Source organism: Thalassophryne amazonica, chromosome 19 (genome assembly GCF_902500255.1).
Source record: "Thalassophryne amazonica chromosome 19, fThaAma1.1, whole genome shotgun sequence".
NCBI classification, from domain to species: domain Eukaryota; kingdom Metazoa; phylum Chordata; class Actinopteri; order Batrachoidiformes; family Batrachoididae; genus Thalassophryne; species Thalassophryne amazonica.
The window spans coordinates 66,351,452-66,490,286 of NC_047121.1; the positions used below are offsets into that span (position 1 = coordinate 66,351,452).

The window sequence follows — 138,835 nt, forward strand, 5'->3', positions numbered from 1 at the left end:
ATGCTTGCACCACCATGCTTCACTGTCTTCACTGTGAACTGTGGCTTGAATTCAGAGTTTGGGGGTCGTCTCACAAACTGTCTGCGGCCCTTGGACCCAAAAAGAACAATTTTACTCTCATCAGTCCACAAAATATTCCTCCATTTCTCTTTAGGCCAGTTGATGTGTTCTTTGGCAAATTGTAACCTCTTCTGCACGTCTTTTATTTAACAGAGGGACTTTGCGGGGGATTCTTGCAAATAAATTAGCTTCACACAGGCATCTTCTAACTGTCACAGCACTTACAGGTAACTCCAGACTGTCTTTGATCATCCTGGAGCTGATCAGTGGGTGAGCCTTTGCCATTCTGGTTATTCTTCTATCCATTTTGATGGTCGTTTTCCATTTTCTTCCAAGCATCTGTTTTTTTTTTTTTGTCCATTTTACAGCATTGGAGATCATTGTAGATGAACAGCCTATAATTTTTTTGCACCTGCGTGTAAGTTTTCCCCTCTCCAATCAACTTTTTAATCAAACTACGCTGTTCTTCTGAACAATGTCTTGAACGTCCCATTTTCCTCAGGCTTTCAAAGAGAAAAGCATGTTCAACAGGTGCTGGCTTCATCCTTAAGTAGGGGACACCTGATTCACACCTGTTTGTTCCACAAAACTGACGAACTCACTGACTGAATGCCACACTACTATTATTGTGAACACCCCCTTTTATACTTTTTTTTTACTAATAGCCCAATTTCGTAGCCTTAAGAGTGTGCATATCATGAATTCTTGGTCTTGTTAGATATGTGAGAATCTACTGGTACATTGTTTCCCATGTAACAATAAGAAATATACTCAAATATACTGGATTAATCTTTTTAGACATATAGCACTAGTATTCTGAACATTACTGTATGTGCCTTTTGGACGACAGTATCAACATGGTGGTGCAACACAGTGGTCTCCATGAGAGCTCCCACTCCCACATAGACATAAAGGACTGATTCTAAGCTCACGACAACACAGTGATTGCTTACTGGAGGAAATTACCATATTCGTGCATCTGAGGGCCCAGGGCCAGGCATCAGCCCACCCCCTCTTTCGAAGAAAATTGGTTAAACACCCGCCTGAAATTATTTTTTTAAAGTTTATTAAAAGCCCACCTAAAATAAATTAATTCCGTGACCCGAGCATATTGTAAAAAGCAAAAATACTGAGTTTTCATGATGTTTTTCTCATCATCAGCTTGTCCTGATCTTATTGTGTAAGACTCAAGAAACAGGAAGTGTTCTGTGACCATATAGCTACGTTTTTACAGACAGCAACAAACAAATAATTTAACCATAGAGTTATCTGGATTTAAACACACAGGAGCTTTAAACTTCCATAAGAGCCAGAGTTTTCTGTTTTTATACAGATGCTGTGAAAAATGTTTTCATTGAAGTAAATTATTGTCCATGTGGTTAACATTGAAAACTGACCGTGCAAGTATGCAAGTATTTTTTTTTTTTTTTTTTTGCTGCACCAGACATCAGATGACAAGGAACACATTTAATAAATGATAAAATGACAGGAAAAAAGACAGGTGATTGAGTCTTTATTTGTGAGGAAATCAGACATTTTATTTAAATGGGCGGTCCAACAAACATAATATTTGGCTGAGTTTGTGCAAGTACCCACCCCCACTTCAACAACAATTTTGTGTGGTACACCCAGGGCTCAGATGCGCAAATACAGTATACACTAATTAACATTATTATTGCCCCAGGTGGAGGGGTTTAAGTATCTTGGGGTGTTGTTTACAAATTGGAAATCGATAGACTGATTGGGTTGGTGAGGACAGGGAAGTGTGGGAGGAGGTGCTTGTCTGATGCCACCATGACCCGGATAAGCAACAGAAAGTAAATGAATGAATGAATACACCAATTAACAGGTGGTTCTAAAGGCTACATTCCATTTCAGCTAATGAAGGCCTCTAAACTCTACATGCTGCAGCTTTAATGTTGAGTAACAGCAACTACATTTTTGAGTCACATTTCATAAAAATGTTGAGGAGTTTAACCTTTCTTAGCTTGATTTCACTTCCTGGCAGAAGAAAGGCTTTGCTGTAAGCCTGATACGTCCTTGGGCTCGGTGTTTTCCAGCCGACTGCTCAGCGGACGAGGCGAGCTTTGATCCAGATCCCAGAGGTCATCTTCTCCAACTCCGAATTAAAGAACAAAGCAAAGCAAGACTCCACTCATGTGGTCTTCATAGCATCTTTCATCCTTCTGTTCTCCTTTTCTGTAATCCATTCCTTATTTCCTTCCTGCCTTCAACCTTCTTCCTTTCCTTCATTCCTTCCATCTTGCCTTCTGCCTTTTTTCTGGACTCATCTTCCCAACCTTTGCCTTCTTTGCTTCTCTCATTTGTTTCCATGCTCTTTATTCCTAGAATATTCTGCTTCTTTTTCATAATTTCTGTCCTTCCTTCTTGTCATCTTTCTTCTTTTTGTCTCCTCCCTACATCTTTTCCTTGCCTAAATTTTCCTTTTGTATTCTTTCATTTTAGATACTTCTTTCCTTCCTTTAATTTCTTCTTTCTCATTTTTGTCATCTCATCTTTCTCACCTTGTTTTTGCCTCCACTCTTTCCTCATATTTCATGCCTTATTTACTCTTTTCTTCTTTTCTATCCTCCTTTCTTTCCATTCCTTCCTTTGTTCTCTCCAAATATATTTTCATATTTTGTTAGTGTTCCTTTCTTCCTTCACTTTATCCTCTTTTTTTACTTTTTCCTTCAATTTGCAAACTTTTCCTTTGTTACTTTCTTGTTCTGTCACTTCATTTTTTTTCTTCCATCCACATTAAAAAAATGACTCATTGGATGAACTCAATTCAATTATGTGCAGGATTTCCATATAATATATATCAAATAAAACATCCATCCAAGATAATGTAATTTAATTGAGTTGGGACTATATATTTATAAGATTGAATCGAATCCAGTGAGTCAGTTTTTTTTTTTTTTTTGAGTGTAACAAACAAATGACTCATTGAATGAACTCGATTCAATTATGTCCAGGATTTCCACATAATATATATCAAATAAAACATCCATCCAAGATAATGTAATTTAATTGAGTTGGGAACACATATTTATTAGATGGAATCTAATCCAGTGAGTCAGTTTTTTGAGTGTAACAAACAAACGACTCATTGGATGAACTCGATTCAATTATGGGCAGGATTTTCATATAATAAATATATGTAGTCCCAACTAAATTAAACTAAATTATCTTGGATGGCTGTGCTTTATTTGAGTTGTGGCTACATATATTTATTAGATGGAAATCCTGCACATAATTGAATTGAGCTCATCCAATGCATTAGTTTTTTGACTGCATCCAATAAAGGATGGAAAAAAGTGTATATTGTCCTCCTTCCCTGCATCCTGTCTTCAATACTTCCTCTTTTCTTTATTTGCTTTTTTCCTTTCATCCTCACTTTTTCTTTCTTTGATGCCTTTTCTATACCCCAGTCTGACCTTATCGGGATGCATTCACTGGTGAATCTTTATCGAACTCTTTCCACATGGACTTTAATCAGCATGATTTCTGTGACAATCAATAACTTCTTTTCATGTCTCACACTTTTAACATTTTTTAGACCAATCAATAGAGCGATGTGTTGTTCTGCTGCCACCTCCCTGTGGCTCTTACACCAAACCATCATCGTCATTCAGTTTTTTATTTGTTCATGTCAAAATGTCAAAGAGAAGTGGCTTCATTTTCTTTCATTTTCTACCCCTGAGGAAGCTTGTGGAAAACACGTTGCATGTTGGATACTTGTTAAACACAATAACATCATGTCTAAGTACGGACAACAGTACATGCTCTATTTCAAGGAACAACCACGTAGTTTCCATGAACCCACAGCACTCTGGGCAAACGTTGATAAGCTCACCATTGACAGGTGACGCTTTTCTGCAGAAGGCTTCTGCAATGTACAGTCCAGTGATTGTGACCCTGAAATCAATAGGTTTCTTTGGGGTCAGCAAGTCCAACACACATACCAAGTTTTGTGATGATCAGGGAATTAGCAAAGAAGTTATTGCACCCACAGCATTCTTACAAAGTACACTCCGGTGACATTGACCTTTTAACACCAAAGCCAATAGGCACTGTGGGGTCAATATAGACCCCGTCTAGCTGGAAAAAAAAAAAAAATCACTAAGGGCCCTTCGGCAAGATCCTTAACCTCCAAGTTGCTCCTGGTGTGTAGTGAGTGCTTTGCATGGCAGCACCCTGACATCAGTGTGTGTGTGAATGGGTGAATGTGAGGCATTACTGTAAAGCGCTGTGAGCGTCTGATATAGATTTTACAGACTGTTTTCTTTTGACAAATCGGGGGATGGATATATGAACATCTCCAATTCAGTGAATAGGTTTCAAACTTTATTTACATCAGTCATTAAGAAATACAAACAGCATGGTATTGTGTGGCGTAGACAGTCCTCAAATCCTTGCAAGAAAGACACCAGTGAGGAAAGCCACCAAGACAACTGATGGTTTCTGTGGTTCTGACTGGAGAAACTCTACACGCTGCAACTTTTGTCTGCAGCAGCGACAGTTATACAGCTTCACTGAATGATTTTCTTAAAAAGAAAATGGGGACATATCAGCTACAGCTTGTCAGAAGGCACATGTGAGGCCCAAGTCTTGATTTAATCAGTTTCTTGTGATTTAATTGGTTTGTGTGTGAAACTCCTCCTCCGTTCAAATGAAGCAATCAGCAAAATTTGCACCTTTCCTGATTTTCTCCAATCACGTGCACAGAAGCCTGTAACTGCAGAGGTAAGTGCTTCTTTGTGGCTTCTCTCACTCTCCTTGCATGGTCACTCATTTTTTATTTTATTTTTTTGTTGTTGTTGTTTGTGAATTGGCTACTCCAAACAGATTTAATGTACAATCTGCATTTCTTAATGTTTGATGTAAATTCTATTAAAGACACACTCAGTGACTTGGAAAAATGTTCATTTATCCATCCCCGACTTTAAAGGAAATTGGCTGTAAAACCGATATTTTGCACTGGAAAAAAAAAAAAAAAAAATCCTTATATTTGGTTTGTCCAATTACAGCCTCGAAATAGAGGGACTGTGTCAGAAAATGGCTTTAATTCCTTAATCTATACACTAAGCATGGAGGTCCTCAGTGTTCTCTAGATCTGCTCATCTTGCACATCATCTCTACACTCGATATTCCCATATCCTCTGTAGTTACAGATGCACATCTCTTTCACAAATCCCCTTAATTGCCCACATTTTGCGGATAATTAGAACCGCCGATCTGTGATATACCGCCAATTTCCTCCAGATGGCATTTTCACCTAACAAGTACAGTGAGGAAAATAGGTATTTGAGCACCCTGTGTTTTGCAGGTTCTCCCACTTACAAATCATGGAGGGGTCTGAAATTTTCATCTTAGGTTCATGTCCACTGTGAGAGACATAATCTTAAAAAAAAAAAATCTGGAAATCACAATGTATGATTTTTTTTAAATAATTTATTTGTATGTTACTGCTGCAAAAAAGTATTTGACCCCGTACCAACCAGCAAGAATTCTGGCTCACACAGACCTGTTAATTTTCTTTAAGAAGCCCTCTTATTCTGCACTCTTTACCTGTATTAACTGCACCTGTTTGAACTTGTTACCTGTATAAAAGTCACCTGTTCACACACTCAATCGATCACACTCCAACCTGTCCACCATAGCCAAGACCAAAGAGCTGTCTAAGGACACCAGGGACAAAACTGTAGACCTGCACAAGGCTGGGATGGACTACAGGACAACAGGCAAGCAGCTTGGTAGAAGACAACAACTGTTATGATTATTTATTAGAAAGTGGAAGAAACACAAGATGACTGTCAATCTCCCTCGGTCTGGGATTCCATGCAAGATCTCACTTTGTGGGGTAAGGATGATTCTGAGAAAGCTCAGAACTACACAGGAGGACCTGGTCAATGATGCTGTCATGGTTTAAAATCCTGCAGGGCAGCAAGGTCCCCCTGCTCAAGCCAGCACAGGTCCAGGCCCGTTTGAAGTTTGAAGACACTGTTACTGCTGCAAATGTCTTTTACTGTCACCTGGTGTTGCGAAAGAAATTTTATTGACAACTTCATAATCAGAAAAAAATTAAAAGTTACATCCATTTTCATTACACAACAGAGTCAGTCATTTCCTAATTATTAGGACTTAAAAACAGATAAAGTTTAACCTTCAAAATGCTTTGAAAGCTTTGTTTTGGAAGCTAATACGTTGTCTCAGTATACTGCTGCACACTTTCCCGGGTCAGTGACTCACAAATAGTGCACTCTTTCTTCACCGTCCAACGACGGGTACAATTATATAGATTTTTGCTAAACTCCTTTAATTAAAGCTCAAAGGCTGCAGTACAATTTCATCTGCACTCTGGTGCACAGGCAAAAAGTCCCCCCAAAAAAGGTCCATGTCCAAATACTTATGGACCTGACTGTATAAAATATACAGTCATCCTTTCTACAGTTTTTTCTGCTTCCTGTTCTGGTTAAATTTTTTAGTATTACATATGTAATATTTCAGTGAGCGCAGTGTGAGCTGCACATCCAGCTCTGGATCCGCAGGGATTCCGCAGCCTTTGTTCACGCTAAAGCTTTGTTTCCTTAAGATTTATGATTGTTGCTGGAAATTGGCAGGCGATTGTGTGATTACTGCTTACACTCTGATTTATACCTCACTTTTAATTATCTGAGGGGGTCTGCAGCTTTTCGCTGCCAACGTATCCCTGCTTTTGGGACTGGAAGGAGGGGGAGAGAGAGAGGAACAGCACTCATTCTCTCGCCCCGCGTTGTTGTGGGACTCGAACGGGGATGTGCAGAGGGCAGCAGGCCTCCCCAAAGCAGACCAGGCAGGTGACATTCATACCCAGTGTGGGACTTTACAGAAACATGATGCTGCTGTCCAGTGTTCTAGCCAACACTCTCCAACCGCTTTTTAAATTATACGACTGCGACAACCACACAAATCATTTCTACAAGCCCACTGTTACTCTGCACATCTGTTTTCTGCAGAGTGTTGTGCTGTTCAAATTATAAATCAGCAAGAAACTTTTTCTCTGTATTCGTGACACACGACAGTCAGGTCATCTCACTTCATGCAATTTGTAGAGTTGTTATAATAAACGACACACTTAAGCCATTAAACCTGGTTTATAAAAAAATACATGTGGACATTTGATGGAGGAAAACTAAGTATCTTGCAGATTAAATTGGCCAAAATGTAAATATTATAAAAAATACAGAAAAATGATCTCTAAATGTACTTGCAGCTGTCAGTAATTTTAAATTATTGGGAAACTGGGTGATATGTGAAATAATTAGACCTTGAAGGGACATTTACATGATCCCATTTGCTGAATTAAAGTGTTAAAATTTAGTGTTCGCTGTTATTTGGAATAAAAAGCTTGCCATCATGTTGGCTAACAATTATTTTTAATGGATTTTCTGGATTCAGGAACAGAAACCAAGTAGGCATCCTGTGGTTGCAGCGAGGGAGATGGAGAATGAGTGATGTAGGTTCCTTTTTCCTGGGAACTCTGCTCTTCCCACTTCCTGATTGTCATTTCTCTCACTACACCCGTGTAAGACTGTTGATCCTGCTTTTGCTTATTGCTTGTATAGCCAAAGCAGTGGTCACCCTCGTCCGAGTTCCCTGGTCTGCTTCAGGTTTCGTCCATTTAATTAAAACACACCGGAGTAGTGCAACAGATAACTGAAACAATTCTTTGACAATGGTGGGTCTAAGACACAAATTGGTTAACTCAGGACATTACTCTGTTGAAATAGCAGACTACCACTTGATTTTTTCAATTGGTGGCCACATGAGGTTAATGAAGTATTACACTGGGGTCTAAAATTTACAAAGCTGCCAATCTTTTCATCATTTTATTCATCTGATCATAAAGATTCCAAAAAGGTATAGTTTGGACTATCTTTGACTGAATGTTATGAAGTTATGGGGTAAAAACAGCAAAAACAGTGACAAAGGTCAATTTGTTTTGTACGGGGGCCAAAGTTAAAGCTGCTCCACTTTTGGTAAAAAGTGGTGGAAATTATTGGTTGAGTGAAAAAGGTCTTTAAAAAAAAAAAAGAATAGTTTGCACCATGTGCCATACTTAGTTCTCATGTATAGGGTAACATATGTCATATGTCCAGCCTCACGTTTTTTTTTTCGTGCTCCCGTCACGAAATGAGTCAAATTTTTGTGACAGTGTTTTTTTTTTGTAAACTCACTATTACTAACCCCACTCCTACCCCCAACCCTAACCTTAACCATACCTAATCCTACTGCCTCCCCCCCACCGTAACCATAACACCAAACCCCCCCCCCTTCACTTTTAATTTCATGCAGCATCACGGAATGAATTAGAACGAATTCGTGCTGCCGTGGATGAAAATGAGGTGCTTTTCGTTACAATATCACGAACCAATAGATTAATGTATATTTCGTGCTGCTGAATCACGAACTTGCCGTGAGACCAGGTTTCATATGCCACAGAATCCAATGGGCGTTGACATTGTTTGACCTTTACTTTTGGACAGTAATATTTAACGTGGTCAAAACTATTCCATTTTTTAATCCTATTAGCTCAACCAATAATGATTTGTAGGTTATGCCTAGCTAATGATTACACAGGAGTTTAAAATTTTACAATTATCAGGCTTGTGGACAGAGACATCTGGACACAAATGCTGGACTCGACAACACCGCTCTGGGTTTTTAAAATCGTTTACTGAAAGATTCAGTGGAGTCCAAAAAAATCAGCAAACAATTCCAAAACATCAGGTGTAAGGGGTGGTCAGTAAAACAGGCAGGTGGTCAAAACACATACATGGAAGCAGGACTAGAAACAGCTGGAAACAAAGGTACACGGTGTGCAACATCTGGCGGGGAACTAGTGCAAACTGTGGAGCTTAAGTACACCAAGGTGATGAGCTACAGATTAGAAACAGGTATGTGGAAAGTTCCAGAACAGGGTGTGGCCCAGACAGAGTGTAACACCCACCACCTGGCATTAAGAGAGACGGACAAGAGAGATAGGGACAGACAAAGCACAAGCAGGAAAAAACCCAGCAAGAGAAATCACACACTGAAAAAAACATGCAAAACTAAACAGAACAAAACATGATACAAAAGGCCAGATCATGACAAGTTCTGGAATTGTGGTAAATTGTATAGACTGCATAAATTGTGACAAAGGCTCATTTCAATTTGTATGAGGTCTGTGAGAAAAGTATCCAACCTTATTATTAAAAAAAAAAAACAAAAAAAAAAAACATATGGATTTGAATCACGTGTGATTACATCAGCCAAGCTTGAACCCTCATGGGCATGCAAGAGTTTTTTCACGCCTGTCAGTGACGTCATTCGCCTGTGCGCACGCCTTGTGGAAGGAGTGGTCCAGCCCCCTCGTCGGAATTCCTTTGTCTGAGAAGTTGCTGACAGACTGGCGCTGTGCTTGATCAAAATTTTTTCAAAAACTGTGAGGCACATCCGAGTGGACATCATTCAAGAAATTCAGCTGGTTTTCGGTGAAAATTTTAACGGCTGATGAGAGATTTTGGATCGTTTCTATCACTGTAAGGACTTCCCACGTAATGAAAGACGTGCGGACGGATTGGCGTGTCGGCTCGCAGCCTGCGCCGCGCGCCCCGCTACAGGAACACCTCCGTTGGAAGCCTAAAGGACAAGTTGGAACATGCCCTGCTGTTAAACAATTTCTCAGATACTCACTCAACTGAAAGCCACCAAAAGCCACCTGGATTTTACAAATGGTTATCAACACGGAGGTGTTCCTCCTGTGGCGGGCGCACCGCGCCGGCTGCGAGCCGACGCACCAATCTGTCCGCACGTCTTTCATTAAAAAAAATCTCCTTTAACAGTGGAATGTCCGGATAAACTGCTGATCCCGACTTCTTCTGAAAGTTCTCTGTTCTCTCACAACGTCCTGGGTCAACAGAGGCTTAAATTTGGAGGTTTTCAGCTTGAAACAGGATGACGACGTCGCCTCGGAGCGCTGCGCGACGTCCTGCTCCGTGGGAAGTCCTTACAGCGATAGAAACAATCCAAAATCTCTCATCAGCCGTTAAAATTTACACCGAAAACCAGCTGAATTTCTCGAATGATGTCCACTCGGATGTGCCTCACAGTTTTGGAAAAAATTCTGATCAAGCACAGCGCCAGTCTCTCAGCAACTTCTCAGACAATGAAAATCCGAGGAGGGGGCTGGACCACTCCTTCCACAAGGCGTGTTCACAGGCGAATGACGTCACCGACAGGCGTGAAAAAAAAACTCACGCATGCACACGAGGGTTCAAGCTTGGCTGATGTAATCACACGTGATTCAAATCCATATAGTTTTTTAAAAAAAAATAAAACTGTCGGTTTCTTTTCTAATAGACCTCGTATATGGGTTAAAATTATGGTTTACTCCAATTTTGGTGAAAGGTGGTGCAAATTACTGGTTAAGCAAATAGGGTTTCAAAAAGACACTTTGCACAAGTGGCCATGCTTGCTTATCATGCTATGTGGCAACACGTTCAGTTATACAATCTAAGACCAATTTTTCTTAAGACTGTTCCCGTTAGGGGTCACCACAGCAGATCAATTGTTTCCATCTCACCCTGTCCTCTGTATCTTCCTCTGTCACACCAACCACCTGTATGTCCTCCCTCAGCACATCCATAAACCTCCTGTTTGGCCTCCCTCTTCTCCTCCTGCCTGGTGGCTCCATCCTCAGCATCCTTCTCCCTATATACACTGGGTCCCTCCTCTGCACATGTCCAACCATCTCAATCTCACCTCTTTGACTTTGTCTCCAAACCGTCCCACCTGAGCTGTCCCTCTGATATGTTCATTCCTAATCCTGTCCAATCTCGTCACTCCCAAAAAGAATCACAACATCTTCAGCTCTGTCTCCTGTCTTTTTGCTAGCGCCACTGTCTCTAAACTGTACAACATAGCTGATCTCACTATTGCATTGTAAACTTTCCCCTTCACTCTTGCAGATATTCTTCAGTCACAAATTACTCCTGCCCCCTTTCCCCACCCATTCCATCCACATCTTCACCTCTCCATTACTTTGGATAGTTGACCCCAAGTATTTAAACTCATGTACTTTCACCAGTTCTACTCCTTGTAACTGCACTATTCCACTGAGCTCCCTCTCATTCACACACATGCTCAGTCTTACTCCTACTGACGTTCATTCTCCTTCTCTCCAGAGAGTATCTCCATGTCTCTCGGCTAGACTGAACTTGCTCTCTACTCTCACTACAGATCACAATGTCATCTGCAAACATACAAACTGGAATTGGCCACTGTCACCATTTTTACTCTTTTTACCCTGTACCTCCATAATTTTCAACTATAGTACAAAATGTATTCTTTGTAATCTTTATGATTGGATAAATTTTCTAAATTTGACCATCCTTGTAACCTTTAACTGAGCCCAACTTGGGTGTACCGACTATTTCACAAAGGATATATGTTTTGGTGGGGGCCAAGGTATACAAAGGCTGGATTGTGCTGTATCTCTTCACTAAGAGCTCCAACATCTTCAGGGACCAAAACAGTGGAATTTTGCACTGCTTTTGGATTTGCCAGTGCTGTCAAATAAGCTATTTGACTGTGCCCCCATTGCTAAACTTGCCTGATGTAAGTTGATGTGATAAGCCTGAATAATAATAGATATGCATGAGGTCATGCACGCAGAGCCCAGTTACTTCTAGAATGAACTTTTTTTTTTTTTAAGAAGTAACTTCTTGCCAAACCATACTAGCTGATGTCTGCACAGAATGCTGAACCAGTCCACCCCACAACATTTCTGTTATAATAAAGATAATTATAATTGAATGCTGCTCACAGAGAAGCATGCCCTGAATTTGTAGTGGTTTAATCTCAAGCTGGGCCATTTTGTCTTTGCTAATTATTTTTAATGTCTCTCATTATGGTGGCCCCTTGAGGGAGAGATCTCAAGTCTCCTGTTTGGACCTCATATCAGCATCCAGCCTGATGCCATATTACTCCTCCTGTTGTCATTATCTCTACCTTTAACAGTAAGCCTCCAGCGAGTGCGAGCCAGACTTTAAGATGATTCCTTTACACGGTGTTATCCACACATTTAACACTCCAGCAAGCAAAGTGAACTTGTGCTGTGGATACGCCTTCCACCGTAAAACCAAAAACAGAATTTTCTAAATAAATAAATAAATAAAGTTTAGCCCGTAGCTGATGTGATATCTAATGGAACATGTTTGCCATACAGCCAAGAAACGAGTAACATGTCTCCTGCCTTGGAAAGTGTAATTAATACATAACAGTGACATACCGATAATGGTTTCAAATATAGGTGAGGTAATAGTGATCGCTCACAACAGGGAATTCCAGAGTCGATGTTAGCGTGGGCTGCAAAGACGCTTTGTGAAAGCAGATGTTTGATAAATGGAAATAACACCGAGCTGATCACATATGAAAATGTTTTGCAGAATTTATCAAAAAAGGTGTGAAAATGGTCGAAAGAATCTGCTATAATCACAGCTGTGAACTCTTTACACTTTCCATACACAATGAATAACAAGGCAGAAGATCACATCTGGGTTTCTGATATTTTGGCCTGTATTTTCCAACTGACAGATGGTGCATCATTATGTAACTGGTCAATTAAAATGTCTCAATTCTATGCATGTAATATGGAGGTGGTCATATTCAAATTTTTCCAAGACTTTGGTGCAGAGAGCGTCTGTCTCTGATATGAAAGTGATACCTGGAAGCACCCATGAGTTGCCACGGCAACAAGATTTTGATTATAGATTACTAGGTCACAAGGGTCACAGATGTCGTAAGAGTCACAGAAGGGTTACATGTTTTGGTCCAGAGAGCACGTGCACTCGATATGAAAACGATAACAGGAAGTGTTGAGTTTTCGTGGTAATAAGGTTTTGATCATGACTCATTTAAACTGGGTCAGAGCGCTCAGGTGAGAACTTATCCAAGATTTTGGTCCAGGGATTATGATAGAGACATCTGGAAGCACTGAGTTATTGCAGCAACAAAGGGTGTGATGCATGGATTTTTGTCAGACCTTCTGGATGGCAGAACACAAAGATGCATGAGAAACAAATATGTATTGAAAGAAATTCAATATTATACACGCAGACTTTCACTACACACACACACACACAAGAGGTTTATGTGGACAGTAATATCTGCATAACACATTATATCAAGAAAGTAAACTATTAAAAAAAAAAGTGTCCCCATTATTACACAGATTGTATTAAATTATTGAAATGAGATGTTCTCAATGAGCGCACATTTACCAACCAATAGAGGGAGTCAGAATGGGTTTTGTGACAGTTTCAGCTGTGTGATGCCTGAATAAAACAGGAATTGCTTACAACAAAAAAAATGTACGGGTAATTTATTTATTTTTTATACTTTTAACTTGTGTGCTTCTTACCCTTTGTGCTGCTATACACTGCTGCTATAATCTCAATTTCTCTGAGGGAGTCTTCCCAAGGGATTAATAAAGTTCTATCTAATCTAAAATAAGTGGAGAGACATGGATTTTTATATATATACACACACACACATACAACCCCTGGCAAAAATTGTGGAATCACCGGCCTCGGATGATGTTCATTCAGTTGTTTAATTTTGTAAAAAAAAAAAGCAGATCACAGACATGACACAAAACTAAAGTCATTTCAAATGGCAACTTTCTGGCTTTAAGAAACACTATAAGAAATCAGGAAAAAAAATTTGTGGCAGTCAGTAACGGTTACTTTTTTTAGACCAAGCAGAGGAAAAAAATATGGACTCACTCAATTCTGAGGAAAAAATTATGGAATCATGAAAAACAAAAGAACGCTCCAACACATCACTAGTATTTTGTTGCACCACCTCTGGCTTTTATAACAGCTTGCAGTCTCTGAGGCATGGACTTAATGAGTGACAAACAGTACTCTTCATCAATCTGGCTCCAACTTTCTCTGATTGCTGTTGCCAGATCAGCTTTGCAGGTTGGAGCCTTGTCATGAACCATTTTCTTCAACTTCCACCAAAGATTTTCAATTGGATTAAGATCCGGACTATTTGCAGGCCATGACATTGACCCTATGTGTCTTTTTGCAAGGAATGTTTTCACAGTTTTTGCTCTATGGCAAGATGCATTATCATCTTGAAAAATGATTTCATCATCCCCAAACATCCTTTCAGTTGATGGGATAAGAAAAGTGTCCAAAATATCAACATAAACTTGTGCATTTATTGATGATGTAATGACAGCCATCTCCCCAGTGCCTTTACCTGACATGCAGCCCCATATCATCAATGACTGTGGAAATTTACATGTTCTCTTCAGGCAGTCATCTTTATAAATCTCATTGGAACGGCACCAAACAAAAGTTCCAGCATCATCACCTTGCCCAATGCAGATTCGAGATTCATCACTGAATATGACTTTCATCCAGTCATCCACAGTCCACAATTGCTTTTCCTTAGCCCATTGTAACCTTGTTTTTTTCTGTTTAGGTGTTAATGATGGCTTTCATTTAGCTTTTCTGTATGTAAATCCCATTTCCTTTAGGCGGTTTCTTACAGTTCAGTCACAGACGTTGACTCCAGTTTCCTCCCATTCATTCCTCATTTGTTTTGTTGTGCATTTTCGATTTTTGAGACATATTGCTTTAAGTTTTCTGTCTTGACGCTTAGATGTCTTCCTTGGTCTACCAGTATGTTTGCCTTTAACAACCTTCCCATGTTTGTATTTGGTCCAGAGTTTAGACACAGCTGACTGTGAACAACCAACATCTTTTGCAACATTGCGTGATGATTTACCCTCTTTTAAGAGTTTGATAATCCTCTCCTTTGTTTCAATTGACATCTCTCGTGTTGGAGCCATGATTCATGTCAGTCCACTTGGTGCAACAGCTCTCCAAGGTGTGATCACTCCTTTTTAGATGCAGACTAACGAGCAGATCTGATTTGATGCAGGTGTTAGTTTTGGGGATAAAAATTTACAGGGTGATTCCATAATTTATTCCTCAGAATTGAGTGAGTCGATATTTTTTTTTTCCCCCTCTGCTTGGTCTAAAAAGTAACCGTTACTGACTGCCACAATTTTTTTTTCCTGATTTCTTATAGTGTTTCTTAAAGCCAGAAAGTTGCCATTTGAAATGACTTTAGTTTTGTGTCATGTCTGTGATCTGCTTTTTTTATATAAAATTAAACAACTGCATGAACATCCTCCGAGGCCGGTGATTCCATAATTTTTGCCAGGGGTTGTAGATGCTAATTCAGATCGCCACCAAATTTTGCTCGTTTCTTAACCTAATAATCATCTCTCAACAACATTTCAACATCTGCAAACGGATGAGGACAGTCAGCTCCGCCCTCCAATAAGTCATTTTTGTACTTTCCTTGTGATATTCGTGAATGATTTGTGCCGTATGATCCCTGGAAACACAGACGCGACAGAGTAGAAAGTGAGACGTGTCTTTTGAATCGTCAGGCCCATCATCCTCATTTCTTCACTAATGTGCGTCTCCCCCCGCCCCCCAGCCATCTCTCTCCTCCACTCCATCCAGTTCAATCCAACTCAAACTGTTATAGCTGGAAATCAATGTTGGGCATATATCACCTGATTAGATCAGTGCAGCAGGTTCTGTTGCGAGCAGATGTGGTGTCCGAGGGAATCCTCTGCAGCTCCTCCACATGGGGCTTTGTAATGAGATTACCGGAGCCTGCAGGACCCCGCGCAGGAGTCGGGAGATATGATGATGTGATTAGGGGAAAGGGCACTGCAACTTTTAGAGCTACGCGTCTGCAAAAGCTCCCCCAAAAACCAGCATCCAACATGTTGCAATGCACACAACTAATGATTTTGACCTCAGGTGTGAGTGTCACACCCTTGCATCTCACTGTCCAGCAATGACGGCGGATGTCTCTGGAAGAAGAGCAGTGGTTCGGTAGGTACGGATGTTGGGGGGGATTGGTGGTGTCACATTGATGGATTTGTCCGCTCATTGGAAACTCCAGCGATTAGGTCAGCAGCCCGAGAGACAGAAACACGTCTGCTGCAAAATGCTGATGCTTGACTTACTCACTGATTATAAGTCACTGCATCACTGTCGACCCGCCGCCAACACCACCCACCGCCTTGAGCGGCGGCGAGAACAAGAAAAGGCTTTAGGGTAGTTCTCTCGGTTCAATCTGCCCTGTGTGAGAACAGCCTGAAAGTGACACCTCCTCCAAGTTAAAGGCACATACAGCATTTCTTTTTTTTATTCTACAAAGTGCAGCACGGCGATACATTAAACTGCTCCCCACCTGCTTCACAATAAAACTGTTGCGCCTTCCCAGCAGCCCACTTTCATTTGTTCCGTAGTGAATTCTTTGGCTCTTAAACTGAAGGATTGACTGTGGTGCTTGTCAAGTTTTTGTCTTTTGCTCTGATTCACTTTCATTTCTACTATGAAAGTGGGAACGCGGCCGTTATTTCGTGCAAGACAAGCCCATGTCGCCACAGAAACCTAAGACATATCATCTCGCGCGAGTCTGCCCATTGTTTCTCTAAGACGTTGCAACATTACTGTACTACAAGAGATGATTGCACTCAAGTTTTATGGACTATTACAGTGAGCGTGATTGATCTGCTGACCACACGTCCACTGCAGAGTAATGGCATCCATCCCACCCACACCACTGTGTTTAACAACACATAAATGTGATTACTGAGAAAAAAAAAAACTGGTCCATTTCTGTTGCAATTCTACCACAGAAACTACACCATGCTGTCTCCAAATAAAAAGGGCCACCTTAAAAGTTGCTGATGTTCAAATTACTGAAAACTTTTTTGATAAACATTTTTCAAAGTTTGCTGTTTCATGCAAAGGAACCAGTGTAACTGCCATATTAGACTCACACATCGCTGTATCCACCACACCACAGAACAGGTCTGGGTCCTTGATCCCAACCACCCAGGCAGACAACCAGTGTATCCCCACATCTTGGATGTAACCATCCATCTACAGCAACCAAGTAAACTATGGGTGTCAGCTTGGCCTACTCAACACTGAGGTACCCGTGTGCTGGATCCTGTACCACATAGGTGAAAAGTCACAGCTGATGTTTCCTCAAAAAGCACAGGATACTCCACATTTGTGTCATCCTGTGTAAACACTTGCTTGATGCAGTCCTTGCAGCAGTCCCCAAGGATCTGACAAAGATACCTGGTACCAAAGACATCAGCTGTCGCCTTTCTTGTACAGGTTGGCATCCATTAAGCCAGGTACACCAGGACCCTGAAGATTGGATCTCAGTTCTACTGCAAAGATACAAGAATTACCGAATGCCTTCATCCAGCAACCTCACGATTCCGTAAGCTCTTCCCAGGTGTCTATATCAAAAGTTGATGATCCAGAGACATTAACATCACTAATGAGATACGTGAAGATCTCAGAATTCTACACCTTCGACACATACAGATACAACCCCAATTCCAATGAAGTTGGGACATTGTGTACAATGTAAATAAAAACAGAATACAATGATTTGTAGAGAGGATTTGCAAATCATTGTATTCTGTTTTTATATGCATTTTACACAACGTCCCAACTTCACTGGAATTGGGGTTGTATTTCTTATGGTCGAATCCAGGAAGTCAATGAAAGCCTGGCTCTTGGACTACATCTGAATACACACTAGCATCTACTACTGTAAGCAACAAGTTTGTTGTCATGCCTCACAGCAGCCTATACTCAAGGCTCTTGAAATGGAGCAATATCTCTAACTGGTGGACATTTCCATTATTGCAGGTAGAATAGAATTTCACAAAGAGCTCTAGTGTTATACCGTGTTCAAAAATCAGTACGCACAATCTGTAGGGTGTTCAAATGCTCAGTGGCTATTCAGTAGTTGAGTGGTACCAGGATGATCTACTGCTTCCATATGTGCAGACAAAACTATGCTATCCCATGATGCAGCTGGAACTTGGTAACTAATACTAGGGGAGCTATGACCACTACCTTTGCACCCACCCCCCACCCCCAGGACTAACCAACTTCCTTAGCTTCCTTCCTTGACCCCAAAACACAATCAGGATGTTCCCAAAACTAAAAACTGGCCTCAAGTCAGTTAACCAAGATGGCTGCACTAACACACCTTTAAACAACATATAAATAACTTAAATATCACAGAGATTCAATGATGAGGATCTATTGGCGGCCATTTTGAATCTTAAACCCATGAATGAATTTAGTTTAGGCACAAATGAGTTTGCTGTGACCTGCAATAGTCTTCCCATAGAATCTCTGTGATATTTAAGTTGTTTATATGTTGTTTAAAGGTGTTTAGTGAAAAACCCTATTTTGTTTTTATTGTTTTATTTTAAAAACCCTAGTTTTTATTTTTGGGAACTTCCTGATTGTGTTTTGGGGTCATCTAAGGAACTGAAAAAAAAGTCCTGGGGGTGGTACAAAGGTAGTGGTCGTAGCTCCCTAGTATAAAGCTATCGTTCAGTTTATAGAGATGTTATGCTAAAGGAAAATTGTTTACAATATTGGGAAAATCTGCTTTGGCAATCAGTTTGGAAAGTAACACTTCATGCACCATTGCACAAATTTACCAAGGTTTTCATGTCACTTTTGTGCTTGCATGTTGCATATTCCTGATTTGTTTAATGAAATTACAGCAGCACATAATTGGGGTCAGGTACTGTTTTAGCATATGAATACCGTGCAGACAGAGTGGAGAGGGTGAGGGGTTAATAGGGGTCATACAAGTTCATTTTTTACCCCAGGGCCTGCATGCAGAAGGTTCTCCAAACTGGATGTTTTATTTCCTTGAGTAGAGGAGGAGGTTTTACTTTCCTGCAGATTTAAAAGCAGGGTTCAATGCATTTGCTTTCATCCAAAGACACATAGCATAGAAACAAAAAGGGTCAAACCATCAATGGAGAACCCACACGCTGTTGCATTTAATTACACATTTGATGACAATAACTCTCCTGCAACAGAAAAAAGGACATGACTGAAAGGACTTCCTGCTGCTATAAACACCTCAGCCACAGGAAGCGTGGCTGCCGTCTCCACCGCCGTGTCATAAAGATAAGACGACAGGTGTTTTCTCTGCTCTCTAACCACGTGCCACCCGTGTTGGCTTTTGTCTGAATGTGCACACACTTCTTTGGATGGATGCCTTTTATAGCCGGTGTCACAGAGAAATACACTTCTATTCCACCTGATAGCTGTTGCCCGGTGGGCAGTTATCATCCTATTGTCACTGTTACATTGGTGGAACTAATGGATCAGATGGAAGCCTGCATGCCGAGCACCGCGTGTTGGAATATGTGTGGAGGAGTGCATGGCTTTTGGTGCACAACTGCATTTTAAATAGTGTGATAAAATATACGACTGTTTTAATGGGGGGGAACTGTCTGAATAAGCACTGATTGAATTGAATTTAAAGTGGCTTTACATAAAGATAAATGGAACCGTCTGCATTCGGTGGAAAGACACAGAGGCTGTGAGCAGATCCGTTGCTACGTCTGAGCTCAAACGAAGACTCGTCTGCCATCTTCAGGCTGGAAAACAATTTAGAATGTAAAAAAATAAATAAATAAATGCGGGTGTTTTTAAGCAACATAATCAAAAGCATGGTTTGAATTATGGAGGTCAAAATCAAAGGCTTCCAGTAATACCCCCTCCCCAAAAAAAGCAAACACTGGTATACAGTTGGGGGATTGGTGTCGACATATTTAGTTATCCTTCTTGCCTGCAATTATAAATATCACATTTCCTATATTCATGCCTGGATGAACAGTATAATACAATTTCAGACTGCCCTAAAGATGACCACGTCGTTTCTTAACATTAGTTTAATGTGTGTATATATACAGTTATGGTTTAACGTCTCACCTGCATGCCTCACTACAGTGCCTCATTTAAATCTACAGTCCAGAGCGTGGCACAGGCTAACGGATAATTTAATTGGCTAATTTAAGTAGCTATTGAGCTCAGTTCATATTCTTTGCTTTCTTTCTCGCACTCGCTCATCTTCAACCGCTTATCCAGGATCGGGTCACAGGGTCAACAGTTCCAGTCGGGGACCGAACTTCCCTTTTCCTGGCCACATTAACCACCTCTGACTGGTGGATCCTGTGGCATGCCCAGGCCAGGTGGAGATATAATCTCTCTACCTAGTCCTGGGTCTACTGCAGGCTCTTCTCCCAGCTGGACTTGCCTGGAACACCTCCAGGGTGCATCCCTACCAGATGCCCGAACCACCTCAGCTGGCTCCTTTCAACGTGAAGGGGCAGCGGCTCTACCTCCGAGCTCCTCACAGATGACGAGCTTCTCACCCTATCTCTAAGGGAGACCCCAGCCAGCCTCCTGAGGAAGCCCCATTTCCGTCACTTGTACCCATGATCGAGTTCTTTTGGTCGTGATCCAACCCTCATGAACATAGGTGAGAGTAGGAACAAAGACTGACCAGGAGATTCAAGAGCTTCGCCTTTTGGCTCAACTCCCTTTTCATCACCAACAATACCGGTGGCGCGCTTGCAACACCGTCCCTGCTGCATCAATTCTCCGGCCAATCTCATGTTCCATTTCCCCTTACTCATGAACAAGACCCTGAGGAACTTGAAATCCTTCAGGGCAAGACCTCATTCCCTACCCCGTACTAGGCAAACCATCGGTTTCTGCTGAGAACAGGGCTTAGATTTAGAGGTGCTGATTTCTCATCCCAGCTGCTTCACACTCAGCTGTGAACCGACACAGTGAGTGCTGGAGGTACAGGATGATGAAGCCACAGGAGCATCATCTGCAAAAAGCAGCGATGAGACCCTCAGCCCACCAAACTGAAGACCCTCCTCTTCCCAACTACACCTCGATATCCGTCCATGAATATCACAAACATGATCGGTGACAGGTGCAGCCCTGGCAGAGGCCAACCCTACCAGAAATGAGTCAACTTACTGCAGAGCATCTTAACACAGCTCTCACTTTAAAAGTACAGAGATTGGATGGCCTGAGAAGGGACCCCCTCAGTCCATACTCCCACAGCACCTCCCACATTATCTCCGGGGTAGCCGATCATACGCCTTCTCCAAGTCCACAAAACACTTGTAGACTATATGGGCATACTCCCAGGCACCCTCCATGATCCTTGTGAGAGTGAAGAGCTGGTTGGTTGTTCCACGACCAGGATGGAACCGGCATTGTTCCTCTTCAGTCTGAGGTCTATGAGCCAAAACCCTCCTTTCCAGCACCCTGTTGTAGATTTTACCAGGGAGGCTGAGTAGTGTGATGCCCATGTAATTGGCACACACTCTCTGGTCCCCACTTTTTTTTTTTTTAATATGGGGACCACCACCTCAGTTTGCCACTCCTTTGGCACAGTCCCAGACCTCCATGCAATGTTGGAGACATGTCATCCAAGACAGTCCCTCCACACCCAGAGCCTTCAGCATTTCTGGATGGATCTCATCAACCCCCAGGGCTTTGCCACTGAGGAGTTGTTTGACTACCTCAGTGACCTCCACCAGAGAAATTGATGATTCCCAATCAGCTGCCAGCTCTGCCTTTACTACAGAGGGTGCTCCAGTCCTTCCAGTGCCCAATTACCTCCTCAGTGAGGCTGACAGAGTCCCATCCTTACTGTATACAGCTTTGCTGGTTCACCAATTTTCCTCTCCTGATGTGGAGCAGGGTCCTTGAGAAGCAACCGAAAGTCCTTCTCCTGGTTTAATGGAGAAGGACTTTACCTAAACCTAATGTTTAATGTCTATAACATTAGGTCTCTCTCTTCTAGTCCCTGTTGGTAAATGATATAATAATTGATCAACATATTGATTATTCTGCCTAACAGAAACCTGGTACAGCAGGATGAATATGTTAGTTAAATGAGTCAACCACCCCCGAGTCACACTAACGTCAGAATGCTAGTAGCACGGGCCGGGGCGGAGGGTTAGCAGCAATCTTCCATTCCAGCTTACTTAATTAATCAAAAACCAGACAGAGCTTTAATCATTTGAAAGCTTGACTCTTAGTCTTGTCCCTCCAACTTGGAAGTCCCAAAAACCAGTTTTATTTGTTATTATCTATCGTCCACCTGGTCGTTACTGTGAGTTTCTCTGTGAATTTTCTAGCCCTTTTGTCTGACTTAGTGCTTAGCTCAGATAAGATAATTATAGTGGCCCGATTTTAACATCCACACAGATGCTGAGAATGACAGCCTCAACACTGCATTAATCTATTATTAGACTCTATTGGCTTTGCTCAAAAGTAAATGAGTCCACCCACCCACTTTAATCATATCTTAGATCTGTTCTGACTTATGGTATGGAAATTGAAGACCTTAACAGTATTCCCTGAAAACTCCCTTCTGTCTGATCATTTCTAATAACATTTACTCTGATGGACTACCCAGCAGTGGGGAATAAGTTTCATTACACTAGAAGTCTTTCAGAAAGCGCTGTAACTAGGTTTAAGGATATGATTCCTTCTTTATGTTCTGTAATGCCATATACCAACACAGTGCAGAGTAGCTACCTAAACTCTATAAGTGAGATAGAGTATCTCGTCAATAGTTTTACATCCTCATTGAAGACAACTTTGGATGCTGTAGCTCCTCTAAAAAAGAGAGCTTTAAATCAGAAGTGCCTGACTCCGTGGTATAACTCACAAACTCGTAGCTTAAGCAGATAACCCGTAAGTTGGAGAGGAAATGGCGTCTCACTAATTAGAAGATCTTCACTTAGCCTGGAAAAGAGTCTGTTGCTTTATAAAAAAGCCCTCCGTAAAGCTAGGACATCTTTCTACTCATCACTAATTGAAGAAAATAAGAACAACCCCAGGTTTCTTTCAGCACTGTAGCCAGGCTGACAAAGAGTCAGAGCTCTATTGAGCTGAGTATTCCATTAACTTTAACTAGTAATGACTTCATGACCTTTCTTTGCTACAAAATTTTAACTATTAGAGAAAAAATTACTCATAACCATCCCAAAGACGTATCGTTATCTTTGGCTGCTTTCAGTGATGCCGGTATTTGGTTAGACTCTTTCTCTCCGATTGTTCTGTCTGAGTTATTTTCATTAGTTACTTCATCCAAATCATCAACATGTTTATTAGACCCCATTCCTACCAGGCCGCTCAAGGAAGCCCTACCATTATTTAATGCTTCGATCTTAAATATGATCAATCTATCTTTGTTAGTTGGCTATGTACCACAGGCTTTTAAGGTGGCAGTAATTAAACCATTACTTAAAAAGCCATCACTTGACCCAGCTATCTTAGCTAATTATAGGCCAATCTCCAACCTTCCCTTTCTCTCAAAAATCTTGAAAGGGTAGTTGTAAAACAGCTAACTGATCATCTGCAGAGGAATGGTCTATTTGAAGAGTTTCAGTCAGGTTTAAGAATTCATCATAGTACAGAAACAGCATTAGTGAAGGTTACAAATGATCTTCTTATGGCCTCGGACAGTGGACTCATCTCTGTGCTTGTTCTGTTAGACCTCAGTGCTGCTTTTGATACTGTTGACCATAAAATTTTATTACAGAGATTAGAGCATGTTTTGTTTGTTTGTTCATGTAAATGGGGAATCTTCTTCACAGACTAAAGTTAATTATGGAGTTCCACAAGGTTCTGTGCTAGGACCAATTTTATTCACTGTATACATGCTTCCCTTAGGCAGTATTATTAGACGGTATTGCCTTAATTTCATTGTTACGCAGATGATACCCAGCTTTATCTATCCATGAAGCCAGAGGACACACACCAATTAGCTAAACTGCAGGATTGTCTTACAGACATAAAGACATGGATGACCTCTAATTTCCTGCTTTTAAACTCAGATAAAACTGAGTTATTGTACTTGGCCCCACAAATCTTAGAAACATGGTGTCTAACCAGATCCTTACTCTGGATGGCATTACCCTGACCTCTAGTAATACTGTGACAAATCTTGGAGTCATTTTTGATCAGGATATGTCATTCAAAGTGCATATTAAACAAATATGTAGGACTGCTTTTTTGCATTTACGCAATCTCTCTAAAATCAGAAAGGTCTTGTCTCAGAGTGATGCTGAAAAACTAATTCATGCATTTATTTCCTCTAGGCTGGACTATTGTAATTCATTATTATCAGGTTGTCCTAAAAGTTCCCTAAAAAGCCTTCAGTTAATTCAAAATGCTGCAGCTAGAGTACTGACGGGGACTAGAAGGAGAGAGCATATCTCACCCATATTGGCCTCTCTTCATTGGCTTCCTGTTAATTCTAGAATAGAATTTAAAATTCTTCTTCTTACTTATAAGGTTTTGAATAATCAGGTCCCATCTTATCTTAGGGACCTCGTAGTACCATATCACCCCAATAGAGCGCTTCGCTCTCAGACTGCAGGCTTACTTGTAGTTCCTAGGGTTTGTAAGAGTAGAATGGGAGGCAGCGCCTTCAGCTTTCAGGCTCCTCTCCTGTGGAACCAGCTCCCAATTCAGATCAGGGAGACAGAACACCCTCTCTACTTTTAAGATTAGGCTTAAAACTTTCCTTTTTGCTAAAGCTATAGTTAGGGCTGGATCAGGTGACCCTGAACCATCCCTTAGTTATGCTGCTATAGACGTAGACTGCTGGGGGTCCCATGATGCACTGTTTCTTTCTCTTTTTGCTCTGTATGCACCACTCTGCATTTAATCATTAGTGATCGATCTCTGCTCCCCTCCACAGCATGTCTTTTTCCTGGTTCTCTCCCTCAGCCCCAACCAGTCCCAGCAGAAGACTGCCCCTCCCTGAGCCTGGTTCTGCTGGAGGTTTCTTCCTGTTAAAAGGGAGTTTTTCCTTCCCACTGTAGCCAAGTGCTTGCTCACAGGGGGTCGTTTTGACCGTTGGGGTTTTACATAATTATTGTATGGCCTTGCCTTACAATATAAAGCGCCTTGGGGCAACTGTTTGTTGTGATTTGGCGCTATATAAAAAAATTGATTGATTGATTGATTGATGGTTGCTCCAAACTCCTCCCACACCCGCTGGTTGCCTCCCCCACAACAGACGCCGCAGCCCTTCGGGCCTGTCAGTACCTTGCAACTGCCTCCGGAGTCCTCTGAGATAGCATATTCCAGAAAGACTCCTTCAGTCGGACGGCTTCCCTGGCTGCCGGTCTCCACCACGATATTTGAGGGTTACCACCCTTTGAGGGACCCAAGACCTTCAGTCCACAGCTCCCTGCTACAGCTTCAGCAATGGAAGCTTTGAACATTGCCCATTCACAGGTTGTGACTTAAACTGTGCCACTTTTTAACTTTAGCCTTCAGTTGTAATTTAACCAGTCAACATTAGCTAGCTAATGCTGGGAAGATTCCCACCCCCACCAAAAAAGTAAGTCAAAGACCATCACTTGTCACTACATTTTGCGCTCTGTCCAAATGTAAAGGCTCAGTACTCTTAAACATATGAGAAAGGAGTGATTTACTTTGCTCAAACTGACAGGAAACATTTCAGTACATTCGTAAAATGAGTTAGCATCAAGTACAGACATTCTCAGGATAAGAGTAAGTCTAAAATATTTAGGCGACCAGACTTATTTGAAGCTATAGACCTGCATTTTTTTCCCAAAATGTTTACATCATTAACAAAACAAACAAGGTCTTCTGTCATGTTAAATTGAGAATTACTTAACTATATTTTATATCTCAATGGGCTTTATCCCCCCCCCCCAAAAAAAAATCACTCCGCCTTTAACTGGTTAACTTATTTGCAGTAAGATTTGCTTTATTTGCCTCATTTGTCCCCACCAGCCTCTGCAAGCAATCACTCCAGAGTATAAAAAAAATAAGATAAGCAAAAAGTAATATAGGTTATGTGCATGTGGTTTGTACATGTGAGATGTGTCAGTGCGTTGGTAATTGGTGTTACATTCCATCCTGAGGCCCAAATTCTCTGTGGGACTCCAAGGAAATTGCACCTGGCTCTCTTATCATTACATCTTCTCCGAGCCTCTTGAGCCTCCTCGCCGACTCCCCCACTGTGACTGACACACTTACACGACTACTGTATGCCACCAACGTGTTACAGCTGTGCATGTTGGGGGGGTGGGGTTCCATACTCTGAGTTTTGTGGCCTGAAGTGACCTCAGACAGCAGATGTAATTATGATGTGCGTAAAAGCCTTTTGAACTGTGCCGACACGCTGCGCTGCATATGCGGGAATCTCCCCCACTGGATTGAATTTGAAGTATGACATCACTGCAGGTCAGATAGCTCAACAATGGTTTTATGGAAAATAAATCAGAGACAACACCTCAGAATGTTGCTGTGGCCAACACAGTTTTATTAAAGATTAATCCTTTTGATTGTGCATAATGCAACTTTTGTCTGTTGCGCCATCAGTCACAGCTTGGCACTTCCCAAAAGGTGGCTGCACCAGAAGGTGAAGGAAGCCATCAAAACACGCATGACAACTATAAAAAGGTATTATAGGCTTGTGTGGCAGTCACTGAAGAAATGGTACATAGTTGGTTGCTTCACCAATCACAGCTGTATGGCAAAGTGGAATAGAGAAGGACATGAAAACAAGTCTCCCATGTTGTCAACGGCAAACTGTAGCTGAAACTTCCTGTCTTGTGTGTTTCATTCCATCATGAAGCTGTGGACACTGAAAAAAAGAACCAACTCAAAAAGTTGTTTCAGTTGGTAACACCTGAATGAATTAAGTTGTTTGAACTTGAATTAGTAAGTTAGATCTAACTTACTAACTCAAGTTCAAACAACTTAATTTATTCAGCTGTTACCATTTGAAACAATTCATTTACAATGTAAGTTGGTTCAACTATTCTCTTTTTTCCGTGTAACTGGCGACAACAGAAAAAAGTTGCATGATGCACAGTTTTTTCATCAGTGACTGAAGCCTAAAATTCTTAGACTTGTCATGGTTGACCTGGTGGCTTCACTCACAAGTCTCCTTCTTGCACAGTTACTGACAGATGTAATCATAAAAAATGCTCACTGAAAAAGAACCAACTTAAAAGGTGTTTCAATTGGTAACACATGAATGAAGTTGTTTGAACTTAAGTTAGTAAGTTAACTTACAAACACAAGTTCAAACAACTTAATTTATGTTGATTTACCAATTGAAACAATTCATTTAAGTTGGTTCAACTATGCTCTTTTTTCAGTGCTGTTAGCATGATTGTTGTCAATGAAGTTCAATGTATAATCAGAGACTTGGTAATGTTCATGTATCCACCCCGACTCTGGCTGCAGAAGTGATAATTTAATCCTTATAGCTTGTCTAATTACGGAGGAACTGCATATGAAATTGGCTGTAATTCCTAAATTGTTAATGCAATATTTTTGTTAAACCTCTTGAATTGAAAGCTGCTGCTATCACATTTTGATTGGTTTACAAAAATCAGTCCAAATACTTACAGGCCTGACTAATTATAATGCAGATTATTAATGGTAAATTGCACATATTAATACTGGCTTATGTATATGAACAGAATTGGACCCCTTTAAGGGAAATGCATTGAAACAAGATTCAGGAATTTTGTTTCACATACAGTAGCATTAATTCTTTATAATACACCTGTAATTATGTTACAGTGATTCCAACTGCAAAGATTTTGAAAGTATACATCACCACAATCCTACTACATCTGACAGAACATTTTATTGACAGAATAGATGTAATAGCATTTTGCTTCAGTGTTCAAATATAAATGATTAACTATACTTGCAAACTTTGAAAAAATGCAGCAAATATTAAAAATCTGAAAGACATCAAGTGTTAACTTGACGCAGGTCACCTCCGCTGCTCTTTTGTCTGTTTGCATTGGTGTATTCATCCACTCACAATGCAGCAGTGAGGCACTGAAATGATAACCCCGAGACGGTGTGTGATGAAGACATCCTCCAGTAATAAAGTCAGTATTGCAGGATAATTATCATGGATTTTTTATTATTTATTTTACAACATGACCAGTGCATTTTTGGCTGCAGGGGAAACTACCAAGTGTTTGCAGATGATGCTTTGGTTTTATTAGCTCACAGTAAAATCGTGCATTACTATCTAAAATGTAATGCAACAGCCTTATTTTATAGTCAGGAGAATGTGCAATAAAACGATAAATGCATCAGTGGTTGCATACTAAGTAAGGTGCAACATGAAAATTATACAGTGTGAGACTTTTTTTTTTAAAGCATCATATACCAGAAGGGCTCGGTGTGACCTTTTTCTCCACTATTTCCAAAAGAAATATTTTTCCTCCATGTGGATCAGCCATCAATGAGATGGACCTGCCCTTTACGTAGCAGCACAGTTATTACTCCATACATATATAACATGGCAATTTTGAAACATTTTACTGTAGTTTGTTTATACATTTATAATAAAATAATTACTTCAGTTCATTTGCAATCCCATTTTTAGATTTTTTTTCCCTCTCTTTTTCGCTAAGTAGAGCCAAAATCTCCGTTGTTAACCTTAAATGTAATATTAAGGAACAATACATTAATTGAGTCTTAGCAGTTATCGATTACAATTTTATCATCCTTGTGATTACAATTTCTGTTCTGCATTCAGACATGAACATAAAAAGCAGCACTAATACAAGAAAACATGAGACAAACAGAATATACAGTGTATAAACATAAGACAGGTCAGTACAAGTAAGCCACAGCCCGGGAGCTGTACATTAAAGTCTAGCGAGCAGCTGCAGGACAATTAGTTTGATTTATCTGCACTGAGCACCAGCTTAACATGGGACAACTATACTGGATGATTAACTCATTTTGCAATAAGTGTTCATCCCAGACTGTGTTGAACAAGAAATAACAGCATCATCAGCATAAAGGGATACATTGTAGTTCCAAGTTTGTTCATATAGGATTTACATATAGGCTAAAAATAAAGGGCTCCAATATAGAACCTTGAGGCACACCCTGAAACACTTCCATAAAAACCAAAGAAATATCTGCAACGTAAATGCAGAAAATAATTAACACTTAAACACCTCCAACCAACAGGGACAGAGGTTTTAGGATTTTCTGTGTACAACAATACAACAACTCAAAATGTAATGCACAAATTTTGCCAAAATTAAAGATTTTCCACAAATTACTGGATTTGGAATGTACCACGCTTATATCAACACATGACGACATGTTAGGATATTGATAACTGCTATTACAGATGATGTCATCCATGGATGACACTAACTGAGGTTTACACCAGCAATATCCTCATGTAGCACCATAAACAATTAGTGGCTTCTGTGGGTTAACGTTTTCTTTTATATGGTCCATCAAACCACAACGGCATCATGTCAACACATAACACTGCCCAGTATAAATATTAACATGCCAAACCAGAACCTGCTAATCTCTACAGAACTTAGCAAGGAAACGTTTTTTGTATCAGGGAAGAGCCGATTAAGGTTTGAGGCTGATCTGAATCAGACTTCATATCATTTCCTTTTATTTTTTTCTCCATATTTTAGTAACTGTCCTTATACGACATGACCAACATCTATGTACGTGCTGCACAAAGACCAATGCTGTAGTCTAAACTTGTCTCCACCCAATGCGTGCTATATTATTTGTATTGTGCCCTTTGATTCTTTAGTGTGTCTGCCCATCCTCCTTTAGTGCAAGGCGTTGGCACTGCCCATGTTTTGGCATATGACCAACAGACCAGGAATGTCGGACCAGTTTGACAGGTGTTGGTTTGGTTTAATTAGTGAAAACACAGAGAGGTTCCATGTGCACATGATAATTTTGGATTGCTGCATAAAGCCTCAAATTCACATTGGACCAACACATCAAGGTTCCTGGGAGACGTTAGAACACAACACGTTGGGGCGACTGCTGTTCACCTTCAAACAAACAAAGAATCCCGAAGCCCCAAACATTTGTTAAACTTTAGTGCCTCAGAAGTCCCATATACTGACTTTAATTTACTGCATGAAGGATAAATCTGCAGTTTGAGTACATTTCACCTCAATATGACTTGCAGATCACCCAAACCTTGGCAGGTGCAGCAGGTTAGTAACTCCTTTGCAGTTTGTCAGAATGAGCCATGACTGAGCAGGTGGGATTGTCCCACATCAGAGATCCGTGCACCAGGAAGCACTAAATCCTCCACCACCTTCCATTTGTTTATGTCTCCTGTATCCCACCAAACAAACTATTAGATTTCCCACGAGGGCTTCCAAACTCCACATCACACCCTCAGTAGAATGATTTACAAGCCCAAGGAAGAGCTCAAACTTTTTTCTTTTTAATAAAATTGTACACTGGTGCAGAAAGACTATTAAAGAGCTGAATTATCTCTAAACACAGTATGTCAATCATTGTTTAGAATAAACTGGACTTTAATGGCTTTCACAGATGAAAGTGGCTTAACAAAAGTTGTATTTTGCATCCAACTTGATCAGATGTGTCTGTTTTTGTGTCAAATAATGTTCGATACTTGCATGCAGTCTGTTTGGCGTTGAGTCCTCTGCGTGCACGCTTCTACTTCTCTCTTAAATCACAGTTGCATCCCAGCTGAAGTCTATTAATTAGGTGCTTAGAAAAGTCATATTTTATCTTCTTTTTTTTTTTTGCACTGATGAGATGGGTTAACTGGAGCTAAATCTAATCTAGAAGTGTGCACATGCTCGTGTGTGCCTAATACGGAAGTTTTATGGCTCTCTGCCAGAATGTTTTATTGGCACGGCGCCTCACAAACAAGTTGACGTATTTCACTGGTGAAGGACGTGACCCTGGTTGTTTATGTCCCATGATGAAATTGTCCAGAGGTTGATGACTTCGTAAATAAACACTTCATGGAGCAGTAGCTCTTGGCTTCCGGTGACCAACGCCATCATTAATGTGTAATCATCGTGGAGCAGATGGCTGAAATTTGACTTAATCCAGTTTCTCAAGAAGGATTTTTTTTTTTTTACTTATTTGATAGAAACTGGTAAGAAACTTTGCAGAAGCAGAATAAAATGATTTAAACTGTCTTTACAATGCATCAGAACCATTTAAACCAGACACTACCTGGATTTGAGGGGGTGTTAATGCATCTCTAAACCACATCTTAAAATGTTTATACCTGATTTAATCTATTAAGTGCTTATAAACAGCTGAACACCATTTTTAAAAAGGACCAGACGAGTCATTTTGTTGTTTGACTCCAAAACACAAATATATATACACATGTCAAGATGCTACAATTAGAGTTTTATCAATGAAAAATAAATAAAATATTACTTTTACTTGCTTTTCCTGAGTGTCACTTAGGTCTTGTTTAACATTATAAAGAAACTTGTTGATATTTGAAAGAGCAACACCATTATAGCAACTCAATGGGATTTTTACTTTTGTTAGTTTTCTTTTTCACAACTAAGTTGTACTTCTCAAGAGAAATTGCTGTCCTTCCTTCCATCCCTGTGGCAAAATGTTCTAAAACACAAGAACTGTAAAAATCAAAGTTTTTATACATTAATACAGTAACATCAAAGATCTGCCTCCCAAAAAAATACATGCATTTCTGACATTTGTAAATGCCTTTTTTACTGGCTTTTGGGTTTCAAGTAGGAAGTGTAACAGAAGCCCTGAAATGCTCACACCATCCACAAGATGGCCTCAAAAGCTACTCAAATGTGCGCCGAGGTCTTGCCTGTTTATTCATGTGAGAAGTTGAATTTTGGTGAAAATAAGATGAGCTGAGAGCCAAAAAAACAAAAATTGAAGTAAACCTGTTGTGTCCCCTGCCCTTCTGGGCAATTTGCTTGTCTAAATTTAAAAACGTTTTGCCTGTAATATTATATGATGTGTAACGGAGGCCAGCAGGTGTCACTGTGCATATGTAGTTAGTAAACCTCACTCCCAACAGCTCAAAAGGATTCTCTGGTCACAAGGCTAGAGCCCTGGGTTTTAGCCTTCTGATTAGAGAGTCTGACTTCCATCCCAGAGATTGTGAGTTCGCGTCCCAAGGGGCAGTGAATGGGTGGAGTCATAACAACACAACGCAGAGTGCAGCCGCTACAGTGGTGCCGTGATCCGGATGGGGGTGAGTTTAGGGGGGTGAGTGTAATGGAGGCCAGCAGGTGTTGCTGTACATATGTAGTTAGTAAACCTCACTCCCAACAGTTCAAAACGATTCTCTGGTCACAAGGCCAGAGCCCTGGGTTTTAGCCTTCTGATTAGAGAGTCCAACTCCCAAGCCGGGGATCATCAGATCGCGTCCCGAGGGGAGTGAATGGGCACAGTCATAACAACACAGAGTGCAGCCGCTACAGTGGTGCCGTGACCCGGATGGAAGTAAGTTTAGCAGCGTGAGTGTAATGGAGGCCAGCAGGTGTCGCTATTCATATGTAGTTAGTAAACCTCACTCCCAACAGCTCAAAAGGATTCTCTGGTCACAAGGCCAGAGCCCTGGGTTTTAGCCTTCTGCTTAGAGAGTCCAACTCCCATGCCAAGGATGGTGAATTCACATCCTGAGGGGAGCAAATGGGCAAAGTCATAACAATACAGAGTGCAGCCGCTACAGGTGCACATTTGTTTGGGGCTGAAACATCAAAATAGTCTGTATGGAATTAGTCACGTGGGATTTGTACTGCTTAATAATAGTAGTTATGAACAATTCTGAGTGACTGTACAAGAAGGAGACTAGTGACGGAAGCCACCAAGACGGTCGTAACAACGTTGGAGTTAATGAGAGACTAAATGTGATCGTTTTCTTGTACAACAAGTATCCTGTGCCACCCGAGCATGAAACAAACTATGTTCACTTTCTCCCATCACAACCACAGTAGCCTCTGACTCCAGGGGGTGTCTCAGTGTCTCCATGCACCTTCTTGCAAAATCAGTTTTTGAGAACTGCCGAGGTGTATGACGCAATACCATACTGGTGACATTTATTGGAGATCAATGGAAATCTCTTCCAAAATATAATTTAGTGATTTGGAAGTTTTCCTGTAACCATCCCTTAACCTGTCTAAAGACAACTGGATCTCAAAGTGATGATTTAAACAACAATCAAATTTAGTTTATCCAGGTCCTCTAACAATAGAGGTACTGTACAGAAATAGGTGTAATTCTTAAGCGATTAATGTGATATTTTTATTAAAACACATTACGTTAAACTAGAAGTCTACACTACAAGCACATCAACTGTATTTCTGCTGACTGCTATTTATGGACCTGATTGTATCGTTGTGTGATGGATCAAAATCAACACATTTAGTTTCTACTATTTCCACAGTAAAAGGCAATTGATTTCTCATACAGAATAATCAGGTGATTAATTGATAAGGGTTTGTTTTTTTTTAGATGTAACATTCCTAGTACTGCACATAGTCTTATATCAATAACCACCTTCTATGAGAATCTTCTTCCATGGAAGCAGACATTTTGAGAGACTCACAAATCCAATTACAGCCAATAACAGACCTGTTCAGATGCACTCTGATCTAATTCAGCTCCTCGCTGATGGACATCATGAGAGCTGTTAACACCAGAACAGCGACACAAACAGGAAATCTGGCAGCATTAGTTTTTGTGAGTGATTTGCTTTCCTCTTTGGGAGGGGGATTTTTTTTTTTTTTAAGACCTCACGATGACAATATCATGTATGAAGTCATCTTTATGCTGATGTCATAGCAGAAAATGGAGAATCAAAAGGGCAAAATAGGATCAAATTATGTAGTAGCCAGCCACCAGGGGGCGACAGAGCACAATGAAGCAAAATAGATATCATCCAGCCTCTAACTCGAACATCTAAAGAGGGTCTGGACAGCCTGTTTAATCGACTGACAGGCAGCGATTGAGCTTGAAGAGTCCTTCACCTGAAGATGGAGCAGTAATTGGCTAAGTGCTCCAATGACATCTTCAAAATGTAATTATCACACCAGTATAATGATGCTGAAGGGAAAAAAATAATTTGGGCGGTAGAAGCAAGACACAATCACCAAGTGTTACAATTTAAAGCAAAAGAAAAACGAATGCTTGCAGCTTTTCTTGTGCAACAGTATTGTCACCAATTTTGCAGCGCCCTCTGATGGGCCAACTCAAAACACATGCAGGTCAACGGACCGCTGAGGAGGTTTCACAGACAGTCTGAGGCAAAACCAAGCCATATATTAAAAAAAAGAATTATCACAGAGCTGCATGTTGCCTCTGAGATAGCTTTTTAGTTCAGTTGGAACGACTAATGAAAATCATTAGTTGACTAGTCGGGTACCATTACTCATCGACTAGTCGGCAACTAAATTTGACATTGAATGAATTAAGCCAACTCAAATGTGACATTTATTAAAAAAAAAAGTATAAAATTTGCAATGACAAAACACAGCATTAGCATGAAGACAATACCTACATTCATTCAGACTCATAGGAGTTGACTAATTCACCTGCCAAGGTTCACACACTTTCTTCACTGAGTGAAGAGAGTGGTGTCAGCTCTAGCAGGTCTACTCCTTTAAAGGAGACCTGCATTGAAATAAATGTGGTCAGATTTCAGAAAAGAAATAGCTGATATTTATAAGACCCTTGTGAATGCAGTAAAGTAAATCTGTAAGCCCAAATTTGTAATTCAGCGGAGAAATATTCATTTAAAAATGACAAATTTGCAGCTAACATTTAGCCCTCTGTGAAAACAGTTTGTACATCCGGATCATTTCCATGACGTCTGTGACAAGACGACACGTTCCCGCCTTGAAATTGATTTTATCTTTTAGTAATGTTACTGTTATACACATCCTGGTTTCAACATCCAAAAGTAAGCTGCAATGAATGTGAGATACAGCTCTGCTTGCTCAGATCCGGGGATCAGATCAGCGGCGGCATCGACAGCGGGCGACATTATTCCCCGACGCCTCGCTGTCACTGCCCCCGATACGCTTACCGAGTGCATGCGCTCGTTAAATTCCGCCGCGGCACTCACACCCCCGTGTCTGCTGTGCAGCCAGCACCACCTCTCTGTCTACTGAATGGAGATGCAGCCAATTTGGCACAAGTCCAGAGACTACGCTCGCCGTTTTAATGCAGTGCGCGCGATGACATCTGTTGCTCGCAAGGACAGACTTCTTGCTGCAAAATCCGCAGCGCCGCACATCTCGGTAATCGGAGCCACAGAGCTCCGTGGCCGCTGAGAGAGGTTTATATATTTTTAATGACTTGAATTCTTTGCGGGTCTCGCCTCCGTAGCCCGCGACGGTACACCGGAGGCGAAAGACAGTAGATTTTCAATGCGACACCACTCAATCAAACGGGCGTATGAAAAAGTCCACAAAAATAATTTTCAAGCACAAATAAAAGAAATGTGTACTCACCAAGCGTACCGCAAGACAATATGAAGTTTTAAAAAGTAGATCCTTCCGTATAAGACAAGAAAAAAGTGCAGATGCAAACTGACGTAAATTCACAAATTACAGTTGGTGCGCGTAATGCATGCTGGGAGAGGGTCTTGTCCTTGACGTCTCGGCAGCGTCCATGATGAGAGGGACAATTTGCGGAGGGCTAAATGTTAGCTGTAAATTTGCCATTTTCAAATGAAGATTTCTCCGTTGAATGACAGATCTGGGCTTGCAGATTTACTTTACTACATTCAGAAGGATCTTATGTGTAAATGTAAGTCATTTTTTGGTCCAAAGATCTGACTGCATTTATTTCAATGCAGGTCTACTTTAAAGGGTTAAATGAACTTAATAAATTTATTTCAATTATATAGGTCCAAATCACAACAAAGCTGCCTCATGGTGCTTCATACAAGTAAGGTCTAACCTTACCAATCCCTAGAGCAAGCACACAGGTGACAGTGGTAAGGAAAAACTCCCTTTGATGATTTGAGGAAGAAACCTCAAGTAGACCAGACTCAAAGGGGTGACCCTCTGCTTGGACCATTCTAACAAAAAAGTGGCTTTCGACTAGTTGAGTAAAAAAAAAAAATTTATATACATACATATACACATAATATATATACACACACACACACACACACAGTGGGGCCAAAAGTATTTAGTCAGCGCCTGTGCAAGTTCTCCTACTTAGAAAGATGAATGAGGTCTGTAATTATCATCATAGGTACACTTCAGTTATGAGAGATGAAATGAGAAAAAAAAAAAATCCAGGAAATCATATTGTAGGATTTTTAAAGAATTTATTTGTAAATTATGGTGGAAAATAAGTATTTGGTCAGTAACAAAAGTTCAACTCAATAACATAATGTAATATAATCTTTGTTGGTGATGGCAGAGGTCAAACGTTTCCTGTAACTCTAGAGTAGTGATGTTTTGGGGCTGTCGCTGGGCAACATGGACTTTCAATTCCCTCAACAAATTTTCGATGGGGATGAGGTCTGGAGACTGGCTAGGCCACTAGGAGACTGGCTAGGACCTTGAAATGCTTTTTACGGAGCCACTCCTTCGTTGCCCGAGCGGTGTGTTTGGGATCATTGTCATCCTGCAAGACCCAGCCACGTTACATCTTCAATGCTCTCACTGATGGAAGGAGGTTTTGGCTTAAAAATCTCATGATACATGGTCCCGTTCATTCTTCCCTTAACACGGATCAGTCGTCCTGTCCCCTTTGCAGAAAAACAGCCCCAAAGCATGATGTTTCCACCCCCATGCTTCACAGTAGATATGGTGTTCTTGGGATGCAACTCAGCATTCTTCTTCCTCCAAACATGACTAGTTGAGTTTCTACTAAAATGTTCTATTTTGGTTTCATCTGACCACATGATATTCTCCCAATCCTCTTCTGGATCATCCATATGCTCTCTGGCAAACTTCAGATGGGCCTGGACACGTACTGGCTTAAGCAGGGGGACATGCCTGGCACTGCAGGATTTGAGTCCCTCTCTGCATAGTATGTAGCCTTTGTTACTTTGGACCCAGCTCTCTGCAGGTCATTCATGAGGATCATCCATGTAGTTCTGGGATTTTTGCTCACTGTTCTCATGATCATTTTGACCCCACGGGATGACATCTTGCGTGGAGCCACAGATTGGGGAAGATTGCTCCCACAGTTTAATCAATTGTTAATCAAGCAATTGTTTAATCACTAGCCAATAGCAGTCTGCCTCTCAGTACGAGGCGTCTGGTTAAGTTTAAAACTCCAGCTTTTGTGGCTTCTGTTTGTTCTTCTCGACAAGGGTCAGACAGAAGTCATACTACCAGAGCAAGAATTTTAGCTGAGGAAGTTTCTGCAACTTGAAGCGAAATGTCCTTGCGTCAAGCAACCCACTCCAGTTGAAGATTCAAGCTTCTCTACTATGCTCCCACAGTTGATTTATTCACATCAACCTGCTTGCCTATTGTAGATTCACTCTTCCCAGCCTGGTGCACATCTGCAATTTTCTTCCTGGTGTCCTTCAACGGCTCTTTGGTCTTGGCCATGGTTGAGTTTGGAGTCTGACTCTTTGAGGGACAGGTGTCTTTTATACAGATAACGAGTTCTAACAGGTGCCATTAATACAGGTAACAAGTGGAGGACAGAAGAGCCAAATACTTATTTTCCACCATAATTTACAAATAAATTCTTTAAAAATCCTACAATGTGATTTCCTGGATGTTTCTTCTCGTTTTGTCTCTCATAGTTGAAGTGTACCTATGATGAAAATTACAGACCTCTCTCATCTTTGTAAGTAGGAGAACTTGCACAATCAGGGGCTGACTAAATTTTTACCCCACTGTATACATACATACACACACATACATACATACAGTTGACTAGTCAGATGTTAGTTACTCATAGTCAACTATTATGACTAGTCGTCCCATCCCTACCTTTTAGCACCACACTGGCCTGTGCCGTCATGTGGTTTCAATCTTTGTGATCTTCAATCCATTTCTACATTTTTTTTTTTTTTTTTTAAACAGGAGCTTAATAGTCCATTTTCCTCCCAAACAGCAGGTGTCCTACAAAAAAACACAAACAAATATTGAACATTTTTACTGGGTAGCACATTGGCTGAGTGGTTAGCAAGACGAAGGTCCCAGGTTCATTTCCGGCCTGGTCCTTCCTGTGGCTAACATACATGGGGTCCCTCCAGGTGTCTTTGCTTTCTCCGAAACTGACCAGAGGTGTAAATTTGTCTGTCTGTGCTACCCCTCTGAGAGTGTAACAGCCTGTCCAGGGTAGATACCTATTCTTGCCCAATGACCGCTAGGATAGGCTGCCTCCTGTGACCGTTAACAGGACTAAGCAGGTCCAGAAAATAAACTGAGTGTTCTTAACATTTGTGTTTTTGAATGTACCCCTCCCCGGTCCCTCGTCTCCCTACATCTGGTTCGTTCTTGTAGATGAGCCACCTGACCGCTTTGTCAGCACAATTTACTGCCTATAGATGAAGCACGTGGACATTCTATAAAGTTGGGTCTTTACACACCCGCACGGATGTTAGAAACTGTGTCGCTGAAGGAGAAATTAAAAGGACCAAGCAAACAGGGATCTATAAACATATTATGTTCTGTTGTTAATGGAAATGTCATCAGCAAAAATCTCACAGCTCTATTGAGCGATGAGCCAATTTCCCCAGACTCTCTCCAAACCACTCGCATGTTAAACTGCAGGAGTAGCCGGCGTTACGTACGTACAGCGCCACCAATGCGCCACCAAAAACAAAACCACAGAATTTTCCAAGCAATTAAATTTAAATGCCTCTTATCCCAGGTTTGAATGGGCCATAAAAGAGGAACGCGAGAGTGGAAGCGGAGAGCTTTTCTTCGTGGATGAATAATGACGCATAAATATTTACTGTGTGTGGCCGGTCCCTGTTGCCCCCCACTCCCCCTTCCTCCTCAACTGAGATGTCATAAAGTGAGAGGTTTCTCTCAGTGTTTGATTGACCGTGACACTGACCGCAGCCTGTCCCGAGGCGGTGGCACATGGCCACAGTCATGACTGCGGGTCACTGAATGCAAGATAAGATTACGCTTAACCTTTAATTTGATCACAGGGTTGGCTTTACGCCTGCGAGATGTTTCTGTTACGATATGAAGTTGTGAACGGAGATAAAATCAAATCACACGTTTCACATTAAAAAGAAAGAATTCTTGCAGGGCTTCTGCACGTCCTGATCATCGTGGTCGAAAGCATCCTGTTACTCTGATCAACACGAGACTGTAATATTCCACAAATTACCATTTTATCGGCATGTAATAAAAGTGAAAATGAAACTGGTGCCGCAGAGGTCTGCAGTTTATCAGATTAGTAAAGCTCCACCTCGGGAACACTCTGCCAACAAAGACAAATGAAGCGTCAAAAAAAGCAAGCAGTTTTTCCAAAAGGAAGCTGGAGCTGAATTACAATCCAGTATTTTGCGGGTTTAGGTCTTCAGTTATTGCTTCAAATTAAAAGGTACATTTGATTCAGTTTTTGGTGATAATCCAGCTCTGCCTCTATATGCGTCTCTTTAAAAAGAGTTGCTAAAAGGACACCCTAACCTTATATCATCATCTTCACAAAAACCATGCCTTCATTTTGCTTTATGACATCATTAAGCAAAATTTAACTTCTTTGCTGTATAAAATCAAAGGAAACCCTAATATTCTACTTTTCTGGAATTGTAAAGAAAAACCTAAAAATAGTATCTCACAGCATCACAATGGAAAAAAAAAACGTTTCTTCTGGCCCCTTTACACATAGCACGAATAAGTAGGAATCAGGGCAAATCACAGCAAAACAGCCTGAATGAGCAAACCATGAAAACATCGAGCCAACGTTGGGAGGGACACACAGTTGGGCAGGCGTGAATGATCTGTGTTCCTGCTGCGACGGTTTCCTGCACACACGCAGTGACAATGCAGTGCGAGCAGCTGGAGCATGTGGAACGGCATTGTGCCACTACTTTGGCAAAAAACTAAAAAAAAAAATACATGACACCCGCGGGATTTGAACCTGCAATTTACAAAAGCTCTGATTAACAGGCAAACTTTACCACTGCGCTACCATCACTGTTCAATAAAAGGTGTGTAAAATGCCTAAAATCAACAAGGAGACAAATGTATTTAAAAAAATAAAATCACACACCATAAAAAACGCATTTTATTGAATCACTCTTATCGAGTGGACAGTACAAGTATGAACTGTCTGTTCCTCTGTAGATAACCCATGGTCACAGACGTACAGTCAAGAATGACATGTATGAAGCAGTGCACACTTAGGTTCACTGCTGGCCCGGCATGTCCAGCCAGCCCTGCATGCGTGTCCTGTGGATGGCGCAGTGCAGGACAGACACCACATCATGTGGAACAGAGTTCACATTGGTGACGTGACATTCAGATCACCCGCTCCGTGTTATGATCTGGTGGTCCATTTCACCTCGGACAGCCTGTCAATATGCACTCACTCGCTGCAGCCTGTCGCAACAGCAATATATGTTTTTATGCATGTCCATGTGAGGACAGCAACACACACGTATCACAGTGGACAATTGTTAGGTCATGTCTGTCAAAACACAGTACGCATTGGGACGTCCAGAACCAGAGATCTCAACAGCTGCTGCTGTCGGCATCCACGCCCCCTGTCCATCCAGAGCACACACACCAACCAACGTTCTGTGTTTTTTTTTTTTTTTTTTTTTTTTAGTTACTCGTTATGTAATTGTGTATGTAGGTAGTGTAGCACTTATTAATACAGCTGTCTGTGGTCTCTGTGTTTTAATGTGACACGTGTGCACTGAGCCGTCATTTGTAGCTGTCAGTGAGTCTCTGGTCAGCAGCTGGGAGGTGGCTCCCCGTGCTGTGTGCGCTCAGACGTGGCTGTCCGGCCCCGCATGTGATCATGTCTGCACATATATATAAGCATTTTATGCAAGTGTGCCCCCCCCCGCACGTGTGCAACCACGTGTGTTGCTTTTTGCAACGCCACAGTCATGGGGGCACTGAGACAAATTTCACATCCAGCTCGAAAGTGATCATCTGCTCACTGTTTTCATGCCGACAGCGCGAATGGCCACACATTTTCAAAGTGTCAAGTGAGCCGTGTTGGATGTTCGTGTGTGTCACCTGGAATTTGGCTGACACCTGCCGCAAGAGGGATCAAATGAGCACTCACAGGGCACTCTGTCTTTCAGTTGCTGGTGTGCGTGAGTAATTGTAGCGACAGGTGTACAAGGCATTGGAGGCAGCTCAGATTTTTCACGAATGGCATGCAATTCCTCATTTGTGTGCTAGTCAGCTTCAATCGTGCTAAGTGTGAAGGGGCCCTTCCTTATGACAAACAAAAATTTGTTACCATGTAATATAAAGGAAAGCTGAACATTCTGATATCAAAAAGGAAATCTAAAAATATAGTCTATTTCCATCATAAAGGAAACACCCAATATTCCTTCTTTAACAGCAACTGGAAAAAAAAAAAAAAAGAAAAAAAAATCAAGATTCCTCGCCATATATACACTTGGAATCAGACAAGTTGGAAAAATATTTTAAAAACTGATGCTTATGTTTACTTTGACTTCCTTGCAGACAGTATGAACTAAAGATATTCCATACTGCATGTGTCCACTTTCATTTCATTTGCTAAAAAACATTCATTCCTGCACTTAAGACCTACAACACATTTTTAAAGAGAAAAAACAAAAAGGCATTTACGGTTTTGAAATCTTGTTCCTTCTGACAACACTGAGGTAATGAAATGTTTCAGATGTTATTTTGTTCTTGAAATGAGCAACAGCACAGGCTCATCATCACTGCACATTTTGTTTCAAAATTCTCCACACATACTCTCGAGGTCAGGTCAGGACTGCAGCCTGGTCCGTCCAGTAGCCGTACCCTCTTCTTCCACAGCCGTGCCTTTGTAATGTGTGCAGAATGTGGTTTCTCACTGTCTTGTTGAAAAATGCATAGACGTCCCTGGAAAAGATGGTCTTCAAGGTGGCATTATATTTTTCTGCATTAATGTTTCTACCACAGAAGGGTAAATTACTTTTGCCAAGGCTGCCAACACAACCCCACACCATGACAGACCCTGGCTTTTGGACTAGATGATGACAGACTGGATAGTCCTTTTCATCTAAAGGGGCACATGACATCCATTTCTTCTTAAAAAAAAAAAGATCTGGCGTTCTGGTTTTCTGACCACAATACATCTTTCCACTGTGTGATGGTCCAACCCAGATGCCTCCAAGCCAAGAGAAATTGGCACCTATCGACAAAGTCAGCGTAAGGCTTGTTTTTGCATAGTAAAGTTTTAAGTAACATTTGTGAATGTATAAAGGTATTGTAGTGTTTGACAAAGGTTTTCTAACGTTATCTCTTGCCTGTGTGGTTATTTGTTGACAAACTGGAGATCCGCCCCCTTACACAAATACTCCTTTTGCACCAAATCATGGTTATAATAACCTATTTAACTCTATTTTTTCAGGCTACTGGCTCTAAATTACCCAATCCAAACTTTTTTTCTGGAATGTGTTGCAGGCCTGAAATGCAGGAATGGATGATGAAGTGAAGGGGAGCACAAAGTTTTTGGTTCATACGGTCTGCAGTAACAGAAGTCAAAGTAACTGGAAGAATCACTTTTTTTTTTCATATATTATCCCAACTTTTTCTGATGTGAGAGATAGATGACAGACAGACAGACTGCAGTGGCTCATGGCTCTCCAATGTGGTGCCTTTTCTGTAGGTTTGCCACATTTAGTCAATAAAAGCACTTCTATAGCTTCCAACGCTGACTTGACACTGGATTATGGTACAACTCAACCATCACAAGTGACTTTCAGTAGATCAGTGGTAAAAGTGATGGACAGAGCTGGAGGACAAAGTGTACAGATGTACAGTTAATGGTGTTAAACAGCCATCTGCCTGATCTGACTGACTGTCACATGTCACTTGGCTTCCTGTGCAGAGTCAGTGACTTTTTCCAGCAGATGTTCCTCTGGACTCAGTCCGACTCTAAAGCAACATGGACTGAAACTTTTCGGTGATTACATTTATATTTGCTTCTTTAATATTCTGGTGGACTCTTGCAGTGACACACTGACTACAACAGTCTTTTGTCTCACACAGATAGATGTGATTATTTCTCAGTTTGACTCAAGAGCCATAAACAAATGAACTATTCCATCCTCACTTAAAATTAAAACTATCAACTGATGACTCACAATGAAAAATGCTTTTTAAATTTTTTTTTTTTTTCTTCAATCCACAGAAGCATTCAATGTCTTGCAGATGTTTGTTCATGATATGTCCACTAGGGGGTGCAATAACAAAAAACAATGAGTCCACTGAGATTCTGCATCAGGTAACATCATCATTTTTTTTTCAACTGCTTATCCAGGATATCAGGTATCCTCCAACAACAACAAAAAAAAAACTATTAATCGATTTGTCTATTTCAGAAGTGAAGCAATGCAAAGACTCACAAGTGTATGTTTTCATTTTTAAATAAAGCCCAACCTCCACAATCTTAGTCTTGCCGATTCTGCATCAGACCATCTGATGTAAAAAAAATAACACTGGTCGAGAGTCGAAATGCTTCTGAAATAAATGTAGTCAAACTTCACTAATTTTGGGCCACTGAGAATGAAAATGAAACATGAAAAGACCTGTGTGTACGATTTATCATGAAAACTCTACTATCAACACAATATAATTATGCAGACTTAAAATGTAAAACTTAAATATCTTAGAAACAGGAGCCAACCACTCATTTTTATTGTCATATTCAAATTCAACATGCCAAAATCCATCGTAAATAGCATATTCTTAAAATTTGTAGACCAGTGTAATAATAAAAGTAGTCCACTGGGCGTGCACATGATGCAAACTGAAAGATGTCTTTTCTTTCCAAAACATTTTGCGAGCGTTCGTATAGATGATGTATAGACGTGTCCAAAGTGTGGCTGAGGGGGTTTGCGTTACTGTGCTTACCTGGACAGTGTTTGTCAGTAAAACTCAGTGGGTCAGATAATTGAGTAAAAAGAGACAGATGGTGGCAGCATTTACTGCTGATTACATGGAGGTCATAAACTGCCTTTCAGTAGCCGGGGATGTCACGTCCAAGATTATTAAACTGCCAGAGCCTGAATCTAGAGGGATTCTGCAGCACGGAGGGCCAAAAAATACAGGATCCAACACCCACAGCACAAGCCCACAATGTGCTTTAACAAGAACAAAGTGTCCCGCCTCTGTAATGGGTTCCCTGTTTCCAAGTTAGCCATACATGGACGAGTTCACTGATCATCTCCAGGGGTAGTTAGAACAACAACAACAAAAGTCTGTCTTCTTTGCACTATTTTTTTTAAACTTAGGATGCAACACATTCCAGACCGGTTCCTCTGGAACAAAAGTGCACAGACTGTCTGGATGTGAAGAATGCAGAAAATATAAATAGTATATGCTGATGTAGGGCCATGTGCAGTGTTGTGAAGTGACACGAGGCCATAAGAGAAGCACGTTTCCTCTGCAAAGCTGCTGGTTGATGCAAAATGACTCCGGCCGATGCTTTATTAGATCAACGAGAATTTGTGACCGTGTCGAAAAGCAAGAAGAGGAATATACAAATATTCACACACTGTGCAACACTAGAGGCCACAATATTAATAATACATTATGGGAAATACAAGGGTTTTTTTTTTAATTATTATTTAAATTGTAGGCCGTCCTAATTGATGGATCAGTGTCCGGATGTACGAAGGCAGATTGAAGTTTAGATTTACTGCAGTAATCAAGTGATTGTGATTTTTAATCTGTTGTACGGTACAAGCTGCTTCTTTTTAGTCTACATTCTGCTCACCATTCTTTCATATTAGTCTTCGTTGCCTCTGTTAGCCCTGCACAGTGTTTACTGAGCATTCTAATGCATTTGTGTACAAACCGCACAAGACATGAAATCAATACTGCAGGAACAAGTACACCTCAATTTTATTACTGTAGAATCATGATCAATCTATTTCAATATCAAATATTTAAAAGCCTTGAGTACTATCCATCTACAGTTCTAGTGCCTGTAGCCTGCTGTCTTCTTTTTCACCTTTGGAATACAAAAGACTTCATTTGAGAATAAGAGGTACAGGAAGTACGCATGAAATTTCCCCTCATAAGAGAGTACTTATTCAGTCTATATTTTATAAGAATGAAATAGTACCCATGGGCATGAAAACATTAATGGCTACAGTAATCTAACATTTGTCCCTCATGGCCTTGAAATTACTGATCTTGCCAATCCAATTCTAGAACCCACCTAAGACACAGACGCACACAGCAGCAGTTTCTGGCCAACATTCACTGACATACTAAGTTTGATAAAAGTCAGCAGATGTACCTGGGAAGGGTGGAGTAGACCAGCAAGGTCAAGCGGAAATGATCTCAACCTGAATGACTGACTTAACTTTGTTATCTCCTGGGCAATTCTACAGTCCCACGCACACGCCAAGTTTAATGAACATAAAAATCTAATGAAAAACTATACATTTTAAAACTACTTGGGTAGTATCGTTTTTAATAATATGTCCCGTACCAGGTTCGCAGGCAGGGACCACCAGGACAGGACTGGCCACAGGAGGATCCATGAGTGGTGGACTAAGGCGTAGTACATGTTGCAGGAATGAGGCATTCGATCGCTTCCCCTCACAGAGCTGCTGCTCCCATAAAGGGGCAAGTGCAGCGGATAACAGAATATTGATGGTGGAATCGTTCAAATGGGGAAGAAAGCACCAAATTCAGCAAAAATATTCCTTAGACATTACTCGTTTAAAAAAAACAAAAAAACAACTGGCCACTTCAGTAGGCAGCCAGGTAGGGGTCAACTGAGGAACTACACAGGGGTCAAAAATTGAAAATGCTCCAATGGTATTGGTATATACCAGATTATTTGTCTGATCATAAAGATTCCAAAAAGGTATTAGTTTGGACTATCTAGGAATGAATGTTCTGGAGTTATAGGGTAAAGCAACAAGAATGGTGACAAAGGTCAATTTCAGTTTGTACAGAGGTCAAAAGTTATAGTTAGTCCAATTTTGGTATAAAAAAAAAAGTGGTGCAAATTATTAGTTGAGCTAACAGGGTTTCAAAAAGGAATAGTTTGGACCATGTGTCATCCTTAGTTATCATGTTATGGGGTAACATATGTCACGACACAGAATCCAATGGACGTTGACCTTGTTTGACCTTTATTTTGGCGACTAAGCATTCAACACTGTCAAAACTATTCCATTTATTAGAGGAGCCTGGTCCACAAAAGTGTGCACTTAAAAAAAACTAAATGAAGCAATTGCTTCAAAAATTTACTTTTGAAGCACTCAAAGCAAAATCAGATTACTTAAAAGACACTAATCCAGTATTTAAATGATCAAAATACACATCAGAAAATACAGTTTCAAAATGCAATAAGTGTTTAAGAAAAGGATTGTTTCAAAACTGTAAAACACACACACACACAAAGCAAAATAAAACTGCTTTAGATAATTTCCTAACTCAAGTTTTCTGAAATGAGAAATTTCAGAAGTTAACTGTTAATACTTATTGACTGCAAAACAGAAATTAAATGTTTTTGTTACAAAATGCTTGAAACTGCTGAGTTGCTTCAGTAACTGACTCGCCTTCGTAAACTTTTTCATGCAGAAATCAAAACCCTATGTGTCAGGGGCTGTTAATAAACTCAAAATAAAATAAGTTCAGTTAGTTTAAAGATAATTGTCATTTGTATTTTTGGGACAAATTATAAAAAAGCAATACAGCATTATCATGAAGTAATAAAAACAAAAAATGAAGTGCTAAGAAACACTAAATGAAACTGACTTCATAAGATACAGTTTTAAAGTGTTCAATATATGTTTCAGAAGACTGTTTCGAAATGCTTCAAACAACTATTTTTGAATATAATTTACAATTTTAAACAGAACAAGGTGCCTCAGACATTAGTTTGAAATACTCAGATCATCACACGAAACAGTATCTTTAGGTAGTGGTTCAGTGCTGCTAAATGATTCAAATTCCTGAATGAAACCTTAGCATCAAAAAACAATTTGACATTTCTTAATTGTTTCAACAGTGTTGGAATAATGCAAAGTGTTACTTCAGATGCTGATTTGCTTCTCTCTTTTTTTCTTCTTTAATTGAAACTGTGACAGTTTGAACAAAACAGAACCCAAATTACAAGCAGAAAACACACATGAAGATTCAACACAACAATGAGATGATTATTTACCAGATGACAGCAGCTCACAAGAGTAGACCTCCTGGAGACACAGGATGAAACAAATGAAGACTGACGACCACAAAGAAGGCAGGACAAAACCAGAAAAGTCTTCTTCTTCTTCTTCTTTTTCTTCTTCTTTTTCTTCTTCTTCTTCTTCTTCTTCTTCTTCTTCTTCTTCTTCGTGTTTAATGGCGGGTGGCAACCAGCTTCTATGGAGCATTACCGCCACCAACTGGACTGCAGTGTTGGTCAGGAGTCTAACATCCCCAAAACCAAAAAAAAAAAAAAAAAAAAAAAAAAAACAGCCGTCGACTCATATCCTGTGTAGTAATCCTGTATTCTTCAGATATTCATAAAAGTATTTGAAGCAGCTCCCACCAGACCCTAGCTGAAGCATGTTCTGTAAATCAGTGTGTTGTATAAAGTCCCGGAAATCACACTTAAGTACAAGTACAGACACCCATTAAAAAAATGACTTTGGTAGAAGTTCAAGTCACTTATTGAAATGCTACTCAAGTACAAGTCTTAAAGTATCTAGTATTTATTGTACTTAAGTATAACAAGTAATGTACAACTAAATGTAGTCAAGTATTGAAAGTAAAAGTACAAGTAAGTGTTAATAATCAAAAACGGACTGATTTTTTTTTTATATTACAAAGTTTATCTATGGATGGATGGATGGATGGATAGCTTTATTATCATTGTCATTACAACAACGAGACTGCCACAGACAAACAGCAATTAATCCACAATTATTACTTGTTTACCGTAATAATGGCACACATCACAATTAACCCAACACATATACATTTGACATTGTTTATGTGCACTAAACTTGAAACAGTCCGTTTTCCAAATTGAGGCGATGTGAGTGTGTGGTAGCCGCTGCAACTGGAGTGGCGCCGCCTGCCACCTTGGGAAGAACGGGGGCCTGCCGCAGGGGGGGCAGGAAGGGCGATAAAGTGAAAAGCTGGAGCATGCTTCAGTCCATGTGTAAGTCTGTCAGTTTGTCTTTGTGGGTTGAGATAAGAATGGAGCCAAATAATCTCACCAAGGCCTGAATAAATTCCTCTGGGCTCATATAAATAAATAATATAATAATAATATAATAATATAATAAATTTATCTAGGCTTGTAAATGACTGGTAGTATTAGTCAAAATACTGAAAATTGTGCACATCACACAAAAACACTTCAGAAACAAGGTTTCATGACCTAAATAAGAGTAGGCTACTCACTAGGTGTTCATAGGAAACAGTTGATTGTTACATGGTTTTATCTTTTCTGTTGTGTTTTGTTTCATTAGGTTCTTTTTGTCTCTTTCTCTAAAATTGTATTGTAACATTATTAGTCTATTATTATTGACTATGATTGTCTATTATGTAGACTATTATTATTGTTGCTATAATATATGAATAAAAATACATTTTAAAAATTACAATTTGACTCTTTTACAATGAACACTGAGCCCTTAATTATACAGAAAACAAATCAACACAAATGTGCTGATGCGAACAGCTTAATGCTAACTTTAACATTGAAAACACCATAGACATGCTAACGCGTTAGCATCGGTCCCGTCTTTAAGTTATAAAATACATCTATCAACTGTTTCAGAAGACCATAACAGGTCGGTTTAACACAAAAATATTAAATATTACTCACAGACATATGCTGTTCAGGATTTGAGCGAGGAAAAATTAGGATAAAGAAGTGCTAAAAAGCACTGCTTCGATCTGTGAGTCACTGCTTTGATTGGTTCAAGGTTCAAAGCAAAGCCGCGCTGCAGAAAAGTTGATTACAGACCCGCTGCAGGTCTGTAATCAATGTAGAGAAATGATCATTTTCCTGATAAACACCCCCAAGTGCGCAACTGCGAAAAAGCCTACCAGACATGCCTCATGACAAATCGGCCTGACTTCGTTGCAGTCACTAGTAATCAGTGGTGTCTCTGGGTGAAAACACGACTTTGTGTGTGTGTGTGTGTGTGTGTGTGTGTGTGTGTGTGTGTGTGTGTGTGTGTGTGTGTGTGTGTGTGTGTGTGTGTGTGTGTGTGTGTGTGTGTGTGTTTGTAACGAGTAACAGCATGGCGCATAGAAAATGGATCGGAGTAGAAATATGCAATTAAGGTCGGAAATGTAGTGAAGTAAAAGTGAAAGTAAGCTGAATTTAAAAAACTCAAGTAAAGTACAAAGTCTCTCAAAACGTACTTAAGTAGTGAAGTATTTTTACTTCGTTACTATACAACACTGCTGTAAAGTGATGACGACTTGTCTCCCCTGCAGCTGACTGGACAGTATTTGTCGATGCTGTTGGTACTTTGGACACTGAACATGTCCCACGGTCTCCTGATTGTTACCACAGTCGCAGGTTCTGTCAACATGATTATTAATCTTAAACAGTGAGCTATTCAGTCCTGGGTGACCAAACCTCAGTCTCGAAAACACATCCTCCTCCCTTTTGTTTCTGTGTGTGCACCTTCCCCTGCCAACTAGAGGTGGGCGATACCAGGAATTTTGGTATTGATCCGATACCAAGTAAATACAGGCCCAGTATCACCGATATCGATATCGATACTTTTTCATATTTAAGCTTCATAGATCCAAAGTATCCAAAAGACCTAGGATGGAATTTTGCCAAACATTGTACGTGACAACAAAATACTTTATTATCACAATAAACATTTTTGTTTAAAAAAATATCACTCAACACAACTTAAAACAAAATCTCCTGAGGTAGAGGGCTGACTCGAGGAGAGCGCTGAGTGGGCGGGCCAGGCTGATCCTACCTGCATGGCTGTTGGCTGGCGCCGCTGAGCCACGTAATGGCGCAACAACAAAAGACGGGGGGGGGGGGGGGGTGCTGGGTGTTGTGTGACACAGCGCAGCGCTGCTCTTACAGACAGAGAGTAGACTTTGATGAATCTGCATGCACAGCAGTCAGTGCGTGCAGGAGAGAAAAAAAGCTTGAGTATTGATCTTTTTACACGAGGATCGTTCAATATCAATACCAGCATTGGTATCGATATTATCGATATTAGGATCGATCTGCCCACCTCTAGCCAGTACGCTGAATACCATAAAAGTGGCGCCCTGTGTGCCCAGCATCCCATAGATGCTGCCACTAGCTGATGCCTTTAGCTTTGATCAAACTCTTGTGTCTGACGTCACTATCTACAGTGGACTTCCCTGTTGCTTGTTTAACAAACTTATCAGCCAGCTCATTTCCTCTAATCCCGATATGAGCTGGGACCCATATAAATGCTGTGAGAGCTCCTGAGTTTGTGAGATTATTCGCTGAGGAAACTATGCCATATACAAGGTCTTGTCGAGTGTCAGACTGTATGTTTTTAATGCTGAGTAACGCCGCACTCAAGTCCGATGCTATTACTGCATTCTTTATCTTATGATCAGTCACCCAGTGTAGTGCAACCATATCACCAGTAATTCTGCTGTGTATACAGCAAGGTCGTCCGTGATTCCTTTTGCTACCACAACAGTTAACCGACGAATGAGACAGACTACTCCAACCCTCCCATCTGTGTTTTTTGAAGCATCAACGTAGATTACAGTAGTTTCACTGTACTTTTCACTCAGAAAGCACATGACCCTACCGTTATCCACCGCACTCTCACGCCGTTCCTCCAGTAGCCCTAACTCAACTTTCGGATCTGTAAATAACCACGGTGAAGTCACTGAGAAGACTACAGTAGGTGAGACCTTAACTGTGGTTAGGTTCATATCCCCCACTTTCATTTGATTAACCACCCAAAGCTTCTGACAGCAGCAGTCTCTCTCTCTCGACAGGGTGCTAACACTGACTGGGTCATATGGCTAGCATCATGTCCCCTAAGTTTGCCCAATACACTAGAGCCAGTTGATCTCTCCTAAGGTGTAACGGCATCTCTCCCATCTCAACCTGGATGGCTGCAACTGGTGTAGTTTTCCTCGCTCCGCAGCATAGACGAAGGGCTTGATTTTGAACTACATCTAGCTGTTGCAGTGATGTTTTAGAAGCTGACCCATACACCATGCAGCCATAGTCCAACACCGACCTTGTAAGACCAGTATAAATGGCCTTCAGGGCTGACCTGCTGGCTCCCCAGTCCACACCACACAAACACCTCATCACATTTAACACCTTCTTACACTTATCAATCATTTGTTTCACATGTACGGTCCATGATAATGTCCTATCCATCCATAGACCCAGGTACTTAAATGACTCAACCTTCTCCAAGTTTTTACCAGCAAGTTGCAATTTCAGGTTCTGTAGCTTTCTTTTCTTAGTAAACAGTAGAAATTTTGTTTTATCCACCGATATCCTAAAACTCCATTTAAGAGCCCACTCTTGGACTGCATTTATGGCTTCTCGGTTTCAGTTTCAGTTTATTTGCCATTTGCAGTAAAATTACATTGGAAAAAACGTTGCAAGAGCTTAGTGTGCATTCTTGCATTGTATTCATAATGTAAGGTACATTCCTCCCCCTTTTCCAGATCGCCCCATCATCAGCAAACAGTGCCACACTCACATAGCTTTGAATGTCAACAAACATTCCATTCACCATAATAGAAAACAATGATGGACTGATAATACTCCCCTGTGGAGTACCGTTGTCTACTTGATAGCAGTTACTCAAGTTCCCATTTACCTTCACTGTTACTGATCGATCAGACAGAAACGCCTTGACAAACCTGAATATCTAAACACAGAGAAAGTGAGTGAACAACCTGAGGACAGGTGGCACAGTTAACTGAGTGAGGTTCATGTGTGCATCAGAACCAGCTAGGGAATGGTGCAACCCCACTAATGGACACCAGAGGGAGCCAGAGAAAAGAGAGAGAGAAGGAGACAGAGAGAGAGGTAAATAAATTAACTACTACAAGACATGAGTGTAAAAAATTTATCAAATAAAACAAAGAACCAACACAAAGTAACAGTCACAAAGGGAGAACACGATCAATGAACAAACACCAACACAGAACTCAACCAGAGCCGAAGTCTAAAATAAAGGAAGCTCATGACAGAAACATGGCATCCTTTTACTGGTCAGGGTCATAAAATGGAAATAAGTTAGTCCAAAACGCCATTTTTATATGTAGTATATTTAAATTGGGATCTATAACTCAACTAGAATCAGATATTTTATTACCAAGTAATAAAATACAACATGACAATAATTGGGTTTCCATTATAGATTTGTGCAGATGTTCCGAAATGACAGTATTTCCATCATTAGTTTTAGTGCAGTGGCTAAGAGAATATTTAGAGCAAAATCATGCAAATGATGATACAATCACCAAAGTTGGCACAAATACTCCTTAGACATTACTCTTTTGAACAAACCGACTGGCCACTTGAATTTTAAATAGGCGGCCAGGTAGGGGTCAGTTAAAGAATTACATAGGGTCCAAAATTAAAAATGCTCAAATCATTTTGAAAACTACACCACATTATTCGTCTGATTGTAAAGATTCCAAAAGATATAGTTTGGACTATCTGTGACTGAATGATCAGGAGTTATGGGGTAAAAACAGCAAAAATGGTGACAAAAGTCTAATCTTTTGACATTAGTTGCTGCACAAAGTGCTTAGTCGGCGAAAGTTTCACGTTACCCGACGAAAATTTTTAGCCTGCTACAGAGGAGGCTAATCTTATTTTGGCTGACAAAACTTCAGTGTCTTACCTCAAAAAAGGCAGCTACCATGTACCACCACTTGATGGAGCAGGAAGGAAGGAGAGACTTGCAGTGGGAGTGGGCGTTCCAGGACCAGAATAATCCATTGGAGATGTTTACAGACACCGAGGATGGGAGCGCTTCTCCTCTGGTGCGGCAGACTTGGCCATCTTTGTAATAGATGGACCAACCCGTTAGTGAACAACTGTCGCATTTTGGAGGCATGTTTTGGCAACAGCACATTGCAAGGCTGCTATAACCGTGAAAGTTATTGATTAACGTTCAGCTAATCTACAAGTTTAGCCGTCAATGTGAAACAGAGATTAGACGGATAATGTTGGGTGACTAACTTTAGTCGACTAAGTTTAAAAGGCTAAAAGCCTAGACTGCTGTATGAAACCAGGCCGAGGTGGGAAGCGATCTAAGGACCTTTTCACTATGAGGCAGCAGTGCTCACCACTGAGTCACCTAAGCCATCTCATACAAGCATAAAAAGTTCTCGCAATATTGAGAGGTTTTTTTTTTTTTTTTAATATACACACTTCCTTTAAGGGGTAGGCGTGGTGACCAAGTGGTCCGTGTGCTTGGTTTCAGTGCAAAAAGTTCCCAGTTCAAGTCCCACCCCTCCCACATGTCTCCATGTAATGTAGAGTTGTGTCAGGAAGGGCATCCAGTGTAGAACTTGTGCCAAATCAACATGCAGACCCACCTTGGACCTGCTGTGGCGACCCAGAGTGAGAACATGGGAGCAGCCGAAGGGAGTTCAGATTTCAGTACTTCAGTTTGTGCAATTTTGAAACATTTTATAAACAAAATGACAAAGCTACTTGAGAAAGTGATTCATTTTTGCAAAGTATTAGAAACATGATGATGGTGGCATCTAATGAACAACAGCCCCACCCCCGCCTCCTTGCCCTATTAAAATCAATTCCTAACTACGCCCCTGAATTCAAACCCTGCCTCACCTTTAAGTTGTTCAGCAGACTGTGGGCAAACATGCAGATGAGGCTCTCCTCATGAATAAATATTTGTTGTGTGTAGGGTGAGGACTTCTCTCCTAATGACCCCATGTTTCTATCTGCCATCTGTCTTGCTGTAGAGGATTTTACAAACCTGCTCTGCCTCTCTGCGGTGCCGGTACGCTCACACAGCAGTTATTCCACGTTGCTTGTTGATGCATAATTCTAATGTGCTCCTCATTTATAAGTCATAAGTATTGCTGCTGGACTTAAAAGGATTTTTTTTTTTTTTTTTTTTTGTGCACCCTGTAATGCACAGCTCTGTGCACGGGCAGCAACAGTTCAAAGTAGGTCAACTTAGTGGTAGCAAATTCTACAAGGCACTTATCATCAAACATTTCTATGTGTTTTTTTTTTTTTTTGCAGGACTGGAGGCTGCCTGAGCTACAGTACAGGATTGGTCCACAGCCCTGCCACTCTCAGCACAAATACCCTCAGACTTCCTCTGTCCTCCATTCCTGTGCAGCCTGGGAGGAGGAGGAGGAGGAATGGATGTGTGCTGTGAAAGTCGACAGAGCTCCCTCAGCCTGCTCCTTACCACCTGTCCTTGAGTGCACAGATGAGACAGGCTGCAAACTCCTCCGGCACCTTTTGTGTGTTTGTGTGAGCGGCTTCCTTCTTTGTTTTGGTTTTTTTAGTCATTTATCTTCTCGTGTGTGCTGCTGTCTCTCTCTACCTGTGGTGCTGAGGAGAGGAGCGACTGTCCTCGGCCGGAGGAGCTCTGATGGGAGGAGCTGCTGGCTGTGGTTGGTACTGGGGATGCTGAGCGGTGGAAGGGAGGGCCTGTTTGAGCTGGGACAGCAGCTCCAGCAGCAGGGGGAGTACCAGGCTGCCCTTCACTGCTTCCTCAGCTGCCTCTTGGGACTGACCCATGTGCAGAGTTTCACCTCTCTGCCCAACTGCTTACACCAGGTGAGCCTTTGGATGACACATGTAAGCATGTGCATGAGTGTGCATCCACTAAAATGTCAAGATGCACGTTGGTATCAACATCATAACTTATCACAGGATGCATTCATTTCAAATGTAACACCACAGTCCATCATGTGTGCCAGCGGGGACACTGTTTCAGTTTCAGTGGGACATGCAGCCTGCATAATAAAACCAGTAGAGCACTACACGTGAGGAAAACAAAGGGTTTATTGACAGTTTTAGTGCAATTAAAATAAATACTCAGAAGTGGCAGAAAGATAAACTACGACTCTCTTGGAATAAATAAATGGACTGCATTTATATAGCACTTTTCCGCTCACTACACACCGGGAGCAATAAGGGATTAAAGGCCTTGCCCAAGGGCCCTTAGTGATTTTCCAGTCAGGTGGGGATTTGAACTCATGATCTTCTGGACTCAAGCCCAACACCTTAACCACTAGACCATCACCTCATGTCCACAGCTAGAGTAGGTTTCGCTAAGGTTAAATACATAATGTGACATCACTGTCAATATGGCTGCGTACAAAGTGAATAGTAAAATAGCCTTTAACTTTTAAAGCCTGGTAAGTGTATTTTCTACATAAAATAGTTTTGAAGACTGCTGCTAGGTATGTCACAGCAATAAAAATAGCTAGCTAGCTAAAAAATAAAAGTCATCCATCTTCATTAGCTTAAACTCGTGAAAGTCACAAAAGGTTGTCAACCACCACTATATCTGGTTAGTTGGCCAGCAGCTACTTGTCTGTCTGGAATTTGAAGTCCCACAGGACCTTAGCCCTGTCCTTCTCAACCACCTTTGGCCGTGTCCCCCATCGGGACTTGGGGACTTCTAATCCGTATGCAGCACAGATGTTCTGTACACGATTCCCGACACTTGGTTGTGCCTCTCAGTGTCGCTGTCCCATGCTTGCATCCTGCTATTATGTGCTGGACTGTCTCTGGGGCACATTTGCAGAGCCTGTAACTTGGGTCCTGTCAGCTGTGGTAGACTCCTGCCTCTATGGATCTGGTGCTTAGGACTTGTTTTTGTGCTGCCATTATCAGAGCCAATGTGCTGTCCTTTAGGTCCAACTTTTCTAGCCACTGGTAGGTCTTCTTGATGTCTGCCGCTTCCTCTATCTGTGGAGGGTACATTCCATGGAGGGACTTGGTCTTCCATGATAACTCCTCCTGTTCCTTATCACCATTTGTCTTCAGTTGCCTGAGGCATTGTTGTAGCAGCTGATCTCTGCAGGGGGGGCATCCTTCTGATGTATTCATAGATGCTCCTCGTCTCATCCTGGATTGTGGCTCTGACACTCACTAATCCTCACCCTCCCTCTTTGCGTTGCTCATAGAGCCTCCGTGCATTATGAGGAGTTTTTGTGTCTTGACATCATCCATCCATCCATCCATTTTCTTCCGCTTTATCCGGAGTCGGGTCACGGGGGCAGCAGCTCAAGCAAAGCTGCCCAGACCTCCCGATCCACACACACCTCCCCCAGCTCCTCCGGGGGAACCCCAAGGCGTTCCCATGCCAGCCGAGAGATGTAGTCCCTCCAGCGTGTCCTGGGTCTTCCCCGGGGCTCCTCCCAACGGGACGTGCCCGGAGCACCTCTCCAGCGAGGCGTCCAGGGGGCATCCGGAAAAGATGCCCGAGCCACCTCAACTGACTCCTTTCGATGTGGAGGAGCAGCAGCTCGACTCTGAGCTCCTCCCGAGTGACTGAGTGTCTTGACATCAGTGGCATCTATTTCCTCCTGTAGCCAACTTATACCTAGCTGGGTATCTGATGACTGGTAGAGGATATGTATTGATGGTTCGGATCTTATTCCTACCATTGAGCTGGCATCTCAGCACCTGTCTTATCTTCTGCAGGCATTTGGCTGGGGCTGACCATGGGGCTGCATCTTCATCATGGTTCCCACTGGCCTGTGGGATTCCCAGGTACTTGTAGCTGCTGTGTATATCCCCTATCCTGCCTTCTGGAAACTCCACCCCCTCAGTCCAGATCCACTTCAATCTCTTCGTCACCATACGGCCACACTTATCCAATCTGAATGGCATCCCGATATCCTCACTGTAGATCCTGGTGAAGTGGATCAATATCCTTAGCTCTTCACCATGGTATATTCCGCACTTGATGGTGACTTGTGCGACTGCCTTGGAGTTGGCCTCTAGTGACGTCTTCCACAGTCCATTGGGTTCCTGATGAAGGTTTACCAGGGCACCGTTAGCCTTGTATCATGCCAAGCACTCCAGAATCCATGTGTGAGGCATTGAGTCATAGGCCTTCCTGTAGTCAATCCAAGCTGTACTAGGCCTTCCTGTAGTCAATCCAAGCTGTACTCTGGTTGGTCTGCCTGATCTTCGAGTCCTGTACTGCTCTGTCAACCAGTAGCTGGTGATTCAACCCTGTGGTATTGTCCTTCTTGGAATAAGGCTGTAACATAATAAAATGTGGAAAAATTGAAGCACTGTGAATACTTAAAAAAAAAAAGCAAAAAAAGCTTGAAACACAATGACCTTGACATGTTTGCTCTATTGAGCTATCCCATAATGCCTTGCACACCAGAGTGGCACTCCTATCAAAACAACATAACAACTGTAAATGAACATTATACCACCAAAATTTAAATTTTTATGCCTTTCATAACATTTATAAGAGACTACATGCATGAGACCACTGACCACTTGCCAAAACAAACAAATATCCATGTCTGCTACCTTCAACCTGCGTGGTACTTCATAATTGCAAACTGAATTTCAGAAATCTTATAAAGAAGGTGAGGCATGGTCAAAAACAAACAAACAAACAAAAAAACAGGCTGAGGTCAAAATACACGGCGTCATGGCCAAGACAAAATCAAAGTCGAAGACAAGGCAAAGTCAAAACACAAGCAGGCAGATAAGCAGGCAAAACAGGACTATGAACAATGGCTAGAAAGTGAAATGTATTCAACAATCTGGCAGGGGAGAAGAAAAAGTGAAGGGCTTAAATAACACCAGTGGTTATTAGGAAATGAGACACAGGTGCAGGAGAACAATGTGGAAGGGGGTGTGGCAAACAGAAGTACAGGGCACACCCACACTGAACCCTGAACACCAGACAAGAGAGTGCAGTTAAACAAAAGCAAAGTGAATAGGGCCCAACTCAAGGATAAACCTAAAACCATAGTGATCAAAACAAAAGGCCAAAACCACAGATGAACAAAACCCAAGTACTACTAAATAAGAAACAAAATAAAGAAGACCTAACGTGAAAGAACAAAGAAATAACCAAGAAACAAATTTAATTACTGAAAAGAGATCAACCACAAAAATAAAAGCTCAGACTAAACTAAAACGGAACTCACAAATGGCGACAGTAAAACAAACAGATTATTCAAAATATGACAAAAGAAAACCAAACAGGTGATACAACTAATGACAATACAATAGGGTGAACCAAAGGCTGGGCAGAAAGTAAGACAGAACTAGACACATGGCTCAAGAATGATACACAGAAGATAAATTATAAACCAAACCAGAGACTACCAAATGATAAACAGAAAATCAAAGACAGAAGATCGAAGAGGGAAGGCATGGAGACAAAACCATAACAAGGGCCCGAACAGGCAGAATCATGACATGAAGGAATGTCTCTGATGTGCAAACAAGCAGAATGAAGTTGACCAGAGCAGAAATAGCCAGTGACATCATGCCATAACATTGTCCTTGCTTACCCTTTTTTTTTTTTTTTGCTTTACAGATAGCAGAACTCTTCATTACTGAAAAGAACTGTATCCTTTTACTCACAAAAAGGGAGACATTTTCTGACAAATAACCAAAAATAGCCTTCTGTGTGTGTATGTGGGTGGGTGTGTGGCACATTAACGCACAAAGGTTTGTTGTTGGAGGCTAATTCCAGTACAAAGGGGGAGTGTAGAAAGCAGAGAAATGGAGTGAATGTCTCACTGCAGGTTCATAGTAGCACAATGTCGCAGACTGCCATACATTTTGCTCGGCCCTCAGGCTGTGTCTGCCTCTTAAGAGGATTTGTAGGTTCTTATCGTTGCACGACAGCACGGACGAGCACTAATTAACCTGTATCTGCACTTCACAGCTTCTATAAACTGTGTTACTGTAGGTCAGGAGGTAGAGATAAAAGAGAGCTGTGATGCTCCTCGTTACTGAGACACTTTGTTCAGATTATCTCCAAACACTCCAAACTCATTGTCCATTGGACAATGTAGAGTAAATTACTCAGCTTCACAGTATCGATAGTCAGTTTAGGTCCCGATTGCCATGACAGCTAACTTAAGACAGTCATCTATCAAAGCAGGGTGAAGTCTACGTTACGAAACATCTTCAGAAGTAAAGTTGGAATGTTACGTCAATAATGAGGTTTTCTGCGTGATGAATTTCTTATGTTAGATTTTTTTTTTTTACTTAAAGGGGCCAGTTTTCAACCAGTGCTGTAATTTTGGATTTTTTTTTTGGGGGGGGGGGGGGGGGGGGCATCTTTTCACTCTATATTGTTAATTTTACCCGGTTCTTATTGTAATACTGTCCCTTACAAAGTCTATTTATCAATTTAAATTTATTCAAAGTCACTGTGAAAAACAGGCCTGGATTATGAAGAACTTCTCTCTCGCAGGAGATCCATGCGTTCAGAACCTTGAACAAAGGACTAAAACACTTTTTATGAAACACAACATGGCCGTGACAAAGGCGGACCTTATTTCGCAAAATCCTTCCCTTATTGGTCACCGTGGGCATTAGAGGGAGGTCCAGCCCTTGCCCATAACCCACGTGATAATGGGATATATTATAATTTATATTGTAAGTTAAAACTTTTTGTTCTAAGCCGTAAAACAGGTTCAACCCAGTATGACATGCACATTTAGACAAATAACAGACTAAAAACCAAACTAAGAATATAACCATTTAAGTAAAATAATTATGTAATACCAAAACAAATACCAAAGAAAACAAAATAACAAAATAATATATAAACACACATAGATATATCTAACAATATAATAAAATAAAATTTTATGTTAGAGGTCCGGATGGGACCGGAGCGATTCAGGCTATGGACCCAAATGCTGGGAGCAAGGAACAGAACAGGTTGTGAATGAAAAGATGTTTATTTACAAAAAGGGAAATAATAATGCTGCGCTAGGGGTGCCTGCAGAGTGGAGAATCAGCCTGCTTATGGTGGTGGAAGATAGGGAGCTGCAGGTCCCAGAGCCAGTCTTGCAAACGAACTGAGATCTAGAGAAGTTCAGAGCCAGGGACCAGGTGGGACACACAGAGCCAAGAGCAGGAAGTAGGAGAATGGAGGAGAAAGATGGTGAGTGATTGCACTCATAACACAGGATGCCTTCAACAGTTCACAGGAGGCTTAACACAGAAGTGTTCATAGTTCTGAAAATAATGTTCTCCATTTAGGAAATAAGGTTTACTGTTCAGGAATTGTTCACAGTTCATGAATTATCTTCTGAGGTCATAGGTCAAGTGCCGCGCGACTGTGACACATTTCCAGTTAAGCGGGACTTGACGGCTTGAAAAGTTCTTAATAGTTCAATGTCAGAGTTCATACAGTTCTTAGGAATAGTTCTTAGACATGCACAGTCATAGGCAGGAATGAGTGATGAGCGCTGAGGCACAGCATGTGTGAATCGGCTCTGAGTGCACCATCTGGGGGAAAAAACACAAACTACAACTAGGTTAAAAACAGGATTGGGAAACAGACCAGGAAAAAAATTAATCTGTGAAATATTGATTCTGCACGCAAACTCTATCACGGCTAACCAGCTGCATAATGTTAAGCTAAAAAATAAACAAACCCTCACTGGCAATCGATTTGCAATCGATTTGTAATGGCTGACTGCAGCCTAAATTACGCGGCTAACTGTATGAACAGTCGTCTTTAAAAAGTTTATTTACAGATAGTGACCTAAACATACACACGTTTACTATCTCCATGCTATCAGACACTTCTAATGATATTTTCACCTCTTTGGTAGCAACAAGAAGCAGTTTACTCTGAGAGTTTTTAGCTTGGCCTGTACAATGACAATATGTACCTGATCAGCCTGTGATGGTGTTTGCCTTCTAAATCAGTATTGTACCCATTAAATTCATTTTCCCTGAGTGAAACAATGAATATCCAAAACTAAAACTCAAGCCTAGGCGGAAGAATGTCAGAGGTCCCACTTAATGTAGCATTAACATCATAAAACTGTACAATTAATAGTATTTAATGTACTCTCCAACACTATTTTAAAGCATATGAAAATAATCTTCAGCATAGTTGTCTTGTAGTTTTTTTAAAGCAAAAATATTTTACTAAAAAGGCCCATAGGGACAACCTGATTTGCTTCCTCCTTCAAAAATGCAAATATTCATATATGAAGATGCTTATGCCAACGCTTTTTCCAGAAGAAGGTGCTCACAAAGTACCTTACTGACAAACGGTCCTCCTCCACCATAGAAGTCGTGAAAAGCAGACTAATGACAAAATGCTTTTTGATTGTGACCACCAGAGCGCGCTGCAAATATGATGCTCAACATCTTCAACAATAACTACGGGACTCCAATTGTTTTTATTTCAAACGATACAGTATTTGGCAAATAATTTTTTTCAATGGCTAAAATGATCTTTTCCTTCAAGTCTGCTGTATTTATTCGACAACTAGGTCATGTTGATGGTAGACTAGGTAGCTCAGCGGGTTAAGGCATTGGCCTACCAATATGTAGACCTGGGTTCAATTTCCAGTTCCGCTACCTGTCTTTGTCCTTGAACAAACTCCCTAAGTAACCATTTGTTTGACATAAAGTCATTACAGTAGTAACCAAAGATCCTCCAAAGAGATTAGTACCAAAGGCATTGAGTCTTACGTGACTAATTTGTGTTCAAGTCGCCCAACTATACAGGAAGCACCAGGACCTGAAAGACTTGGATCTTTATTCTCCTGCAAAGATATTCACATCACCATACACCTTTGCCCAGCGACCTTGTGGAATATGTGGAATGAGTAAATGGTATTGTAATTACTATGTTGTTGCTGGGAAAAAAAATTCTAGGACCTATTTCTGGTGATCCTCCATAGTGACCAAAATTTTTTCAATTTACAGCTGCTGGTCTCGTGAGTCTCATGAGAGCTGAATTGTGGTGTTTGGTCTTTGCTATAATCCTCCAGGGACAGATTATGGAAATTTGGAATTTTCCCCACAGCAGCATGTTGTCTCTGGGTCTGAAGCAAAGGTCAATGAAAAACTGAATTTAACCTATTGGGATGAGTTGGTGATGGACTGGCTTGATTCCAGACAAATGTACATTAAGTGCAATAGCTAGTGGCAGTGCCATGGCCGCGTAAGGCTCAATGTGTTGTTATCACAGCTGGCAGTAAAGACAAACGACCTTTACTCAGAGCCAAAACCTCTTGGCTCCTGAGTATTTACTGATATGTGGTTACTGGAAAGTGTGCTGACCCAGATCTTTTGACCATGATGACAAATCAAGTCAATGTCAAAATATAAAAGCAAAATAGCAACATATATATCCTGTACTTTGAGCTGGTATGCAGTTGGTGGTTGCCAAGTTGTTAGCACACTTGGTTTTAGTGTGGAAGGTTTCCAGTTCAAATCCCACCCCTGCCACATTTCTCCATGTACAGTGGAGTTGCATCAGGAAGGGCATCTGGCGTAAAACCTGTGCCAATTCAACATGCAGATCCACTTCGGTTTGACTGTGGCAACCCCGAGTGCAAAACAAGGGAGCAGCCGAACGGTCTTACTTTTACTTTTAGCTGGTATGCAGTACAGAACTAGACTAGAAGAAGACTCGTTAGAGTGCTGAGATACCCAGAACTGGACATCTCAGAATCTTAAGAATTTTTTTTTTTTAAATATCCCACTTGTGTCCTTTTATCCAGCCAATATTTTAGCGGTTTTATGCCCTACCAAAGCCAAACCTTTCACAAATGACTGTGAAAATCTGTTTGAGCAGTATATCTTAGGTTGTGTGTTCTTTTCAAACGGGTTCCCCTCCCTTTTTGCAAATCCTTCCCAGAGATAATGGTGTCAGTCTTACACTCTAAACTTTTATAAACTAAACTAAAGTTTCATGAAAATTGGTTTGTTATTTTCCTTTGCACTGTAATGCTGCCAGCAGTCCCTCACCAACACCAGCACCACCACCGTTAAAATGGGTTAATGGCTTTTCTGACCCCAATGGTTGGCTTCGCCTCCTTGCTGCTAAATTCTTTTCCTATTGGCACCACAAGTGGACATGAATGAAAGGTCATTCTATCAGTCACATTGATTAGACAAAAGTAATATGCACATTCAAAATTATAATGTCACGGAGGGTAGGACCCGCAATGCAGACTCCTGGACTAGGCTTGGAAGTAAAAGAAATCATGGTCTTTAATTCAGGCTGAGGTACGGTACACAGAAGATCAGTCAGTGAAGCAGAAGTACAAACAGGGTCTGGGAAAAACACAGTCATGAGCAAACATAGACATCAGAGATGAGGCAAAAAGCCGCAGTCAAAATACGAAGCAGGATCTAGGTACACGACAAGGCAACAATAGCACTGAAGACAAGAGCTGGTGAGTGTGCAAAGACAACAAACTAGCAGAGGTGTGGTGGCTGGGAGGACATTAAATAGGGTGGAGTTAACAAGGTGCACATGCAAGTGAATGGTCTAGAAAGGGGGCGTGGCTGGAAGACAAAGATGATACACAGTGCAAGATAGTGAGGGAGGACAACACAAGATGGAGTGATGTAAGACACAAAGATGCGTGAACAGGTGCAAGAGCGTGAGTGGAAGAAAACTCAAAGCAGAAAGGGTCACAGTGAGAGATGAGGACACAAGAGCTGGTGCAGAGGCATGAAGTGACAACACAATCAGATATGAGTGAGGGACAAAGACACAACGGCAGGTGCAGGGGCGTGGAGTGAAAACAAACAGATGGGTGTGAGGAAAACGGAGAACAAAAATCAGACAGACTATAATACTACTATGAACAGGAACTTGAACAGTCATGAACATGAGAACTAATCAGAGAACAATAAGAAAATAAACACCAAGACAAAGCTAGACTCAAACTGACTTGTGACTGAAGTAATCAATAAAAGATAACAGATGACAAAACAAACAAGCAAAGACTAAATAACAGAAGTGATTTTAGACTTCCAGTTTTAGGCGTGCTTAGCACATTTTTAAAATCTAGATGTCCAGAAATACAATTTCCCATGATTTCACAGTGAAAACATTGCTTGTAAAAGCTGCATTCATTGTCAGAATGATTTAAAAAAAAAAAATGCATATTAGCAATGGATAACAGCCCATACATAAAATTCCTGCATTCTGGTGCAGTTTATATAACAAATAATTTAATCTCCTAATGTGGTGAAGGCAAACAGGAATTGCAACTTAGGAGCAGGTCTGAAATATTGAGAGGCTGAGTAAAGTATATTATCCTTGTTTTTATATTAGTCTTAAGAGCCTATAGTTATTGAAGATTTTTTATTTCATCTTAACAGATTATTATGTCATAGTACTTAGTACAGAACACTCACCCTGGTATCACTTTTCAATTACATTTAGACAGTTTTAGGCATTACTTAGACGGTGTTTTAGTTTCGGCTATTCATTTATTTATTCTACAAACTGATTGATGTCTTGGTTTTTGTTGTGTGGGCCGCTGAAGAGGAGGTACTGCTGGCCCACCACCACCAGAGGGCGCCCTGCCTGGAGTGCGGGCTCCAGGCACCAGAGGGCGCTGCCGCCGACGAAGGCTGTCAGGATGACAGCTGTCACCCATTACTGGACACAGCTGACTGCACTCAGGACGGAGTATATCAGCAGGACAGCGTCTCCACCTCAGTGCCGAGATATCGCCTTGAGCCTAAGGTAATCTTCTCTGCAGCTTATTTAAGTAAAATACTATAATACTTGTTAAACCTTTCAGGACAGCTGACTACCGAAAGCCGAGTGATCGGATAAGTACTCACCTTCCTGCTTATTGTGACAAGAGGTGGAGGCGGCTTGCCCCTCTCATCTACTGGGTGCGGTCGCATCCCAACCTGTGTGTTTGTGTTCTTTCCCGCCAGCAGTACCGGATCCGACGAGCGAAGGCAGTGGCCACCTGGGAATTCGGGACTTGGCGGTTCCAGTACTTCTGGGTTTCGGTGGCAGAGGAAATCTGGGTGGTTCCGGTTCGACTAGGACGGACGTCTCCTACCTTCGGGCCTGCCCACAGGACACCAGCAGATTTCGGCTTACACCTCCAAATTGTGAATTATTGTATCAGTTGTGCTAATTTCACAACAGTAAAACTTGTTATTCACCTTTCTCCATTGTCCGTTCATTGCGCCCCCTGTTGTGGGTCCGTGTACCTACACTTTCACAACAGTTTTTCCACGTTGTAAGTCATAAAAATACAGTAGTTGCAGTTGTTCTGATCAGTGAGGTTTAGTGCCGTGTGCAGGAGGACCTGGTTTAGCACAGCTACAGCAGCACTCCAATATAAGGCTGGATGGAGAACACAGATGGTACACTGCACATAAATGGGTTCAAGATAAAAAATATATGAATATGAATTATTTATTGAATTAACAGCAAAGCATAGAAAGGACAGACGAGATCAAATGAAGTCCTTAAAAGTAAGAAAAATAAAAATGTGTGACTTACAAGTCAGAATTCATACCAAAACACCAGTAACACAATTAAGACACCTCCACAGTCTGATACACACATTCAATTTACCCTGAGCTTCACTTTCCATCCTTTGCTATTCTCAATGTCCATATCTACTATCACATAAGGTCTATAGAGTGCACAAACCTCACCTGAAGCTTATTTGCTTTTGAAAAACATGCTCTGATATCCATCACTGCACTGCAGGCTTGGTTTGCCACTTACTGCCAACAAATAAAAATACAAAATGAGTTTTATGATTTATGCCTTTTTAGCAGGAATTTCAATTATTCACTTATTATCATGCTGTGCATTAAACTTTGTGGTAAAGTTTACCGTCTTAATTGTGAAATGCTTAGTTAAGGACCTTAACTAAGCATTTAAGGTCAGATCTGTGTACATGGTATTTGATGTAGGAAGAGACATGAGAGGTGTAGAATAAGTGGGAGGAGTCTCTCGTATGCCACCGGTGAAATACCACTACTCTTATCGTCTTATCGTTTTTTCACTTACCCGGTGAGGCGGGGGCCTTCAGTTAATTCAAAATGCTGCAGCTAGAGTACTAACGGGGACTAGAAGGAGAGAGCATATCTCACCCATATTGGCCTCTCTTCATTGGCTTCCTGTTAATTCTAGAATAGAATTTAAAATTCTTCTTCTTACTTATAAGGTTTTGAATAATCAGGTCCCATCTTATTTTAGGGACCTCATAGTACCATATCACCCCAATAGAGCGCTTCACTCTCAGACTGCAGGCTTACTTGTAGTTCCTAGGGTTTGTAAGAGTAGAATGGGAGGCAGAGCCTTCAGCTTTCAGGCTCCTCTCCTGTGGAACCAGCTCCCAATTCAGATCAGGGAGACAGACACCCTCTCTACTTTTAAGATTAGGCTTAAAACTTTCCTTTTTGCTAAAGCTTATAGTTAGGGCTGGATCAGGTGACCCTAAACCATCCCTTAGTTATGCTGCTATAGACGTAGACTGCTGGGGGGTTCCCATGATGCACTGTTTCTTTCTCTTTTTGCTCTGTATGCACCACTCTGCATTTAATCATTAGTGATTGATCTCTGCTCCCCTCCACAGCATGTCTTTTTCCTGGTTCTCTCCCTCAGCCCCAACCAGTCCCAGCAGAAGACTGCCCCTCCCTGAGCCTGGTTCTGCTGGAGGTTTCTTCCTGTTAAAAGTGAGTTTTTCCTTCCCACTGTCGCCAAGTGCTTGCTTGACCGTTGGGGTTTTTACGTAATTATTGTATGGCCTTGCCTTACAATATAAAGCGCCTTGGGGCAACTGTTTGTTGTGATTTGGCGCTATATAAATAAAATTGATTGATTGATTGATGGAAGCTACTGACAAGAGGATTTAGTTGAAAAAAAAAAAAAGACAACACAGAATCAATCTTACATTTGACCGCGCACAGCGCGCACTAATTTGTAGAGCAATATACTGTGTTTAGCGATAGGTAGCCAGGTGAATAAAATAGGCAACTTTTCAGAAAGTTGCACTTGCTCTTCACATTCAGAGACATAAACTGTGAATAAATACCTCGCAAATGTGACAGTCGCCTGGCAATCACTTGACAGCGCGGCTGGGTGAGGTTACCACCAGCGCTCACAGGACAGTGCCTCTGCTAAATGAGCGCCACCCGCAGCATCACCACGCGACACGAACATGCCAGAGCAGAGAGATGAATGTAGGCGTGCTTCATGGATTGAACCAAGAAGGGGAGATGATCAAATTACTGTGTTCTTGATACATATTTTGGCATAATGCTTGAAATAGGTTGTTAAAAAACTAGTAGTATAGAAGCATATATAGATAGATAGACAGACAGACAGACAGATAGATAGATAGATAGATATAGGGGTGCTTGAGCACCCCTAAAAATAGGCCCCCGCTAAATAATTAACAGAAAGCAAAACCCGATATTAAAGCACAACAAATAATAGCAGAAATGAGAACCACAAAAATAAACAGATGATAACTAAATGATAAACAATGAAAACACAGACTGACTGAACAAAACAAGAACGGAGCTGAACCATGGCAGAAGTAAGAAAAGTAACATACAAACAAAGTGACAAAGCAAACTAGAATAGATAATAAACCAATGATGAAAATAAAACAACTAATAAATCAAAGCTGGGAACGATGGTGATGAGAAGAAAAAGGCAAAAATAGAATCAAAGCCCTGATCAGGGCCAAATCATGATATATAGTTGCTATCATATTAGCTAATCATTGGATTTTATAGAATTCTACCCATCTGAAGCATAAAGGACCAGATTTACTAAGATCCCAAATAATGAGTGCTAAATTGTGTGGAGCATATACCGTGGTTATCATGCTACATCTACCTTGGATATTTACGATGTTATAATTAATTATCAAAATGTGAATTCACAAGATGAATTGGGAATTTAACTTCCAGAACCTCACTTGTTTATGAATCAAGGGAAAATCTCAGTGGGAACGGCATTTTAATTGAAGGCATCATTTGCACGTTGCACATGTAACCAGAGGTGCCTTTGAAGCTTTTGTATTCATAAGCTTTTGCTTCTGCCCCACACCCTTTCGATTACACAGGTTCACTGGTACACTGTCCTATTTATGAGTTTTTTGTTACTGTTGAGTCTGTGTGCCGAATAAATGCATTCATTAGTGCACCTTTTCTCCAGTTGTGAAGTTCTGCTCCAATTAGCTGTTCAGAGGAGGGTGGGCTGAGAGCATTCTGGGAGCTTCCTGCTGTTGTGATCCTACCAGTTTTAAAATAGCCCTTTAGAGGCAGTGGTCTGGCCTTTATCGGTCACTCGTCACCTAATCTGAATTCCCATGTGGCCACCTATTGTTCGCTCTGTTTAGTACTGAGGCAGGTAGAAGGCATTTCTAATCCATCTGTAATAGCGCTCTGAATTTGCACTGACCGTAGCACTAAGGTATTGTGAATGCGAGCTCTGTTATCCCCACACAACAACCACCGGTATTGACAAATTAAACCAACACCTCATCTACAGTTGTATGCAAAAGTTTGGGCACCCCTGTTAATTTTCATGATTTTCTTTTATAAATCATTGGTTGTCTGGATCAGAAATTTCAGTTAAATATATCATATAGCAGAAAAACACACTGATATTTGAGAAGTGAAATGAAGTTTCTAGTATTTACAGAAAGTGCGCAATAATTATTTAAACAAAATTAGGCAGGTGCATAAATTTGGGCACAAAATTGGAACACAGAATTGGTTTGGTAAGCTCATTGACCCTTGATCTCCTTACACAGGTGAATCCAAACATGAGAAAGGGTATTTAAGGTGGCCGTTTGCAAATGTTTCCCCTCTTTGCATCTCTTCTAATGAGTGGCAACATGGGAGCCTCTAAACAACTCTCAAATGACCTGAAAATAAAGATTGTTCAACATCATGGTTTAGGGGAAAAAAGTATCTCAGAGATTTCAGCTGTCAGTTTCCACTGTGAGGAACATAGTGAGGAAATGGAAGACCGCAGGCACAGTACTAGTTAAGGCAGGCCAAGAAAAATCTCAGATAAGCTGAAGTGAAGGATGGTGAGAACAGTCATGGTCAACTCACAGACCTGCTCCAAAGACCTACAACATGATCTTGCTGCAGATAGTGTCTCTGTGCATCATTCGACTATACAGCGCACTTTACACAAAGAGATGCTGTATGATGCTGTAATGCAGAGGAAGCCTTTTCTGCGTACACACCACAAACAGTCACGTGAGGTATGCTAAAGCACATTTGGACAAGCCAGCTTCATTTTGGAATAAGGTGCTGTGGACTGATGAAACTAAAATTGAGTTATTTGCACATAACAAGGGGTGGTATGCATGGCTGAAAACGAACACAGCATTCCAAGAAAAACACTTGCTACCTACAGTAAAATTTGGAGGTGTTTCCATCATGCTGTGTGGCTGTGTGGCCAGTGCAGGTACTGGGAATCTTGTTAAAGTTGAGGGTCACATGGATTCCAGTTAATATCAGCAGATTCTTGAGAACAATGTTCAAGAATCAGTGACATAGTTGAAGTTGCGCAGGGGCTCGATCTTTCAATAAGACAACAACCCTAAACACTGCTCAAAATCTAATAAGGCATTCATGCAGAGGAACAAGTACAACATTTTGGTCCCCAGACCTGAATATTATTGAACATCTGTGGTGTGATTTTAAGCGGGCTGTCCATGCTCAGAAAGCAACAAACATGACATGTTTTGTGAAGAAGAATGGTCCAAAATACCTTCAACCAGAATCCAGACTCTCATTGGAAGGTATAGGAAGTGTTGTTATTTCTGCAAAAGGAAGATCTACTAAATATTGATGTATTTTTTCTGTTGGGGTGCCCAAATTTATGCACCTGCCTAATTTTGTTTAAAGAATTATTGCACACTTTCTGTAAATCCTATATACTTATTTTCACTTCTCAAATATCAGTGTGTTTGTCTGCTATATGATATATTTAACTGAAATTGTTGATCCAAACAACCAATAATTTATACAGGAAAATCACGGAAATCATCAGGGGTGCCCAAACTTTTACATACAACTGCAGCTTTCTGGCTTTGCTTTGCATGAAACTGTACCTATAGAAGTATTAATGTTCCCACTGAGGATTTTTCACACGGAGTGTTAAGTAGGGCATTTACACAGACAGGGCTGTGTTTATTTAAAGTATCGCCCATTCCATTGGTCTTTAAATTCACCTGACAAGTGACAGAGGTGTCATTTTTCAGTCGGACCGACTCTCGCTTTGAAGAGTGCTTTTGATAAACTGAACAGGCTCTATTTTTAGGACACAGTTAATAAGAGGAATCTTCATGGAAGCTTAACTGGCACACAGATCATTCAAAACAAAAGGGTGGATCCAAAAAAAAGAAATGAAAGTGGGTCACAATGCAAGATGATGTGATATGCCATGAAGGAAAGTAATACGAATCTATACTGTGCAGCATATAAGCTTCTGTCTTTGGGATTGAAAATAAATACCTGATTGATTTGTTGATTGATTGATGTTCAAAAGTACAGATGTTAAAATTGTCCTCATCAGTAACAGCTGGTGTTGGATGGGTCATGTTGCACGTGTGCCAGAAGGATGACTGGTGAAGGCTCTCCTATATGGAGGACTGGCAGAGGGTTTGAGAAGAGTTTGCCATCCTTTCTGGAGATTTAAGAACACTCTGAATTGCGTGTCATGGCGTACTTCCCGCATGGAAAGACATCATCATCACACGACCTGCATGGCGGATACTGATAGCATTGATTTGCAATAAGACAAATAATGATAGATGGCATAACAATAGGAAGACGAGGGTAACACAAGGAGGTGGTGGTGTAACATTTTGCATGTTGGACTAGAATGCCAACAATCCGGGTTCGCTTCCCAATTGCAGCCAAGCTCCCAACTAGCACCTTGAACAGATGTGCTGGGGAGCTGTTCGAAACAAGCTGCTGATAAAGTGCTTTCATTGGCTACCTACGTTAAATAATGAACCTCTTCTTCAATGTGTCACAGAAAAAGGAAAGAACAGAGAAAATGGACTAATTTTTTTCTTTTTGTCATCAACATTGAGATACTCACTCATGAGCACTGCAAAAACTGATATCTAAGACAGTAAAAAAGACATGTTTAAAGAAAATTTGACTTAATTTTTGTCTAAACAGAAAAATAATCTTGTCAAGCATTTTTACATAAGAAAAAAAAAATCTTATTTTGGAAAAATGTATCTCAGTTTTTCCAGCTAATACCAAGCTGTATTTAACCAGTAACAAGGAAAGGCTATTGGGAAAGTGTAGTGACACGGACCCACAACAGGGGGCGTAAATGAACGGACAATAGAGGGAGTTAAATTTGAACACTTTACTGTTGTGAATGTCACAACCACACACAGCAGATTATAGAATAAATACAAGTCAATGGATAAAGGTGTCGTGTGGGCAGGCTCGACGATAGGAGACGTCCGTCTGGAGAAGAACCGGAACCACACGATTTCCACCGCCACCGAACCCGAAGGATACTGGAGCCGCCAGGTCTCGAGTCCCCCAGGTGGCCACCATCTCAGCGTGTCGGATCTGGTACTGCTGGCGAAGAGCAAAGACAGTCAAGTGTGGGTGTGTGTACACCCCGTAACAACAACGGTGGGAATTCCACCTCCACCTCTAACACACACTCATGCAGCGTCTGAGTACCACTTATCTGGTGGGAAGTAGAACGAAACAGTCGCGGCCCACGCCGGTCCTCTGGGTAGACAGCTGCAACAAAGTAGCTCTTGAAATCACTTATTATAATATGCAGGCAGAGAAAGTTACCTCCAAAGAAGTACGATATCTCGGCGACGTGGTGGAGGTGTCATCCTGCTTTTATCCGGGGTGAAGTGCAGATGATCGGTGACAGCTGTCATAGTTGATGAGTGACAGCTGTCACCTCGGCTGTTCCTGTAAGGCGGCAGCGCCCCCTCGTGCCTGAAGCCCGCTCTTCGGGCAGGGCGCCCTCTGGTGGTGGGCCAGCAGTACCTCCTCTTCTGGTGGCCCACACAACAAAGGCATTGGATTTCAAATCATCCAAGCAAAGGAACAAGATTGTTTTCCTTATTTTAAGACAGAGGCTGATCTTAAAATAAGAATTATGTCTAGTTTTAAGGCACATTTTGATTATTCAGTACCTAGACATTTTGCTAGTTTTGGGAATTCTAACCAAGTAAAAAAGTTTTACCCCATTGGCAGATTTTTTTGCTTAATACAAGACAATTTGGCTAGATTTCAGATTATTCGTCTTATTTTGAGAGAGACAGGTTTTGCAGTGAGTTCACTGCAAATTATTTGGTTCTTACCAAGACAAAAAAAACTTGAAGTGTTAAGGTAATTTATGTTATAAAAGTTAATTTCTTATTTTAAGTATTCAACTTTACACTATAATCTTATTTCTAGATTTAACAATCTTAATTCAAGAAATCTTGTCAAGTGAAATTATCTTGCTGTTAATCAGTGAGATCACCTGCTGGAGTCAGTCAAAAATAACATTCATTCATTCATTCATTCATCTTCTACCGCTTAGTCCAATTAAGGGTCGCGAGGAACTGGAGCCTATCCCAGCAGCCATAGAGCACGAGGTGGGGTGCACCCAGGACAGGACGCCAGTCTGTCGCAGGGCCACAAACAGACAAACAAACACGGACACACCCACACACACACCAACGGACAATTTAAAGAGTCCAATCCACCTAGCCCGCATGTCTTTGGATGTGGGAGGAAACCGGAGCCGGAGCACCCGGAGGAAACCCATGCAAACACGACATGCAAACTCCACACAGAAAGGCCACAGGAATTGAACCCGTGACCTTCTCGCTGTGAGGCAACAGTGCTAACCACTAACCCACCGTGCTGCCTTCAAAAATAACATCCCAGAGCAAAAACATGAGAAGCCAAAAAACCTAAGTTTAAAAATGTTTCTGTGTTTCCTTTCGATCAACATCAACAGTTTAAACACAAGCAATTTGAAATGCATAGGTGTGTGTGTGTGTGTGTGTGTGTGTGTGTGTGTGTGTGTGTGTGTGTGTGTGTGTGTGTGTGTGTGTGTGTGTGTGTGTGTGTGTGTGTGTGTGTGTTAACTTTATTCTCTGTGACGTTTGACCAAGCAAAAGGTAGTTGGCAAACAGAAGAATGACCTTCAACAGCCTTCGAACTTTAAAAACTTTATTTTTCAAAGATTATTGTAGAAATGTCACACTGACTCTTTGACCGAGGGTTGAATCGACCCATGGGTCACTAAAGGCAGTGCACTAAATCAACAACGCAGTTATTTGTGGTTGAAATCTGATTTGACCTAAACATCTACATTGTTCTTTGGACAAGAGTATTTTGTTGACACACCAAGTCATTTTGGCACAGTGGGAGGTGTGTGTGTGTGTGTGGGTGTGTGTGTGGGTGGGGTGTGAGAGCAACAATGTGCCACGAGTCTGTTTTTAACTTCAACAACTGACTAACCCTGTTGAAAACGGATCCTTCACTCATATAAACAGATGGGAAAGCGCTGCAGTTTATCCAGGCTGAGAAAATGTTCTACGAGGTGGCGCTAATCGAACTCGCTGCTCTACAGGGAAGCACAGGCAAGTACTACTACCACTACCTTATCAAGTGCACCGTACACCTACGCAGTAAGTATGGCCGTGTTAAATTAACACTGCAGTCAGTGCTGGGGTACAATTCAAAATAGCGTTAAATCAACTCCATTAGAGTGTAAGGTACCTCTATTAGTGTTAATCAACTTGATTTAACACTGTAAGAGTGCAACACTATGGTCATCTAATTTGAATGGGTCCATACAGTATGCACTTGCTGCTGTATTGTGTTGTAACACTGCAAAATTTACTGCTTACTTCCAATTCCACATTTGTCTTTCTATGAGAATCTCTGCATGTTTAACTAATGTGCAGGAAAGTGAAAGTATGCGTGGAATATGATTTAAAAGAGAAGTTCAACATTTTACAACCTTGGCTCTATTTTTTGTTGTTTTGGGGTCTATCTCAAGACAAAAAAACTAATTTAATGGGTGCAACATTGATTTAAAATTCAAACATCACTGCAAGATAACCGGCTAATTAATGTTTCTGGACAGGGAAATTAGGAACATTCAGAGTAAACTGCTTCTTGTTGCCACTGAACATGTGAAAATGTCATTAGAAGTGTCCTGTTTTACTGAATGTTTCTCTGCAGAGATTAGCATGTGCATGCTTACCTCACCAAATGTGAATAAATGTTTTGCGATGACTCATTATATAGTTAGTCACTTACCTTAGCCTGGTTGTCCTCCCCTAATGCTGATCCCTATTGAGGTATTACATGTTGACTGCTGAGGACAGGGGTGCCAAAAAGGGGAGAATAAGGAAAAGGATTCTGGGGGCCCATGACTGGCAGGGGCCCAGAGAGGCCCCTAATACAATTCTAACACTGAAAAAATATGGGGGGGCAGTAAGATTTCTTTTCATGGGGCCCAAAATCCCTGGCAGCGCCCCTGGCTGAGGAGGAGCTGGGTCTGTTATGTTCATGTTGTGCCCAAAACATATTCATAATTCATTAAGAGGATAATTCCAACCTGTGTGTACTCTGCACCCTATTTTGGAATCTTCTTTTCCTTGTTCCAGCTGCTTCCATTAGGGGTCACCACAGCAGATCAATCATTTCCATCTCACCCTGTACTCTGTATGTTGCTCTGTCACACCAACCACCTGCATGTCCTCAATCAGCATATCCATAAGCCTCCTCTTTGGCCTCCCTTTTCTCTTCCTGCCTGGTGGCTCCATCCTCAGCATCCTTCTCCCTATATACCCTGGGTCCCTCCTCTGCACGTCTAAACCATCTCAATCTCACCTCTGTGAATTTGTCTTCAAACCAACCCACCTGAGCTGTTCCTCTGATGTGGTCATTCCTAATCATGTCCATTGTCATCACTTCCAAACAGAATCACAACATCTTCAGCTCTGCCTCCTGTCTTTTTGTTAGTGCCTCCATCTCTATGCTGTACAACATAGTTGGTCTCACTACTGTCTTGTAAACTTTCCCCTTCATTCTTGCAGATATTCTTCAGTCACAAATCACTCCTGCCACCTTTCGCCACCCACTCCACACTGCCTGCACTTCTTCACCTCTCTACCTACTCTCCATTTCTTTGGACAGGGGACCCCAAGTATTTAAACTCATCTGCTTTCACTACTCCTACTCCTTGTAACTGCACTATTCCACTGGGCTCCGTCTCATCCACATGCATGTACTGAGTCTCACTCCTACTGACTTTCATTCCCCTTCTCTCCAGAGCATATCTTCACCTCCCCAGGGTAGACTCAATCTGCACTCTACTTTCACTACAGATCACAATGTCATCTGCAAACATCATAGTCCATGGAGACTGATCTGTCTGATCTCATCTGTCAACCTGTCCATCAACACAACATTGCGAACAAGAAAGGATTCAGAGCTGATCCTCAGTGTAATCCCACCTTCACCTTGAATGAGTCTATATTTCTACTGTGAATCTCACCACTGTCACACTATCCTTGTACATGAACTGCACTACCCTCACATACTTCTCTACCACTCCAGACATCCTCATGCAGTACCGCAACTCTAATCTTGGCACCCTGTCATAAGATTTCTCCAAATCCACAAACACACAATGTAACTTCTTCTGACCTCTATATTTCTCCATCAGTATTCTCAGGGCAAACATTGCATCTGTAGTGGTTTCATGAAACAATATGGTTTCATGGCATGAAACCATATTGTTGCTCAGAGATCTTCACCTGTGTCCTAAGCCTAGCTTCTACTCCTCTTTCCCATAACTTCCTGCTGTGGCTGACCAACTTTATGCCTCTGTAGTTACTGCAGTTCTGCACCCTTGTTCTTAAAAATAAGAACCAGCACACTTCGTCTCCACTCCTCAGGCATCCTTTTACATTCCAAGATTTCAGGTGATAGGTCAAATGTCAAAGTCAGGAAAAAATCTTGGAAAATTAGAATCCCTACCTTTAACATTGAATGACCTTTCAAAAATTCATACTTCTGTCAAAAAAGATCAAATGACTTTCATGTTTAACAGCGTTACGTAGGATCATATCCTTTATCGACTGACAAAGTTTAATCTGGATCTGCCTAAAATTACATATTCTGAGGCCATTTAAATTTAACATTGAAAATCTCATTTAATGTATATTTTACATTGTATCTTTATCAAACACGCCCCAATCACTCTCATATTTAAAAGTGAGGTGCAGACTGGCACTCAGTATCGCCTGGCAAAGTTTGATCTGGATCTGATCCAGATGAGAGATTTTGTGGCCATTTAAATTTAACATTCCTCTTTAATGTATATTTTACATTACATCTTAATCAAAAGTGCCCCAATCACTCTCATTTGTGACAATGAGGTGCAAAGCGACACTCTCAATGAACAGACTAAGTTTGATTGGCATATTATCTGTATTGCGAATTTAGCGGATATTTGATTTTAGGATTGAAAAGTCCTTTTTATCTATACTTTGTAATATGTATATGTCACAGATGTGAATGAGTGAAGTTCTTCAGCATCTCACCGTGTCATTTAGGTCCTTCAAACTTTTTTGAGTAAATGCTTCAGGGGAGCATTAGCATGGCTAAAACCTTTCAGCTGACCCCCTCCCCGGCCTTTTTAAGCATTTTTCTTTATTTGCCTCTCACATGCCTGGAAGCTTCTCACCATCTAACTATGCTTTAACCAGTACTTTTTTCAGTAAAATGGTTCTTGGGAGCATGAGCATGGCTAAAACCTTTCAGCTTCTGGGTGGGGCTTCAATTATGAAGAAATACAAAAGTTTATTTCACCAAAACATAAAATCTAGGCTTGCATCTCAGATGTACTTTCTGGCAAATTGTAGCTTTTTAAGAAAATCCTCCTCTACGCCACTTCATCAGGAAGCTGTATTTTATATTTTTAATTAATTTATATCAAGTTGTAGACATTTGCTTTCAGTTTGAGTTTAAGGAAAATAACTTTAGATTTATTTATTTGTATTTGAAATGGCATAAACAAATTAAAATGTGTGAAGTACCAAGTGTTCCAATACGTACAGTTGAGAAACACTCCATGGCATGCGTGTTTTTAAGTGAAATGCATCATCCTGATGTCACTCAGAGAGCAAAATTAAGAGGTTATTTAAGTCCATCATATAGCAAAATTAAGAACTTATTTAATCAACAGCTGCCTGCTCGTTTAAAACTTACTGGAAACACACACATATATAAGGCAACCCAAATTATAAGAGAAATGCCGCTTTTAACAACCTGGACCTCATTTCTGGCAAAAATACAGTCGTCTACTCACCAGTATAACTTTGGTATCATTATTAGTCCATGGTTCAAACGACATGTTCAGTTCAAATCTGAGGCAAACATTTTTCTTCATCTACTAAGGTGCATTAGAACTTTTTGTGGTATACAGCACCGACTACTGGACAGGAGGAACCTAGCCATCAAAATGACACTGATTTCAAAATGCAGCTCTTTTCAACCAGACATGCGGTGCCGTGACATGTTAATCATCTGTGTCCAATCAGATTTCAGTGGAGTCCAGTGAAACCCTGACCTCCGCTCTAGCTCCACCCATGCCAGGAAGTGTTAAGCATTTGACATTTCCTGTTTCACTGTGGACTGTTTCACTTTTTGGGACTCCCTGTACCATGTGAAAGCGTGAAGCTCAAATTATATTTTACTTTATGAAAAGCCACTTCTAACAGGACTTTGACCTTGAAAATTTTTTCCAAGGTAAAACTTTGTGGAATTGGAAACTAGCATTGGCGGAGGTTTGAGCTCTACAATCACGGTGCTTGAGTTTATTTATTGCTTTGTTTGTTGGTTTGTCCAATTATGTATAGTGTGTGAACAGATGGACTGTGTATAAAATAATTGCTGTATTCCTAAATAGTTCTTGCTATATTTCTGTTAAATCCATTAAAATAAAGCTGAAAGCTGGTGCTACATGCACATCTTTCATTTTAACTCCACTCTGGTCGTGTACAGTGGAAAAAAATTACAAAATGGTCAATATGAACGTGAAGGAAATACATGCATGATGTACTGCATGTGTGAGTGATAATATACTGTATGAATGAGCGAATGTTGAAAGTGAACACAAAGTTTTTCCTTTCCGTGAGACAGACTCTTCAGTCTTTGTTTCCAGTCTACCTGGTGGTGCTTTCAATGGCCATTTGTCACATTTAGTAGCAGCTGCAGCAGACATGTGTGTCTCGCTCTCTGTCTGCTGCTGAGGCAGCAGCCCTGCTGCAGCGTGGACACTGTGCAGGAGAGCAGCGATAGACACAAGACAAACTGCCGCATATTTCATTAGGCGCTGTGTCGCCATAGAATACTGAACGCCTGATTCAGCACTCACCAAGATTGAATGCTGGGACTTGTCGGGCCAGACTGGCAACACACAAGCTACTTTTTCTGCACAGTTCTTCACCACTATTTCAGAACCACATTTTGTTTCTTATGCATACTCTCACCTGTAACTGTGATTTATTGACACTTAGGAGGTAAAGTCATCCACAAGTGTGTACTTGTGGAGTGCGCGTGCATCCACACTGCAGTGGGAGTGGTGAGTGCGTTGTCTGACTCCCCTATCCGCCCTCTCCAACCCTTATCTTAGCTCTCTTGTCTCCGCTCCACTCTGCAGTTCGGGCTTTACTTGCGTCTCAGGCTGATTAAATGAACTCAGTGGACTGAAAGGCTGAGCAGTTAGTCGGTACACTGACTGATTTTATGCCCTGCCTTTGTGTAGCAGGGCCTCAGGAGGAGGCCATGCTGGGCTCTGCAGGATGGATGACCTCGGAGGATATTTCGGAGCAGGCCTCCCAGGCGCAGCACCTGGAGCGGCTGGCGCAGCTCTGCATCATGAGCAAACAGTAAGCAAAACTCTGACCTGTCCAGGCGTGAATTGTTGTGTAATTAACGCTGTGGAATGCACACTGTTTAAAGACTCAGCAGGCCCGTCATAGTCGTATTTATAGCTAAATAAATTCACTCTTATGGGTGTTCTACATGCACGCATATGGATTTGACCCTTTGTTGCTTTGCAGCTGTGATCAGAGTGAAAGTAGCGCAGCTTCATGAGCAAACATTTGCACTTTTACGACATAGGCTATTGTGTGTTCATGTAAAGTGAGTTTTCTTCGCCTCCTTTTTATCACCTGATGTCGCATTATCATTTTATGGCGTGTGACAGATGGGAGAGGTTATTTTTGAAATTATGTCTACACTCATGCAGGTGCACAAAAAATGTATTTCCTGCACTGGAGGTTTGTTTTGGTGCATCGTGTTGTTTCGGCAAAAGTGTTGAATTTTCCTGCAGAAGTGGGCGAAGAGACACTGGTCTCTATGGGAGTGTCACAGGGGGAACATCTTAACTAGATCCGGGTGTCTCCTGTTGCAGAGGTGTTTTGTCAGGACAGAGCGGACATTTTCTGTGCCGTTGTTGTCGTTGTCGACATTAGGGGCCATTTGACCTGATTGCCAAAGAGAATGGAAGGTTTACTGGGTGGAGAACTGGTCACTGTGCTTCATTAATGCAAAGAGCATACGGTAGTAAAGCTTCATTGAGACGGCACAGCTTGTGCACAAGTGTTCCCAGAGGCTTGGGTTTCTGGGCAAATAAGGACAAGCAGGAATTTGATGCCTTTTTTTGTCCTTTGCTTGCAGATGTCAGAAAAACTGATGAAATAATGAAGAAAAGCAAAAATTATGGAAGGCAACCAAAGTTGTTCTGCATATTTGCAAAACATATGACTTCCCTAATTGAGAATATAATTACTTGACGCCATCATGAGTTCATTAAATTTGTAAATGAGGCAAATTTGAAGGTGTTGCACACTTGTGTGTTCTGAAATCATCTTTCCAAGGTAGTTATGTACACTCAAAAAGAATTGGCTCATTGGATGAACTCAATTCAATTATGTGCAGGATTTCCATCTAATAAATATATGTAGCCCCAACTCAAATAAAGCACATCCATCCAAGATAATTTAATTTAGTTGGGGCTACATATATTTATTAGATGGAAATCCAATCCAGTTAGTTAGTTAGTTTTTTTATGTATTTTTGGTCTATTTTGCAAGATTTGATATACTTGAAACTGTACACACAGAAATATTTAACTCTAACGTTTAAGATTTATGTAATTTTATTACATGACAAATTCCCATTTACTTTTTTTTTAGATAATTTTAATACAAACCTACCAAATAAACCTTAAATGATGCATATTCATTACTGTAAGAAATCCTATTTATTTGAAATGCATAATCCTCAGCTTTATGTATTTAGTATTAATAAAATATAATTACTCTAAATCAATAATAATGACAGTATTTATTTAAAATACATAAAGTATATTGTTTGAATTGCATAATAATTATGTTACCTATACAAGATAAATGGCATAGATAACATATTAAAAAGTAAATTTGTGATAATGTAATAAAATTAGATAAATCTTAAAAGTTAGGGTTAAATATTTCTGTGAGTGTATATTTGGGCAATATTTTCATATATGTACTACATGCTCCATGATGCACTTTAAATACAATACTGTGAAAAAGTGTTAGGCACCTTAAGTTAAAAAATAATAACAATACCACAGAGGATTGTGTTGAATAAAAAGCAGAACTTTTGAGGTTAATAAAACTTAGCATAGTCAGAAGGTATCTACTGGTTATCAGAAGTGATTTGATATGTAGAAGCTTTCAACATTTTTGCAGCATCTCTAATTTTTTTTAATATGTCTCGTTCAAAGGTGTTACTGTGCAGATTTTGGGCTTGATGCATGTTTGTGCACTTTATATTTTATGCACCATGTAAGTTTTTCCAGGAGCTGATCTGCGCACATATAGCGATTATGTTTTCGCCCATTGTGTACATTAGTTTTATTCTCAACTAGCCGTGGGTCTTGATCCAGCAATTTTTTTGTAATTGTATGTACACTTTGCTTGAGTTCCACTTTAGCTCCATTTGGTTTGCAGAGAAGTTGATGTAATCCCTCTTGAATCTTTCTCGTAGGAAGTCCTTCGCCCACTGAAAGCTTTTCCTCTCTGTTTTGCCGATCACGTCTCATGAAAAGCTCCTCTGAAACACTGCAAACTGATACCTTCCCATTACTAATTGAGTTGTTGGTTTGGGACGATCGCATTGACATGTGTGGCCGTAAACGAGCGGCTTACATCTCTGGTGCATGTGTGGGTGATGAATGTTCCCCGTCTGACTTTACGGGTCAGATATGAGAGGAACGAGTGGCGGGTCCTCGCTGTACGCATCAGATTGTCCGAGCTCGGAGCGCCACAAAGAGAGCGACGGAAAGGAACGAGCCAGGTAAAACCAACTGTAAGAGCCATGGCTTGTACAAGTCACCATGGAGACCAGTCACAGTGAGTGCTGGCACAAATCGAAGGTTTCCACTTCCTCTGCGAGGCGCCAGCGCCTGGAGCCCTGTAGTCCGTGTCTAATCACAGCACACGCATGTTTGAATTTGTCACACTGCCGTGCTCCAAATGCGGAAACAGATACGCTCCCTGAGCTGCACTTGATTAAGGCCAGATGCTCTTATTGTCCTTGAATTCATACGGTGCACAATAAGCAGATTTTGGTTTCAAATTATTCCCAGCACACGAAACAATTTCTTACTCAGCTGCGATTCTTTACATTCTGACGATTTTGTCACTTCAACAGTTTGCTGAGCTGTCAGTGGATTGTAGAAAGGAGTCATTTCCTCAAGGTCAAAGGTCAAGACAGGCATTTGCGATCATTTTCATGTGCAGTGTGTAGTTGGTCGGCATAGAAGCTCTCTTGAGTAACCTGTGTGCCGAATCTGTGCTCTAGTCTTGGTAGTGAGGGAGATACAGTGACGGCTCATTTCAGCGAGGTCAAGGGTCAAACCAGGCGCATGTGGTCATTTTCAGGGAAAATGTTCAGTTGAAGCAAATAAAAATTTGGATTGCCTGAATGTTACATTCCAAACCTGGCCTCGGTGGTTTTCACCTCTGACCCCCAAAATTGTTTAAATGAGGGCAAAGGTTAAAACTAGCATCTCTTGTCGTTTTTATAAATTATAATGTACATATATCTTGTCTTTCTGCCCCGATTCTGTTTTTTCTCTCTGTTTATGGTGCAGCTCCATCCAGAGATGGGAGTGGGTGTTTTCCTCTGCAGGCCTCCCATCCTGGACACCAGCATGGACTCCCAAAATTTCCTGTATAATTTCCTGTATTGTCTATTGTGTGTGTAGCATGGCCCAAGCAGAGGGTCACCCCTTTGAGTCTGGTCTGCTTGAGGTTTCTTCCTCAAATCTTCAAAGGGAGTTTTTCCTTACCACTGTCGCCTGTGTGCTTGCTCTAGGAGTTGGTAAAGTTAGACCTTACTTGTGTGAAGCACCTTGAGGCAACTTTGTTGTGATTTGGCGCCATATAAATGAAAATAAATTGAAATTTATGTTTAATTGAATTGGATAGAGACTGGGATTCCTGAGTAATTTAAACCCAAGATATGGTCTGCATCCTCAATTATTTTTATCTCTAACCCTGAAAATTATTCCATTGGGGTCAAAGGTCAAAACTAGCATCTCTTGTCTTTTTTATGTTTAATTGAAAGGAATAGAAACTGGGATTCCTGAGTAATTTAAATCCAAGATATGGTCTGTACTCTCAATGATTTTCATTTCTGACCCTGAAAATTATTCCATTGGGGTCAAAGGTCAAAACTAGCATTTCTTGTCTTTTTTATGTTAATTGAATCAAGTTGAAAAATTTATGTTGGCGAGTAATTTAAAACTCAAGCGCTCCGCAATTGGTTTTGATCTCTGACCTCCAAAAATCAATTTCAGTGGGGTCAGAGGTCAACCAGCATTTCAGTGGGCTTTATTATTTATTTGTTATGTGTAATTTGATCAATAGAAACATGGGGTTTCAGAGCAATTTAAGATAACCGAGCAGCCGGGAAGCAGGCCGACTGGGTGACTGTGAGGAGGAAGCGTAGCCCTAAACAGAAGCCCCGTGTACACCGCCAACCCGTTCACATTTCTAACCGTTTTTCCCCACTCGACGACCAACCGCCGCTGAGGATCAAACTCTGGTTATTGGCGACCTCTGTTTTGAGAAATGTGAAGTTAGCGACACCAGCAACCATAGTCAATTGTCTTCCGGGGGCCAGAGCAGGCGACATTGAAGGACATTTGAAACTGCTGGCTAAGGCTAAGCGTAAATTTGGTAAGATTGTACTCACGTCGGCAGTAATGACACCCGGTTACGCCAATCGGAGGTCACTAAAATTAACATTAAATCGGTTGTGTAACTTGCAAAAACAATGTCGGACTCTGTAGTTTTCTCTGGGCCCCTCCCCAATCAGACCGGGAGTGACATGTTTAGCCGCATGTTCTCCTTGAATTGCTGGCTGCCTGAGTGGTGTCCAAAAAATGAGGTGGGCTTCATAGATAATTGGCAAAGCTTCTGGGGAAAACCTGGTCTTGTTAGGAGAGACGGCATCCATCCCACTTTGGATGGAGCAGCTCTCATTTCTAGAAATCTGGCCAATTTTCTTAAATCCTCCAAACCGTGACTATCCAGGGTTGGGACCAGGAAGCAGAGTTGTAGTCTTACACACCTCTCTGCAGCTTCTCTCCCCCTGTCATCCCCTCATTACCCCATCCCCGTAGAGACGGTGCCTGCTCCCAGACTACCAATAACCAGCAAAAATTTATTTAAGCATAAAAATTCAAAAAGAAAAAATAATATAGCACCTTCAACTGCACCACAGACTAAAACAGTTAAATGTGGTCTATTAAACATTAGGTCTCTCTCTTCTAAGTTCCTGTTGGTAAATGATATAATAATTGATCAACATATTGATTTATTTTGCCTAACAGAAACCTGGTTACAGCAGGATGAATATGTTAGTTTAAATGAGTCAACACCCCCGAGTCACACTAACTGTCAGAATGCTCGTAGCACGGGCCGGGGCGGAGGATTAGCAGTAATCTTCCATTCCAGCTTATTAATTAATCAAAAACCCAGACAGAGCTTTAATTCATTTGAAAGCTTGTCTCTTAGTCTTGTCCATCCAAATTGGAAGTCCCAAAAACCAGTTTTATTTGTTATTATCTATCGTCCACCTGGTCGTTACTGTGAGTTTCTCTGTGAATTTTCAGACCTTTGTCTGACTTAGTGCTTAGCTCAGATAAGATAATTATAGTGGGCGATTTTAACATCCACACAGATGCTGAGAATGACAGCCTCAACACTGCATTTAATCTATTATTAGACTCTATTGGCTTTGCTCAAAAAGTAAATGAGTCCACCCACCACTTTAATCATGTCTTAGATCTTGTTCTGACTTATGGTATGGAAATAGAAGACTTAACAGTATTCCCTGAAAACTCCCTTCTGTCTGATCATTTCTTAATAACATTTACATTTACTCTGATGGACTACCCAGCAGTGGGGAATAAGTTTCATTACACTAGAAGTCTTTCAGAAAGCGCTGTAACTAGGTTTAAGGATATGATTCCTTCTTTATGTTCTCTAATGCCATATACCAACACAGTGCAGAGTAGCTACCTAAACTCTGTAAGGCAGATAGAGTATCTCGTCAATACTTTTACATCCTCATTGAAGACAACTTTGGATGCTGTAGCTCCTCTGAAAAAGAGAGCTTTAAATCAGAAGTGTTTGACTCCGTGGTATAACTCACAAACTCGTAGCTTAAAGCAGATAACCCGTAAGTTGGAGAGGAAATGGCATCTCACTAATTAGAAGATCTTCACTTAGCCTGGAAAAAGAGTCTGTTGCTCTATAAAAAAGCCCTCCGTAAAGCTAGGACATCTTTCTACTCATCACTAATTGAAGAAAATAAGAACAACCCCAGGTTTCTTTTCAGCACTGTAGCCAGGCTGACAAGAGTCAGAGCTCTATTGAGCTGAGTATTCCATTAACTTACTAGTAATGACTTCATGACTTTCTTTGCTAACAAATTTTAACTATTAGAGAAAAAATTACTCATAACCATCCCAAAGACGTATCGTTATCTTTGGCTGCTTTCAGTGATGCCGGGTATTTGGTTAGACCTCTTTCTCTCCGATTGTTCTGTCTGAGTTATTTTCATTAGTTACTTCATCCAAACCATCAACATGTTTATTAGACCCCATTCCTACCAGGCTGCTCAAGGAAGCCCTACCATTATTTAATGCTTCGATCTTAAATATGATCAATCTATCTTTGTTAGTTGGCTATGTACCACAGGCTGTTAAGGTGGCAGTAATTAAACCATTACTTAAAAAGCCATCACTTGACCCAGCTATCTTAGCTAATTATAGGCCAATCTCCAACCTTCCTTTTCTCTCAGAAATTCTTGAAAGGGTAGTTGTAAAACAGCTAACTGATCATCTGCAGAGGAATGGTCTATTTGAAGAGTTTCAGTCAGGTTTAGAATTCATCATAGTACAGAAACAGCATTAGTGAAGGTTACAAATGATCTTCTTATGGCCTCGGACAGTGGACTCATCTCTGTGCTTGTTCTGTTAGACCCTCAGTGCTGCTTTTGATACTGTTGACCATAAAATTTTATTACAGAGATTAGAGCATGCCATAGGTATTAAAGGCACTGCGCTGCGGTGGTTTGAATCATATTTGTCTAAGAGATTACAATTTGTTCATGTAAATGGGGAATCTTCTTCACAGACTAAAGTTAATTATGGAGTTCCACAAGGTTCTGTGCTAGGACCAATTTTATTCACTTTATACATGCTTCCCTTAGGCAGTATTATTAGACGGTATTGCTTAAATTTTCATTGTTACCGCAGATGATACCCAGCTTTATCTATCCATGAAGCCAGAGGACACACACCAATTAGCTAAACTGCAGGATTGTCCTTACAGGACATAAAGACATGGATGACCTCTAATTTCCTGCTTTTAAACTCAGATAAAACTGAAGTTATTGTACTTGGCGCCACAAATCTTAGAAACATGGTGTCTAACCAGATCCTTACTCTGGATGGCATTACCCTGACCTCTAGTAATACTGTGAGAAATCTTGGAGTCATTTTTGATCAGGATATGTCATTCAAAGCGCATATTAAACAAATATGTAGGACTTGCTTTTTTGCATTTACGCAATATCTCTAAAATCAGAAAGGTCTTGTCTCAGAGTGATGCTGAAAAACTAATTCATGCATTTATTTTCCTCTAGGCTGGACTATTGTAATTCATTATTATCAGGTTGTCCTAAAAGTTCCCTAAAAAGCCTTCAGTTAATCAAAATGCTGCAGCTAGAGTACTGACGGGGACTAGAAGGAGAGAGCATATCTCACCCATATTGGCCTCTCTTCATTGGCTTCCTGTTAATTCTAGAATAGAATTTAAAATTCTTCTTCTTACTTATAAGGTTTTGAATAATCAGGTCCCATCTTATCTTAGGGACCTCGTAGTACCATATCACCCCAATAGAGCGCTTCGCTCTCAGACTGCAGGTTTACTTGTAGTTCCTAGGGTTTGTAAGAGTAGAATGGGAGGCAGAGCCTTCAGCTTTCAGGCTCCTCTCCTGTGGAACCAGCTCCCAATTCAGATCAGGGAGACAGACACCCTCTCTACTTTAAGATTAGGCTTAAAACTTTCCTTTTTGCTAAAGCTTATAGTTAGGGCTGGATCAGGTGACCCTGAACCATCCCTTAGTTATGCTGCTATAGACGTAGACTGCTGGGGGGTTCCCATGATGCACTGTTTCTTTCTCTTTTTGCTCTGTATGCACCACTCTGCATTTAATCATTAGTGATCGATCTCTGCTCCCCTCCACAGCATGACTTTTACTGGTTCTCTCCCTCAGCCCCAACCAGTCCCAGCAGAAGACTGCCCCTCCCTGAGCCTGGTTCTGCTGGAGGTTTCTTCCTGTTAAAAGGGAGTTTTTCCTTCCCACTGTAGCCAAGTGCTTGCTCACAGGGGGTCGTTTTGACCGTTGGGGTTTTACATAATTATTGTATGGCCTTGCCTTACAATATAAAGCGCCTTGGGGCAACTGTTTGTTGTGATTTGGCGCTATATAAAAAAAATTGATTGATTGATTGATTGATTGATAACGTTTTGCTCTCTAGCTTCAGTAGGTTTGACCTCTGACCCCAATAAAATGATTTAATTGGAGTCAGAGGTCAAAACTAGCAGTTTTTTGTTTGTTAATTAGTTTTGGCTGAGATCTGAGTTGTGGGTGAGTAAATTGTGCTTGTTTTTTTGGTCGTTACCATGGTTTCTGAAGTGTTGGAGCATATGAACACTTTTGTCTTGCAAAAAATTTAACACATAATTAAAATGATGCGACCTGAAACACGGCGTAACAGCTCCAGAATCACAGACAGACGCGGTGCATTGTGCGTTATTTTCACTGGCCTGGTTTAGTCGGGTCAGTACCTGAGCTGTGTCGTTTATATGAATCTGTTTGACTGTTTTTGTGTTGAGCTGGCAGGATATTTTGTATCATAAAGAGGACAAAAAGAAATGTTTGTCTGCTTAACGGTCTCATTTCCCTTTTCTTCCAGACCTCATCTTGCTCTGGAATACAGTGGCCAGGTAAGTTTCATTCACTCTTTCCCCTTCTTGGTAGATTTTGGAACAAAATTAAATGTTATGATGCTTCTGAGCTGGTTTTCACCCTCACTGTAACTGCTGTCATGTCACCCAGGCTGCCAAAATCCACCAGAGGACCTTCGGTAATGATCACCCGATCACAGTCAGAAGTCTGGAGCTCATGGCCACCGTCTACGCTGAGATCGGCAAAACTGAATACTCAGGTAAACACTCTCCTGACCTTCCTATAGGAGGGTCTGTATCAGCACGGCTGCAGAGGACACGACTCTCAGCGGTATAATATCCCTGATGTCTGAATCAGCAGATTTCAAACTGTGCCATCTCAACAGACAGGAAAATATTAGTCATTTTATTCTTAAGAACGGGTTGCTGCCTCTGCTTCACACAGCAATGCTTTTTCAGTTACCCTTTGTTGACCCCATAACATGAATCTGCTGCAAATCGTGAATTATCTGCAAACCGTTAACAAAAATTTACGCAAACCGTGAATATCCATGAACGATTAATAATTTTGCTGCAAACCCTGAAGAAAATATCGCACAAAATGCAAACACCGATATCGCAAAACGTGAATATCATTCATGTTATATATTTTCTTTCAGGTTAAGTAGTTTACGGGCAGTGTTGTCACAGTAACTTTTCAAAGTTACTTTATTAGTTACTTTTTACAGTTACTTTATGCAGTTACTTCATTAGCAGCTGCAGACAACTTGTTGGCAGCTGCTGAATGTAACTAATAAAGCAACTGCAAGAAACAGTATAAGAAATCAGGAAAAAAAAATTGTGGCAGTCAGTAACGGTTACTTTTTTAGACCAAGCAGAGGGAAAAAAATATGGAATCACTCAATTCTGAGGAAAAAATTATTGAATCATGAAAAACAAAAGAACACTCCAACACATCACTAGTATTTTGTTGCACCACCTCTGGCTTTTATAACAGCTTGCAGTCTCTGAGGCATGGACTTAATGAGTGACAAACAGTACTCTTCATCAATCTGGCTCCAACTTTCTCTGATTGCTGTTGCCAGATCAGCTTTGCAGGTTGGAGCCTTGTCATGGACCATTTTCTTCAACTTCCACCAAAGATTTTCAATTGGATTAAGATCCGGACTATTTGCAGGCCATGACATTGACCCTATGTGTCTTTTTGCAAGGAATATTTTCACAGTTTTTGCTCTATGGCAAGATGCATTATCATCTTGAAAAATGATTTCATCATCCCCAAACATCCTTTCAATTGATGGGATAAGAAAAGTGTCCAAAATATCAACGTAAACTTGTGCATTTATTGATGATGTAATGACAGCCATCTCCCCAGTGCCTTTACCTGACATGCAGCCCCATATCATCAATGACTGTGGAAATTTACATGTCTCTTCAGGCAGTCATCTTTATAAATCTCATTGGAACGGCACCAAACAAAAGTTCCAGCATCATCACCTTGCCCAATGCAGATTCGAGATTCATCACTGAATATGACTTTCATCCAGTCATCCACAGTCCACGATTGCTTTTCCTTAGCCCATTGTAACCTTGTTATTTTCTGTTTAGGTGTTAATGATGGCTTTCGTTTAGCTTTTCTGTATGTAAATCCCCATTTCCTTTAGGCGGTTTCTTACAGTTCGGTCACATACGTTGACTCCAGTTTCCTCCCATTCGTTCCTCATTTGTTTTGTTGTGCATTTTCAATTTTGAGACATATTGCTTTAAGTTTTCTGTCTTGACGCTTTGATGTCTTCCTTGGTCTACCAGTATGTTTGCCTTTAATAACCTTCCCATGTTGTTTGTATTTGGTCCAGAGTTTAGACACAGCTGACTGTGAACAACCAACATCTTTTGCAACATTGCGTGATGATTACCCTCTTTTAAGAGTTGATAATCCTCTCCTTTGTTTCAATTGACATCTCTCGTGTTGGAGCCATGATTCATGTCAGTCCACTTGGTGCAACAGCTCTCCAAGGTGTGATCACTCCTTTTTAGATGCAGACTAACGAGCAGATCTGATTTGATGCAGGTGTTAGTTTTAGGGATGAAAATGTACAGGGTGATTCCATAATTTATTCCTCAGAATTGAGTGAGTCCATATTTTTTTCCCTCTGCTTGGTCTAAAAAAGTAACCGTTACTGACTGCCACAATTTTTTTTTTCCTGATTTCTTATAGTGTTTCTTAAAGCCAGAAAGTTGCCATTTGAAATGACTTTAGTTTTGTGTCATGTCTGTGATCTGCTTTTTTTCTACAAAATTAAACAACTGAATGAACATCCTCCGAGGCCAGTGATTCCATAATTATTGCCAGGGGTTGTAGTAATCTAATTCGGTTATTTTAAGATTGAGTACTCAGAAAAGTAACAATTAGTTACTCTGCTGATTACTCAATTTTAAGAGTAACCAAGTTAGATTAATAGTTGCCTTCTAGTTACATTACTTATTAGTTACAAGTTGTTGGCAGCTCCTAATAAAGTAACTGCATAAAGCTGCTAATGAAGTAACTGTATAAAATAACTAAAAAAGTAACTTTTTAAAGTAACTGTGGCAACACTGTTTACGAGTCAATTACTTCAGGAAATCTTGATTGCCAAACCCTACCTATCTAATTTTCATGAGCTATACATGCCCATTCACAGTTTAGCCTGTGTTCTACTAACTGCACATATCACTGATCATAGCTGTACATTCATATTACCTGTACACTGCGTTTACAGTTATTATTGTATATAGATTTTTAAATATTTTTATGAAAAAATGGTATTCATTTACAAAATACTATAATTTTCTCTTAATCATACTATTTTTATGGGGTTCGTATCCATATTTCACAATGTATTGATGGGCTTAAATTCACGTGAAATCATTCCAAAGCAGCAGCTGCAGCACACAAAATAAAATTACTTTTTATAGAAAATGTAATTGTTTTTTATGTTCAAATGTGCATTATATTTGTTTAATGTGAATTTTATAATCTTTAAAAGTAATCAATGAAGTTTTGAAGCAACTAAAATGTTTATACAATGAATATTTATAATAGGTCAATCTAACACCATAAAAATCCAGCTTGGGTTTTGAACGGAATTGATCGTAAATACGGTTTAGCAGAAATGCATTATCGTGTATTAATTTTTGTATTCTTCAGTAGTATGCTAAGGTGTGAATATTTTTGTTTTTTACAGTCAAATAGAAAAAATTTAGTCTATCTGATTATTGACTGAACATTATTGGCAAATGTCAGTTACTACATGACAGCTAAAATACGCTTTATAGAAAACATTTCACTCATAAACAACACAACTTAGAGAGTAACATGCTCAATATAATTAATGAATATAATGCCTCAACCACTGATATTATTGTGTATTTTAATAATATAACTGTCCATTTGATTTTTAACTGAACATTATCATTATGTACAGCCAAAAGGCGATGGATTGTTAATGTACAGCTAATATATGCTGTAGAAAAAAATCACACTCATAACATTACCTGTACATTATATAATTGTTATTATTTATGTTGTTATTAATCATCATCATCATCGCTATCATCCGACTCTGATGGTGGACGGTGCTGTGGGAGGGAAAGCTGGGAGTGTGCAGGGGGGTGCAAATCGAATGTGGATAATTCACAATTTGCAGCAGTTTATGATTTTGGGGTCAGCACTCTTTGAAACATGAGTTTTGTGAAAAATTTAAATGAATAAACAGTTGAGGTCATGTTGGACAGAAGTGAGGTTTCATGCTGTACCAGGACAAAAAGAGAAGATATCTCAGTGACATTTTGAGCCCTGCATCACTGAGAAGAACATTCTGCATCCTGAACTCTGCACTGTTCTGGGGTAAAAAGTAATGTGCAGCAAGCAGCTGCACCGTCGAGTCAGCACTTAAGACTGGAACAAGTTAGCTCTGTATAAGAACCAAATAATGCAGTATACTACCACAAATCAGAAAGGTTTGGACGATATACAAACTGCAACTAATATAATAATTAATACTAATAAGTACGTGTACCCATCCAGTCCAGTCCCCACGTCTGCTTCTGCTGCAGCCATGCCTTTGTAAAGTGTTCAGAATGTAGTTTTGCATTGTCTCATTAAAAAAGCGCTATAGAACATCCCTTGAAAAATGTTTGTCTTGAAGGCAGCATACCTGTATGTTGCTCCAAAACTTTATGTACTTTACTGAGTTGATGCTGCCACTATAGAAGTGGCAAATTCCCTTTGTCAAGACCACTGACATAACCCCATACCATGACAGACCTTTTTGGACTTTTGAACTTGTTGCTGATAACAGTCTGTATGGTCCTTTTTTGTCTTAGTCCAGAACACACAGTATTAATTTCTTCCAAAAAATTTCTTGAAGATGTGATGGTCCAACCAAGATGTCTCTGAGCTCAGAGAAGCCAGCACTGCTTCTGGACAAGGTTAAGATAAACATTCTTTTTTGTACAGTTTTAACTGCCATTTATCTCTATTGTAGTCCTTGACAAAGGTTCCCCAAAGTAATCCCTTTCACATGTGGTTATATCAGCTATTGATGAATGGTGGTTGTTGATGCAGTGCCATCTGAAGGATTGGAGATCACAGGTGTTTAGCTTAGACTTGCCCTTTATGTACTGTTATTTCTTCCAGATTCATTGATTGTTTAATATTATGCACTGTAGATGGAGAAATATTTATTTTATTTATATTTATAAAAATTTATTCCCATCTTTGTTTGAGGGACATTTTTTGCAAACATTTCAATAGTTTTCCTCATGCATTTGTTGACAAACGAGAGATCCGCTACCAATCTTGGTCCTCAAAGGACTCCTACCTTTATGGATACTGCTTTTATACCAAATCATGAGTTATCACCTGTGACTTACAGCCCTAAATTGCCTACAACTTTTTTTAAAAATGTCTTGCAGGTCTTAAATGCAGGAATAGATGTATATTACCAAATGAAATGTTGTTTACCACACAAAATATATTGGATTCATGCTGTTTGCGATGGAACAGAAGTCAAACCCTAACACGAACCCTAACCACTATTACACCAGTGTATGTGTGCTCCAAGTGCACCATCCCTTTCCTTACTATCATTTATTGGCTTTCCTAGAACTAACATTATGGCATCTCAAAGATTTGTCATATGCTGATGACACAATTCTTATTAATGCATTAATATTGGGCAGAAAAAACTACAGTAGTCATTAAATATTGACATCTCATGTCAATATTATTATAATCAATCATGTCTGTGCACAGCAACCATGAGATCTGAATGGTTGACAATCCACGTCTTCGCAATAAGTTTTGACAGCAGAGGGATTCACTTGAAATTTTGAAGGCCTCAGAGAAAAAATTTTTACGCAGATACAGCGGAGATTAATCTGGCGGGATAAATTAATTTCTTATCCGTTGAGCTGCTGTAGAAGCTCAGGAGGAGTAGAAGTTAAAAACCCTTCATTTGTATAATAACTTGAATTGAATTTTAACAGGTACACGGTAAAATACACCAGTGTAAAACTACACTGGTGATTTTACTGTGTACAGTTACATATAAAGTATACATAAATCTATTGCCAAGGATAACCACTATTTCCATTGTATAAATAAATGTCAAATAAGCATAAATAAATTACAACAATTTGTGTAAAATGCATGTAATATGAATGGAAATTTTAATTTATGAATATAAATTCTGATTCTGATCGTATCTAGTCAGGTTACAGCCTGTTCTGGGATTCTATGGCTGGGATTGGACAAACTGTGCATCGTGCACTTTTTGTCTGTTGCATGACCAGTTATACTGGTTCACGGTGGAGTGGCATAAAATGGTTATAGGCACAGTTATTGGGTCTGCAATGTGAGCACAGCGACAATGACACAGTTAACAGCTGGTGACGTCTCTCCCACAGATTTGCATGTGTGACTTTGTATAGAGTCTCCGAGCAGGTTGCGAGCTCCGGTGTGATCGCTGCTCATGTTCAGTCATGGTTATCTTGTTAGATTCCCTGGGTCAGTGTGTGTCTGCGCTGTCCAAGCAGTTTGCTGCTGCCGAGTCCCTCAGAGACTCGCTTAACTGTCTTCCTCATTCCGACCGGGAGAAATACTCAGAGGTCCACCACAGAAAGGACAGCCATCACGGACAGGAGGACACAGCGACGTCTAAGGTAGAGAGACTAGCACTGCAGCAACCTTTAGAGTGTTATAAAGGTTCAATTTGCTTTCATCATCTTGTATTTTTTAACATCCCGACAGGTGATTAACAGCAAAATCCCTACCTCCATCCTAAAAAGGCCAAACTACGGGTCTGAGACAGAAACCGTCCACAGGCGGAAAGGCGAGCGGAGGGTCCGCTTCCGAGAGCCAGAGAAAACAGTACACGGTGAGCAAACATGTTTGTACTGACCACACACTCTCAGAGTGTGTCAGTTACACAACAGCCACATGACAGAGGAACACTGAGCCTGCTGCCCTCTGGTGCTTCAGGATTTTACAGTGTAGACACAAGTTTATTTTTTTATTTAACCTTTATTTAACCAGGTTAGTCCCATTGAGATCAAGACCTCTTTTGCAAGGGAGACCTGGACAATTATAAAGTTTCCAATTCACCTAACCTGCATGTTTTTAAATGTGGAAGGAAACCGGAGCACCCGGAGGAAACTCAAGCAAACACAGGAGAACATGCAAACTCCACACAGAAAGGCCACAGGTGGGAATCGAACCCATGACCTTCTTGATGTGAGGCAACAGTGCTAACAACTAATCCACTGTGCTGCCCAAGTATGGAAGAACTGCTTCAACGTAAACTTTAGACACTGCAAATGCTCTGTAAAAATGAAATGTTATATTTACCGAATCTAATTACATCAAGAGGTTCTACAAAATGTGGTTGTTGAAACTGGAAAAATAAACTGTATCAAATTGTTCCAGTTTGTATTGTAGTTAGTGGTTAGAATCAGAATCAAATTTATTGCCAAGTAAGTTCTCACATACAAGGAATTTGATCTGATGTAAACAACAATAAAAAAGAAAAGGAAAAAATAGTTTTGTAAGACATATTTGGTGCATAAACAACAATAAAGTAAAAAAAAATAGTTCTGTAAGAAGTATTTGGCGGTTAAACAACAATAAAAAGAAAAGGAAAAAAATATTTCTGTAAGAACTATTTGGCACATAAACAACAATAAATAAAGAAAAAATACTTCTGTAAGAAGTAATTGGTACATAAACAACAATTAAAAGGAAAAAATAGTTCTGTAAGAAGTCATTGACACATAAACAATAAAAAGAAAAGGAAAACAGTACTTCTGTAAGAAGTAATTGGTGCATAAACAACAAATAAAAGAAAAAGCAAAATACTTCTGTAAGAGCAAATAAATAATGTATATAACATAGTGGAATGGGGCTGTGCAGCATGCAGGGATGATCAATCTGTACTTTGTGGGAGTGGTGGGGGCAGGGTAAATGGGGGGTCTCTGGCATTATTTTTAAGTCTACCTGTGGATGGAAAGACGCTGTTTTTGTGTCTTGAGGTTTTAGTCCTGATGGACCTCAGCTATCTGCCAGAGGGGAGGGTAACAAAACGTTTGTGTCCTGGGTGAGAGGGACTGTGTTGGGGACGCAAATGAACGGTCAATAGATGAGCCAAAAGGTAACAATTTAATGTTGTGAATGTGCACAACGATTATACAGACAATCACAGAATCTGATAGCAGTCAATACACAAAGGTGACGTGTGGGCAGGCTCGAGGATAGAAGACGTCTGTCCTGAGAACAGCCGGAACCACACGATTTCCACCGCCACAGAACCTGGTGAATACTGGAGCCGCCAAGTCTCGAATTCCCAGGTGATCACCGTCCCCGACTGTCGGATCTGGTACTGCTGGTGAGGAGCACAAACAGTGAGATGTGGGTGTGTGCACACCCAGTAACAAAAACAGTCAGAAGGTGGAAAGTCACCTCCACCTCTAATCACACACTCGTGCAGCTCCTGTTAAACCACTTATCTGGTTTGGGTGTGAAGCTAAGCCGTCGCTGTTCACACCAAACGCCAATCCCACAGATAAGGCAATACTTACAGGAAAACGGCTGCAAAGAAGTTCAGACTATAAGTCAGTGTTAAGTTCAGACACAGCAGAGAATATTACCTTCACAGGTAGATGATATCTCGGCAGCGAGGTGGAGATGACGTCCGGCTTTTATGGAGTGGATTGATGAAGTGGAGATGGGTGACAGCTGTCATGAGTTGATGAGTGACAGCTGTCAACCTCAGCTGTGTCCGTGGCGGCAGCGCCCTCTCGTGCCTGAAGCCCGCACTTCAGGCAGGGCGCCCTCTGGTGGTGGGCCAGCAGTACCTCCTCTTCTGGCGGCCCACACAACAGATTGGCCACTATCTTCCTTGCATACATACTGTACCCACTTAGATGAAGTAAATATAACTTTTTTTAAGAGCACAGAATCAACCTCGAAATCTGTACTGTCCCCGTTTATACATCATATTGTTAACTTTGGTGTATGTTTAGCCTTTAGCAGAAAAAAAGGAATAAACAGGACACCTTAAAGGCTGGAGGCATGTTAGGAATCCTTTACAAAATAGGCTGCATTAATTAACATTACCTAATGCAACAATAAGCATTGACTAAAAGCAACGTATGAGTTAAATGTCTCTGGAAATCATTTATCCATGTTTTCAGTTTCAGACTTTTGGTTCAGTCTTGCTCACTATTTACCATATAATATACAACATAAAATACAATAGGCAATTATACACTCAACAAAAATATAAACGCAACACTTTTGGTTTTGCTCCCATTTTGTATGAGATGAACTCAAAGATCTAAAACTTTTTCCACATACACAATATCACCATTTCCCTCAAATATTGTTCACAAACCAGTCTAAATCTGTGATAGTGAGCACTTCTCCTTTGCTGAGACAATCCATCCCACCTCACAGGTGTGCCATACCAAGATGCTGATTAGACACCATGATTAGTGCACAGGTGTGCCTTAGACTGTCCACAATAAAAGGCCACTCTGAAAGGTGCAGTTTTGTTTTATTGGGGGGGATACCAGTCAGTATCTGGTGTGACCACCATCTGCCTCATGCAGTGCAACACATCTTCGCATAGAGTTGATCAGGTTGTCAATTGTGGCCTGTGGAATGTTGGTCCACTCCTCTTCAATGGCTGTGCGAAGTTGCTGAATATTGGCAGGAACTGGTACACGCTGTCGTATACGCCGGTCCAGAGCATCCCAAACATGCTTAATGGGTGACATGTCCGGTGAGTATGCCGGCCATGCAAGAACTGGGACATTTTCAGCTTCCAAGAATTGTGTACAGATCCTTGCAACATGGGGCCGTGCATTATCCTGCTGCAGCATGAGGTGATGTTCTTGGATGTATGACACAACAATGGGCCTCAGGATCTCGTCACAGTATCTCTGTGCATTCAAAATGCCATCAATAAAATGCACCTCTGTTCTTCATCCATAACAGACGCCTGCCCATACCATAACCCCACCGCCACCATGGGCCACTCAATCCACAACATTGACATCAGAAAACCGCTCACCCACACGACGCCACACACGCTGTCTGCCATCTGCCCTGAACAGTGTGAACTGGGATTCATCCGTGAAGAGAACACCTATCCAACATGCCAAACGCCAGCGAATGTGAGCATTTGCCCACTCAAGTCGGTTACGACGACGAACTGGAGTCAGGTCGAGTCCCCGATGAGGACGACGAGCATGCAGATGAGCTTTCCTGAGACGGTTTCTGACAGTTTGTGCAGAAATTCTTTGGTTATGCAAACCGATTGTTTCAGCAGCTGTCCGAGTGGCTGGTCTCAGACGATCTTGGAGGTGAACATGCTGGATGTGGAGGTCCTGGGCTGGTGTGGTTACACGTGGTCTGCGGTTGTGAGGCTGGTTGGATGTACTGCCAAATTCTCTGAAACACCTTTGGAGACGGCTTATGGTAGAGAAATGAACGTTCAATACACGAGCAACAGCTCTGGTTGACATTCCTGCTGTCAGCATGCCAATTGCACGCTCCCTCAAATCTTGCGACATCTGTGGCATTGTGCTGTGTGATAAAACTGCACCTTTCAGAGTGGCCTTTTATTGTGGGCAGTCTAAGGCACACCTGTGCACTAATCATGGTGTCTAATCAGCATCTTGATATGGCACACCTGTGAGGTGGGATGGATATCTCAGCAAAGGAGAAGTGCTCACTATCACAGATTTAGACTGGTTTGTGAACAATATTTGAGGGAAATGGTGATATTGTGTATGTGGAAAAAGTTTTAGATCTTTGAGTGCATCTCATACAAAATGGGAGCAAAACCAAAAATGTTGCGTTTTATTTTTGTTGAGTGTATTATAATGAATACCAAAAAAGAAAGAAATTAAACAATAATAACAATAACAAACATGTTGACTGAAAAGGTGTAGGCTGAAGTTATAGCTTATTTTGCTACCCTTTTTACACAGCATATTCAACTTGGTATCTCTTTACATTATTACAGCAACATTACAAAAATCACACAGTACTGATCATTTATGTATTTTCATGGTCTTCATGTTAATTAAGGTATTACTTTCTAGATTATTAATTATGAATGAATTATAACTAAGATCAGTTAACTCTTAATTTACTGTTAGCTAATGCTAATTACTGTGTGACACCCTTCATAAATGATTACTAAACACATTAGTTAACTATTAACTGTTAGTCAGTGCTTATTACTGCACCTGCCAACACCTATTCTCAAATGTTATGCTTCGGGTTAATATGACAGTTAAGGTTTGGGTTACTGTAAAATGTCCAGCTTCAAATTTGTAAAATTAGCATACTGCATTAAAATATTGTCCATCAAGCCTCTGAGGGCTCTACTTTGCATTGTTTGCTAATTATTTTTGAAAGGAATTATTAAGAATGAAAAGGACATCCATCCTGAAAGTAACAAAAAGCCATCCTCTATTCAAAATAGCAACAAAAAACATTATCATCCTATTTTGTAATCGTCTACATTAGCAATACAACAACATTTAAAGAAATATGGCCAGCTAGGTATAGTTTTTCGCTTAATATACAGGATTATGTCAGTTGTGTATCTGTCTTAGATGTCAGCTCTACTTACTTTGTTTACTGCTGATGTCTCGTATGGATTTTGTATTTACATTCACACTACACCTACTATCCATGTGTAAATACTCCTAATATCAACTTAGTAATACGGCCATGTAGTAAGTTACAATAATAATATCTGCATTAATGTTAAATATCCACCAGGTGGGGATATTGCTCCACTTCAAGAACCTTGAGTATAGGCTGTTGTGGGACACAACAATGAACTTGTTGCTTCTAGTAATAGAAGCACAGATATGTTATTAACTACCCTATGCAATTTGAAGGTTTCTTTAAAATGGTTTGAGTTGATTCTCTTATTCTTGTTCTTTCATTCCTCAACAAATTTGTTTTTAACATGGTTGTGTATTTTGTTTTACCTTTTGTGAAGCACTTTGTGATTTTTATCTGTGAAAGGTGCTATATAAATAAAGTTTCTTCTTCTGTGGAAAACTGAACATTTCGCATAAACTAACTACAGCAGTCAGTGGTTGAATTGCTAACAATGTTTTAATAAATCAGGTTGATAAAAAAAAGTGAACAGGTTCTTAAAGTGGGTATTAAAAGCTGAGTAAACCCACAATATTAATTTAAGTCAATGATCCTAATAGCTGAAGCTAACTTACCATCTCTAGCTATTGATTTGAAGCTATATCAGCAATCATAATATTGAGCTTTCTCACTTGAAATGGTAAGATGAATGAATCTATGTTGAATGTTCACTGTACTCCTTAAATCGGGGGTGCCCAAGTTCGTTCCTCAAGATCTACCTTCCTGACACTCTTAGTTGTCTCCCTGTTCCAACACACCTGAATCCAATGAAAACTCATTAGCAGGCTTTTAATGAGCCTTTAAATATAAGTACACAAATATAAATACCAGAAATACTGCTCGTTACTGGTTTACCGGATAGTACTGTTCCTCTCTTTCCCGTCCTCTGTCTTCCTGTTACTCCTCCTCCCCCCGAGTGACTACGTACTATACCTACATATCACATGCATGGGGTATGTTAACACCACTCATTTCTAGGCTCCAATAAAATTCCAGCTGAGAGGTTTGGCTCCTGCTGACCAGCTGCCCTCTATTCTGTCAGATTCGCAGACATTCGCCGTTGTGACTCTTTAGATGCTACATCTGTCCACATTGGTGTGTGTGGGCATCAAAAGCAGCGCACTTTTTGTAACCCGAGAACCGAGTGATCGGCTGTCACTTCTGAGTTCTTTGCACTTTGTCGCCTGCCATGTGGGCGTCTCACTGTCGCCTTCGTTCTAACAGTGCTTCATGACACAGATCGCAGTGTGTCTCACGCAGCCTCAGTGCATCTTTTCAGTGCGTCAAGGAAAGAACGCTCTGCGGCAATTCAAATGTGAAACATCAAGATGCTCATTTACAAAGCAAAACTGTAAAACCAGTCTTGTGTGTGTTTTTCCCCCCTCTGGCTGTGTAGCCTATGATGCAACACCATCCCGCCCCCACTTCGCTCTCTTCACTTTCCTGTTCCTGCTGATGTCATTACTGGGCGTGGCCATGTACTGCACAGATCGCCGGCGCCCACAGCGCGTGTGCGAGGAGCTGGAGGCTGCTTTGGCTGTCTACCTACTGCACATGAAGCAGATTCTTTGGGGCTGCTGGATATGGCTGACCATGCAATGACTCAGACCAACCACAGGTGGCGCCATGGAGCCTTCCCACAATCGCCTCAGTCCTTTGGCAAAATCTCTACACACTGCTTGGTGTTGATTCACTTTCACAGTGAAAAAGGGGGAAAGTATCTAATCCCAGAAATATACAACATCCATGTCTGTGTGTATGTGTGTTGGCAGGCCTGTCAGTTAAGTTACACGTGCAATTTTGTCACTTCTTCACATTTACTTTCAGTCTATGCAGCACTTTGTTGTACATGAATGAATGTTGCCACAGAATGTGAATATTTTTTTTGTTAAATTCTATTTCAAACATTATACATGTACGTATGTTTTGATGTATAATATACTATATTAAAGCTACAGTGTGCAGGATTCCAGGGCGTTAGCAGAATGGAATATAACCTTCATAACCATTTGTTCATCAGTGTACAATTAACTACCTGCAAAAAAAAAAAAAAAAAAAAAAAACTGTTTTCATGAGCTTAGAATGAGACCTTCATATCTACATGGGAACAGGCCGCCTGACGTTGGGCACCATGTTGCACCACCATGTTGAGAAAGTAGCCCAAAAAGTACATACTTATGCCATCTTTTGCATATTGCAGCACAGCTGAAAGACTGAAGAGAAAAGAAGAGGACACGGTAGTTACTCACCTGTACATCGTCTCCTGGTTGCTGGTCGTCGTGGCAATCCCTTGGTGGTCAGGTAGATTGTCCTCTTGGTTGCTTCCTGGATGAGATGGATGAATTCTACATACAGGGTCAATCCAGAGACAACTGGACATGGGAATTTTGTTGCACGCCCACAAACGTGACAGATCCTTCGGCTGGTTTGATGGCTGGGAAACCCAGATGATCAGCGTCTGTGGACCTGCTGCATCCTTCATCGTTCTTCACAGCCATCATCTCCTCTGCGCGATCCACTGTTGAGGCCTTCTTGTTTCACCAGAGCCTCTTTAGTCATCTCTTGTTCGGGGCTCAAGTTGGGCCTTCATGGCTACTGCAGTGGCCACAGGCTACAAAAGGTCAATCACTCATCTTCAACCGCTTTTCCAGGTTTGGGTCGCAGGGGCAACAGCTCCAGCAGGGGACCCGACTTCCCTTTCCCATGCCACATTGACCACCTCTGACTGGGGGATCCCAAGGCATTCCCAGGCCAGTGTGGAGATATAATCAAAACAAAAGGTCCCCACTCTATTTCACCCCAATATGCAACCCCTTACCCAGGTGTCACGATGCGAACGAGGCTGGATTTTGAGAACCCTCATTTTTGTGAAATGGAGGATCATACATATTATCGCAAAAGAAGCTATAATGCAACCTGTAACCTCACCACTAGAAGGCACTAAATCCTACACGCTGTAGCTTTAAGGACCATCCCAACATTCAGCTTTGTAATTGCACATAACTGAATGAATGTAAATGGCTGTGATTGGCTCATTGCACATTCAAGTGTAGGATAGACGTGCAAATGTGAAATCTTTTTGATGACTTAAAGAGATGGAAAAACAGGGCTGAATCCACATTGCTACAAGGTTCTCATTGACTAACTTTAGCTTCACAGAAAAGTTGCACATTATGAATATAGTCAGTGAATGCTTATACTTTATAACCGCTTGAATCCAACAAAGTATCCTTTATCCTAAATGTTATTTATTCTTCTATGCTGTTTATCTGCATTCACGTAACCATCCTGTTTTTTAAATTTTTTTGTTACTTCTTTTTCTATTTAAAAATAGCCTATATATTCAGGTTTTAATCTTGGCGTGTGGAACCAGATGAAACTCGTCCTGTTTCCACGCGGCCAAATGGAGAAACAGAACAATACCGTTTGACGTCCACACGAGTCCCTTTATCGAAATGAAGCAAATAAATGCCAGACATCCAAACCACTGTATGTGTAGATTAGGAATCAAAGGGCACAGACACGTACATTCCTTAATTTCTCATTACGAGCAATAACACACATCACAAGTCAAATCATCTTTATATCCTCTAGCAGGTTTCAGGGAACTCCAAGGAATGTGGTGGAATTTTGTCAATTTCGCCGTTGCATGTCAGAGCCATGAGGCAAAACAAATTGCCTGTCAAGAAGAAATACACTCTGTACTGTCAAACAAAATTGTAATTAGCAATAAAACATTACCCAGTGAACACATCATGCTTACTAACTGCATTTCACAGCTGGGGTCACTTTGAAAGAAGTGCCTTTTATGGAGACTTTTCTTCGTTGTTTTTAATTTAAAATGTTCTGAATAAAAGTGTCATCAAAGCCAACTCAACAGAGGACTTGTTTTTGCCTGTAATATCTGATAATATAAGCAGAGAGATGCATGCACGATATTTTTTCTAATCCTCATAAGACAATGTAGGAGCGAGAAAGTATCATATTGGTTCCTAAAATTATTTTAGACTGCCTGCCCAATACATGAACATTCTTAGTGACAACTTTTTTTATAAACTACTATTTGTCACTGCATATAATAGTGTATGCACACCGAATAGAAAGCATCAGATTACTATGTTGCAGCATGCAAAGAATCTCACTTCAGTTAGACACAGTGTGCATCCTACCAGAAGAGGCCTACGTCAGACTAATCAGTGCATAAAGAAAAATAAGATTCCATTACATATATGTTAAAAAACAACCTACAATTAGTGTGTCATGCATTTTCTGTCCATGCAGCAGGTTCACAAAAACAACATAATCCATCAACCGCTGTGTCGAAGCTGTTAATACTGTGTTGCTAAATACAAATTGTTAATCGTGAGTTGGGAAAATTCTTGTGTACATTTCCATTCAATAATTAGAATGTTTTAAACAATTGTGCAAGTGTAGAAGTGGAGCACATCTCAGGCTTGAACTCTAAAAATACAACACACGGAAAATAAATAAGATTCATTAACTCTTGGTCTCGTTTCCCAAAAATAAACCATCTTAAGGGCAATCGTACTTTCTGTAAGAGTTTCACCCCAAAATAAACATAAGGGTTTTTTTAGATTGCTGCAGATAGTGTCTCTGTGCATCATTCGACTATACAGCGCACTTTACACAAAGAGATGCTGTATGATGCTGTAATGCAGAGGAAGCCTTTTCTGCGTACACACCACAAACAGTCACGTGAGGTATGCTAAAGCACATTTGGACAAGCCAGCTTCATTTTGGAATAAGGTGCTGTGGACTGATGAAACTAAAATTGAGTTATTTGCACATAACAAGGGGTGGTATGCATGGCTGAAAACGAACACAGCATTCCAAGAAAAACACTTGCTACCTACAGTAAAATTTGGAGGTGTTTCCATCATGCTGTGTGGCTGTGTGGCCAGTGCAGGTACTGGGAATCTTGTTAAAGTTGAGGGTCACATGGATTCCAGTTAATATCAGCAGATTCTTGAGAACAATGTTCAAGAATCAGTGACATAGTTGAAGTTGCGCAGGGGCTCGATCTTTCAATAAGACAACAACCCTAAACACTGCTCAAAATCTAATAAGGCATTCATGCAGAGGAACAAGTACAACATTTTGGTCCCCAGACCTGAATATTATTGAACATCTGTGGTGTGATTTTAAGCGGGCTGTCCATGCTCAGAAAGCAACAAACATGACATGTTTTGTGAAGAAGAATGGTCCAAAATACCTTCAACCAGAATCCAGACTCTCATTGGAAGGTATAGGAAGTGTTGTTATTTCTGCAAAAGGAAGATCTACTAAATATTGATGTATTTTTTCTGTTGGGGTGCCCAAATTTATGCACCTGCCTAATTTTGTTTAAAGAATTATTGCACACTTTCTGTAAATCCTATATACTTATTTTCACTTCTCAATATCAGTGTGTTTGTCTGCTATATGATATATTTAACTGAAATTGTTGATCCAAACAACCAATATTTATACAGGAAAATCACGGAAATCATCAGGGGTGCCCAAACTTTTACATACAACTGCAGCTTTCTGGCTTTGCTTTGCTTTGCATGAAACTGTACCTATAGAAGTATTAATGTTCCCACTGAGGATTTTTCACACGGAGTGTTAAGTAGGGCATTTACACAGACAGGGCTGTGTTTATTTAAAGTATCGCCCATTCCATTGGTCTTTAAATTCACCTGACAAGTGACAGAGGTGTCATTTTTCAGTCGGACCGACTCTCGCTTTGAAGAGTGCTTTTGATAAACTGAACAGGCTCTATTTTTAGGACACAGTTAATAAGAGGAATCTTCATGGAAGCTTAACTGGCACACAGATCATTCAAAACAAAAGGGTGGATCCAAAAAAAAGAAATGAAAGTGGGTCACAATGCAAGATGATGTGATATGCCATGAAGGAAAGTAATACGAATCTATACTGTGCAGCATATAAGCTTCTGTCTTTGGGATTGAAAATAAATACCTGATTGATTTGTTGATTGATTGATGTTCAAAAGTACAGATGTTAAAATTGTCCTCATCAGTAACAGCTGGTGTTGGATGGGTCATGTTGCACGTGTGCCAGAAGGATGACTGGTGAAGGCTCTCCTATATGGAGGACTGGCAGAGGGTTTGAGAAGAGTTTGCCATCCTTTCTGGAGATTTAAGAACACTCTGAATTGCGTGTCATGGCGTACTTCCCGCATGGAAAGACATCATCATCACACGACCTGCATGGCGGATACTGATAGCATTGATTTGCAATAAGACAAATAATGATAGATGGCATAACAATAGGAAGACGAGGGTAACACAAGGAGGTGGTGGTAACATTTTGCATGTTGGACTAGAATGCCAACAATCCGGGTTCGCTTCCCAATTGCAGCCAAGCTCCCAACTAGCACCTTGAACAGATGTGCTGGGGAGCTGTTCGAAACAAGCTGCTGATAAAGTGCTTTCATTGGCTACCTACGTTAAATAATGAACCTCTTCTTCAATGTGTCACAGAAAAAGGAAAGAACAGAGAAAATGGACTAATTTTTTTCTTTTTGTCATCAACATTGAGATACTCACTCATGAGCACTGCAAAAACTGATATCTAAGACAGTAAAAAAGACATGTTTAAAGAAAATTTGACTTAATTTTTGTCTAAACAGAAAAATAATCTTGTCAAGCATTTTTACATAAGAAAAAAAAAATCTTATTTTGGAAAAATGTATCTCAGTTTTTCCAGCTAATACCAAGCTGTATTTAACCAGTAACAAGGAAAGGCTATTGGGAAAGTGTAGTGACACGGACCCACAACAGGGGGCGTAAATGAACGGACAATAGAGGGAGTTAAATTTGAACACTTTACTGTTGTGAATGTCACAACACACACAGCAGATTATAGAATAAATACAAGTCAATGGATAAAGGTGTCGTGTGGGCAGGCTCGACGATAGGAGACGTCCGTCTGGAGAAGAACCGGAACCACACGATTTCCACCGCCACCGAACCCGAAGGATACTGGAGCCGCCAGGTCTCGAGTCCCCCAGGTGGCCACCATCTCAGCGTGTCGGATCTGGTACTGCTGGCGAAGAGCAAAGACAGTCAAGTGTGGGTGTGTGTACACCCCGTAACAACAACGGTGGGAATTCCACTCCACCTCTAACACACACTCATGCAGCGTCTGAGTACCACTTATCTGGTGGGAAGTAGAACGAAACAGTCGCGGCCCACGGTCCTCTGGGTAGACAGCTGCAAAAAGTAGCTCTTGAAATCACTTATATAATATGCAGGCAGAGAAAGTTACCTCCAAAGAAGTACGATATCTCGGCGACGTGGTGGAGGTGTCATCCTGCTTTTATCCGGGGTGAAGTGCAGATGATCGGTGACAGCTGTCATAGTTGATGAGTGACAGCTGTCACCTCGGCTGTTCCTGTAAGGCGGCAGCGCCCCCTCGTGCCTGAAGCCCGCTCTTCGGGCAGGGCGCCCTCTGGTGGTGGGCCAGCAGTACCTCCTCTTCTGGTGGCCCACACAACAAAGGCATTGGATTTCAAATCATCCAAGCAAAGGAACAAGATTGTTTTCCTTATTTTAAGACAGAGGCTGATCTTAAAATAAGAATTATGTCTAGTTTTAAGGCACATTTTGATTATTCAGTACCTAGACATTTTGCTAGTTTTGGGAATTCTAACCAAGTAAAAAAGTTTTACCCCATTGGCAGATTTTTTTGCTTAATACAAGACAATTTGGCTAGATTTCAGATTATTCGTCTTATTTTGAGAGAGACAGGTTTTGCAGTGAGTTCACTGCAAATTATTTGGTTCTTACCAAGACAAAAAAAACTTGAAGTGTTAAGGTAATTTATGTTATAAAAGTTAATTTCTTATTTTAAGTATTCAACTTTACACTATAATCTTATTTCTAGATTTAACAATCTTAATTCAAGAAATCTTGTCAAGTGAAATTATCTTGCTGTTAATCAGTGAGATCACCTGCTGGAGTCAGTCAAAAATAACATTCATTCATTCATTCATTCATCTTCTACCGCTTAGTCCAATTAAGGGTCGCGAGGAACTGGAGCCTATCCCAGCAGCCATAGAGCACGAGGTGGGGTGCACCCAGGACAGGACGCCAGTCTGTCGCAGGGCCACAAACAGACAAACAAACACGGACACACCCACACACACACCAACGGACAATTTAAAGAGTCCAATCCACCTAGCCCGCATGTCTTTGGATGTGGGAGGAAACCGGAGCCGGAGCACCCGGAGGAAACCCATGCAAACACGACATGCAAACTCCACACAGAAAGGCCACAGGAATTGAACCCGTGACCTTCTCGCTGTGAGGCAACAGTGCTAACCACTAACCCACCGTGCTGCCTTCAAAAATAACATCCCAGAGCAAAAACATGAGAAGCCAAAAAAACCTAAGTTTAAAAATGTTTCTGTGTTTCCTTTCGATCAACATCAACAGTTTAAACACAAGCAATTTGAAATGCATAGGTGTGTGTGTGTGGTTTGTGTGTGTTGTGTGTGTGTGTGTGTGTGTGTGTGGTGTGTGTGTGTGTGTGTTGTGTGTGTGTGTTGTGTGTGTGTGTGTGTGTGTTAACTTTATTCTCTGTGACGTTTGACCAAGCAAAAGGTAGTTGGCAAACAGAAGAATGACCTTCAACAGCCTTCGAACTTTAAAAACTTTATTTTCAAAGATTATTGTAGAAATGTCACACTGACTCTTTGACCGAGGGTTGAATCGACCCATGGGTCACTAAGGCAGTTGCACTAAATCAACAACGCAGTTATTTGTGGTTGAAATCTGATTTGACCTAAACATCTACATTGTTCTTTGGACAAGAGTATTTTGTTGACACACCAAGTCATTTGGCACAGTGGGAGGTGGTGTGTGTGTTGTGGGTGTGTGTGTGGGTGGGGTGTGAGAGCAACAATGTGCCACGAGTCTGTTTTTAACTTCAACAACTGACTAACCCTGTGGAAAACGGATCCTTCACTCATATAAACAGATGGGAAAGCGCTGCAGTTTATCCAGGCTGAGAAATGTTCTACGAGGTGGCGCTAATCGAACTCGCTGCTCTACAGGGAAGCACAGGCAAGTACTACTACCACTACCTTATCAAGTGCAACCGTACACCTACGCAGTAAGTATGGCCGTGTTAAATTAACACTGCAGTCAGTGCTGGGGTACAATTCAAAATAGCGTTAAATCAACTCCATTAGAGTGTAAGGTAACCTCTATTAGTGTTAATCAACTGATTTAACACTGTAAGAGTGCAACACTATGGTCATCTAATTTGAATGGTCCATACAGTATGCACTTGCTGCTGTATTGTGTTGTAACACTGCAAAAATTTACTGCTTACTTCCAATTCCACATTTGTCTTTCTATGAGAATCTCTGCATGTTTAACTAATGTGCAGGAAAGTGAAAGTATGCGTGGAATATGATTTAAAAGAGAAGTTCAACATTTACAACCTTGGCTCTATTTTTGTTGTTTTGGGGTCTATCTCAAGACAAAAAAACTAATTTAATGGGTGCAACATTGATTTAAAATTCAAACATCACTGCAAGATGATAACCGGCTAATTAATGTTTCTGGACAGGGAAATTAGGAACATTCAGAGTAAACTGCTTCTTGTTGCCACTGAACATGTGAAAATGTCATTAGAAGTGTCCTGTTTTACTGAATGTTTCTCTGCAGAGATTAGCATGTGCATGCTTACCTCACCAAATGTGAATAAATGTTTTGCGATGACTCATTATATAGTTAGTCACTTACCTTAGCCTGGTTGTCCTCCCCTAATGCTGATCCCTATTGAGGTATTACATGTTGACTGCTGAGGACAGGGGTGCCAAAAAGGGGAGAATAAGGAAAAGGATTCTGGGGGCCCATGACTGGCAGGGGCCCAGAGAGGCCCCTAATACAATTCTAACACTGAAAAAATATGGGGGGGCAGTAAGATTTCTTTTCATGGGGCCCAAAATCCCTGGCAGCGCCCCTGGCTGAGGAGGAGCTGGGTCTGTTATGTTCATGTTGTGCCCAAACCTATTCATAATTCATTAAGAGGATAATTCCAACCTGTGTGTACTCTGCCCCCTATTTTGGAATCTTCTTTTCCTTGTTCCAGCTGCTTCCATTAGGGGTCACCACAGCAGATCAATCATTTCCATCTCACCCTGTACTCTGTATGTTGCTCTGTCACACCAACCACCTGCATGTCCTCAATCAGCATATCCATAAGCCTCCTCTTTGGCCTCCCTTTTCTCTTCCTGCCTGGTGGCTCCATCCTCAGCACCTTCTCCCTATATACCCTGGGTCCCTCCTCTGCACGTCTAAACCATCTCAATCTCACCTCTGTGAATTTGTCTTCAAACCAACCCACCTGAGCTGTTCCTCTGATGTGGTCATTCCTAATCATGTCCATTGTCATCACTTCCAAACAGAATCACAACATCTTCAGCTCTGCCTCCTGTCTTTTTGTTAGTGCCTCCATCTCTATGCTGTACAACATAGTTGGTCTCACTACTGTCTTGTAAACTTTCCCCTTCATTCTTGCAGATATTCTTTCAGTCACCAATCACTCCTGCCACCTTTCGCCACCCACTCCACACTGCCTGCACTTCTTCACCTCTCTACCTACTCTCCATTTCTTTGGACAGGGGACCCCAAGTATTTAAACTCATCTGCTTTCACTACTCCTACTCCTTGTAACTGCACTATTCCACTGGGCTCCGTCTCATCCACATGCATGTACTGAGTCTCACTCCTACTGACTTTCATTCCCCTTCTCTCCAGAGCATATCTTCACCTCCCCAGGGTAGACTCAATCTGCACTCTACTTTCACTACAGATCACAATGTCATCTGCAAACATCATAGTCCATGGAGACTGATCTGTCTGATCTCATCTGTCAACCTGTCCATCAACACAACATTGCGAACAAGAAAGGATTCAGAGCTGATCCTCAGTGTAATCCCACCTTCACCTTGAATGAGTCTATATTTCTACTGTGAATCTCACCACTGTCACACTATCCTTGTACATGAACTGCACTACCCTCACATACTTCTCTACCACTCCAGACATCCTCATGCAGTACCGCAACTCTAATCTTGGCACCCTGTCATAAGATTTCTCCAAATCCACAAACACACAATGTAACTTCTTCTGACCTCTATATTTCTCCATCAGTATTCTCAGGGCAAACATTGCATCTGTAGTGGTTTCATGAAACAATATGGTTTCATGGCATGAAACCATATTGTTGCTCAGAGATCTTCACCTGTGTCCTAAGCCTAGCTTCTACTCCTCTTTCCCATACTTCCTGCTGTGGCTGACCAACTTTATGCCTCTGTAGTTACTGCAGTTCTGCACCCTTGTTCTTAAAAATAAGAACCAGCACACTTCGTCTCCACTCCTCAGGCATCCTTTTACATTCCAAGATTTCAGGTGATAGGTCAAATGTCAAAGTCAGGAAAAAAATCTTGGAAAATTAGAATCCCTACCTTTAACCATTGAATGACCTTTCAAAAATTCATACTTCTGTCAAAAAAGATCAAATGACTTTCATGTTTAACAGCGTTACGTAGGATCATATCCTTTATCGACTGACAAAGTTTAATCTGGATCTGCCTTAAAATTACATATTCTGAGGCCATTTAAATTTAACATTGAAAATCTCATTTAATGTATATTTTACATTGTATCTTTATCAAACACGCCCCAATCACTCTCATATTTAAAGTGAGGTGCAGACTGGCACTCAGTATCGCCTGGCAAGTTGATCTGGATCTGATCCAGATGAGAGATTTTGTGGCCATTTAAATTGAACATTCCTCTTTAATGTATATTTTACATTACATCTTAATCAAAAGTGCCCCAATCACTCTCATTGTGACAATGAGGTGCAAAGCGCCACTCTCAATGAACAGACTAAGTTTGATTGGCAATATTATCTGTATTGCGAATTTTAGCGGATATTTGATTTTAGGATTGAAAAGTCCTTTTTATCTATACTTGTAATATGTATATGTCACAGATGTGAATGAGTGAAGTTCTTCAGGCATCTCACCGTGTCATTTAGGTCCTTCAACTTTTTTGAGTAAATGCTTCAGGGGAGCATTAGCATGGCTAAAACCTTTCAGCTGACCCCCTCCCCGGCCTTTTTAAGCATTTTCTTATTTGCCTCACATGCCTGGAAGCTTCTCACCATCTAACTATGCTTTAACCAGTACTTTTTTCAGTAAAATGGTTCTTGGGAGCATTGAGCATGGCTTAAAACCTTTCAGCTTCTGGGTGGGGCTTCAATTATGAAGAAATACAAAAGTTTATTCACCAAAACATAAAATCTAGGCTTGCATCTCAGATGTACTTTCTGGCAAATTGTAGCTTTTTAAGAAAATCCTCCTCTACGCCACTCATCAGGAAGCTGTATTTTATATTTTTAATTAATTTATATCAAGTTGTAGACATTTGCTTTCAGTTTGAGTTTAAGGAAAATAACTTTAGATTTATTATTTGTATTTGAAATGGCATAAACAAATTAAATGTGTGAAGTACCAAGTGTTCCAATACGTACAGTTGAGAAACACTCCATGGCATGCGTGTTTTTTAAGTGAAATGCATCATCCTGATGTCACTCAGAGAGCAAAATTAAGAGGTTATTTAAGTCCATCATATAGCAAAATTAAGAATTATTTAATCAACAGCTGCCTGCTCGTTTTAAAACTTATGGAAAACACACACATATATAAGGCAACCCAAATTATAAGAGAAATGCCGCTTTTAACAACCTGGACCTCATTTCTGGCAAAAATACAGTCGTCTACTCACCAGTATAACTTTGGTATCATTATTAGTCCATGGTTCAAACGACATGTCAGTTCAAATCTGATGGCAAACATTGTTTCTTCATCTACTAAGGTGCATTAGAACTTTTTGTGGTATACAGCACCGACTACTGGACAGAGGAACCTAGCCATCAAAATGACACTGATTTCAAATGCAGCTCTTTTTCAACCAGACATGCGGTGTCCGTGACATGTTAATCATCTGTGTCCAATCAGATTTCAGTGGAGTCCAGTGAAACCCTGACCTCCGCTCTAGCTCCACCCATGCCAGGAAGTGGTTAAGCATTTTGACATTTCCTGTTTCACTGTGGACTGTTTCACTTTTTGGGACTCCCTGTACCATGTGAAAGCGTGAAGCTCCAATTATATTTTACTTTATGAAAAGCACTTCTAACAGGACTTTGACCTTGAAAATTTTTTCCAAGGTAAAACTTTGTGGAATTGGAAACTAGCATTGGCGGAGGTTTTGAGCTCTACAATCACGGTGCTTGAGTTTATTTATTGCTTTGTTTGTTGGTTTGTCCAATTATGTATAGTGTGTGAACAGATGGACTGTGTATAAACTAATTGCTGTATCCTAAATAGTTCTTGCTATATTTCTGTTAAATCCATTAAAATAAAGCTGAAAGCTGGTGCTACATGCACATCTTTCATTTTAACTCCACTCTGGTCGTGTACAGTGGAAAAAATTACAAAAATGGTCAATATGAACGTGAAGGAAAATACATGCATGATGTACTGCATGTGTGAGTGATAATATACTGTATGAATGAGCGAATGTTGAAAGTGAACACAAAGTTTTTCCTTTCCGTGAGACAGACTCTTCAGTCTTTGTTTCCAGTCTACCTGGTGGTGCTTTCAATGGCCATTTGTCACATTTAGTAGCAGCTGCAGCAGACATGTGTGTCTCGCTCTCTGTCTGCTGCTGAGGCAGCAGCCCTGCTGCAGCGTGGACACTGTGCAGGAGAGCAGCGATAGACACAAGACAAACTGCCGCATATTTCATTAGGCGCTGTGTCGCCATAGAATACTGAACGCCTGATTCAGCACTCACCAAGATTGAATGCTGGGACTTGTCGGGCCAGACTGGCAACACACAAGCTACTTTTTCTGCACAGTTCTTCACCACTATTTTCAGAACACATTTTGTTTCTTATGCAATCTCTCACCTGTAACTGTGATTTATTGACACTTAGGAGGTAAAGTCATCCACAAGTGTGTACTTGTGGAGTGCGCGTGCATCCACACTGCAGTGGGAGTGGTGAGTGCGTTGTCTGACTCCCCTATCCGCCCTCTCCAACCCTTATCTTAGCTCTCTTGTCTCCGCTCCACTCTGCAGTTCGGGCTTTACTTGCGTCTCAGGCTGATTAAATGAACTCAGTGGACTGAAAGGCTGAGCAGTTAGTCGGTACACTGACTGATTTTATGCCCTGCCTTTGTGTAGCAGGGCCTCAGGAGGGAGGCCATGCTGGGCTCTGCAGGATGGATGACCTCGGAGGATATTTCGGAGCAGGCCTCCCAGGCGCAGCACCTGGAGCGGCTGGCGCAGCTCTGCATCATGAGCAAACAGTAAGCAAACTCTGACCTGTCCAGGCGTGAATTGTTGTGTAATTAACGCTGTGGAATGCACACTGTTTAAAGACTCAGCAGGCCCGTCATAGTCGTATTTTATAGCTAAATAAATTCACTCTTATGGGTGTTCTACATGCACGCATATGGATTTGACCCTTTGTTGCTTTGCAGCTGTGATCAGAGTGAAAGTAGCGCAGCTTCATGAGCAAACATTTGCACTTTTACGACATAGGCTATTGTGTGTTCATGTAAAGTGAGGTTTTCTTCGCCTCCTTTTATCACCTGATGTCGCATTATCATTTTATGGCGTGTGACAGATGGGAGAGGTTATTTTTGAAATTATGTCTACACTCATGCAGGTGCACAAAAATGTATTTCCTGCACTGGAGGTTTGTTTTGGTGCATCGTGTTGTTTCGGCAAAAGTGTTGAATTTTCCTGCAGAAGTGGGCGAAGAGACACTGGTCTCTATGGGAGTGTCACAGGGGGAACATCTTAACTAGATCCGGGTGTCTCCTGTTGCAGAGGTGTTTTGTCAGGACAGAGCGGACATTTTCTGTGCCGTTGTTGTCGTTGTCGACATTAGGGGCCATTTGACCTGATTGCCAAAGAGAATGGAAGGTTTACTGGGTGGAGAACTGGTCACTGTGCTTCCATTAATGCAAGAGCATACGGTAGTAAAGCTTCATTGAGACGGCACAGCTTGTGCACAAGTGTTCCCAGAGGCTTGGGTTTCTGGGCAAATAAGGACAAGCAGGAATTTGATGCCTTTTTTTGTCCTTTGCTTGCAGATGTCAGAAAAACTGATGAAATAATGAAGAAAAGCAAAAATTATGGAAGGCAACCAAAGTTGTTCTGCATATTTGCAAAACATATGACTTCCCTAATTGAGAATATAATTACTTGACGCCATCATGAGTTCATTAAATTTGTAAATGAGGCAAAATTTGAAGGTGTTGCACACTTGTGTGTTCTGAAATCATCTTTCCAAGGTAGTTATGTACACTCAAAAAGAATTGGCTCATTGGATGAACTCAATTCAATTATGTGCAGGATTTCCATCTAATAAATATATGTAGCCCCAACTCAAATAAAGCACATCCATCCAAGATAATTTCATTTAGTTGGGGCTACATATATGTATTAGATGGAAATCCAATCCAGTTAGTTAGTTTTTTTATGTATTTTTGGTCTATTTTGCAAGATTTGATATACTTGAAACTGTACACACAGAAATATTTAACTCTAACGTTTAAGATTTATGTAATTTTATTACATGACAAATTCCCATTTACTTTTTTTTTAGATAATTTTAATACAAACCTACCAAATAAACCTTAAATGATGCATATTCATTACTGTAAGAAATCCTATTTATTTGAAATGCATAATCCTCAGCTTTATGTATTTAGTATTAATAAAATATAATTACTCTAAATCAATAATAATGACAGTATTTATTTAAAATACATAAAGTATATTGTTTGAATTGCATAATAATTATGTTACCTATACAAGATAAATGGCATAGATAACATATTAAAAAGTAAATTTGTGATAAATGTAATAAAATTAGATAAATCTTAAAAGTTAGGGTTAAATATTTCTGTGAGTGTATATTTGGGCAATATTTTCATATATGTACTACATGCTCCATGATGCACTTTAAATACAATACTGTGAAAAAGTGTTAGGCACCTTAAGTTAAAAAATAATAACAATACCACAGAGGATTGTGTTGAATAAAAAGCAGAACTTTTGAGGTTAATAAAAACTTAGCATAGTCAGAAGGTATCTACTGGTTATCAGAAGTGATTTGATATGTAGAAGCTTTCAACATTTTTGCAGCATCTCTAATTTTTTTTAATATGTCTCGTTCAAAGGTGTTACTGTGCAGATTTTGGGCTTGATGCATGTTTGTGCACTTTATATTTTATGCACCATGTAAGTTTTTCCAGGAGCTGATCTGCGCACATATAGCGATTATGTTTTCGCCCATTGTGTACATTATTTTTATTCTCAACTAGCCGTGGGTCTTGATCCAGCAATTTTTTTGTAATTGTATGTACATCTTTGCTTGATTCCACTTTAGCTCCATTTGGTTTGCAGAGAAGTTGATGTAATCCCTCTTGAATCTTTCTCGTAGGAAGTCCTTCGGCCCACTGAAAGCCTTTTTCCTCTCTGTTTGCCGATCACGTCTCATGAAAAGCTCCTCTGAAACACTGCAAACTGATACCTTCCCATTACTAATTGAGTTGTTGGTTTGGGACGATCGCATTGACATGTGTTGCCGTAAACAGAGCGTGCTCTACATCTCTGGGTGCATGTGTGGGTGATGAATGTCCCCGTCTGACTTTACGGGTCAGATATGAGAGGAACGAGTGGCGGGTCCTCGCTGTACCGCATCAGATTGTCCGAGCTCGGAGCGCCACAAAGAGAGCGACGGAAAGGAACGAGCCAGTAAACCAACCTGTAAGAGCCATGGCTTGTACAAGTCACCATGGAGACCAGTCACAGTGAGTGCTGGCACAAATCGAAGGTTTCCACTTCCTCTGCGAGGCGCCAGCGCCTGGAGCCCTGTAGTCCGTGTCTAATCACAGCACACGCATGTTTGAATTTGTCACACTGCCGTGCTCCAAATGCGGAAACAGATACGCTCCCTGAGCTGCACTTGATTAAGGCCAGATGCTCTTATTGTCCTTGAATTCATACGGTGCACAATAAGCAGATTTTGGTTTCAAATTATTCCCAGCACACGAAACAATTTCTTACTCAGCTGCGATTCTTTACATTCTGACGATTTTGTCACTTCAACAGTTTTGCTGAGCTGTCAGTGGATTGTAGAAAGGAGTCATTTCCTCAAGGTCAAAGGTCAAGACAGGCATTTGCGATCATTTTCATGTGCAGTGTGTAGTTGGTCGGCATAGAAGCTCTCTTGAGTAACCTGTGTGCCGAATCTGTGCTCTAGTCTTGGTAGTGAGGGAGATACAGGACGGCTCATTTCAGCGAGGTCAAGGGTCAAACCAGGCGCATGTTGGTCATTTTCAGGGAAATGTTCAGTTGAAGCAAATAAAAATTTGGATTGCTGAATGTTACATTCCAAACCTGGCCTCGGTGGTTTTCACCTCTGACCCCCAAAATTGTTTAAATGAGGGCAAAGGTTAAAACTAGCATCTCTTGTCGTTTTTATAAATTATAATGTACATATATCTTGTCTTTCTGCCCCGATTCTGTTTTTTCTCTCTGTTTATGGTGCAGCTCCATCCAGAGATGGGAGTGGGTGTTTTCCTCTGCAGGCCTCCCATCCTGGACACCAGCATGGACTCCCAAAATTTCCTGTATAATTTCCTGTATTGTCTATTGTGTGTGTAGCATGGCCCAAGCAGAGGGTCACCCCTTTGAGTCTGGTCTGCTTGAGGTTTCTTCCTCAAATCTTCAAAGGGAGTTTTTCCTTACCACTGTCGCCTGTGTGCTTGCTCTAGGAGTTGGTAAAGTTAGACCTTACTTGTGTGAAGCACCTTGAGGCAACTTTGTTGTGATTTGGCGCCATATAAATGAAAATAAATTGAAATTTATGTTTAATTGAATTGGATAGAGACTGGGATTCCTGAGTAATTTAAACCCAAGATATGGTCTGCATCCTCAATTATTTTTATCTCTAACCCTGAAAATTATTCCATTGGGGTCAAAGGTCAAAACTAGCATCTCTTGTCTTTTTTATGTTTAATTGAAATGAATAGAAACTGGGATTCCTGAGTAATTTAAATCCAAGATATGGTCTGTACTCTCAATGATTTTCATTTCTGACCCTGAAAATTATTCCATTGGGGTCAAAGGTCAAAACTAGCATTTCTTGTCTTTTTTATGTTTAATTGAATCAAGTTGAAAAATTTATGTTGGCGAGTAATTTAAACTCAAGCGCTCCTCATTGGTTTTGATCTCTGACCTCCAAAAATCATTTCAGTGGGGTCAGAGGTCAAACCAGCATTTCAGTGGGCTTTATTATTTATTTGTTATGTTTAATTTGATCAAATAGAAACATGGGGTTTCAGAGCAATTTAAGATAACCGAGCAGCCGGGAAAGCAGGCCGACTGGGTGACTGTGAGGAGGAAGCGTAGCCCTAAACAGAAGCCCCGTGTACACCGCCAACCCGTTCACATTTCTAACCGTTTTTCCCCACTCGACGACACACCCGCTGAGGATCAAACTCTGGTTATTGGCGACTCTGTTTTGAGAAATGTGAAGTTAGCGACACCAGCAACCATAGTCAATTGTCTTCCGGGGGCCAGAGCAGGCGACATTGAAGGACATTTGAAACTGCTGGCTAAGGCTAAGCGTAAATTTGGTAAGATTGTAATTCACGTCGGCAGTAATGACACCCGGTTACGCCAATCGGAGGTCACTAAAATTAACATTAAATCGGTGTGTAACTTTGCAAAAACAATGTCGGACTCTGTAGTTTTCTCTGGGCCCCTCCCCAATCAGACCGGGAGTGACATGTTTAGCCGCATGTTCTCCTTGAATTGCTGGCTGCCTGAGTGGTGTCCAAAAAATGAGGTGGGCTTCATAGATAATTGGCAAAGCTTCTGGGGAAAACCTGGTCTTGTTAGGAGAGACGGCATCCATCCCACTTTGGATGGAGCAGCTCTCATTTCTAGAAATCTGGCCAATTTTCTTAAATCCTCCAAACCGTGACTATCCAGGGTTGGGACCAGGAAGCAGAGTTGTAGTCTTACACACCTCTCTGCAGCTTCTCTCCCCCTGTCATCCCCTCATTACCCCATCCCCGTAGAGACGGTGCCTGCTCCCAGACTACCAATAACCAGCAAAAATTTATTTAAGCATAAAAATTCAAAAAGAAAAAATAATATAGCACCTTCAACTGCACCACAGACTAAAACAGTTAAATGTGGTCTATTAAACATTAGGTCTCTCTCTTCTAAGTTCCTGTTGGTAAATGATATAATAATTGATCAACATATTGATTTATTTTGCCTAACAGAAACCTGGTTACAGCAGGATGAATATGTTAGTTTAAATGAGTCAACACCCCCGAGTCACACTAACTGTCAGAATGCTCGTAGCACGGGCCGGGGCGGAGGATTAGCAGTAATCTTCCATTCCAGCTTATTAATTAATCAAAAACCCAGACAGAGCTTTAATTCATTTGAAAGCTTGTCTCTTAGTCTTGTCCATCCAAATTGGAAGTCCCAAAAACCAGTTTTATTTGTTATTATCTATCGTCCACCTGGTCGTTACTGTGAGTTTCTCTGTGAATTTTCAGACCTTTTGTCTGACTTAGTGCTTAGCTCAGATAAGATAATTATAGTGGGCGATTTTAACATCCACACAGATGCTGAGAATGACAGCCTCAACACTGCATTTAATCTATTATTAGACTCTATTGGCTTTGCTCAAAAAGTAAATGAGTCCACCCACCACTTTAATCATGTCTTAGATCTTGTTCTGACTTATGGTATGGAAATAGAAGACTTAACAGTATTCCCTGAAAACTCCCTTCTGTCTGATCATTTCTTAATAACATTTACATTTACTCTGATGGACTACCCAGCAGTGGGGAATAAGTTTCATTACACTAGAAGTCTTTCAGAAAGCGCTGTAACTAGGTTTAAGGATATGATTCCTTCTTTATGTTCTCTAATGCCATATACCAACACAGTGCAGAGTAGCTACCTAAACTCTGTAAGGCAGATAGAGTATCTCGTCAATACTTTTACATCCTCATTGAAGACAACTTTGGATGCTGTAGCTCCTCTGAAAAAGAGAGCTTTAAATCAGAAGTGTTTGACTCCGTGGTATAACTCACAAACTCGTAGCTTAAAGCAGATAACCCGTAAGTTGGAGAGGAAATGGCATCTCACTAATTTAGAAGATCTTCACTTAGCCTGGAAAAAGAGTCTGTTGCTCTATAAAAAAGCCCTCCGTAAAGCTAGGACATCTTTCTACTCATCACTAATTGAAGAAAATAAGAACAACCCCAGGTTTCTTTTCAGCACTGTAGCCAGGCTGACAAAGAGTCAGAGCTCTATTGAGCTGAGTATTCCATTAACTTTAACTAGTAATGACTTCATGACTTTCTTTGCTAACAAAATTTTAACTATTAGAGTAACCGATCGAGCTTTCAGGATGCCGGTATTTGGTTAGACTCTTTCTCTCCGATTGTTCTGTCTGAGTTATTTTCATTAGTTACTTCATCCAAACCATCAACATGTTTATTAGACCCATTCCTACCAGGCTGCTCAAGGAAGCCCTACCATTATTTAATGCTTCGATCTTAAATATGATCAATCTATCTTTGTTAGTTGGCTATGTACCACAGGCTGTTAAGGTGGCAGTAATTAAACCATTACTTAAAAAGCCATCACTTGACCCAGCTATCTTAGCTAATTATAGGCCAATCTCCAACCTTCCTTTTCTCTCAGAATTCTTGAAAGGGTAGTTGTAAAACAGCTAACTGATCATCTGCAGAGGAATGGTCTATTTGAAGAGTTTCAGTCAGGTTTTAGAATTCATCATAGTACAGAAACAGCATTAGTGAAGGTTACAAATGATCTTCTTATGGCCTCGGACAGTGGACTCATCTCTGTGCTTGTTCTGTTAGACCTCAGTGCTGCTTTTGATACTGTTGACCATAAAATTTTATTACAGAGATTAGAGCATGCCATAGGTATTAAAGGCACTGCGCTGCGGTGGTTTGAATCATATTTGTCTAATAGATTACAATTTGTTCATGTAAATGGGGAATCTTCTTCACAGACTAAAGTTAATTATGGAGTTCCACAAGGTTCTGTGCTAGGACCAATTTTATTCACTTTTACATGCTTCCCTTAGGCAGTATTATTAGACGGTATTGCTTAAATTTTCATTGTTACGCAGATGATACCCAGCTTTATCTATCCATGAAGCCAGAGGACACACACCAATTAGCTAAACTGCAGGATTGTCTTACAGACATAAAGACATGGATGACCTCTAATTTCCTGCTTTTAAACTCAGATAAAACTGAAGTTATTGTACTTGGCGCCACAAATCTTAGAAACATGGTGTCTAACCAGATCCTTACTCTGGATGGCATTACCCTGACCTCTAGTAATACTGTGAGAAATCTTGGAGTCATTTTTGATCAGGATATGTCATTCAAAGCGCATATTAAACAAATATGTAGGACTGCTTTTTTGCATTTACGCAATATCTCTAAAATCAGAAAGGTCTTGTCTCAGAGTGATGCTGAAAAACTAATTCATGCATTTATTTCCTCTAGGCTGGACTATTGTAATTCATATTATCAGGTTGTCCTAAAAGTTCCCTAAAAAGCCTTCAGTTAATTCAAAATGCTGCAGCTAGAGTGCTGACGGGGACTAGAAGGAGAGAGCATATCTCACCCATATTGGCCTCTCTTCATTGGCTTCCTGTTAATTCTAGAATAGAATTTAAAATTCTTCTTCTTACTTATAAGGTTTTGAATAATCAGGTCCCATCTTATCTTAGGGACCTCGTAGTACCATATCACCCCAATAGAGCGCTTCGCTCTCAGACTGCCGGTTTACTTGTAGTTCCTAGGGTTTGTAAGAGTAGAATGGGAGGCAGAGCCTTCAGCTTTCAGGCTCCTCTCCTGTGGAACCAGCTCCCAATTCAGATCAGGGAGACAGACACCCTCTCTACTTTTAAGATTAGGCTTTAAAACTTTCCTTTTTGCTAAAGCTTATAGTTAGGGCTGGATCAGGTGACCCTGAACCATCCCTTAGTATGCTGCTATAGACGTAGATGCTGGGGGTTCCCATGATGCACTGTTTCTTTATCTTTTTGCTCTGTATGCACCACTCTGCATTTAATCATTAGTGATCGATCTCTGCTCCCCTCCACAGCATGACTTTTTACTGGTTCTCTCCCTCAGCCCCAACCAGTCCCAGCAGAAGACTGCCCCTCCCTGAGCCTGGTTCTGCTGGAGGTTTCTTCCTGTTAAAAGGGAGTTTTTCCTTCCCACTGTAGCCAAGTGCTTGCTCCACAGGGGGTCGTTTTGACCGTTGGGGTTTACATAATTATGTATGGCCTTGCCTTACAATAAAGCGCCTTGGGGCAACGTTTGTTGTGATTGGCGCTATATAAAAAAAATTGATTGATTGATGATTGATGATAACGTTTTGCTCTCTAGCTTCAGTAGGTTGACCTCTGACCCCAATAAAATGATTTAATTGGAGTCAGAGGTCAAAACTAGCAGTTTTTTGTTTGTTAATTAGTTTTGGCTGAGATCTGAGTTGTGGGTGAGTAAATTGTGCTTGTTTTTTTGGTCGTTACCATGGTTTCTGAAGTGTTGGAGCATATGAACACTTTTGTCTTGCAAAAAATTTAACACATAATTAAAATGATGCGACCTGAAACACGGCGTAACAGCTCCAGAATCACAGACAGACGCGGTGCATTGTGCGGTATTTTTCACTGGCCTGGTTTAGTCGGGTCAGTACCTGAGCTGTGTCGTTTATATGAATCTGTTTGACTGTTTTTGTGTTGAGCTGGCAGGATATTTTGTATCATAAAGAGGACAAAAAAGAAATGTTTGTCTGCTTAACGGTCTCATTTCCCTTTTCTTTCCAGACCTCATCTTGCTCTGGAATACAAGTGGCCAGGTAAGTTTCATCACTCTTTCCCTTCTTGGTAGATTTTGGAACAAAATTAAATGTTATGATGCTTCTGAGCTGGTTTTCACCCTCACTGTAACTGCTGTCATGTCACCCAGGCTGCCAAATCCCCCAGAGGACCTTCGGTAATGATCACCGATCACAGTCAGAAGTCTGGAGCCTCATGGCCACCGTCTACGCTGAGATCGGCAAAACTGAATACTCAGGTAAACACTCTCCTGACCTTCCTATAGGAGGGTCTGTATCAGCACGGCTGCAGAGGACACGACTCTCAGCGGTATAATATCCCTGATGTCTGAATCAGCAGATTTCAAACTGTGCCATCTCAACAGACAGGAAAATATTAGTCATTTTTATTCTTAAGAACGGGTTGCTGCCTCTGCTTCACACAGCAATGCTTTTTCAGTTACCCTTTGTTGACCCCATAACATGAATCTGCTGCAAATCGTGAATATCTGCAAACGTTAACAAAAATTTACGCAAACCGTGAATATCCATGAACGATTAATAATTTTGCTGCAACCCTGAAGAAAATATCGCACAAAATGCAAACACCGATATCGCAAAACGTGAATATCATTCATGTTATATATTTTCTTTCAGGGTTAAGTAGTTTACGGGCAGTGTTGTCACAGTAACTTTTCAAAGTTACTTTATTAGTTACTTTTTACAGTTACTTTATGCAGTTACTTCATTAGCAGCTGCAGACAACTTGTTGGCAGCTGCTGAATGTAACTAATAAAGCCAACTGCAAGAAACAGTATAAGAAATCAGGAAAAAAAATTGTGGCAGTCAGTAACGGTACTTTTTTTAGACCAAGCAGAGGGAAAAAAAATATGGAATCACTCAATTCTGAGGAAAAATTATTGAATCATGAAAAACAAAAGAACACTCCAACACATCACTAGTATTTTGTTTGCACCACCTCTGGCTTTTATAACAGCTGCAGTCTCTGAGGCATGGACTTAATGAGTGACAAACAGTACTCTTCATCAATCTGGCTCCAACTTTCTCTGATTGCTGTTGCCAGATCAGCTTTGCAGGTTGGAGCCTTGTCATGGACCATTTTCTTCAACTTCCACCAAAGATTTTCAATTGGATAAGATCCGGACTATTTGCAGGCCATGACATTGACCCTATGTGTCTTTTTTGCAAGGAATATTTTCACAGTTTTTGCTCTATGGCAAGATGCATTATCATCTTGAAAAATGATTTCATCATCCCCAAACATCCTTTCAATGATGGGATAAGAAAAGTGTCCAAATATCAACGTAAACTTGTGCATTTATTGATGATGTAATGACAGCCATCTCCCCAGTGCCTTTACCTGACATGCAGCCCCATATCATCAATGACTGTGGAAATTTACATGTTCTCTTCAGGCAGTCATCTTTATAAATCTCATTGGAACGGCACCAAACAAAAGTTCCAGCATCATCACCTTGCCCAATGCAGATTCGAGATTCATCACTGAATATGACTTTCATCCAGTCATCCACAGTCCACGATTGCTTTTCCTTAGCCCATTGTAACCTTGTTATTTTCTGTTTAGGTGTTAATGATGGCTTTCGTTTAGCTTTTCTGTATGTAAATCCCATTTCCTTTAGGCGGTTTCTTACAGTTCGGTCACAGACGTTGACTCCAGTTTCCTCCCATTCGTTCCTCATTTGTTTTGTTGTGCATTTTCAATTTTTGAGACATATTGCTTTAAGTTTTCTGTCTTGACGCTTTGATGTCTTCCTTGGTCTACCAGTATGTTTGCCTTTAATAACCTTCCCATGTTGTTTGTATTTGGTCCAGAGTTTAGACACAGCTGACTGTGAACAACCAACATCTTTTGCAACATTGCGTGATGATTTACCCTCTTTTAAGAGTTTGATAATCCTCTCCTTTGTTTCAATTGACATCTCTCGTGTTGGAGCCATGATTCATGTCAGTCCACTTGGTGCAACAGCTCTCCAAGGTGTGATCACTCCTTTTTAGATGCAGACTAACGAGCAGATCTGATTTGATGCAGGTGTTAGTTTTAGGGATGAAAATGTACAGGGTGATTCCATAATTTATTCCTCAGAATTGAGTGAGTCCATATTTTTTTCCCTCTGCTTGGTCTAAAAAAGTAACCGTTACTGACTGCCACAATTTTTTTTTTTCCTGATTTCTTATAGTGTTTCTTAAAGCCAGAAAGTTGCCATTTGAAATGACTTTAGTTTTGTGTCATGTCTGTGATCTGCTTTTTTTCTACAAAATTAAACAACTGAATGAACATCCTCCGAGGCCAGTGATTCCATAATTATTGCCAGGGGTTGTAGTAATCTAATTCGGTTATTTTTAAGATTGAGTACTCAGAAAAGTAACAATTAGTTACTCTGCTGATTACTCAATTTTAAGAGTAACCAAGTTAGATTAATAGTTGCCTTCTTAGTTACATTACTTATTAGTTACAAGTTGTTGGCAGCTCCTAATAAAGTAACTGCATAAAGCTGCTAATGAAGTAACTGTATAAAATAACTAAAAAAGTAACTTTTTAAAGTAACTGTGGCAACACTGTTTACGAGTCAATTACTTCAGGAAATCTTGATTGCAAACCCTACCTATCTAATTTTCATGAGCTATACATGCCCATTCACAGTTTAGCCTGTGTTCTACTAACTGCACATATCACTGATCATTAGCTGTACATTCATATTACCTGTACACTGCTGTTTACAGTTATTATTGTATATAGATTTTTAAATATTTTTATGAAAAAATGGTATTCATTTACAAAATACTATAATTTTCTCTTAATCATACTATTTTTATGGGGTTCGTATCCATATTTCACAATGTATTGATGGGCTTAAATTCACGTGAAATCATTCCAAAGCAGCAGCTGCAGCACACAAAATAAAATTACTTTTTATAGAAAATGTAATTGTTTTTTATGTTCAAATGTGCATTATATTTGTTTAATGTGAATTTTATAATCTTTAAAAAGTAATCAATGAAGTTTTGAAGCAACTAAAATGTTTATACAATGAATATTTATAAATAGGTCAATCTAACACCATAAAAATCCAGCTTGGGTTTTGACGGAATTGATCGTAAATACGGTTTAGCAGAAATGCATTATCGTGTATTAATTTTTGTATTCTTCAGTAGTATGCTAAGGTGTGAATATTTTTGTTTTTTACAGTCAAATAGAAAAAATTTTAGTCTATCTGATTATTGACTGAACATTATTGGCAAATGTCAGTTACTACATGACAGCTAAAATACGCTTTATAGAAAACATTTCACTCATAAACAACACAACTTAGAGAGTAACATGCTCAATATAATTAATGAATATAATGCCTCAAACCACTGATATTATTGTGTATTTTAATAATATAACTGTCCATTTGATTTTTAACTGAACATTATCATTATGTACAGCCAAAAGGCCGATGGATTGTTAATGTACAGCTAATATATGCTGTAGAAAAAAAATCACACTCATAACATTACCTGTACATTTATATAATTGTTATTATTTATGTTGTTATTATCATCATCATCATCGCTATCATCCGACTCTGATGGTGGACGGTGCTGTGGGAGGGAAAGCTGGGAGTGTGCAGGGGGGTGCAAATCGAATGTGGATAATTCACAATTTGCAGCAGTTTATGTTTTGGGGGTCAGCACTCTTTGAAACATGAGTTTGTGAAAAATTTAAATGAATAAACAGTTGAGGTCATGTTGGACAGAAGTGAGGTTTCATGCTGTACCAGGACAAAAAGAGAAATATCTCAGTGACATTTTGAGGCCACTGCATCACTGAGAAGAACATTCTGCATCCTGAACTCTGCACTGTTCTGGGGTAAAAAGTAATGTGCAGCAAGCAGCTGCACCGTCGAGTCAGCACTTAAGACTGGAACAAGTTAGCTCTGTATAAGAACCAAATAATGCAGTATACTACCACAAATCAGAAAAGGTTTGGACGATATACAAACTGCAAATAATAATAATAATTAATAATAATAAGTACGTGTACCCATCCAGTCCAGTCCCCACGTCTGCTTCTGCTGCAGCCATGCCTTTGTAAAGTGTTCAGAATGTAGTTTTGCATTGTCTCATTAAAAAGCGCATGAACATCCCTTGAAAAAATGTTGTCTTGAAGGCAGCATACTGTATGTTGCTCCAAAAACTTTATGTACTTTACTGAGTTGATGCTGCCACTATAGAAGTGCAAATTCCCTTTGTCAAGACCACTGACATAACCCCATACCATGACAGACCTTTTTGGACTTTTGAACTTGTTGCTGATAACAGTCTGGATGGTCCTTTTTTGTCTTTAGTCCAGAACACACAGTATTAATTTCTTCCAAAAAATTTCTTGAAGATGTGATGGTCCAACCAAGATGTCTCTGAGCTCAGAGAAGCCAGCACTGCTTCTGGACAAGGTTAAGATAAACATTCTTTTTTGTACAGTTTTAACTGCCATTTATCTCTATTGTAGTCCTTGACAAAGGTTCCCCAAGTAATCCCTTTCACATGTGGTTATATCAGCTATTGATGAATGGTGGTTGTTGATGCAGTGCCATCTGAAGGATTGGAGATCACAGGTGTTTAGCTTAGACTTGCCCTTTATGTACTGTTATTCTTCCAGATTCATTGAATTGTTTAATATTATGCACTGTAGATGGAGAAATATTTATTTTTATTTATATTTATAAAAATTTATTCCCATCTTTGTTTGAGGGACATTTTTTGCAAACATTTCAATAGTTTTCTCATGCATTTGTTGACAAACGAGAGATCCGCTACCAATCTTTGGTCCTCAAAGACTCCTCCTTTATGGTACTGCTTTTTATACCAAATCATGATTATCACCTGTTGACTTACAGCCCTAAATTGCCTACAACTTTTTTTTAAAATGTCTTGCAGGTCTTAAATGCAGGAATAGATGTATATTACCAAATGAAATGTTGTTTACCACACAAAATATATTGGATTCATGCTGTTTGCGATGGAACAGAAGTCAAACCCTAACACGAACCCTAACCACTATTACACCAGTGTATGTGTGCTCCAAGTGCACCATCCCTTTCCTTACTATCATTTATTGGCTTTCCTAGAACTAAACATATGGCATCTCAAAGATTTGTCATATGCTGATGACACAATTCTTATTAATGCATTAATATTGGGCAGAAAAAACTACAGTAGTCATTAAATATTGACATCTCATGTCAATATTATTATAATCAATCATGTCTGTGCACAGCAACCATGAGATCTGAATGGTTGACAATCCACGTCTTCGCAATAAGTTTTGACAGCAGAGGGATTCACTTGAAATTTTGAAGGCCTCAGAGAAAAAAATTTTTACGCAGATTACAGCGGAGATTAATCTGGCGGGATAAAATTAATTTCTTATCCGTTGTGAGCTGCTGTAGAAGCTCAGGAGGAGTAGAAGGTTAAACCCTTCATTGTATAAATAACTTGAATTGAATTTTAACAGTACACGGTAAAATCACCAGTGTAAAACTAACACTGGTGATTTTACTGTGTACAGTTACATATAAAGTATACATAAAATCTATTGCCAAGGATAACCACTATTTCCATTGTATAAATAAATGTCAAATAAGCATAAATAAATAATTACAACAATTTGTGTAAAATGCATGTAATATGAATGGAAATTTTAATTTATGAATATAAATTCTGATTCTGATCGTATCTAGTCAGGTTACAGCCTGTTCTGGGATTCTATGGCTGGGATTGGACAAACTGTGCATCGTGCACTTTTTGTCTGTTGCATGACCAGTTATACTGGTTCACGGTGGAGTGGCATAAAATGGTTATAGGCACAGTTATTGGGTCTGCAATGTGAGCACAGCGACAATGACACAGTTAACAGCTGGTGACGTCTCTCCCACAGATTTGCATGTGTGACTTTGTATAGAGTCTCCGAGCAGGTTGCGAGCTCCGGTGTGATCGCTGCTCATGTTCAGTCATGGTTATCTTGTTAGATTCCCTGGGTCAGTGTGTGTCTGCGCTGTCCAAGCAGTTTGCTGCTGCCGAGTCCCTCAGAGACTCGCTTAACTGTCTTCCTCATTCCGACCGGGAGAAATACTCAGAGGTCCACCACAGAAAGGACAGCCATCACGGACAGGAGGACACAGCGACGTCTAAGGTAGAGAGACTAGCACTGCAGCAACCTTTAGAGTGTTATAAAGGTTCAATTTGCTTTCATCATCTTGTATTTTTTAACATCCCGACAGGTGATTAACAGCAAAATCCCTACCTCCATCCTAAAAAGGCCAAACTACGGGTCTGAGACAGAAACCGTCCACAGGCGGAAAGGCGAGCGGAGGGTCCGCTTCCGAGAGCCAGAGAAAACAGGACACGGTGAGCAAACATGTTTGTACTGACCACACACTCTCAGAGTGTGTGTCAGTTACACAACAGCCACATGACAGAGGAACACTGAGCCTGCTGCCCTCTGGTGCTTCAGGATTTTACAGTGTAGACACAAGTTTATTTTTTTATTTAACCTTTATTTAACCAGGTTAGTCCCATTGAGATCAAGACCTCTTTTGCAAGGGAGACCTGGACAATTATAAAGTTTCCAATTCACCTAACCTGCATGTTTTTAAATGTGGAAGGAAACCGGAGCACCCGGAGGAAACTCAAGCAAACACAGGAGAACATGCAAACTCCACACAGAAAGGCCACAGGTGGGAATCGAACCCATGACCTTCTTGATGTGAGGCAACAGTGCTAACAACTAATCCACTGTGCTGCCAAGTATGGAAGAACTGCTTCAACGTAAACTTTAGACACTGCAAATGCTCTGTAAAAATGAAATGTTATATTTACCGAATCTAATTACATCAAGAGGTTCTACAAAATGTGGTTGTTGAAACTGGAAAAATAAACTGTATCAAATTGTTCCAGTTTGTATTGTAGTTAGTGGTTAGAATCAGAATCAAATTTTATTGCCAAGTAAGTTCTCACATACAAGGAATTTGATCTGATGTAAACAACAATAAAAAAGAAAGGAAAAAAGAGTTTTGTAAGACATATTTGGTGCATAAACAACAATAAAGTAAAAAAAAATAGTTCTGTAAGAAGTATTTGGCGGTTAAACAACAATAAAAAGAAAAGGAAAAAATATTTCTGTAAGAACTATTGGCACATAAACAACAATAAATAAGAAAAAATACTTCTGTAAGAAGTAATTGGTACATAAACAACAATTAAAAGGAAAAAATAGTTCTGTAAGAAGTCATTGACACATAAACAATAAAAAGAAAAGGAAAACAGTACTTCTGTAAGAAGTAATTGGTGCATAAACAACAATAAAAAGAAAAAGCAAAATACTTCTGTAAGAGCAAATAAATAATGTATATAACATAGTGGAATGGGGCTGTGCAGGCATGCAGGGATGATCAATCTGTACTTTGTGGGAGTGGTGGGGGCAGGGTAAATGGGGGGTCTCTGGCATTATTTTTAAGTCTACCTGTGGATGGAAAGACGCTGTTTTTGTGTCTTGAGGTTTTAGTCCTGATGGACCTCAGCTATCTGCCAGAGGGGAGGGTAACAAAACGTTTGTGTCCTGGGTGAGAGGGACTGTGTTGGGGACGCAAATGAACGGTCAATAGATGAGCCAAAAGGTAACAATTTAATGTTGTGAATGTGCACAACGATTATACAGACAATCACAGAATCTGATAGCAGTCAATACACAAAGGTGACGTGTGGGCAGGCTCGAGGATAGAAGACGTCTGTCCTGAGAACAGCCGGAACCACACGATTTCCACCGCCACAGAACCTGGTGAATACTGGAGCCGCCAAGTCTCGAATTCCCAGGTGATCACCGTCCCCGACTGTCGGATCTGGTACTGCTGGTGAGGAGCACAAACAGTGAGATGTGGGTGTGTGCACACCCAGTAACAAAAACAGTCAGAAGGTGGAAAGTCACCTCCACCTCTAATCACACACTCGTGCAGCTCCTGTTAAACCACTTATCTGGTTTGGGTGTGAAGCTAAGCCGTCGCTGTTCACACCAAACGCCAATCCCACAGATAAGGCAATACTTACAGGAAAACGGCTTGCAAAGAAGTTCAGACTATAAGTCAGTGTTAAGTTCAGACACAGCAGAGAATATTACCTTCACAGGTAGATGATATCTCGGCAGCGAGGTGGAGATGACGTCCGGCTTTTATGGAGTGGATTGATGAAGTGGAGATGGGTGACAGCTGTCATGAGTTGATGAGTGACAGCTGTCAACCTCAGCTGTGTCCGTGGCGGCAGCGCCCTCTCGTGCCTGAAGCCCGCACTTCAGGCAGGGCGCCCTTGGTGGTGGGCCAGCAGTACCTCCTCTTCTGGCGGCCCACACAACAGATTGGCCACTATCTTCCTTGCATACATACTGTACCCACTTAGATGAAGTAAATATAACTTTTTTTAAGAGCACAGAATCAACCTCGAAATCTGTACTGTCCCCGTTTATACATCATATTGTTAACTTTGGTGTATGTTTAGCCTTTAGCAGAAAAAAAGGAATAAACAGGACACCTTAAAGGCTGGAGGCATGTTAGGAATCCTTTACAAAATAGGCTGCATTAATTAACATTACCTAATGCAACAATAAGCATTGACTAAAAGCAACGTATGAGTTAAATGTCTCTGGAAATCATTTATCCATGTTTTCAGTTTCAGACTTTTGGTTCAGTCTTGCTCACTATTTACCATATAATATACAACATAAAATACAATAGGCAATTATACACTCAACAAAAATATAAACGCAACACTTTTGGTTTTGCTCCCATTTTGTATGAGATGAACTCAAGATCTAAAACTTTTTCCACATACACAATATCACCATTTCCCTCAAATATTGTTCACAAACCAGTCTAAATCTGTGATAGTGAGCACTTCTCCTTTGCTGAGACAATCCATCCCACCTCACAGGTGTGCCATACCAAGATGCTGATTAGACACCATGATTAGTGCACAGGTGTGCATTAGACTGTCCACAATAAAAGGCCACTCTGAAAGGTGCAGTTTTGTTTTATTGGGGGGGATACCAGTCAGTATCTGGTGTGACCACCATCTGCCTCATGCAGTGCAACACATCTTCGCATAGAGTTGATCAGGTTGTCAATTGTGGCCTGTGGAATGTTGGTCCACTCCTCTTCAATGGCTGTGCGAAGTTGCTGAATATTGGCAGGAACTGGTACACGCTGTCGTATACGCCGGTCCAGAGCATCCCAAACATGCTAATGGGTGACATGTCCGGTGAGTATGCCGGCCATGCAAGAACTGGGACATTTTCAGCTTCCAAGAATTGTGTACAGATCCTTGCAACATGGGGCCGTGCATTATCCTGCTGCAGCATGAGGTGATGTTCTTGGATGTATGACACAACAATGGGCCTCAGGATCTCGTCACAGTATCTCTGTGCATTCAAAATGCCATCAATAAAATGCACCTCTGTTCTTCATCCATAACAGACGCCTGCCCATACCATAACCCCACCGCCACCATGGGCCACTCAATCCACAACATTGACATCAGAAAACCGCTCACCCACACGACGCCACACACGCTGTCTGCCATCTGCCCTGAACAGTGTGAACTGGGATTCATCCGTGAAGAGAACACCTATCCAACATGCCAAACGCCAGCGAATGTGAGCATTTGCCCACTCAAGTCGGTTACGACGACGAACTGGAGTCAGGTCGAGTCCCCGATGAGGACGACGAGCATGCAGATGAGCTTTCCTGAGACGGTTTCTGACAGTTTGTGCAGAAATTCTTTGGTTATGCAAACCGATTGTTTCAGCAGCTGTCCGAGTGGCTGGTCTCAGACGATCTTGGAGGTGAACATGCTGGATGTGGAGGTCCTGGGCTGGTGTGGTTACACGTGGTCTGCGGTTGTGAGGCTGGTTGGATGTACTGCCAAATTCTCTGAAACACCTTTGGAGACGGCTTATGGTAGAGAAATGAACGTTCAATACACGAGCAACAGCTCTGGTTGACATTCCTGCTGTCAGCATGCCAATTGCACGCTCCCTCAAATCTTGCGACATCTGTGGCATTGTGCTGTGTGATAAAACTGCACCTTTCAGAGTGGCCTTTTATTGTGGGCAGTCTAAGGCACACCTGTGCACTAATCATGGTGTCTAATCAGCATCTTGATATGGCACACCTGTGAGGTGGGATGGATTATCTCAGCAAAGGAGAAGTGCTCACTATCACAGATTTAGACTGGTTTGTGAACAATATTTGAGGGAAATGGTGATATTGTGTATGTGGAAAAAGTTTTAGATCTTTGAGTGCATCTCATACAAAATGGGAGCAAAACCAAAATGTTGCGTTTATATTTTTGTTGAGTGTATTATAATGAATACCAAAAAAGAAAGAAATTAAACAATAATAACAATAACAAAACATGTTGACTGAAAAGGTGTAGGCTGAAGTTATAGCTTATTTTGCTACCCTTTTTACACAGCATATTCAACTTGGTATCTCTTTACATTATTACAGCAACATTACAAAAATCACACAGTACTGATCATTTATGTATTTTCATGGTCTTCATGTTAATTAAGGTATTACTTTCTAGATTATTAATTATGAATGAATTATTAACTAAGATCAGTTAACTCTTAATTTACTGTTAGCTAATGCTAATTACTGTGTGACACCCTTCATAAATGATTACTAAACACATTAGTTAACTATTAACTGTTAGTCAGTGCTTATTACTGCACCTGCCAACACCTATTCTCAAATGTTATGCTTCGGGTTAATATGACAGTTAAGGTTTGGGTTACTGTAAAATGTCCAGCTTCAAATTTGTAAAATTAGCATACTGCATTAAAATATTGTCCATCAAGCCTCTGAGGGCTCTACTTTGCATTGTTTGCTAATTATTTTTGAAAGGAATTATTAAGAATGAAAAGGACATCCATCCTGAAAGTAACAAAAAGCCATCCTCTATTCAAAATAGCAACAAAATAACATTATCATCCTATTTTGTAATCGTCTACATTAGCAATACAACAACATTTAAAGAAATATGGCCAGCTAGGTATAGTTTTTCGCTTAATATACAGGATTATGTCAGTTGTGTATCTGTCTTAGATGTCAGCTCTACTTACTTTGTTTACTGCTGATGTCTCGTATGGATTTTGTATTTACATTCACACTACACCTACTATCCATGTGTAAATACTCCTAATATCAACTTAGTAATACGGCCATGTAGTAAGTTACAATAATAATATCTGCATTAATGTTAAATATCCACCAGGTGGGGATATTGCTCCACTTCAAGAACCTTGAGTATAGGCTGTTGTGGGACACAACAATGAACTTGTTGCTTCTAGTAATAGAAGCACAGATATGTTATTAACTACCCTATGCAATTTGAAGGTTTCTTTAAATGGTTTGAGTTGATTCTCTTATTCTTGTTCTTTCATTCCTCAACAAATTTGTTTTTAACATGGTTGTGTATTTTTGTTTTACCTTTTGTGAAGCACTTTGTGATTTTTATCTGTGAAAGGTGCTATATAAATAAAGTTTCTTCTTCTGTGGAAAACCGAACATTTCGCATAAACTAACTACAGCAGTCAGTGGTTGAATTGCTAACAATGTTTTAATAAATCAGGTTGATAAAAAAAAGTGAACAGGTTCTTAAAGTGGGTATTAAAAGCTGAGTAAACCCACAATATTAATTTAAGTCAATGATCCTAATAGCTGAAGCTAACTTACCATCTCTAGCTATTGATTTGAAGCTATATCAGCAATCATAATATGAGCTTTCTCACTTGAAATGGTAAGATGAATGAATCTATGTTGAATGTTCACTGTACTCCTTAAATCGGGGGTGCCCAAGTTCGTTCCTCAAGATCTACCTTCCTGACACTCTTAGTTGTCTCCCTGTTCCAACACACCTGAATCCAATGAAAACTCATTAGCAGGCTTTTAATGAGCCTTTAAATATAAGTACACAAATATAAATACCAGAAATACTGCTCGTTACTGGTTTACCGGATAGTACTGTCCTCTCTTTCCCGTCCTCTGTCTTCCTGTTACTCCTCCTCCCCCCGAGTGACTACGTACTATACCTACATATCACATGCATGGGGTATGTTAACACCACTCATTTCTAGGCTCCAATAAAATTCCAGCTGAGAGGTTTGGCTCCTGCTGACCAGCTGCCCTCTATTCTGTCAGATTCGCAGACATTCGCCGTTGTGACTCTTTAGATGCTACATCTGTCCACATTGGTGTGTGTGGGCATCAAAAGCAGCGCACTTTTTGTAACCCGAGAACCGAGTGATCGGCTGTCACTTCTGAGTTCTTTGCACTTTGTCGCCTGCCATGTGGGCGTCTCACTGTCGCCTTCGTTCTAACAGTGCTTCATGACACAGATCGCAGTGTGTCTCACGCAGCCTCAGTGCATCTTTTCAGTGCGTCAAGGAAAGAACGCTCTGCGGCAATTCAAATGTGAAACATCAAGATGCTCATTTACAAAGCAAACTGTAAAACCAGTCTTGTGTGTGTTTTTCCCCCCTCTGGCTGTGTAGCCTATGATGCAACACCATCCGCCCCCACTTCGCTCTCTTCACTTTCCTGTTCCTGCTGATGTCATTACTGGGCGTGGCCATGTACTGCACAGATCGCCGGCGCCCACAGCGCGTGTGCGAGGAGCTGGAGGCTGCTTTGGCTGTCTACCTACTGCACATGAAGCAGATTCTTTGGGGCTGCTGGATATGGCTGACCATGCAATGACTCAGACCAACCACAGGTGGCGCCATGGAGCCTTCCCACAATCGCCTCAGTCCTTTGGCAAAATCTCTACACACTGCTTGGTGTTGATTCACTTTCACAGTGAAAAAGGGGGAAAGTATCTAATCCCAGAAATATACAACATCCATGTCTGTGTGTATGTGTGTTGGCAGGCCTGTTCAGTTAAGTTACACGTGCAATTTTGTCACTTCTTCACATTTACTTTCAGTCTATGCAGCACTTTGTTGTACATGAATGAATGTTGCCACAGAATGTGAATATTTTTTTTTGTTAAATTCTATTTCAAACATTATACATGTACGTATGTTTTGATGTATAATATACTATATTAAAGCTACAGTGTGCAGGATTCCAGGGCGTTAGCAGAATGGAATATAACCTTCATAACCATTTGTTCATCAGTGTACAATTAACTACCTGCAAAAAAAAAAAAAAAAAAAAAAACTGTTTTCATGAGCTTAGAATGAGACCTTCATATCTACATGGGAACAGGCCGCCTGACGTTGGGCACCATGTTGCACCACCATGTTGAGAAAGTAGCCCAAAAAGTACATACTTATGCCATCTTTTGCATATTGTAGCACAGCTGAAAGACTGAAGAGAAAAGAAGAGGACACGGTAGTTACTCACCTGTACATCGTCTCCTGGTTGCTGGTCGTCGTGGCAATCCCTTGGTGGTCAGGTAGATTGTCCTCTTGGTTGCTTCCTGGATGAGATGGATGAATTCTACATACAGGGTCAATCCAGAGACAACTGGACATGGGAATTTTGTTGCACGCCCACAAACGTGACAGATCCTTCGGCTGGTTTGATGGCTGGGAAACCCAGATGATCAGCGTCTGTGGACCTGCTACATCCTTCATCGTTCTTCACAGCCATCATCTCCTCTGCGCGATCCACTGTTGAGGCCTTCTTGTTTCACCAGAGCCTCTTTAGTCATCTCTTGTTCGGGGCTCAAGTTGGGCCTTCATGGCTACTGCAGTGGCCACAGGCTACAAAAGGTCAATCACTCATCTTCAACCGCTTTTCCAGGTTTGGGTCGCAGGGGCAACAGCTCCAGCAGGGGACCCGACTTCCCTTTCCCATGCCACATTGACCACCTCTGACTGGGGGATCCCAAGGCATTCCCAGGCCAGTGTGGAGATATAATCAAAACAAAAGGTCCCCACTCTATTTCACCCCAATATGCAACCCCTTACCCAGGTGTCACGATGCGAACGAGGGCTGGATTTTGAGAACCCTCATTTTTGTGAAATGGAGGATCATACATATTATCGCAAAAGAAGCTATAATGCAACCTGTAACCTCACCACTAGAAGGCACTAAATCCTACACGCTGTAGCTTTAAGGACCATCCCAACATTCAGCTTTGTAATTGCACATAACTGAATGAATGTAAATGGCTGTGATTGGCTCATTGCACATTCAAGTGTAGGATAGACGTGCAAATGTGAAATCTTTTTGATGACTTAAAGAGATGGAAAAACAGGGCTGAATCCACATTGCTACAAGGTTCTCATTGACTAACTTTAGCTTCACAGAAAAGTTGCACATTATGAATATAGTCAGTGAATGCTTATACTTTATAACCGCTTGAATCCAACAAAGTATCCTTTATCCTAAATGTTATTTATTCTTCTATGCTGTTTATCTGCATTCACGTAACCATCCTGTTTTTTAAATTTTTTTTGTTACTTCTTTTTCTATTTAAAAATAGCCTATATATTCAGGTTTTAATCTTGGCGTGTGGAACCAGATGAAACTCGTCCTGTTTCCACGCGGCCAAATGGAGAAACAGAACAATACCGTTTGACGTCCACACGAGTCCCTTTATCAAAATGAAGCAAATAAATGCCAGACATCCAAACCACTGTATGTGTAGATTAGGAATCAAAGGGCACAGACACGTACATTCCTTAATTTCTCATTACGAGCAATAACACACATCACAAGTCAAATCATCTTTATATCCTCTAGCAGGTTTCAGGGAACTCCAAGGAATGTGGTGGAATTTTGTCAATTTCGCCGTTGCATGTCAGAGCCATGAGGCAAAACAAATTGCCTGTCAAGAAGAAATACACTCTGTACTGTCAAACAAAATTGTAATTAGCAATAAAACATTACCCAGTGAACACATCATGCTTACTAACTGCATTTCACAGCTGGGGTCACTTTGAAAGAAGTGCCTTTTATGGAGACTTTTCTTCGTTGTTTTTAATTTAAAATGTTCTGAATAAAAGTGTCATCAAAGCCAACTCAACAGAGGACTTGTTTTTGCCTGTAATATCTGATAATATAAGCAGAGAGATGCATGCACGTATATTTTTTCTAATCCTCATAAGACAATGTAGGAGCGAGAAAGTATCATATTGGTTCCTAAAATTATTTTAGACTGCCTGCCCAATACATGAACATTCTTAGTGACAACTTTTTTTTATAAACTACTATTTGTCACTGCATATAATAGTGTATGCACACCGAATAGAAAGCATCAGATTACTATGTTGCAGCATGCAAAGAAATCTCACTTCAGTTAGACACAGTGTGCATCCTACCAGAAGAGGCCTACGTCAGACTAATCAGTGCATAAAGAAAAATAAGATTCCATTACATATATGTTAAAAAACAACCTACAATTAGTGTGTCATGCATTTTCTGTCCATGCAGCAGGTTCACAAAACAACATAATCCATCAACCGCTGTGTCGAAGCTGTTAATACTGTGTTGCTAAATACAAATTGTTAATCGTGAGTTGGGAAAATTCTTGTGTACATTTCCATTCAATAATTAGAATGTTTTAAACAATTGTGCAAGTGTAGAAGTGGAGCACATCTCAGGCTTGAACTCTAAAAATACAACACACGGAAAATAAATAAGATTCATTAACTCTTGGTCTCGTTTCCCAAAAATAAACCATCTTAAGGGCAATCGTACTTTCTGTAAGAGTTTCACCCCAAAATAAACATAAGGGTTTTTTTTAGAGTGAGCTGTCCGTGGTGCTGATCAGATGCTGAATATACGAGGGCTGTCAATAAAGTATAGGTCCTTTTTATTTTTTTCAAAAACTATATGGATTTCATTCATATGTTTTTACGTCAGACATGCTTGAACCCTCGTGCGCATGCGTGAGTTTTTCCACGCCTGTCGGTGACGTCATTCGCCTGTGAGCACTCCTTGTGGGAGGAGTCGTCCAGCCCCTTGTCGGAATTCCTTTGTCTGAGAAGTTGCTGAGAGACTGGCGCTTTGTTTGATCAAAATTTTTTCTAAACCTGTGAGACACATTGAAGTGGACACGGTTCGAAAAATTAAGCTGGTTTTCCGTGAAAATTTCAACGGCTGATGAGAGATTTTGAGGTGATACTGTCGCTTTAAGGACTTCCCACGGAGCGAGACGTCGTGCAGCGCTCTCAGGCGCCATCGTCAGCCTGTTTCAAGCTGAAAACCTCCACATTTCAGGCTCTATTGATCCAGGACGTCATGAGAGAACAGAGAAGTTTCAGAAGAAGTCGGTTTCAGCATTTTATCCGGATATTCCACTGTTAAAGGAGATTTTTTTTAATGAAAGATGTGCGGACGGGTCCGCGCATCGGGTCGCAGCCGGCGCAGTGCGGCGGCGGCACAGGAAAAACACCTCCGTGTTGATAACCATTTGTAAAATCCAGGCGGCTTTTGATGGCTTTCAGTGGAGTGAGTATATGAGAAATTGTTTAACAGCTGGACATGTTCCAACTTGTCCTTAAGGCTTCCAACAGAGGTGTTTTCCTGTGGTGGAGCGTCGCGGTGGCTGTGAGCCGACGCTGCAATCCGCCCGCACGTCTTTCATTAAAAAAATCTCCTTTAACAGTGGAATATCTGGATAAAATGCTGAAACCGACTTCTTCTGAAACTTCTCTGTTCTCTCATGGCATCCTGGATCAATAGAGCCTGAAATGTGGTTTTCAGCTTGAAACAGGCTGACGACGGCGCCTGGGACCGCTGCGCGACATCTCACTCCGTGGGAAGTCCTTAAAGCGACAGAATCACCTCAAAATCTCTCATCAGCCGTTAAAATTTTCACGGAAAACCAGGTTAATTTTTCGAACTGTGTCCACTTCGATGTGCCTCACAGGTTTAGAAAAAATTTTGATCAAACAAAGCGCCAGTCTCTCAGCAACTTCTCAGACAAAGG

The 138,835-nt window shown here is 40.7% G+C and overlaps 1 protein-coding gene and 1 long non-coding RNA gene across 2 annotated transcripts; both read left to right on the top strand.

The window, feature by feature from the left end:
• The first annotated feature begins 54,124 nt into the window (after positions 1-54,124).
• LOC117531946 lies at positions 54,125-100,853 on the top strand. The gene is made up of 10 exons (XM_034195134.1): positions 54,125-54,160; positions 54,240-54,785; positions 58,537-58,567; positions 73,505-73,591; positions 78,799-78,919; positions 87,580-87,610; positions 87,723-87,831; positions 93,612-93,775; positions 93,864-93,990; positions 100,189-100,853. Exons 1-10 carry the CDS (start codon positions 54,125-54,127, stop codon positions 100,392-100,394), a joined length of 1,458 nt encoding a protein of 485 aa, XP_034051025.1. The 3' UTR covers positions 100,395-100,853.
• Positions 100,854-100,861: 8 nt separating this feature from the next.
• Positions 100,862-102,664, top strand: LOC117532349. Its single transcript, XR_004566845.1, has 2 exons — positions 100,862-101,412; positions 101,573-102,664. It is a non-coding gene; the product is annotated as an uncharacterized LOC117532349 (long non-coding RNA).
• The last annotated feature ends 36,171 nt before the right edge of the window (positions 102,665-138,835 follow it).

Bases quoted from the DNA above. Each gene is read 5' to 3' on its own strand.
- LOC117531946 (XM_034195134.1), top strand. From the start codon at position 54,125: ATGCACAGCTCTGTGCACGGGCAGCAACAGTTCAAA. The intron at 73,592-78,798 runs GCAAGTACTACT...TTTGTGTAGCAG, and splicing joins TGCTCTACAGGGAAGCACAG to GGCCTCAGGAGGAGGCCATG. The intron at 87,832-93,611 runs GTAAACACTCTC...TTATCTTGTTAG, and splicing joins CGGCAAAACTGAATACTCAG to ATTCCCTGGGTCAGTGTGTG.